At 42.3% G+C, this 123,073-nt stretch overlaps 8 protein-coding genes and 3 long non-coding RNA genes across 22 annotated transcripts in view; 5 read left to right on the top strand and 6 right to left on the bottom strand.

The window, feature by feature from the left end:
- Positions 1–5,734: 5,734 nt before the first annotated feature.
- Positions 5,735–20,797, bottom strand: LOC115788588 (T-cell differentiation antigen CD6-like). Of its 2 annotated transcripts, XM_030741684.1 has the most exons (13): positions 20,719–20,797; positions 19,902–19,979; positions 16,928–17,209; positions 14,000–14,314; positions 12,195–12,509; positions 11,206–11,268; positions 10,947–11,087; positions 9,937–10,050; positions 9,651–9,773; positions 9,351–9,422; positions 7,707–7,880; positions 7,285–7,383; positions 5,735–7,203 (listed from the first exon to the last, which is right to left on the bottom strand). In XM_030741684.1, the coding sequence occupies exons 1-13, from the start codon at positions 20,768–20,770 to the stop codon at positions 7,166–7,168; spliced, it is 1,866 nt and encodes a 621-aa protein (XP_030597544.1). In that variant the 5' UTR covers positions 20,771–20,797; the 3' UTR covers positions 5,735–7,165. The 2 variants fall into 2 exon arrangements, with proteins under 2 accessions (XP_030597544.1, XP_030597545.1); XM_030741685.1 differs by lacking the exon at positions 9,651–9,773.
- A 3,094-nt stretch (positions 20,798–23,891) lies between these two features.
- Positions 23,892–28,325, top strand: LOC115788594 (G1/S-specific cyclin-E1-like). Of its 2 annotated transcripts, none has more exons than XM_030741695.1 (8): positions 23,892–23,993; positions 24,614–24,752; positions 24,902–25,048; positions 25,716–25,811; positions 25,894–26,028; positions 26,172–26,283; positions 26,389–26,546; positions 27,814–28,325. In XM_030741695.1, exons 1-8 carry the CDS (start codon positions 23,920–23,922, stop codon positions 27,943–27,945), a joined length of 993 nt encoding a protein of 330 aa, XP_030597555.1. In that variant the 5' UTR covers positions 23,892–23,919; the 3' UTR covers positions 27,946–28,325. The 2 variants fall into 2 exon arrangements, with proteins under 2 accessions (XP_030597555.1, XP_030597556.1); XM_030741696.1 differs by having other exon boundaries at positions 27,809–28,325.
- A 407-nt stretch (positions 28,326–28,732) lies between these two features.
- Positions 28,733–38,348, bottom strand: ints8 (integrator complex subunit 8). 3 transcript variants are annotated; one of them, XM_030741680.1, is made up of 28 exons: positions 38,200–38,348; positions 36,809–36,955; positions 36,565–36,739; positions 36,265–36,405; positions 35,888–35,959; positions 35,340–35,391; positions 35,057–35,236; positions 34,841–34,948; positions 34,573–34,725; positions 34,343–34,443; positions 33,891–34,032; positions 33,721–33,791; positions 33,449–33,624; positions 33,215–33,345; positions 32,765–32,875; positions 32,440–32,644; positions 31,951–32,072; positions 31,440–31,624; positions 31,327–31,360; positions 31,148–31,207; positions 30,983–31,044; positions 30,366–30,484; positions 30,121–30,224; positions 29,994–30,044; positions 29,636–29,709; positions 29,499–29,563; positions 29,306–29,349; positions 28,819–28,935 (listed from the first exon to the last, which is right to left on the bottom strand). In XM_030741680.1, exons 2-28 carry the CDS (start codon positions 36,939–36,941, stop codon positions 28,819–28,821), a joined length of 2,988 nt encoding a protein of 995 aa, XP_030597540.1. In that variant the 5' UTR covers positions 36,942–36,955; positions 38,200–38,348. The 3 variants fall into 3 exon arrangements, with proteins under 3 accessions (XP_030597542.1, XP_030597540.1, XP_030597541.1); XM_030741681.1 differs by lacking the exon at positions 38,200–38,348 and adding an exon at positions 37,921–37,966; XM_030741682.1 differs by lacking the exon at positions 38,200–38,348 and having other exon boundaries at positions 28,733–28,935; positions 36,809–36,941.
- Positions 38,349–39,576: 1,228 nt separating this feature from the next.
- On the bottom strand, positions 39,577–51,757 carry LOC115788587 (probable C-mannosyltransferase DPY19L4). The gene is made up of 19 exons (XM_030741683.1): positions 51,404–51,757; positions 51,161–51,304; positions 49,330–49,454; positions 49,143–49,233; positions 48,684–48,805; positions 47,089–47,234; positions 45,177–45,300; positions 44,945–45,079; positions 44,535–44,666; positions 44,262–44,363; positions 44,094–44,167; positions 43,809–43,967; positions 43,530–43,649; positions 43,323–43,443; positions 43,010–43,066; positions 42,844–42,926; positions 41,858–41,990; positions 41,507–41,665; positions 39,577–41,123 (listed from the first exon to the last, which is right to left on the bottom strand). Exons 1-19 carry the CDS (start codon positions 51,492–51,494, stop codon positions 40,959–40,961), a joined length of 2,283 nt encoding a protein of 760 aa, XP_030597543.1. The 5' UTR covers positions 51,495–51,757; the 3' UTR covers positions 39,577–40,958.
- A 932-nt stretch (positions 51,758–52,689) lies between these two features.
- Positions 52,690–58,392, bottom strand: LOC115788593 (nucleolar protein dao-5-like). 3 transcript variants are annotated; one of them, XM_030741693.1, is made up of 10 exons: positions 58,028–58,392; positions 56,317–56,457; positions 56,096–56,221; positions 55,900–56,010; positions 55,661–55,804; positions 55,458–55,565; positions 55,258–55,377; positions 55,064–55,177; positions 53,244–53,387; positions 52,690–53,138 (listed from the first exon to the last, which is right to left on the bottom strand). In XM_030741693.1, the coding sequence occupies exons 1-10, from the start codon at positions 58,077–58,079 to the stop codon at positions 53,065–53,067; spliced, it is 1,134 nt and encodes a 377-aa protein (XP_030597553.1). In that variant the 5' UTR covers positions 58,080–58,392; the 3' UTR covers positions 52,690–53,064. The 3 variants fall into 3 exon arrangements, with proteins under 3 accessions (XP_030597553.1, XP_030597552.1, XP_030597551.1); XM_030741692.1 differs by having other exon boundaries at positions 52,690–53,135; positions 55,900–56,022; positions 58,028–58,391; XM_030741691.1 differs by having other exon boundaries at positions 55,900–56,022; positions 58,028–58,390.
- A 592-nt stretch (positions 58,393–58,984) lies between these two features.
- Positions 58,985–71,755, bottom strand: kdm1b (lysine demethylase 1B). 2 transcript variants are annotated; one of them, XM_030740696.1, is made up of 21 exons: positions 71,578–71,755; positions 71,159–71,301; positions 69,960–70,081; positions 69,786–69,875; positions 68,624–68,735; positions 68,404–68,517; positions 68,286–68,324; positions 67,985–68,177; positions 67,667–67,851; positions 66,977–67,147; positions 66,804–66,878; positions 65,503–65,637; positions 64,995–65,166; positions 64,379–64,506; positions 63,878–64,009; positions 63,722–63,796; positions 63,525–63,641; positions 63,321–63,446; positions 62,755–62,877; positions 62,173–62,325; positions 58,985–61,440 (listed from the first exon to the last, which is right to left on the bottom strand). In XM_030740696.1, exons 1-21 carry the CDS (start codon positions 71,591–71,593, stop codon positions 61,357–61,359), a joined length of 2,505 nt encoding a protein of 834 aa, XP_030596556.1. In that variant the 5' UTR covers positions 71,594–71,755; the 3' UTR covers positions 58,985–61,356. The 2 variants fall into 2 exon arrangements, with proteins under 2 accessions (XP_030596556.1, XP_030596557.1); XM_030740697.1 differs by lacking the exons at positions 58,985–61,440; positions 62,173–62,325; positions 62,755–62,877 and adding an exon at positions 63,017–63,293 and having other exon boundaries at positions 63,371–63,446.
- Positions 71,756–71,797: 42 nt separating this feature from the next.
- Positions 71,798–93,784, top strand: LOC115787903 (cilia- and flagella-associated protein 69-like). 4 transcript variants are annotated; one of them, XM_030740694.1, is made up of 23 exons: positions 71,800–72,158; positions 73,812–73,871; positions 73,957–74,022; positions 74,362–74,471; positions 74,556–74,632; positions 75,026–75,124; positions 76,667–76,819; positions 77,022–77,199; positions 78,322–78,445; positions 78,530–78,578; positions 78,676–78,797; positions 78,875–79,109; positions 80,135–80,299; positions 80,380–80,498; positions 80,849–80,967; positions 82,610–82,691; positions 82,857–83,049; positions 84,252–84,389; positions 84,688–84,764; positions 92,000–92,197; positions 92,431–92,517; positions 92,627–92,710; positions 93,342–93,784. In XM_030740694.1, exons 1-23 carry the CDS (start codon positions 72,069–72,071, stop codon positions 93,504–93,506), a joined length of 2,790 nt encoding a protein of 929 aa, XP_030596554.1. In that variant the 5' UTR covers positions 71,800–72,068; the 3' UTR covers positions 93,507–93,784. The 4 variants fall into 4 exon arrangements, with proteins under 4 accessions (XP_030596555.1, XP_030596553.1, XP_030596554.1 ...); XM_030740692.1 differs by having other exon boundaries at positions 75,026–75,193; XM_030740693.1 differs by lacking the exon at positions 73,957–74,022 and having other exon boundaries at positions 71,799–72,158; positions 75,026–75,193.
- A 194-nt stretch (positions 93,785–93,978) lies between these two features.
- LOC115788518 (uncharacterized) lies at positions 93,979–95,787 on the top strand. Its single transcript, XR_004020596.1, has 3 exons — positions 93,979–95,182; positions 95,286–95,352; positions 95,609–95,787. It is a non-coding gene; the product is annotated as an uncharacterized LOC115788518 (long non-coding RNA).
- A 109-nt stretch (positions 95,788–95,896) lies between these two features.
- LOC115788517 (uncharacterized) lies at positions 95,897–106,083 on the top strand. Of its 2 annotated transcripts, XM_030741566.1 has the most exons (3): positions 95,897–102,497; positions 102,601–102,667; positions 102,924–106,083. In XM_030741566.1, exon 1 carries the CDS (start codon positions 96,265–96,267, stop codon positions 102,106–102,108), a length of 5,844 nt encoding a protein of 1,947 aa, XP_030597426.1. In that variant the 5' UTR covers positions 95,897–96,264; the 3' UTR covers positions 102,109–102,497; positions 102,601–102,667; positions 102,924–106,083. The 2 variants fall into 2 exon arrangements, with proteins under 2 accessions (XP_030597426.1, XP_030597425.1); XM_030741565.1 differs by having other exon boundaries at positions 95,897–102,667.
- Positions 106,084–108,534: 2,451 nt separating this feature from the next.
- LOC115788044 (uncharacterized) lies at positions 108,535–111,497 on the bottom strand. The gene is made up of 3 exons (XR_004020562.1): positions 111,232–111,497; positions 110,251–110,340; positions 108,535–109,267 (listed from the first exon to the last, which is right to left on the bottom strand). It is a non-coding gene; the product is annotated as an uncharacterized LOC115788044 (long non-coding RNA).
- Positions 111,498–119,309: 7,812 nt separating this feature from the next.
- Positions 119,310–123,073, top strand: part of LOC115788740 (uncharacterized) — a 4,912-nt gene continuing 1,148 nt past the window's right edge. The window contains exons 1-2 of the long non-coding RNA XR_004020618.1: positions 119,310–119,530; positions 119,685–119,835. This is a non-coding gene — a long non-coding RNA (uncharacterized LOC115788740). The remainder of the gene's footprint in view (positions 119,531–119,684; positions 119,836–123,073) is intronic.

Here is a 123,073-nt window from a genome sequence, read left to right as displayed (position 1 = left end):
GTGTTGTGATCCTTGTTTTGTGTGTTTGTGACCTTTCTGTGAGGCACACGGGGAATCTGTTTAAACTCTTTTTGTTACCATTTCTGAGCCGTTTATTTTTTTCTCTGAAATACGGTGAGTGCCTTTGTTAATGCATTTTATGTTTACTAAGAGCAGTTGAATTTAAATGCACAGAGCATCAAAAGCAATTCAATCAGCCTGTAAAATATCAGCAGGTGTTTGTTTTGAATTTGGTTTTTGTAATCCCCAAAAAAGCTACAAAGGACATGACCTCAGTGTCCTCTGAGAGTACATCAAGTGTGCTTAATGTTCCTGTTTTCTCTCATTATTCTCTCAATTTTATCCATCTGTGAACTTTCTGAGAACATTTTGTTTTTTTAATGCATTGCAAATTATTACAGTGACGTTTTGATGGACAGGAATAATAAATAGATGAATCATTTCTGGTGCAAACGTGCACGATATGCCATCCTACGACGGTGCACAGGTCCCACACACGTTGTTTGTATCTGTGCGGTTTTGTTTCCATTCCTCTCTTGGACTGAAAACTCTTCCGCTGGGAACAGCACACTGCAATCAGGCCCTGTTTATGGCAGCCGGTCTGCCATTCACTGAAGACCAAAGATTGATGACGCCTGTCCTGACTGACTGGTAATCAGAGCGAGCGTTTCACTGTCTGACATGCACCGCACGCTCATAAAACTCGGTCCATCTGGATGGAGGCAAACAAGGAAATGTGTCCATAAATTCTCTGTTGCTTGAGAAATTTGATGTTTGACAAATACAGAGGAGAAAAATCAGATGAAGCTGGCAGAGTTCCTCCCAGCCAGCTGTAAACTACCGCGCCTCCTCGTTTTCTTTAGTCACGTTGCCCTTTTGACCCACTGACCAGACCACTTACATTAACTAGACACAATGTATTCTCCAGTGAACGCAGTGTTAACCATCACAGGCTCCCACTGATACTCAAGCGGAAGCGTTTTTACAGCCTCCAAGCTCCACTGAGCAAGTTTAAAGCAGCTTAATTGCAGCACTGGCTTGACTGGCAGCTACACTAATGTGTTTTGTGGGGAAGAGGCTGCTGTGAGGTGCTGGGAAGAAAAAAAGGGTTAATGAGTGAAACGCTGCACCGCCCGGCCCGGCTTTCAAGTTGGGATTCATTTCTGTACGCAGACCCATAAACACGCCTCACGAGAAATGTGTGGAGGCTGAGGTGCAACGTCCGTCATCTGAAACACACTGAGAAAGCAGAAAAGAATAAAAGTGACTTCAAGGTTTGGTCATAGATGCTAATTAGAATAATTTTTGTTATTTTGGGTCACCGCGATGTAAGAAAGTTTACAGGAAATAAAGAGAACTGTCTGGTGAGTAAAGCAGCTGCTAGAAAACATCTACAGCTGAACCATTTAGTGCCAGCTGATCCTCAAAAGTACGATTTTCCATATCTTATTGTTGGTGGAATTCCAGTGGTCCCAATGGGATTTCAGTGCAGTGTGAAGTGATCCTTTCTCACTGAATTTGAAATATTTGAACTCTATTCATAACATCCGGTGCAAATTCATTTGAATTTGCCTCATTGCATAAACTTTGCATGTATTGGTGTGAATGCACCATCAGTCAAGGGACAAGAATGATCATAATTACTGAAAACACATCAACAAAGCAACTCTTTGATTAAACTTTCCACATCTGCAAGTCCACTCGGGTCTTCTTGGATCTGAGAAGCCTGAATTACATCATGAGCGTGAGGGTCCACGTTAAAGTCCGTGGGCCTGCCTGTTTTTTTTTGTGGCCGCGCAGACTCGTCCACTCCGCTTGCGCCAGGCGGCGATCTTCAAAGAAGTCTAACAGGAATGACTAATCAGCTGTCACGTCTCTAGCTGTCTGTGCTCATGCCTGCAACAGAGTCTAATCAAGGCTGTACAGAGATTTGCACGACTATTAACAGCATCAGTTTCACAGCAGATGTTGTATCGGTCTGCTTGCATGTAAAAGGCAGCTTCATCACAACTTTCCCAGCAAACCTGTGTGGGCCCACAGTGGGTAGGTGTAGGTGAACTGTGGGGCTGTATGGGCAGGGCACTCCCACAAAGGGCCACAGCAGTGATACCTTTTGGGGACCCCACATGGTCCAGACTTCATACCAATTGGTGACAGTAAATAGGCCCACTTAAGTCCCACATTTCACACTGCTGCCAGGGCCCACAGTGGGTCTGCCCACAGTAGCCCACACAGGCCCTGAGGGGGTATGCTTTTTGGTTAGTTTTGTATTGGCAGTTCAGTTCAATTCAGTCATCTTTATATAGTGGCAATTTACAACAAGGCACTTTATATTAAGATATTAAGGTAAATATCAGAGAATATTATTATTATCATGTAGTTAGCATCATGTGGTTAGCACTGTTGCTTTACAGCAAGAAGGTCCTGAGTTTGAATCCAGCCTGGGGTCTTTCTGTGTGGACTGTACATGTTCTCTCTGTGTCTGTGTGGGTTCTCTTGGGGTTCCTCCCACAGTCCAAAGACATGCATGGAGATCCAGATTGACTGTGTGAGTGGTTGTCTGTCTCTCAGTCCAGGGTTCACCCTGCTCCTTGCTGTATGACAGCTGGGATAGGCTCCAGCTCCCCCATGACCCTGAACTGGATAGCTCGAAGAAGATGATGGATTTGTTATTATTATGAAAAGAGGTGAGTGCAGAAGAAATGCTCAGTGCATCATGGAAAGTCCCCCCAGCAGCCTGAGCCTATTGCAGCAACTATATCAAAAAGGAAAGTTTTGAGTCTCAAAAGCAGAGAGGGTGTCCACAGAAGAACCTCCCGTTCTACTTTTAGAAAAATTTAGGAACCACAAGCAAGCCTGCAGTCTAAGAGCAGCGAGCACAGTATGATACTACGATATTCTACATATTTGTTTGTGTAAAATATAATTAACAAATATACATAAAGATATTTTTAATAAGTCTCGGCGGTGTTGCTGTGTTTTGTTTGTAGACCGTCTGATTCTCACATTTGTCCTTCAACAAAGTCATAAATTCAACACGTTTTTTTAATTTAAAGTTTTAATATACCCTCTGTGACAAACAAACTTTACACAACCAAACCACGACACTCAGATGTTTGTCTGGTACAGCGGTAACAGGAAATGAGGTAATGAGGGCCTCTCTGGGAGCGCACACCATGGAGAGCAGTGCACTGACCCGTGGCAACCCAGACAGCTCCACTGAACTTTAAAGGTGAATTGGATCAGGACTCCTGCCCAGCTTCTCAGCCAAAAACCCTCCTGATGAGGGCTTAGCAGCAGCAGTGAAAGCAACCTAATGAGTGACGAGTAATCAACACTATTGCCGGGCCTCACCAAAGTACCCGAGCCTCGGCCCAGCAGGCTGTAACGTCGTTTACAGGCTTCATTCGCTGCGAGGGAGACTAATCAAGAGACGGGAATATTGGTGAATTTAATGGCTTTAGTATAAATCTCTCCCATTGCTCAGCCAAAGGAAAAAAGGCTTTGATTAATGAGCTGAAGTGGATTTTTAGCCCAGGTCTCTAACCATCTGGGGCTCTGTCTAAACGGATGACCTCACTGCATTTCACTGGCTGCAGTCCATCCTGCAGCATATCGCTGGCAAACAAAGAGCAGTGCCAACATGAAGGCCAAGTCAAGAACAAAATCCACAAGATCACAGAGAAGTAAGACACTGACTGACGTGTTAGACTTCCTGTTTTTATTATTGTTCCAGCAGAACATGAAACCCTGCCGAAGAATGTTCCATGTGAGATCGAAAATGTCGTGGCCCTTCAGTTATTCATTAATGCAACGCTGTTCGATTCTAAGGAGGGACAAAAATACAAGCTGCACATACTCGGTGTTTGGATTGTGTCTGTGGCTGGAAATGATCGCCTCTGTGCCGGTTTACGTGGTATTTTTAACCAGGGATGAGGTGATATTTCATGACAACTTTTTTTGTCAGTGTGAGAAAGTTATAACAGCTGGAACAAAAGAAAAACTGTACTCTGTTTTATATATATATATATATATATATACACATATATATAGTGTGTCACCATCACCATCATTTTTGTAGTTTATAGTTTTTAAAGTTGTAGTGAAGAAGAAGTCTCGTCCTGCGCTGCGCTTTCCTTGATGAAGGGCCACATAAAATGTCACCAATGGCCACCACTGAGCCACAGGCCCCACTTTGAAAACCCTGGCTATACCATAAATAAACTACTACATGGTTACAAGACTTTACTCCACTAACGGACTCCTGTGTTCACTGCTATGACACTGAATGTCACATTTAGCTACTTTATAGCAAAGGTTTTGTTTGTGACACATGAAGCTGCAAAATTCACGTGTGAGGTGTTTTTATGTTACAGAACGAATGTCTAACACCTACTCTGAGACAGGGGAGCCTTATAAATGCAAACTCATTTCTGGGTATTAGGATTCACTCCTTTATCACTGAAAGCCAGAACTGAGGGGGAAGCTAGTTTAAATATGAATAGGATTGTTGACAGATTTAATTGTAGCTTACCTGTGCTAAAAGCCCCTAAAATCTAATCTCCACATTCAAACCTAGCTCATGTTCTCAGTCTCGGGTCTTCTGCGGGCCTGCAGCACCAACCGGAGTTCAAAAGTTTAAACTTGAGCAGGATCTGCAGTCGGGACACTTGGAGCAAGTTGGAGACTTATGGAGCTGTAATCCTTTGTGTGTAACTGATTTAATGAACAAAGTAAAAACAGAGGGTCGATCCCTGCAAACGCTACAAGCTACTTGAAACACCAGTGAACTGCTTTTCTTTCCCTTGATGTTAATCAGGACTGTAAATCTTCAGATTTTCAGATTCTGACTTATCAATCTTTCAGAGCTGAATAAAACAAAAGCAAACGGCTTAAGGAGGATCTGCGATGTATCAGACTGCATAGTTTTACATGGAATCCGCGTTGAGTGGTGTGTGGGTTGGTGTGTGCGCTCCGTTCTCTGGCATGTGAAACAGATTGAGTTTCATAAGGAGATCTGGTCGTTAATTCGCCTGTTTATCTCCACGCAAGGCTCTGGACTAAATTTGAGCGCAATATATGATTCTTCCAGGCACTTTTTATCTTTGCCGACTTCACCTCCTCCTTTTCTCCTCACCCTACCTCCTCCCCAGCACACACACACACACGCGCACACAGGCACACACACACACACACTTGTCCTCCTCCTATTTGCCAAATACCTTCCAGTTGAAAAACACCCCAGTTCTGCTGTTATCAGTCGAATGCATCACATCCCCCACCTCTCACATTAGCTGATCCATGTTTATCCCTGCATTCAGCGCCGTTGCACCACCACCACCACTAAAACTTTACTGTGCTGTGAAGCAGTTTGTCATATTAATGTTCTTCAAAACAAGACATAACTTTGATTCAGGGCATCACAGGAAGTGTTGATGCTCTGCAGCTGCAGCAGCTGTAATGAAAAAACAAAAGCCAGCCCTGCCAGGTCTGCTTTCAAACCACGCTGACAGTTTGCTGCGACCCCATCAGGATCCAGAGTTTCCCTCTCACACACCTTCAGGATGCATTCATTTGGCATCAAAGAGCACTGATGGCTGTTTGTCAGGTTTTTGTCACAGAGAAAAGCAGCCTGGACCATCTTTGCTTCGATAAACATTTTATAGTTTAGTACTTTTTTTTTTTTTTCTCTGATTCACATGACAATTTACTTACAGTTCTGTAGTGCCACCTTGTGGTTGAATAGTTTGATTGCATTTGCACTGTACAAATGGAAAATGAGTGGCAAACAATGAGAGTACCCAAAAGTATGTGGACAGAAACGTTTGTGACCCTTTGACCTGTTTTTGGTTTGTTGTGTTTCGGCTTCGTGGGAGTTCGATGACAGCGTCTTCCTGTTTCACAGGGATTTATCTTTTCAGCTGGGTGTGGAACAACTTCACAGAGCCGTAACCTCATCTCACATCCTGCACATGAATCTGCAAGTGTAATGTGGGTGATTCCAATACAAAGGACACTGAGATTATTTGTGGTCCAATGTGCTACATAAATCTGAGTTTCTTGCCTCATGGCCCGACTTTAGCGGCTGACTTAAAGAACCTCGTTAGAGTGCACCTGCTTTTCTCATTTCCAGCTCCTTTTATGAATCCTTGGACACTTCTAGAGAAGCTTTGCATGCTTCAGAGTTTAAAACAGTCTCTATTTATCTTATACTGAGCTGTGGTGCAGCCCCTCCAGTTCATCCTTTGTCTGAAACGAGCTGTTGTAGTTCCTCTCCCTTTGATTGGCTGCCTCGAACGAACAGAAGGGTTGAACAGCAGGTTTATCACTGACATTGTGCAATAAAATAAAGACATAACGGGTCCACATTAATGGTTGGGTGTCCATGTATTTTTTGCACATTATTCACATCACAGTTGTTGAGGTTATGCTGGTGCTCAGGATTATCATACCAGCAGCAAACATTAGCACATTAAGTAAATACAATATTAAAGCACTGCAATATAACAAATCTCTAAAAATACAAAAAACAAACAAAAACAGACAGCTGAGGAAAAAAAGGAAAACCCAGCATAAAGTGTCTCAGTGAGATGTTGAGCTGCTTCATTGCTCTGTGGCATTAATAATTCCCCAAGTCTGCAGGAGCTCTGTTGAACACCTTTTGGCGTCTCAATGATTTTACTGGCCTCTGTCTAACTTGTCAGCCCACAGTCTACCACAGGAGCTCTATGGGGATGTGCTCATGCAACATAAGCAGGGCATGGTCTCCCAGAATAAACCATCATCGCTGGTATGGATATGTTTCATTACAGGACATTTCACTGTAAGAGGATTTAAATGCTGGCACCGAAATCCCCCAACAGCACGAGGGCAGTTTGGGTTTTCCCTTTTAATTTGTCGCCTGTTTCTATCTCACAGTTCCTTCTGCTGCGCTCACAGAACACCTCCACTTGTTCTTCCAGGAAGCCTTTGGCTTTCATTTGCATACAAACCTGAAACTCACTTTAAGAAGCTAAATCAATAACTGTGAATATTCCAGTTTTTAATCACTGAAAGACTCTCACAGTTTCTTGATCTTACGGAACGTGTTTCCTTTCTGAAAAATAACAGCTTCTTCTTCCTCCCACGCTCTCCGTCTGCCACGAGGCGTCGCAGTCACCGAGTTTCAGTCGGGGCTCACGGGTGAGTAGAGGTCGTCATCCTCTGATGATCAAACAATCAGACAGATCAGTAAATGCGTTACTCCTCATTCATGTGCAGCTGCAGGTGTTTATTGACCTTTACCTGAACTGTGCAGGTTTGAGGCCTGTGCTGTATGAAATGGACCAAAGGAGAAGTTTGGAGGTTCGGACGCTTCAACAAACGCCTGGCCTGGCTGAGGATCTGAAACAACAAAGGTTTTCAGTCTTTATGTCTTTTTAGCCTGATACAGTCTGAGATGGACTTTCATCTTTCTTTTTTAAACCTCAAGAAGTGAAACATGACTTTCAGCCTGGCTTCTTCACACAGATGCAGTTTAGGCGATGCACAAAAACTGAAGTGATCAGGAGGAGGTGTGAACTTTTTATTTCATTTTTTTTTAAAAGCTATGACCATCCCAGGACTCTGATTATTTAAACTACAACACCTTCCCTCAGTATCTCAACAACTGGGAGCAAAGCTGCAGCCTCACACTGACAGGGGCGGAGGGGGTGAAGCGCACTAACCCAGAGTCACGTTGATGTAGTCTTTGGGCAGGTTTTCGTAGCACTCGCCAGACGAGGTGCTGGAGGACTCGAATGAGTCCACCGAGATCTTTGACACTCTGGCATACTGAGGATATGTGGGGGCACCGTTACAGTTGGGAAAGTCTGCCGCGGGGACGTTTGTGGGCGGAGGGCCTGAAAAAATAAAACATTAAAATACGACATCAGAATATCATCGATGGGACACCAACAGGAACTCGGTGTGCATTTAAAAAAAGAGGTTGTGCTACAATTACATCTGTTTAGGAATAAAACATTTGAATTTATTTAGTTATTCATTAACCAGCAAGTCCTATAAATATTGGTGACATTTAGATCTTGTTTGAAATGAGTTTAAAATTGAGTACAGTTCCAGTTAAAATCCATGAATGTGTGGGGGTGATGTTTGTAGTGTTTATGAGGAGACAGAAACCTTATAAATCTTAAAAAGTAGAAAGCATGTGGATTATTATATTCTGATTTAGGAAGCAATTTGTTGTTTTTTGTTTTGGTTAAAGAAAAATAAAAACATTTGTGAAAAAAAGAATAATTGTATAATAAAGTTGGTGTAATAGAAATAATAGTAACTTTGTGTGGTTTGATCCTGTCATGTGACTCATGTGTTGGTTTGTTTTTCTGGTTTATGATCCATGTCTTGTTGCCACACTTGATGTTGTCAGTTCTGTTATTTCTGACACTTTTAAAGCTTTTGATGATCTACAATCACAGAAATTTATCAGTAAGCTGAGTCAAAGAGGCGTGCCAACACTCTGAGAGGCAACAGCACTGGATCAATTTTGTCTCCGATTCTTTGTAACTTGTTGAATTTACCCAAGAAGCCTGTATCCTGTAGAGCCTGTAGGACTGTGGGCATGGTTGGTAATATTCTAGTGAATATTATGCATGTGTTTTAAGTCCTGATTGTGCTGCAGCTCCTTCTTACATGTTCTGCTTATGGTGTGAAACATGAAGAGTGCTGTTTGTACAGCTGAGCTTCTGAGACTTTCCAGATTTAAACTGTCAGATAATAACCATCTGTAATCAGGTCAAAAGTCTCACACAACTTATTACACATCAAATGACAGATGATGATGATGATGATGATAATGATGTTTGTAGGCAATGCAGGATGATCTGTGCACAAGCAAACATCCTGTCACACAAATATAATGCATGAAGCTCTCTTTATTCAGAGCGCACACCCCTTTGTACAAGCACGATCTACAGAAACTCCATGTAGTTTTTAATGATGCTACGAGGTTATTGCTGAAGGCTGTGTGAGACGTGTTTGCAGCTGCTGAATCAAAGTATTTGAAGCTTTTTTAAAGCATGTGTAAATTTCTGCTGAGAATCAGATGATTGTGAACTTAACAGCGTTTTCGGTCTGTGTGGAGACAGTGGTACCGTTTGTGGGGGGGTGGTCTGAGTGTATTTAAAGATTGATGATGATGATGATTTTGTGTTGTTACTCTTTGTTCTTGATGTTTGTTGCGCCTTGTTTTTGTTCAGCCAGTGAAACTCAGTGTTCCTCTTCCACTTACAGCCTGCAGTGTCTAACGGGAAGGATGCTTTTTTTTGCTTGAGACGTGCAAAGTGTGACATCTTTGCAAACCAACTGTGACTCACCTTCTTCACAAAGGCTCTCGAGACCTGAAGGCCTCATCAAAGGGTTAACGTCTGTTCTGTATCGCTGAGAATCTGGATTCAAAAAAAAAGTGACACGATGCAATAGTTTAATCACAGAGCACCCTGCAAACATTTGGTGCAAAACAGCATTGATCTGCACACACGCACACACACACACACACACACACACACTCAGAGCAGCTTTGACCGCAAAATGCAGAAACACTCTGAGACAAAGAAGCAGCAGCAGCTAAGAAACGACACATAAATGCAGAGGAAAAATAAAAGAACGTGGCTCACTCCGAAAGGTGGATAAACTGAGAGACGGGTCAGTGCTTGGGTCATACTGCTCATAGTCTGTATCTACTGACGTGCTGTCAGCACTACTAAGCTGGGTCCAAAGGTGCCTGGGGTTGGAGGGGACTTTTTGAGACAAACAAAACAAAAATTAAACGATTCGATGACATGACTTCGCACAAATCTGCAACTTTCTCACTACGGTGTGTGTAAACAGACAGACGTGTGTGCGGGGTTAAAGGAAGAAAAAGCATTAGTGTTCAAGCCGCTGAAACGTTCGACCACTGACCGTCGGTCTGCGGCGGGTTGGCCGTGACTTTGACGAGATTGACGGCCTCCTGATAGTTGTTGCTGTGACCAGATGGAGCTCGTGGGCTGCTGCGTGTCTGCTGCAGCAAGAAAGCTGCACAAACAAGAGGTGGAGGATTAGGGTGGGGCATTTACAACCCCTGCGGTGAGGGAGAACTTACAGAGCTCTTCTTGTAAAAGCAAACATGTTTGATACAGTAATGCATTCAGATCATGATCTGTTTGCGAAAACTCACTGAAATATTTTGAGTTTCTTTCATGTGTTCTCCCTTTTTGGGTGGATGAAGCATTTTGCAGATTAAGTAAACCTCATGTTGCCGGGGACTGGTTTTGATTTTCTTTAATTGATCACTAAAAATTAATGTAGCCACGTGTCACTAAAGTCATTGTAACAGTTATGACCTGAAGTGCATGTGTGTGTGTGTGTGTGTGTGCGTGTGTGTGTGTGTGTGTGTGTGTGTGTGTGTGTGTGTGTGTGTGTGTGTGTGTGTACTGTATTCTGCACTTATATATTGTAGCATCTGGGCAGCAGGTATTAAGTTCCAATTGAGCTGCAAACTTTTTGATGATGATATTTAGAATCTAAAATACTGCAGATGAATTTATTACATTTGAACAATATCTAGAAACATTGCATAAAACTCGAGGTAAAACTGCAGCTTTTTCATGTGTTAAAATAATCTGTGCCTCTGAAGGCATCAGCAGTTTAACTCTCACATTAGGCCTTAAATGTTGTGGACATGCTGGAAGTCCTGAAAATGCTGCAGTAGTTGTTTTTAAGCAGGCCTCTGTGACTGCGTCTTTATATAAAGATTTGAATCTAAAGTAAGGTTTTGTTGTTGCGAATATATCATCCTTTATCTTTCCATCTCCACCTGCTTCCTGTTTGTATTAAAACAAATCCTCCTCCTCTACATCTTCCAAAATGTTTGAATCCAGGCACCGCTGCGGCGCTTTCCAGATAAAATCAGAAGTCTGATGTGAACCAACCGTGTTTTTTCCTGTAATGGCAGCAGAGCACCGTGTTTGTGATGACGATCACCAGCAGCAGGATGGACAGGGCGATCGTGCAGAGAAGCGGCAGAGACGTGAAACGCAGGTTTTCAGGGGCGGCAGCCGTGGTTCCACCCGCTGGATGGGCAGGAAAAAAAAAGTTTGACAGTGAAGTTTGTTATACTGAGGCTGAGACCCGGGAATATTTTAAGAATTTCTTTTAATAATTTCATAAAATAAAACCTTAAATCGTTACCTGGTGTCCAGTCAGGTGTTATAGTTGGATTAACCTTGGTAGCATTAGGAAACCCCAGAGAACCTGCAGGAAAAAATATTATCTGATCACCTGGTTTCACTTCAGTGGGAATTTTATTTACACTACAGCTACATTTCATATGATTCAGGGCACAAATAGAAACAATTTTAAAAATAAAACATTACAATGAAATCTATTCAGCTTTTTTGGTGTGAGTGCCTTTGCAAAATTCCACCTTAAAAATGTATAAATCAACAAAAATCCAGATGTTTGTATGCATTTCCTGAATATCTGATAACATTAAGTTTGGCAAAGAAGGTATAATTTTTAAAGGGCTAATGATGAATAAATAAATTAATAAAATTCATGGTTATTATTTTTTTCCGCTTTCTGGTTTTTAGGCTTTTTTCTGTTTTGCCTTCATCTCATCATCTCATCTCATCATTTTAAAATTCTTTTATGTGTTTTTAAGTCATTACATGGCCTTGTCCCACCTTATCTCTCCGAGTTGCTGCACTTACATGCTCCTTCCCAGTCACTCAGACCAGCTGACCAACTGCACCTTGATGTGCCGAGGACACAGCGGAGGCTCAGAGAAGACAGAGCCTTTGGTGTGGCAGCTCCTAGACTCTGGAATTCACTGCCACTGGGCATCAAACAGGCCTCGTCATTGGCCAATTTTAAATCTGCTCTTAAGACATATTTTTTTCATTTGGCCTTTGACTAGTATGAGCTGCTGTTTTGTTTTGTTTTTTATTTATTTTATTTTTTTTAGGATAAACTGTGTATTTTATTGTTTTTATTTATTTATTTTTATTCTATATATATATATATATATATATATATATATATATATATATATGTACAGCACTTTGGTCGGTGGTTACTGTTTTTAAAGTGCTTTATAAATAAACTTGGCTTGGCTTTGCCTTCTACCTGCATTAATGACAAAATATTAACAACTACAAACGCGAAACTGTGACCCTCACCGTTACAGATGACACGAGACGTTTGTGACTCTTTACACAGGAAGGGATGATTTATATATTCCTTGCATTCCCACAGACTCTGGTGGTCAGTTGGACAGAAATAGAAAAACTGGGTGCCGTTAATGTTGTAGAGAGGAGGCTCAAACTGGGTGAACTTTTCTGCCCCAGCACCACATCCCACCATGGAGCACACAGTGGAGGCCAGATTTTCATTCCAGCAGTTGTTACACACGGTCCCCCAGCTGCCGTTACGATGGATCTCCACTACACCAGAGCAGCGGTCCAGACCTCCGGTCAGTCTGATGGCTCGCATCTCTGCAGAGACACAGAGATCACAACGAGTGAAACTACTGGAGGAAAATAACACAAAGAATCCTGAAATAGATTAAATGGAAGTAAATCATTCCCTCACGAACTCCTGAAACATTTTGCTCTAAACTGTAATACACCAGCACCGAGGACCCTTCAGGTGAGTTTGCATATCACACAACAATTAACTACAATCTGACAGTTTTTCATGTCTGCCCCCCAGACTAGAATTTTACACAGATATCTGCGGTGCCCAAAGGATGAACAGCTCCATGCTGCACTTACAGTACATTGGGAAAGTGTATAATAAAATAACCTTTTATTTAGCAATAACTTTCAAAAGATATGGTTTGACTGGCACAGGGATAATTTCCTGTTAGTGTAAAAGCAGTCTGTAAAACGCACACTCAGGACAAACATCCTTCAGCTGCAGATTATTAAATACTGTCTCCTAAAAATTAAAGCTCCCATAAAGATAAATGGATGATGAACGTTGGCCTCATATCAATCATTCAACCTTTTCCGATATCTTTGCTGATTTTTTTCTTGCTTTCCTGTCGCCGCAGACCAGACATAATACTCGACTCTGCACACGCCCCACCTTCAGTCTGTTCCCTCCACTCTAATTTCCACTGGGGACTTTCCTTACCTGATCACTGAAACCACTGTAGCCATGTGTCACTAAAGTCATATATAATAATAGCTATGACATTATGTTGGATTTAGCTGGGTTTTAACATAGACTGTATATAAAAGATGTACATAGCTTTCTGTCCCCCCTCGACTAGTTTCAAGTCTTGCTGAGTTCAACATGAAGTTAATTTTATAAATTATGGTCTCCTTCAGAATCAAAAAAGAGGATAAAGCAGTCTACACCTCAGCCTGTGATTGACTGCTTTGCTAGCCAATGAGCAGGCTGAGTCGCTTGGTTTCATAGTAACGCTTGCTCATCACATCTGGTTTGAAAACGCAGAGGTGTCGATGGCGACAACGCTCAGTTTGAGACTTCTTGGCAGGACTTCAGTAACCAGTGGATGATGCCAGGGTGGCTACGCCCAACTTTTATATACAGGCTGTTTGTCACTCAACAAATCATTAGATGGGGTATGACTCTTTACCCCAAGAACCAAGAAAATCAAAAATAAATCAGAAAGAATGCAATTTAAACCAAACCATGATACATCAATCTTAACCACTTATCCAACTGAGGCTGGAGGCTCTGCCAGCTGACCCTCACCAGTCCATCATATCAGTAGTAACTTATTTAATCTGACCAGGAACTTCTGATGCCTAAAAAGTCTCTTCTAGTCTCAAACAGAAAGGTTTCTCCATCAGCTCCATCACTGTGGAACCTCTGTCCATCACAAATGCTCCAAATAGTGAGGTAAAGACCATAATATGCTGATTATGTCTGTGACTGGTGGTTTTATTATTATTTCACAGTTAACTTCCTGCTTTCTGCATGTATGAATAAAGTTTTTGAATTGGACTGTCACCTGAGCACACGACACCAGCGTCCTCTTTGTGTCCACAGTCGTGGTCCTCCCGCGTAGCCGGGCAGCTCCACAGGTTCTCCTCTTTGCCCGTACAGTTCAGATCGTCCAGGTAGACGTGTCCTCTCCCCGGGGGAAACAAGCCGGCCTGACCCGTCACGTTGAGGGCGTAGCCGCAGCCGAGCTGGGCGCACACCACGTGAGCATCGTTCAGGTCCCAGTGGTCGTCGCACACTGTGCCCCACTGTCCGTTACTCCATACTTCCACTCGTCCAGCACACCGGTCTGTCCCTCCTGCCAGCCGCACAAGTTGGTGTCCTGAGGATGACACACTGTTATTATTATTATTATGCTGTCATTGTTACCAGTTATGAAAATAATCATTTTAAACACCTGCGTGTCATAGCTACCTGCACAGATGCACCTTTATCTGAGAAGCTACTTAATCACAGCCTGAATCAGGCTAAAGGTTTGCTGCTCCAAAGTCCCTGTTGGAGTAACCCCTGAGCTTATGTGTTTACATTTTTGGTACCAGCAGTTATTTAACCACTCTGTCGTACCTTTCAGGAGGACCCACTGTTCTTTGACTGGTTAGAGCCTTAGACAGAGTCCCTTATTTCTCAGCATGGACCCACATGTGTCACAGAGTCACTGCACACAAATAGGGGAACAATAAAGGTCCATTTCTGTCCCCTCTGACACAGTCACAGACAGCATTGAAGACGGACGTAGTGCCCAAAGAGGAAGTGTGTTAAACTTGCAGTCTTCATCACTGCCAGCAGGTGCTGACCTTCTGGTTTCAGAGAGACTTCTAACCCTCTGTGCTCTGTGACCTCAGTTAACCCTTCCATGATGGCTTGTTTAGGGTCATATTAAATATAATATTAAGTCCTTTTTTTTAAAAGTTATGATCAGAAAGGAGGATTATCTGGGGCATGGTGATTTCACAGTGAGATCATCTCTCTCAGCTCGAGGCTTCACTAAGGATCAGACGTCATGAATGCTACGTTCATATTTTTTATTTTTCATTCAAATAAAATGCTCTGCTGTTCCTGGTGAGGTGATGGCAACACTGCAACATCAGAGTGAAAGTTAAAATGTATTAATAAATCATAAAGAGTGAAACATTAAAGTTGTTTGGGTCCAAAAACTCTGCACTTACAGATTTAGTACTTTGGTAGAGCCGCTGTGATCTGTAAACTGTACTGCTGCCCAGCAGGGCCCGAACCTCACACACGGTTAACCGGCGTTTACTGAAACGGTGGATGGAGCGCCCACAGATCTCGGCCTGAAGCTGTGTTTTGGGGAAGGCCTCAAAGGGGCAGAAGGGGGAGGGCAGGAGGAAATGTACTGACTCATGCAGTTCAGATAAACTCCGATTATTTCCTAAGATAACTCAGACTGTTCATCATCCGTTTTGTAAATGAATGATTCATGAAGTGTGATGTTTTTTTTTAACCTACTCGTATATCTTTATATTAAAACACATCAGATTTGCTTTAATGGTACCCTTGACATCAACCTGTGATATATTGACCTGTGATATATAGATGTACCCGTCAGAGCTGACTGTGTGTTTTGGCTTCTTCAAGGGCCATAAACAGTCAAATCTGTGCTGCTTATTCTGGATTTAAAGGTTGTGTTTGAGTCCATCCACATGCAAAAGGAAATTAGACACAATATTAATTTCATTTTTAGATTTTGAGATTGTCCTGTTTATGTATTTGGGTGAATTGAAAAGCATTTAAAACATTCTGAGAAGTTTCATTCTGCGTCTCTGTTGGAAATTAAAGGTCATTGCTGTCGTATCGCAGCAGGAACTTCTGGTTTCAAACCTGCCATGACCTTTGACTGATTGCTCCTGTTTCCTCCCACAAATGTCTCAGGGTACAATCACAGCACCTCAGAGGGTGCCGCCCCCAGGGACACGTCAGTGTGCCCCCGAGGCACCTTTGTTCTGAGAATAATAGTGATACAGTTTTTTCTTCTGTAGAGTTCATGTCAACTTCAAAGTCACAAGTACGACAGAGAAGTTCAGTTCTTTCCAGAAGCTCGGCTCTGTCTCGAGTTTCTGCTCCAAACTCTGGATGTTTTTCCAAAAAAGGACCAAACCCGCACGTCTCACAGGAGCCGGAGCGACTCCCCCCACAAAGGCACGATTTTGTTAACCCTCCCACTGTAACACAGCACACTTCTGTGCAATTCCAGCAAGCAGTTTTCTTTAGGCCATCTTTGTTGCTGATAATAATAATAATAATAATTGTCTCTCAGCATTTGGATTAGCTAGCCAACAAATCCAGCTTTCTTCTCATAGTGACTGTGCTGATCATCTTTGGTCTGACAGGTGTGTCATACAGTTGTGGTCAGAAGTTTGCATACACTCATCACGAACATGAATATTGTGGAAATTTGGGGATTTTAATGATTTTATTTTATTTTTTTAACTGTTCATTTTCCAGAGTGGAATGATTGTACAGCTGGATTTATTTTGGATTTTCTCCAATCTGCCCACAGTCAAGCTAACAACCTGCAGCTTCCTCAGGGTTGCTTACCCAAATGTTAGTGGTATGTGTGTGCGTGTGTGTGTGTATTTGATCCTGTGTGGATTGGAGAAAATCCAAGATAAATTCATACTTGTGCGTGCAGTTCATGCCCATGATGAGCGGATGGATCTAGTTTACCTGATATTTAATTAATCGGGTTCAGTGTGAATATTATATTTGTTTTATTTCAACTGCTTTGTGAAGCCAGTGTGAACGTGCTCGCTTCCTGATTAGCGGTGCACTTGTTTGCATCTTGAGTGCAGAATGATTTAATGAGTCGGTGAACACTGAACCTGAAATTTGATGTAAACTATACAGAGTTTATAGATATGACAGATATCTAACTGGTTAGATTTTTGTGATCGCTGGCATTAAATAAAAGCCTCACCACAAACCACTCCATGGATCAGACTGCAGGGACTTCCCACGCTCAGGGAACAGTTCTCCAAACGTCCGTGTTGGTACGAGCAGTTCTGGAAGCAGGTGGTGTTGGCGGATGAGACGCTTTTATTCACATGATGGACACTGCCGCATTTAAGGTCCTGGCAGATCTGCTCCGACAGCTGATCTGCAGAGTCTGCCGTGAGCGCCGCCACGTTGCTGCTCCCGTTTCCAAGCACCCTGAGTGTCCACTTACATTTACCACCAAGATGGTGGACATACGGGTCATCTGAGGAAACACAGAAATGAGAAATTATTTGATGGTTTTAGCAAAACGACCACAATGTTACAAAACACAGTTTCACTTCTGGTTCTCTGAGTCTGACAGCCTGAAGACTCAGTGAATGTTTGTTGTATATCTCATGTTTTTAATTTGAGTTAAGGAGGTTCCTGATGAGGAACATCAATTATGTGTCTTGAATTCTCAGCTGGATATTAAAGAGGACTTAAATGCTCATTTCTAGCTCTTTTTTTTATTCTTGTACTTTGCTACAGCAGCTTTGCATGTTTCACAGCTCAAAATAATCCGTTTTTATGTTACGCTGGACCTCCATGTCCCCAAGTGTTCATCTAACATCTGAAATAAGCTGTTTTAGCTTTAAGCCAAAGTTTCCTCTGATTGGCTGCCCCTCATAAGGAAAAGGTTTGAGCAGCAGATGGGAGAGGCTGTTTTACCCAGATGATCATATTAGGATTATTGCCTCTCACTGACATCATATAGACTTGAGCTTTTAGAGCTGGAGCTTTTGGATCACATGTACACATGCTGACCTCATTAGTCAAAGGTTTGTTTAATATGAGCCTGCACCATTGTAACAACATAAATATGACAGAAAATAAGAAGAGGGAAAACAGGCTCACAGTAAAGATTTCTGATTTGGCAGAAATCCAACGTCTGGAGTGTATTTAACCTGCTGCAGTGTCTGTGCTTAAAAAAAATCCCATATTTATAGTTTATGTCAAAGAATGGGGACAAATGAAAAGACCTTTTAAAGATTATGTTAATGTCAACTATAAAACAACAACAAAAAATATATAATTATTATTTTCTCCACATTCTTTGGGCTTCCCTGTCTCAGAATCTTTAAAAAACAGGAACAATGAAACTATGTTTAGCTTTCCATTTTCATTTTTAGATGTGATGAGTTCATGTAGTCAAAGTAAATCTTGACCATGATAGAATGAACTACTCAGCGCACACACATACACACACACACACACACACATACACACACACACACACACCCATCTAACCACATACTGTGATCCAGCGGTTAGATGACCAAGCAGTGGCTTCATCTTGGGACCGGTGTGGCTGACACATAAACGTGATCAGTAACAACTTTAAAAACCCCAACAGTAAAAAAGTAACACGTCACTTTGAGCTTTTCTCTTTTTGAAAAACTGGCATTAATCTAAACATGTTCTGAAACACGTTCTTGACGACCTTTACGACCTTTACGTTATTAGTTCCACTTTGCTCGTTTTACATTATAACTTAAGTAGAGACTAACAAGGCTTCCAGCAGCAGTGCGTCTTTAACCTTTAACTTTAATGGAGATTTGAATATGAATTTTATTTTAGAATCAGGCGCCTTCCTTCGAGATAAAATACAACTTGTGGTTATGTACATGCCTCTTTACACGAGCTGTAGCTGCACGCGCTCTATCACAGCACTGAGATTAACCTCTAACCTTACAGCCCACCCGCCATCACAGGCTGCATGGCTCGGTTTGACGCTCTGTTAATGCTCTCTGTTAATTACTGGAACACAAATGTGAATTTTTAAGCTTGAATTTGGATCAAATGTGCGGCTCCTTCTTGAGGAGTCAGCAGTGGAGTCAGTTTAATCCGATTTTCAGTCACCTGGAGGAAATGTTACTCCAGGCTGCAGACCTGAACGTCTCTGCATCTGTACATAATGTCCACAAATTAATTTTTTTTTAATGTATTTCACACTTTATCTCATGTACATGCTTATTTTATATTTAGTATCTTGGCCAGGACAGATTTTTTTATCTCTAGAGTCATATTTTCCTGCCAAATAAAGGTTCACTTAAATATATATACTTATATATATTTATGTCTTTTTCAAGAAGTCTAAAATGTTTTTATTAAGGTGTAATAAAATTGTAAATGTAAATTATAGCTTTGGGTATGTGCTTTGGTTTCTTTTTCCAGGAAAGTATTTCATATAAAACTGTAATGTGTGGCTGAACCTGCTCTGAATGTATCCACAGACTGCAGGTTTTACAGATTATAGTCAATTATTAGACTTTACTGTGAGAATTACAGCTGGTTAATGAATTTGTAACCACCGGGACCCTTCGTGCAAGATGCACCTCGCTGCATCTTGCACGAAGGGTCCTTTGCCACACATTTCCTGTTTGTATCTCTGCTTTCAACCTGCATCGAATATGAAAATGACCTAAAAAAATAATCATGTTTTTATGTTTTGCCTTTTTACTTTAAATACTTCTTTATTTTTTGGTATTTTCACCATTTTTTTTGGCACACATTCCAGTACTTCATTCGTACCATTGCCACTTTTACTTCTGGTTTTACTGCTTCAGTCTGCACTGAAGTATTTGTGGGGTGAAACCGTGTTATTGAGGATGCAGCTGAACTAAAAGCCACACAGACACAAAACAGCAAGAAACCGTGTTTGCAGGGCAAAGCAGAGAGTCAGCGTGGGAGTGTGCGCTCCTACTGTTTGATTTGCACCTGCAAAATTCACCAAGATGGGTTTCCAAGCAGGTCACCCCCACTTCCTGCGACAGTGAAATGCACACCGCCTCTGCACAGAGTGCTTATCCTGATTCTGGACAGAAATTCTGTGTTTTTGTTTAAAGGTGAGTTTAGAGATTATCCTGCAGAGTTTTTAGGTTCTGCAGAAGGCAGAAAGGAAAGATCCCACTTACTGCGGATTTCGGTGACATTTCCGTCCCCACTCGCGGGGACATCAGACGGGTCTCTCTGAGTGGTCACATTTTGCAAAGCTGGAATGAAGAGAAGAAAAAAACTCTTTGAGAGTCAGAAACAGAACGAGGATCTCGCTGGAATAAAACCACACTGCCCTCGAGGAGTAACAGCCTCACCAAGTGTCAGCTTCTTCTGCTGGGTGACAACGAGAAATTACACTCAGGGTCTCTTCCACACCTTTCTCTTACTTTTATTTCTGTAAAGTGCTTTGAGTGCTCAGCTAGAGTAGAAAAGCACTATATAAGAACTAGTCCTTTTCTAAGAAATTTCTTTCTGTTCACATTTCCATCCCAAAGTGAAGGATTAAAGTAACGCTGCGTGCTCACTGTTCTGCTGTGAAAAGTTTAACATGAGGCTAAATAATGAGAATTAAAATCTCTTCATCTTGATTTATTGAATCTTTTTATGTTATTTCATCTGTTTTTACAAATAAAATGTAAAGAGAAATGATGGGACTGCGTGATATTTCAGCTTGAGCAGAAGTATTTATCAATACGCAACTTAATGATAATTTTCTAACAATAGAAGCAGAATAGAGAAGAGGATCTGTGTTATTTCACTTTCCCAGCAGCAAGAACTTCACATCTTTTTATGTAACATTTTAAGTGAGAGTCGGTCTGTACATCAGTGAGATTAATACATTTTTTTAAATAGCAAAAACATAGATGGTGGCATCTCATCGTGTAGCTACATGCTCACCTCAGTTTTATGCTGATTAACATTAAAGTTCAGTGAGAACAAATCTGTAAACGTTACCTCGGCAAAGAAAGCTCAGCTGGACGGTTAACACGAAGTTCAGCAGCTTCATTGTGTTGAGAGAAGGTTCTGTCGACACTGAGCGTGCCCCAAGCTGAAACTGAGCCCCGCGCACACGCCTGTCTCAGATATAACGAGCCTGCCGGTGTGGTTTCCTCTGACGATCCCACAATGCTGCACTACAAAACTTCCCAGTTGGTGCTTCGCAGTAGGAAGTGAAGGCTTTGACACCAATGTGGTACTTCAGTTTTATAATGATAAAAAATTTAATATGTACAAGCAGCTGCGCAAATGCTGTCAGATTATAATGTTTGTTTTGGAATATTTTATTTTTAATTATCACCTGAGGTGCTGAGGAAATTCACAGGCCCAGTGTTGTTGACAGGTTTATGCACAGATTGAAGCTCCGTGACTTTTACATGTAAATAACTTTAAACCAAAAAGGTGAAGATGAAAGTTGAAGAGGGCTGGACCTTCCTGTGTTAAACCTGTATGTACGTGCAAACAGCTTATTAGTGAGAAGTTTATGATGTGCATTTTTGTATGAGTGGAATTCCTGTTGCATGAAAATAAGTGAATCTGCAGAAAATAAATATATTCACATTTGCATGTTTCTGCAGAGTGCTTTACTTTAGCTCATCATTCATGCACACATTTTTCATGTTAATCACATTAAATCTAAAATCTAAGGAGTGTTTTGTAGCTCTTCTTTCCACTGACCTGATTCTGTCTTTAACCAGTTTGGAGAGGGTGACTTTACCTTATATCATAAAAATAAAATATCAAATAAAAACAAATCATGCATAAGACACATAATCTTAGGCACAACTATCCAACTGCTCACTAATGTAAATATCTAATCAATCACTCCTGTCTGAGGAATGTTTCCAGCACCTTGTTGAATCTGTGCTGAGACGACTGAAAGCAGCTCTGAAGGCAAACTAATGAACCCTTCCTAATAAAGTGTCCTGTGAGTGTTTGTGATACTACTCATAGTTCATGTGTACCTGATGATGCTCTGTCATGGTTAAAGGGGAGCACAGGCCCATCTCTAACTAAAGATAAAACATAATAACACTTCATGATGTATCCAAATGATTTTTATTTGTTTGTAACTTATAAATCACAATGTTTTGGTCGTTTGTTTTTGTATTAATGAGTGTATTTATTTAGTTTTTTTCTGACTGTAGCTTTTTTCATTGTGAATGTTTATTGTCCTTTCATGTGGCTCCGCCCACCGCCAAACACCGGTGTTTTGGGAGTATTTATAGGCATGCGCAATAGGCACGTGTCGTAAATGTTAATGATGGCGTCAGTGGCAGGTAGAGCGGAGGTAAGTTTACACCTGTGATATAGTTGCAGTAGAGCCAAAGGATGTAGTTAAGGTAGCTTGTTAATAATATTTTATTTATTGCCTGTTAAACCTGTCAGCCAAGTGAGCAAAGTTTAAAACCTTTAATTTACAGCTTCGGATGCCGTGCAAACTGAATTTATTCCAATAAAGCACAGCAGATGAACTGATTGATAGCTGAACCGGTGAAGCGTGACTGATTAAATTCAAAACACCTGATCAATTATACAGCGCTGTGCAAAAGTCCTGAGCCACTCCTCATTTCTTCGTGTGGAAATGGGTGCAGCGATCTATTTAAATGTGCCAACATACATGGAAATGCAGCATATAAGGCAAAAACAGCTTGTACAATTCTAATGAGCTTGAAAGTCAGTATTTGGTGTGACCACCTTTATTCTTCACAGCTAAAACCGCTCATTGTTCCAAGAATATGGTTTTCTGTCTGTCGTCATCGGAGTTTTTTTGTAGACTGAGAAAAAAAAAGAAATTGGAGGCAAATCGTGTTTTGTTTTTGTTTTGTTTTTTTCTATTATTGCAACAGGCTGCGAGTAAGTGCCTAAAAATATAAATTATGTAAAATAATGTAAATAAAAACAAAGATTTAACATCTCACAAACCTACATTTTATTTGCAGCAGAACATGGAAAACATTAACGTTTAAACTGAGGAAAATTTAAGTTTTTTTCCCCCCTCTGAAAAGGCAACAAAATGCCTGGAAAGTAGCACTGAAAAACAGCTGGAGGACGATTGTGTGACTAGTAATGTGGCAGTGGCAGTTTCTCAGAGGGAAAGATGTGGTGACCCCTTGTGAACAAGGGAGCAGCTGAAAGTAGCTTCCTAGAAGAATCTTGGTCCAGACCTTTGCTGAAAACATTTGGTGCATCATGACACAAGCGACACAACAAAGATGAACAGGACAAAGATCCCTTCACAGGTCCTGCTGCTCTGCTCAGTTCAGACTGTTAAGGGGGGGGGCCACAGTGGTAAACACGGCCCTGTCTCTTGCTGCTATCACATTCAAGAAGGGCTACTATTTTTATTAAAATGGTACATTTTCTCAGTTCAAGCATGTGATGTTTGTTGTGTTCTGTTACAATTCTGAGATCACTGAATTGTTACTTTTTCCCCAACGTCCCAACTGTCTCGTTGAAATCTTTCTGCTGCTGCGCGATGCCAAACCCTCTGACTCACTCTTTGCCTCTTTGCGCTGCCTTTGGTCATTTTGTTAGCCGTAAAATCCTTTTTAGACACAACTTTTTAGCTGCAAGCCTCGAGGCTGCAGAGTGTGGTTGGTTTAAGTGTTAATGATGTACATATTCCACTTCTATGAGAAAAGTATAAGTGTGAGGCAGGTGCATCTGAAAGCCAGCTGCCTGTTAGTCACTGATGGTTGTGACATTATTTCCTCTCCTAGAAGACACGAGACACAGCCGTGATAAAACGCCGGTATGACCTCTCTGGATTTGAGTAACTGTATCATGAGGTCATTGTGTTATTGGACCTTTGGACTGAGCTTATTTTGATGTCTTTGCAGTCGCCGTCTAAAGAAAAAAGTGAGGGAAGCTTTATGGCTGGAAAGAAGAGTAAGAACAATTTGAGAACTTGTAGAACAATTCACTACATCCTCTTCTGTACAAATATAACTAATTTAAAAAAATATATATTTCTGACCTGCAGAACAGAAACCGAGAGAAGATTCTTCATGACAGGGTACGTCATAATCGTGACGTAGGAGTCAACAAATGGTAGATCTCTGCTGTACAGATGAATCGGAGTGGATTTTATTTTTATTTCAGCTCAAGAGGCTTCTTAAATTTCCCCCGAAGTCTCCTCTTGACATTCTGACCCAGATGGGCGAGTCCAGTCAGGCAGGTGTTTCCACAGGTGGCTCGGGCCGGCTGCCCTCCTTCCAGCCTTACCTCGGGTGATTATGTATTTATTTGCTGACATCTTCCTCTGTTAATTCTTTTCTGTCGGGCTGTAACTGGTTATTTTCAAATTTAATCAGAACACTACTCCAAATTTAAATAAAAATAAATAAAACCATCATTTTATAGGCTTGTATAAAAGCTGGACAGTATGGAGACACAATTCTATTCTATAATTCTATTTGGTGCAACAAACTAACAATATAAGAATTTCACTCACTGAAACTGAAGTGAAACTTTTGTTATTACTCATAATTCCATTAAAATCTCCCAAGAGCACGAACACAGTGGAGAGGTTCAGGCAGCTCTGCCTGCCTGTGTCGACTCCTTCAGGGCCTCCGTGCCCCTGACTCCAGTGTTTAAGGTGGACTGGTTCTAAAACCAGGCTGTAAAATGGCTTTTTTTTTCAACACTGCAGAGTCAGTGCACTTCAGTTTTTCAGCTCCAGAGTTTGCTGCTTGACTGCTAAATGCTACAGTACAAGGTGATGTCCAATAAACTGAGGGCTGTTTTTTTTTAATTATCAGAATAGATGGAATAGTCATTTTACATGAAACTCATGTTAGTGTTGTGGGGTTAGAGCACTGATGCAGCTTCAGCTCGCCGCGTGTTACAGGTGCGAATCCTCAGACGATGACGACTGGAGGATGATCGGCAGGCCGAGGAACATGAGACGCAGCAGCGTGAGCTTACTGGAGCAGCAGCCCAAAATGACGCCCAGAATGAGATCAGTCATCCTCTGCTGGTTGATGGAGGTTTGTTCTCTTCTGTCTCTAAAGATAAGATTGTAACTTTGTATAAAATCAAAGCTGTTGAATCTTGTGGTTTTTAGGCTGGTGAATACAAATGATTCATCTGCTTAGAAATGCTGCATTAACAGTAACATTCATGACTCTTCCTGTAGGTGTGTGAGACCTACGCTATTCACAGGCAGACGTTCTACCTGGCGCAGGACTACTTTGACCGGTTTCTGTTGCTCGAGAAAAATCTGAAGCTGGGTGCGATGCAGCTCATCGTGCTCACGTGCCTTCTTATAGCATCAAAGATGGAGGTGAGAAAGGAAGGGGTTCAGATAATAAAACGGTGCCATGCAGGGTCTGGAGGATCTCAAACAAGTGAAAACCTTTGAGGGGGGGCTAAAGATGGGAAGAGGACAGACTGATATTTTTCTAAATTACTGTATACAACAGTTTATCCTGTGTTTTTGGGCTTCCTTGTAATTTTGTGTTTTACATGTTTTTTGAGCTGGTTTTTGTTTTTAAGCTCGGCTGTTTCGATGATAAAGTCAAACTGTTACATCTGTGCCACACAAACTTTGTCGGCCGTAACTCGAACATTCAAATTCACACCACGGATTCACCTACTAAACTTCAAATCTCTGTGACCTTGACCAGAAGGTAAAGGTCAGAGGTCATGTTTTTTGGAAGTCTTGTGAACACAATAACTTGACTGACCTCTCCTAGGATGTTAAATTCACACCATAGATGCATACAGTTCACACTACACCATCAAACTTTACACACTCGTTTACTGCCTTTAGTGTAACAACACTTTGAACCCCTCCACCACCACCACCACCACTGGCCCCTGCTCGGTGGTGGTGAGATACTTTGAGTATCTCCACCACCTCAGCTGGAAGAATTAGATTCATTTACTTGGTTACTAGAAAAGTGTTCCTTGGTGTTTGTGATTATGTTGAGTATTTTATTTCTTTATAGGAAACTCGGCCTTTAAAGATCCGACATCTGTCATATGTAGCTAACGGAATCTACCTTGTAGAAGAATTCCGGGATATGGAGTTGGTAATTTTGAAGGTAATGCTGATTTTTAAAATCAAAACATTTTGACTGTCATATGAACCTCTGCAACTCTTTTTGTGTATCGTGTGCTTTTTAGGCACTGCGGTGGTACATTCGTCCAGATACGGCTCTGACCTGGCTGAAGTCCTTCTTGCAGGTGTTGACGGCAGAGGACAACTCTGACCCGATGGAGCAGCAGTTCCCAAAAGATATTTACATAAAAATTACAAATGTAGGTGTTTACATTTGAGGCACAAACTTTTTAGTCATATTAGAGATGTGAAATCTGGCTTTGTTGCCCTCGTTTGAGGGCAGGACCGTTTCACTGAGTCTGTAGTAGCTCATGGTGTGTGTGTGTGTGTGTGTGTGTGTTAGCTTTTAGATCTGTGCATCCTTGACGTGAACTCGCTGGACACGCCCTATCACGGGCTGGCTGCCTCAGTCCTGTGTCATTTTGTGGATCAGGAACTGGTGCAACAAATTACAGGTAAGAGTCGGGGTTAAAAATGAATGTGGGGAGAAAAAAACCTGGTTTATAAACTGGGCCTGACACACCTGAACTGAACATCTGCGGTTATCCCCGTCTGTCAAGGTGTGCCCAAAGATCTTCTCCAGCCATGCGTCGACTGGATGTTGCCCTTCATGGAAGCATTGGAGGAGTTTGGCTCTGAGCCACAGAAGCACTTTCCCACCATAAAAAAAGAAGACCAACACAACATCCAGACAAAACTGGACTACATGACCGTTTTGGTTAGTCTAATTTTTTTTCTAATACTGTGATTGTAAATTTAAGAATATCGTCCTTATTAAGGTGACACTCTGCCATGTTCAAACTCAGTCAGGAAAATGACCCGACCTTAAAGATGTAGATGATGCAAAATTTCAGGTCTCAAGATTATACAAAAAGCTTACAGATGAAAGTTGGTCCAAAGCGATGTGATGGAAGCATCTGACATACTGAGGGAGGAAAATACCTTTCAGAATACTTTAACCCATATCTGCCCTTTAACTACTTTAACGACTGACCAATCTGATAACTGCCCTTCCCACTGCACCCAATCACTACTTCATCAGGTAGTCTGATATCTAATCAATTACATGGCAGCAACTCCATGCACTCAGCCTTCCAGACATGGTTGCAAGGTCCTTCTGAAGTTGGAACTGAGCATCAGAATAGGAGATCATGGTTGCTGGTGCCAGATCGGCTGACCTGAGTGTTTCAGAAACTGTTGATCGACTGATCACAGAACAGTCTCTAAGAATTCAACAGTAGATTGGAAGATGTCACCTGGTCTGACTCGATTTCTGCTGCAGTGGTTTAATGCTGGGTGTGACGTTTACTTGGCACACTATGCACCTCAGCCTCCCAGAGTGCTGCAGGTAACTGTCCATCCCTTTTGACCTTAGTATACCCATCTTCTGATGGCTGTTTCCACCAGGATACTCTGCCATGTCACAAAGCTCAAATCATCTCAATCTAGTTTCTTGAACATGACTGAGTTCACTGCACTCCAGTCACCGGATCTCAACCCAGTTGAACACCTGTGAGATCACATAACGGATCTGCTGCAGCAAATGTGACGCTATCATGTCAACATGGACCAAAATCTGTGCCATGAAGAATTAAAGCAGCTCTGAAGGCTGACAGGAGTCCAACCCAGGGGTACCTAATGAAGTGGCCAGTACTGCTTTGGGTGCCTTTTGTCTGGCACTGTTTTTCACAACCTGTCCCAGAGACAAACTACCAGAAACAAGAATGTAAAGTCACAGCTAAGAGCAATAATTAGACTAATTACCTCAGCCAGTGCTAATTCTCTCTCCACCAATCAGGAACTGAGTCTCTGAATTAGTTTGATATTAAGAACATCAACAGACTGTCTGTCTGTCTTATTTCAGTAAGATGTCTATTAGGCTCAGTCAGGTTAATGTCAACTATCACAGTAAATCCAACTCTAAACTGTTACCTGCATGTGTCATCACATCATTTCTGACTTTGAGCTGTTTTCTTTCAGGACAGTGCTTACAAAGCAGTACACGGTGTGTCTCCCAAAAGAGATGTGAATCCGCTCGATGTGGCCTCGTACAGACAGAGGATTTATGTGCCTGGACAAGGACTCACACCTCCAGAATATTCCTCCTGATGCAATAGAGAGAATCCTTTTAACAGTAAGTCTGAAGCTGTTATCGGCTTGCAGAACCATCTGGAAGTTCCCTCGACGTTATCCAGCAGAGCTGCCTGTGACTGCAAGTGTCCACCTCAGTCTGATCTGACCAAGCTGGGTATTAATCTGCTTAAAGTCCGTGTGATCCAGCATGCCACCATGAGACTGGAGCTAATAACTGTTAGTTTACAGTGAGTGGGCATCGTGTGTCCCCAGCAGCTCCCCCATATCAAAACTTCCTGATGTGTGCCACGTATGAGAGCACAAGGTGGGAGCTCCAAACTCCGTCCATCCTAACTCTTCCGCTTATTCAAGTCAGGAGCATATCCCTCCTGCAAGCACTAAACTGCTAATGTTACATTTGTAAGCTTTTGTAATCTTTGAAGGCCACTGTAACTGTGGCTTTTTTTTTTTTTTTTTTTTTTTTTTTTTTTTTTTTTTTTTTTTAAGCTTTTAAGTTTTCTTTTAGAAAAGTGTAAGTTTGTAACCTGAAGGAGAACTACGAAATTATAAGGTGGATTTTTTTTTTTTTTTTTTAAAACTTCTCCCCTTTTTATTCTGACCCTGAAGTAGTTTAAATGTAAAATATGCTACAGCTCAGCTTTTTAAACAAAAACATTTTAAAATAAATGTACCAGAGTGAGCTTTTTTTTTTTTTTTTTTTTTTTAAATATAAAAACTGACTCAGGTCGTTCCTCTTCAGGTCATCTCTGCTGACCTTCATCCAGATGTGATTTAACTCAGGGTGTTTTTGTTTTTATAAGTTTATTGCAAATTATGAAAAGAATACAAATGAACTGTATACCACAAAATAAAATGTCTATTCCCACTCTGAAGTCTAACACTGCTTCATGTGTTTACTAGAAGTACAGTTTGGCCATGGCCTGCAGGAATCTCTTCTTCCTCTTCTGTGCAGCCAGCTGCAGCACTTCCTCTGGATTACTGGTGTTCAGCTCTGTCTGTCCGATCGCTTTTATCTGAGAAGTTGAGATGACATTAGTTTTATTATTGAAGGGGAAAAAGGACATTATCATACAGGTTCTGTTAGTTACTTCCAAACACATTTTTACCTAAAATCTGAAGCTGTACTATAAAGTTAAATATAGCTAAGCTTTCTTTGCATTAACAGGCTTTACACAACCTAAACACCCCCTGTAAGATTTTTAAATTTGTTGACCGGTCTTTGCTACGAGTCGCCAAATTTCTCATATCATGTTCTCTAGTCGTCGATCAGCTGTTTGGTCTCTTCCTGCTGTCACTCTTTTATATTGTACCACAGAGAAGTCATAAAATCAGTTTGAGATTGTGGTCTGACGGTATCAGCTGTGGGGGGGTTTAAAGACTTACCGCTATTTGTCTCTTCTCAGTCTCGCCCCGTTTGTGGTGAATATCTGAACACCTGATCAGGAAACCAAACACTGATCACATGCCTTGAAAAGAAATGTGACAAATTATGAAAAATCTACATGGAGGATGATCTGCTTTATGACCAGTGACTCTGATTGCCTTTATTTCAGCTCATCTTTTACATGAAGGATACGTGTGAGATATTCCAGGATGGTGACGTCCCAGATGTAGTCGTAGAACGAGTCCATGGCGTCATGACTGTAATGTGAGACGATATCGTGTATTAAGAATGTGTCTGGGTTGTGTGTGGCGTGTCCTGCAGGCCCGTACCTGTTCTGCTCTTGAAGAGCTTTGAACGCCGTCATGTAGTCGACTTCTCTCAGAAACTGGCACAGAATGGCAACCTGAGGAGAATCAATGTTGAGACATCTACAGTCAGCTTTACCAGCAGGGACGCACGGATACATGAAGCAAAGCATTGCATCATATCAATAAATGAATTATTCTGTATCAGGGCCTGTCACTCATCGATCCTGTTCTGCTAAATGTTCAGTGTGAGGTGGAGCTTGCTTTTATTTACGTCCATTTTCCCTGGGGCAAAATTTATTTAAGTGCTTCCCTATAAATAAGCTATTTCCCAGCAGGTAATTTTAATTCAACTTCCCAAACAAGCAGTTTGACCTCTGACCTGTGTGTGGCAGTTGAGCATTGAACAGCATTTAATCATCCTCTTCAGAACCTGAAATATAACAGAAGTGTGGCTGTTAGGGGAGTTTTGTCTCTGTGGAGCGCTCTGGTGTTAGCCTGTGTTTTACCTGGTCAGTGTAAAAGTCGGGGGGGACGGCTTTGGTGAAGAAGTCTGAGCACACAGCTCCAGCCTGCAGGTAAAGGTTCAGCGCTGCAGAGTACTGATTGGTCACTACGGCGAGAGAGAGAGAGAGAAGTGCTGTTCAGGCTGTGGGTGGTTGTCTGAAAACACCTTAAAGTATATTCAGTCGCTTCCAAGCATTTTAAGTTTCACTGAATAATGAAAAAGGGTCGATGTGCTGGCGCTCCTTACCAAAGTAGATGTCGGCCTGCGTGATGAGCCACGATTGATTATTGGGGTTTAGAGTGAGGGCGTAGGACACCAACTCTTTGACCGTCACAGCCACGGCTTCTACATCCACCGCCTGTATGCTGCTCGACACACAGATCGCAACATTTAGGGCTTTTCCTGCAGTGTGTGTGTGTTCTTAAAGTGGACCTAATTATGACTTCCTTACGGTCGGTCGCATAAACACTGGCAGTGATTGATGCTCATTAAACACGACCAATGATTCAAATAATGAGGTCGATGTATGCATAAGTGAGTCAAAAACTCAGGCTTTCATTTCAGCTACTCTTCACGGTGTGTGATGTCAGTGAGGAAACACCCCTAATGTCAAACCTTCTGTTTGCAAAGGCTAGCCAAGCAGATGAAAGCTGACTTAAAAGAAGAGGATGAACCGAGGAGCCTGAGTCTAAGTCAAATAAGGATTATTCTGAGTCAGACTTGACAAAACATTTCTCTCAGCTTTGAGCAGTTTAGGTGTTGAGGACAGGAAAGGAGACCCACGCAGCAGAAACTGTCGGCACAGCGAAAGCAGGCCAAACTGGCCCGAGTGAAAAAACAGCAACTGGAAAAGTAGTTCTTACTTTGGAAGCGAAGACGGCCAGATGGAGAGGTGCTCTGCAGTAACTTCATTTACGATGTCGTCCTGAAGGGGGGAAAAAAAAAAACAAAAAACGAGGTTGAAGGTGCAGACAGAAACTAAAGCAGAGCTGAAATCCTCCAGTTTTCAGGCTCAGATTCAGACGTACCCGCACGATGCTGTGGAGTCTCACAAACAGTGAGATCAAAGTCGTCAGCACCAGTGGCTCCTGAAAGAAATTAGATTAAAAAAAAAAAATATATATATATATATCACAAATTAAAAAAACAGTTAAAACATTTTTAATACTTCCACAGTGTCTTTAAGTTGGTATTTGTCTATACTTACTCTAATTTTCTTGATGAACGTGATGAATTTGCTCCTACACGGGTCACAAAGAGAACAGTGTGAGTTTACAGGAATCTTAAACAGTCACATCTTCAGTGCGGTCTGTGGCATACCGGTGCAGGATGCCCATGGAGGACTCCCTCTGTTTAATGAGGCCCACTCGGCCATCACTGTTCCTCTTGTGTTGGATGGAGATGCTGCAGATCTGAACCACCACATCCCAAAGCTCCTTGGCGGTGCGTCGGCTTTCTTTAGGACCTGGAAGCTCTTTGCAGGTGGATGCGAGGAGCTGACCGAGCTATCGGGAGAAAACGGGACAAATTTAATGAAAGAAAACGACTAAATATCTGGTCAATAAATCCCAGACCGCCCCCACAGTTTGTGTGAACCCGCAGAACGCCGTGTATCTAAATATGGGAAAATTAATCATGAAAGAATACAAATAAAATGATGCACAAATGTCAGAACTGTGTTGTGTGGCTGGTCGGTGTTTCTGACATTTCTCTCTTGAAAGCTGCTCAAAACAAGCTGTCAGAAATACTGGAGAGAAGATTCGCATCATTGGAGCTTCTGCCAAGAGGAAACTGCATGTTTGGTAGTTAAAATAAAGCACAGACTCGTTACCTTGATGTACGGGTTGTTCATGACCAGAGACGGTGGCACCTGCAGAGTCAGGTAGTCGTTCTCCCTCCAGTTCAGCATGAAGGCGACGCACTCCTCTCCCACCACCTGACGCAGAGGCAGATCTGAAGACAAAGACCAGGAAACCCTTTACTGCACCTCCAGAACTGATGGCATATCACATGGACCATAAGCTGTTTATGCTGCTTCATGTCGGTGACTGAAATCGCTTTAAATCATTTTTCCACTGCAAGAAAAACTCACAGTGAGGCACTCTTGTAGACACGTAACTATTAAATCCTTCAGGCTGTCAGTTTACTACTGTAGTCTGCAGTTAATGGAGCTCAGTCTGACCACTGATTGGATATGAGCTATAGTCAAAGTCTACTCTTGAGAGATTTTTATTCCATTATATAAAAATCTGTCCTGTCTCCTGTCACAGACGTATCCTTACTGGCACTACACGACTCCACCGTGTTTCCATCAACTCACCGTGAATCCTCATCTCCAGGTAACCTCTGACCCTGCTGACCAGGTCAGGGGGCGGCCGCTCCTTGCTGCCCTCGGCCGCCATCGTCTCGTGCGCGCGGACCTCCAGCAGCAGGATCTCGTTCAGCATAACCTGCCTCAGCTTCGGGGAAAACTCGGTGACGAGCTCCAGGCAGGCTGAGAAAAGCTGCCGTGCGTGGGCGAAGTCCTGAGAAAAAAACGTTCCAGGTGTTAAACAGTTAAAATTATACTCAATAATGATTTCAAAGTATAGTTATTAAGTGTAATTATTATCTCGGGCCCCCCGAGCACGGATAATGGCTCAGACCTTTATGGATATGCAGTGGAGTCCTTTGGCCATGAGGATATAGACCAGATCCTTGGTCAGGTTGTCTTTAATGCCGAGGATCACATTGATGTAGTCTGGAGGAACCTCCCACTGCGCACACAAACAGGAAGTGGTATGTTAATTCACGTGATCGTTTTTACTATATCGCACATCTTACACTGAACACATAAATGTAGTGATGAAGACCAGACAAGTTTATAGTATAAGTTACTTGGAGGATGGATGGAGATGGACACAGGCGGGAAACTGTCTCATTCAGGTCCCATCAGGTGATCACTGTGTGCGACTTTCAATAAAATCTGACCCATAATGTAGGACGAGTGATTCTTGTGACAGACCCCTCATTGTGGCCATCAAGGGAAATGTAATAACCGATATATTTAATCACAGATATCTTGAACACATTAATGTTGAGCTCATGTCGCTGACCTTGCTGTTGACCCTCCAGAACGGCCGTTCGGCCATGCCGTGCAGTTCGATGAGGATCTGTCTGATCCTGCGCGGCTCCAGGGAAAGGATGAGCTGCTGCTCCAGCTGACCGATGTTCACACTAGCTGAAGCTGTGAAGGAACGGACCAAAAAGTGATGCGTGAGTGTCTCATTGCTGGGAACCTTTCGTGTGGAGAAGCAGCAGCGTATGCAGGGGAAGTCTCGGCTGCGTACCTGGAATGTCGTAGAAGGACGGCAGAGGTTTGGCGCTGAGGTTGATCGTGGCCGACCTCTTCCTCATCTGCTCCACCAGGAGCTTCCTCTCCTCCTCCTTCAGCAGCTCCATGAAGAGCTTATGGGATGACACTACAAACACCAGAGACAGGTCCTCCAAGCTTTCACACAGAGTCCTGCACCATAAGAAGTTTAGAAGGAAGACAAACGGCTCATGATTATCATTCTCTGCGCCAGCCCCAGTGACTCTGACTCTGCTGCGTGTCGCTCACCTCAGGAAATTAGCCATGTTTCTCCTGGACGCCTCAGACGGACGGTCTTTTTCCAGCGAACGTGTGCACACCTGCAGGAAAAAGAAAGTCTGACTCTAATCTGCGATGGCTTTGAACCCCAAACCCGAAAACAACTTTTACTGCATGAAATTTAACTGTAACTCTATTACCTCTAAAATAAAGTCCACCACTTGTTTGCTGGGTTTAAGGAGCAGCTGCTGAAAGCGCATGCTGAGGACCTCTCCTTCCAGAGCGTCTCGGACGGCGTTGCAGACGCACAGTTTGTGACACACCTCATCCAGGCCCGATTCCCTGCAGAGAGACAGCACGTTACTCAACACAACATGCTTTTACGTGACTTTATAACAAAACTACTGACTCGTACATTCATATGTTAACAGATTCCAGCTGTTGGCTGTACTTTGTTCTCCTTTTGGTTTACAGGTGAATGTTTGTGGGTTGTAAAATGGTCCACAAACATTCCAGAAACTGTATTTTCACAAGCAGACTGAGAGAAAGACTCACGAACAGACCAGAACTGCACTCGCTGGTTTAGTCAGCGCAAATTACACCTGCAGAGCTTCACCAGCGAGCTGAGTGTTTTGATTTTGTTGTTCCTCACCCTTGTTGGACTTGGTACAAGAACTCCCTGAGAACAGACCGTCTGAAGTGGCTTGGCAAGCTGCGGGACACGTTGTCTTTGATGAAGGCTTCGATGACGGCCTGCAGAGAATCGTAGTGGAATTTATTAACCATTTTTACCCAATATTCACGACCTAAACCTCCTTCTGTCTGAGCCACAACACTCGTAAGAATATAGAAGTTAAATGTCTCTCATGTGTTTGTTCTGACCAGGTAGTTGTGCGCCCGGATCAGGCTGTTAATCTGGTCGTAGGGTGTCGTCTGGGGGTCAGAGGGGTCACAGTCTCCAGTCAAAGCTCTGCAGGCGTTCCAGTATCCAGCCAGGCGCTTCTCATCCAGGTGAACATGAACAGTGGAGTCCAGCTAAAAGACAGAAAGAAGTAACTGAAAGGTAAACTGCCGTTACTGAAACAGCAGGTCAGCAGGTTTTGCCATCCTGATGCAGTTAAATCACAACATTGTGCTCAAGTATGGTTACCTTCTTTAGAAGTTCCTTTGTTTGCCTGAAGTGGTCCCGGGCCTTCTCATAGACCGGCTGATCTGTGCAGCCTTGATGGAAGAAAATGCCTCCCAAATCATAATGCACCTGAAACACAAAAAAAGTACTTCCATTGTTCTCGGGAAAAATCTTCTTTATTCAGAACGAAGCTCCAAAAATGAGTCCTAGAGAGACAAAGCTGTACACGCCACCAACCTGGCAGTGCAACTCATCTGCGCTGATGCAAAGTCCCGCTGTCGAGGACTCCGTCTCTCCGTTGGCGGCGGTGTCGGCAGCCAGCAGGTCCAGAGTCCTTATGGTGTGAACGTAGAAGTCCTTCTTCAGTCGCACAGCTCCCTCCAGGACACTGATGGAATCGGCCGACTGCTCCTTCAGCTGAAGCGGGGATGTTAAAATGAAGTTTATCTGTTATTTACTTAATTATTATCATTAATATAATAATGACAATTAGTGTATGGATCACAAAATATGTTCTCACCACAGTAAGGATGTTTTCAGTCATTTCTTTCTCCTGCTGCACAATATTTAACCTAAACGAAGGCACAGTGAGCACTTTAGCACAGGTTCACCAATAATCTCTGCCTATGCTGGCACACACATTACATGACAGCTGGACCAACAACTGGAACTGCTACTGAAAGTAACACAAGCCATGATGGTGGAGGAAATACAAATACAGCAACATATTGTAGCTGTGCAGGGAGCATCGTCGATCAGGTATCCACATCAGAGGAAGCCGAGGAGTACCCACACAAAAACAGATGAAATCACAAAGGTCTGTGAGCTTAGCTTTGAGGTTTTGGGTTCATATTTTGTGACTGATTAGGTCCGATCTGAATGTGGGCACCCCAGAGTTTTAAAACTAAAGCAGGGCCAGCAGTGCTTCTATGTTTTAGAGGTCCTGAAGCTCCATCACAGCAGCAGAGTGGAGGGCAGGCGAGATCGTAACATAACACACATTTTAAAACAAAAACATGAGTGTTGCTGAACCCTAAGTGGTAACAGGGAGGAAGAGGAAGCAGTTACATGTTCATCTGGTGGGGTCCAGGTTTGGTTTGTTTCTCTGGGAAGCTGCTCAGCACGATTGTTCTGATGGCCCTTCAAAAGGCAAAAGACAAATGAGACAAAGGAATGGTTACAATGTCTACCTGTACAATAAAGCAAGAAAATAAGCATGATTCCATATCAGTGTGTATACGTTAAAATTTTAGATATTTAGATGGATGTTTAGATTTTTTTTTTGTTTGCAAGCCAGAAGATTGAATAACAATAAGATCAAAACTTCCAAATTAATAAGAGATTCAATCTATAGTCACAGTTTGTGACTTTGACACAAAGAAAAAGAAACATCTGTTTTACAGGTTTACTGCTTTCAGGTGGCCTCAGAGCGTCGTCTCACTCACCAGCGGTTGTAGATGATTACAGCCATGGCGGTGGTTGGAGGGAGAGTGGAGAGGTCCAGGTCCACGTGTTTCACCCCTGGCGGCACTTTGCTCACACACAGGAGTTCATTCAGCAGCATATTTAACACAGGAATGGTCAATCTGCCGAGCAGGAAGAACAGTAGGTAATAACGTAATATGAATTTGTTAAAACATATACTGAGATATATTCAGCTTGGCTTTTTCATGAAGAAACCGAGTTATCCAGAGTTGATTCTCCTCTGAAAATGGCAGATGTCCTTCTTTAACACACTGACTCACCCTTTCTCAATTACATCCAGATCCCACTTCATGTGAGCAGCTACTTTCAGTGCCAGCAGCTTCAACGTGCGGTTCCTGCGGTTGTCGGCCGGAGGCTGCACCTGATTCTGCTCGTTCACCGACGGCTTGGACGCCTGCTCCAGGAACTGGATGATCAGCTGCACTGGTGCCGGGTCTGCAAAAACAATCGTTATCAATAAACCATTACAAATCTGCGTAATCAAAGTTGAAGTCATGACCAAACCTGGGTATGATTTCTGCAGGTGCTTCTCCAGCAGGCTGCCATCAAGGAGAAACTCAAACCAGGAAGTCTGGAGAGGCGTGCTGGGCCGACTGCTGGTCACAGCAGCCACCCGGTCTGCTGCTTCTGCGCTCATCCTCGTCTAGTGGGCTGTGATGCAGGTATGGACATTAGCTTTATTTTGAATTGATCTCAAGGTAAAGAAGGAAATTAGATTTCTTGATTGAGGTTCTTTGTCAGTATAAATGTCATGGAATGAAACCCTGAATCTCAGATGTATTTGCATCATTTTAAGACACTAGATCAGTTGAGGACTGATGCCGTATAAACTGGTGACCTTAAGGTTAACAGTAACTCTAGGGGAGTTCAGTCAGGTCTGAAAAAAAATATTAGCTTTAAACCAAATGATTAAAATCAAATATTAATGCACCTACAAACACCTCATTCCAACTGTCAAGCACGGTGGTGGAGGGGTGATGATTCGGGACCTGGATACTTTGCAGCCACTGAGTCAACCATGAACTCAAAGCATTCTAGAGTCAAATGTGAGGCCTTCTGTCTGACAGATAAAGCCTGCCTAAATTGAGCCGTACGACAGGAAAAGGATCCCATGCACGTCAGGAAATCTACAACAGAACACCTGAAAAAGAAAAGAATTGAGGTGCTGCAGTGGATCAGTCAAAATCCAGACCTCAACCTGACTGAACTGCTGTAGTGGGACCTTGGCTGTGTATAAACAAACGCCCACAACCTCAATAAATTGAAGCAATGAAAGAAGAGAGAGTCAATAATCCTCCACAACAATGTGAGAAACTGAAAACTTCTTACAGAAATCCATTATTTCAAACTGATGCTGCTGAAGGAGCTTCTGCTGAATCAGGGGATTAGGGATGACTGTATTTGTAAAGCTGAACCTTAAAAAAATTGCCTTTGATTGAACTACTTTCCACTGCTTTAAATTAAGTACAGTAATCATGTAATGCTACATTTCATCTTGTGATAAAAACACAAATATAATCTCACATTTAAAAACATGTATTTTATATTTTCTGGGTAAAAATATTCATTGTTTCAAAATAAGACATTTAGTTTTCATATAGGTTATAAAGCTTTACCTGTCAGAGCAGCTAACGCACTAACATTTTCAGTCGTTGTCTAGAGGGTTTTAATCTAATTTATGGGTCGTCCCAACTGGGCGGGGATATCAACTGTATCCACCGGAACTACAACAATGTATGCGCAACAACGTGGATTCGGGCTGCCGTTATACATAAACCAAACGCACCCACCTCCCTGTTCTCTGTTGTGCTTGGAACCAGCAGTTTTGGCTAATGTTCCAGCTAGCATGTAGAGTTTAGCGCTTGCCCCGCACACGTAGGGACAAACTGTCTTACCTTAACGGGCCACGGTGATCCTCCAGAGGACAGGAGAACCAAATGTGCACCAAAATGTCAGAATTAGGAGCTGGAACAGCTACACTAATTCATTGTACGCTTCGCCATCGCTCCTCCGTAATTCCGGTTCCGCTTAGTCGCCAAGGAGACGCACAGAGCGCCATGGCTGCGCATATATGCCGCGTTCGGGTCCCGTTGTTTAGGGTCGTCCGAAATTTTAGGGTCAGGCTAGTTATTTCTACAGACATTAAATTGTACAGAACGGCTGACAGACTTTAAAAGTTAAAAAAATCATCAATATCTATGCAATAAACATAAGTCACTCATTTTAAAGTTTGCGGGCATTTAGTTTCACTTGATAACCAAGTAGTTAACATGCATAACTCAAAAATGTGCAAATCTGGGCAGTTTATAGAGTTTATAGTGAGGTTGGGGAACAAGCTAACCACTTTACATTACTACGGAATAAAAAGAGAGCTTGGGCACAGGATGATATTAAAATTGTCGTTTTCCCCATTCTACCGATAGGTCATGAATGCAGCATTATGCCTACGGGAGTCAAGCTAATTAATGACAATGAAAATGAGGCTGAAACAGTTTTTAATTAACTGACACAGTAAAACCCTTTTTTTTTTTAAATAAAATTATTGCTGGAAAATCTCAAAACATAACATTTTTTTTTTAGTTTAATTCAATTTCACTATTTTATTCACTTATAAGCTCTTTAAAGGTTTTGTGTAGAATAATTAAAATTTTTGTTTAATTTTGAAAGTACAATTTCTGTGCTGCATCTGAGTAAAAGTAGAGCGCTTTGCAAATGTCTTGACTCACCCCATTCTCTGTCAAGATGATCCCACACTGCTTCAATAGCATTGAGGTCTGGGCTCTATCCATGTACGTTTTCACTGCATTGGCAGTGTGTTTGGCATCATTGTCATGCTGAAAAATGAAGCTGTTCTCAGATTCTTTCCAGATGGCACTGCATATTATTTAAAAAGCTAACCATACATCTTTTTGTGCTTGCCCAATTCACAGGTCAGTGTTAAGTGGCTTAACAAACAAAAACATTCCTCTGAGAAAGGTCAGAGGTCAGGTACAAGGACTGGCCTGAAAATTAGTGGAAAAGCAGCCAACATTCAAAGAAAATCTTTGAAATACCTCCAGAAAGCCTTACAAGAAAACGTACAAGAAAATCTGGCACCTTAAGAGCCAAAATACAAATAAATGAGCACTGGTTCAAGACTTTTGCACAGTACTGTATGTACTAAATGTACTGAGGATAGGAAACTTCTTACTGACATCAGATTAGAAAGTAAACACCAGACAATGTAGAAAAAAAAAAAAACACAGAAGAAGGGATCAGTGTTATTCACCTGACACACACTTTTAATTTCCATCAGTTATTCACCACACGGCCTTCCTGCAGAGAGACGGCTGCTCACCGAGAGCACCACCAAATACTTAAACAGCTGACAGACAGGAAATGATGAGTCTCACAGGTGATGAGTAAAGATATGGGAGCAGCCACCTCCAGCCTCCACTACCTTTAAGGTATGAAATCAATTTAGAGCTGCAGAATTTTCTGCAGTTCCTCAATAATTCAGTCAAGTCCTTTTATATAAACCATGAATACAGACGCCTCATATCAAAGAAATGAAACAAAGCAGAACACAATAAGACCAGTCAGAGAGTTCAGACATAAGCATATTTTGAGTGTACTTCAGATATCAGTGATTTTCAGTAGCAGATTTCAGGCAGCAGTAACAAATGCAAACTGATGGCACGCCTCTGAACCGCTCCTCCACCTCCATTTAACAGGTCAGATCACACAACGAGCAGCAAACAGGCCAGAGACGCCTCTGATGTAAAAGCAGCAACAACACAACCCCTCAAAGAACGATGCACACGCACACACACTCATGCACGCACACACAACATGAGTATTTCATGAGCAAACAAAGACAAGAGCGCACGTGTGCTTCTCACTATTTTTTGGTAACCATAAAATTATTGTCCAGATAATAAACTGTTCTGACTTATGTGTTATCCTTCTATAAAGCACGTTTATTTATTTTTTACTTTTTGGCTGATTATGATTATGAGCTCAATCATCAAAAAAATCAAAATATTTTATTTCAATCAAAACAAATTTATCAAACTATGTCAGTTTAACACATGAACTCCAGAATTTAGGCAGAAGACACGACCGGCATGATTATAACACATGAACAGAAATAACAAACCATTTCAGACAAAAATCAAAATAACTGTTGTGTCCAAAGCCCCCCCCCCCCCCCAAAAAAATGACTCACAGTTGCACTGGATCCTCCGTCGAGCTGTGCTGTGAGCTAAATGCTAATGCCAGCAATTAGCGATGTGTGTGTGAAATATGATGGCTAGTCAATCAATGTTTGTCAAGACGGTTCCACCAAAGGGCCAATCAGAGGACAGGATTACGCCCCTGGCTGCTTCCAGATAAACACCTGCACTAATCTCTGTGACTCTTGGCTTCTGCACAAAGTGAGCATCGCTCTCCACCTTCATTAAACCCATCACAGTAACACATGGCTTATAAAACTACAGTACAGTGATTAATAACACACATGTTGTTTGGCTGATGCAGTGTGATCAGCTGACCCTTGCTTTGTTTGAATGTGCAGCTCTCCCGCCGACACACCGGGACGATCAGAGTTTTTTTCCAGCCCGGCGCGCTGATCTGTGGACACGATGTGAAACCCCGGAGGAGCTGCGGCGGCCCCTCAATACTGAAAGGAGATGACGGAGTTCACTTTGTAGACGTGGTATGAGCGGTTCCAGAAGACTCGGGTGAAATAGTTTGTGTAGGGCGAGTAGTTCATCTTTATCTCGTGACAGAATCGTCCGTATTTGGAGAAGGAGTAAATCTCTCCTTTGTCGTAGACGACCTGAAAGAGACAAAACATCCCCGATCATGAAATTTCAAAGAATAGAAACTTTTTGTAGTGTTTGCAAAATATTCTGCAATTATTAAACAGCTACATGATAAATGAAAGATGATGATGAACGACCAAAGTAGTGGCAGAATAATATTAAGCCAGGGATGTGAACCTAAGATGACCGTATTAGTTATAGCCACTCAAAACTGTGTAAACTGTAAGAAACCAAGGCTTTAATTTATTTGGCTTGCAGGAATTACTTTTAAATGCTGACCTCGCTATTAAAAACTTTCCCCACACTTGATTTGAACAGCCACTACTGTAACAGCATATATATGACAGAAAATAAGGACACTTTAAGGACTGTGGGACGGCCTCATGTTGTCACTCACGTGTCCGTTGGAGATGTCGAGCAGGTCTTTGATCCTGCAGCCCTTATTAAGAGTGAGCTCATTACAAATCGACTCTTCGATGATCACGTAGTTTGTTTTTTGAGCGGTCAGGAGCTTGTAGATGTCCTCTGCAGATCTCATGGCGTACACCTGGTACGTCTAGAAAAGGAGAGGAAATAGGAGGAGGTAAACTCAGAAACGCGTGCAGCACCGCTCTCTGTCCAATAATTCAGACTGCAGCAAAGACTTAAAAAGCCATGGGAGTACCCAGCGTGTAAATCATACAACTTGATAAACACAGTTTGATAAAAAGTGAAGCTCGGGCATCCTGATCAGACTCATCTAACTCACGTCTTCGGTCCTCTTCAGCAGGTCGACGTCTGAATAAAGAGGTAAACTAGTTACAGCTGAACCCGAACACAGCTTCACGGCTCCCAGCAGCTGTGGACTGCCTGCAAACACGGCTGCCACCGGAGCCTGGGACCTAGAAAAAGAAGAAAAATAACATTTGATGCCGTGATTAACAAGATGGGGATGTCCTCCCACAATTAATGAAAATATAAAATAGTCTGAGTAACATAACAGCCTCATTTCATAACAGACACCCTTCAGCAGATGTATAAATTATATATCACTATAATTATAAGGCAACCATGCAAAATATGGCAACCATGTTGTCTACATTTGAGCAATACTGCTGAGCAGCAGGTATGGCTTTAATATTACACAATGATGAGTCTCAGTCTGTACTATTTATTGGCATGAGTCATCCCTGACCAACATGTTAGACGATGCTCAGCCAATCAGAAGTCAGCATCACAGGCTAATCAATCAGGCTGCAGCCCAGAACTGATGCTCCTATAAACAGACTGGATCTTTACCTGGAAGCTTCTCACTATCAGCTGCTGCCAGCTGTTCAGGGACCGGGGTCAGCTGACAGATATGGGGAATCCCCACTTTCTCTATTTCCGTCAATAATGATCAAGTAGGTATAGCCAATCACACAGCACAATATGATCAGGCATGAGGAAGAGGCTGCATATAATTAGCATATATTATTATAGCACCAGCAGCCTGAAATCCTCCATGTTGTTTACGCTCCACTTCAAACACAGCCAAAGTGTACAAAGAGCACTAAACATCCAGGAACATGAACATCACGCTGCACATGTTTGAAGGGTAAAGAACACGTATGCCAAATTTCATGACTCGGCTCCTGGTGGTTTTGAAATCTATAGACAGGAAAGGTAAAACCTGACAGACGGTATGACAACAATATCCTCCCACTGACAAAAACTTAAACATCTTTATAAACACAGAAAGCTCTAATGACCCACCTGATCCAGCTCATCAGCTCCACTGTGTCTGGGTCATAGAACTCCTGCAGTTCTGATAACTCCGCTAAGACACGAGGGCAGTACTGCAACCATGGGAGCGAGAGAGGAGATTATAAAGTGTGTCTAACATAAAGAGATCCACAGGAAAAGGGTCTGAAAGCCTCACCTCTCTCCACAGACTGAAGCCGATGATCGTGGGAACAGCCGTGCTCAGAATCAGAGACTGGAGGGAAAAAGGAAACAGGAATCCAGCGTGAGCAACTGTGTGGATCAGTCCACGTTCATCTTTACAAGGAAGGGGATTTTACTGAGTCATTGTTGAAATGATAATTTAGAGATAACATGCAAATCTTTTGGACTCTTAGCATCAAGGTTTCATTAGTTAATACTTAAACATCACTTTCTGAGTGTATTTAAGGGAAACCTCAGTTTAAAGACATTTGGGTTAGTTTCTCATGGAGAAAAGCAAACATACTAACCAATACTACAGGGTGGATGGACTTCAGCTTGAGCCACTTAAACACCGTCATCCAGAGGTCAGGAGAACACACACCGAATGCTGTGAACATGCAGACGTACGGCGTCCAGAAATACTTCATCCTGCACGACAGAAGAACACCGGCGGTGAAACGTCGAGCCAAAGACGAATAAATAAACCATAAAAATAAATAAAAGATTCAACCCACCCGTCAAAGAGCAGAGCAAGGCCTCCAAAAAACATCGTGTGGAAAACATGATAGACGACCTCGGGCTGCTCTCCTATTCGTCCGTTCTCGAGGCTGTAGGTTTTGTGCACTGGCTGACCACTGAAAGGGAAACACACACCAAGCTTTCAGGCAAAAGTAGAAACATGATGCATGTTTACTGCAACCACTAAAAGAGGCCCATTCGCAGCAAACCAGCAAATGTCACTGTGTTATTGGGCAAACACATTTCAAAGTAAAAACACAGCACAAGCGTCTCACCTGAGTCTTCTGTAGATTGCCTGTAAGGCTGACAGCAGGCAGACAGTGAGCACGAGGAAGTAGAAGGGAAGGACCGAGGCCTGCGTCAGTCGTAGAAATAAGTCCTGACCGGGCGTTTGGAAACTTTCCTGGCACAAGAGGAAGTTGGGGACAAAGTCGCTGACAGAGGAAAAAAAAAAAATAAGATAATTTTGTGAGTGTTTTAGATTCAATCAGAAACACCAACACGCGCCCGTTAGTGCTCACTAACATGGTTACTGCTCAAAACCAGGAAACATAACTCACGTTGTTGTGTTGAGTCCAAATTTTACTTCAAGGAACTTCAATATGAAGTCACTCTCATTCACAGGAATGAGTTTCTGTTAATGGGGGAAAAAAAAACACTGGTTTCAACCCAATGAGTAAGTAACAACCGCTGAATGTTACACAGGTGAGCTCCTCCACGTGATTTACCTTGACCAGATAACTGAAGGTGATCCCAGAGGTGAAGACCAGGTAGAAATGGAGGAAGAGCTTCATCACTCTTGCCACAAGAGGACCCATCTTCATCCTTTGCTGGAGGACAAATACAAATGTTACTGATGCTACTCTGCAGTCAGACCCTCAAATACAGAGGTACAGAAATTGCTCCCATTTGAAAAGCTGTAAACTAAAAATCACTTTAACTTTACAGAGTTTATCTGATGTCATGACTGAGCTGTGCCGGGAGGGGGAGGTTAACGCTACCTGCAAGTACCTCGCCAGAACTGAGCCAATGAGGAGGCTGAGCAGAGGCGAGCTGAGCAGGGCTGCGTTCTGAAACTGGAACAGGTAGGCCAGGAACAAGGAGCTGAGGTACACCTTGTGAATGTCAGCCATCTGCTCACCCAAGAAATGGAGGGATGAAGAAGAAGGAGAGAGCCAATGAGAGAGGATAGACACAGGTGACACAGTCAGCTCTGGTCTTAAAATCACTCAAACTCTGTTATATCTGAACAGCTGGCAGGATTTAAGTGCTTTTTACATTTTGGTAACTGGATAAAATTTGTCTTAAACCCACAACAAGTCTTAATAAATATGTAACCAATGCAAACTTATTTACTTAAAGTAATAAAATAGGAACAGTAAATGGAAACTTGGTGCCAGGACTGTGTTACCTTACGTGGGGGCACCAGGTCAAAAGAGTCAAGTAGGAACAGACAGAGGCCCTGGATGAAGAGCACGTAGTGACTGTGTTCCCAGACCAGGAGGAAGGTGAAAGTGGTGGCACTCATGGTAAGATAGCAAAACATCTACAGAGAAAGAGAGTTCATCATTTAATGCAACGCTCCAACTGGCTAGCACACATTCCAGCATTGTTTCATTTAAAAAGCAGGATGGGAGCCTCACCTCAGTGGCAGAGCTGATGTTGTTTCTCAGGAATCCAGTCAAAGCTGCGACCTGACAGGAGAAATAAGGCAGAGCCCAGTTGTCCCGCAGAGGAATAGCATGATCCACTTTGGTTGTATCTGGTCTGCGGGAGAAAAGAAGAAGATTCAGTTAACAGGCAGCACCAAAATCACCTGAAAAAACAGACTCATTTAGTGCGTTTTATATGGCAGGCTAGACCCTCCCATTTTGATTGACACCTATTCGGCCAATCGTGTTAAGAAATGGGTTTCACTTTTACAGATACCTCCAGTTAAGGCATCATTACAATAAAAATATAAAGTTTTCAGAAGAGGAGGACACAGGTTTAGTCAAGATCCTTCTAGATTCGTGTAACGGAAGACCACCTAAGAAACCGATTTCCAGATTATATTCATGTCTCCAATCAGGAAGGAAAACTAACACAACATATATTAAAGTTAAATGGGAAAAAGAAGCCCAGATAACAATAACCGATGAAGACTGGCCTAATATATGTAACGCTGTCACTCACACATCAAGCTCAGGTCAGTGGAGGGAATTTTCTTGGAAGAACTTGGTACGTGTTTTTGTTACCCCAAACATTAAGAGTAAGCAATGCAAAGACCCTGAAAAGGCTATGTGTTAGAGGAAACAAGTCAGCAGGACATTTCCATATCTTTTGGGACTGTACTAAGATCACACCCTATTGGTCAGAGGTGATAAAGGAAATCAACTCTATGATGGACTTAAACCTAAACAAAGATTTCACCATGATCTACCTATGTAATCTACCCCAAGGACTGAGGAAATCAGATAGATATCTTCTATTAATACTACTAGCAGGGGCAAAGAAAGCCATAACCCGCAAGTGGCTAGACGTGGAACCACCATTACTTCTGGACTGGAAGGAAATAATCAAGGAAATCCAGGAAATGGAGAGACTGACTTTTTCATTGAGGCTTGCTGCTGATAAATATAAAAAATACTGGAAGAAATGGAATACATACTTGAACTTGTCACCAACTGTATAAACACCGTAATTACCTCTCCTTCATTTGAATGTTTATTTCAGTTGCCTCTGTTTTTACAGGATGCTCTAGATGTTTTGTTAATAGGGGTCTAAGTGTTCTTTTTCTGTACTTTTAAGACTTGCAAAAACCTTTAAAAATAAAGTTTAAAAAAAAAGAAAAAAAAGAAATGGGTTTCAGGGAGCCAATAATAACCAGAAGGCGTCACGTAGCTTTGTCAGGTGATTTGGTGCAGTCAGTTACATGATTGGCCGAATGAGGTGTCAATCGTAATGGGAGGGTCTAGCCTGCCATATAACACGAACTACAAACATCCCGCAGCCTCGATGTGGCCAGTTAAAAGTTACTAATTGTAATTGTATATCAACATATCAAAACTAAATCTATATATCCCAACTTGGGGTACACGCATGCATACAAACATACATTGGTATAAAACACCAAGTGCTGGTTTAAAACATTTTTAAAATTAAAGGGTGTGTCCAAGATAAATAGCTTCTACTTGTTGTCGTTAAGAAAAAGCTGATTTATGTAAATACGTTTTCAAACCAAACCACTGATTCAGTCAACCTGCTACAAAGTTTCGATGCTGAAAGGCTACGATAAGCTGGCTGTAGAAGACTACAGGGCTGCTGCAATATGGTCTTAGCAATTTTGATAACACAAAAAGGGGCCTAAAATTTCACACTGACTTCTAAATTCCTGGACGCCTCATGGGTGAGGCGTTCTGGGTATGTCCCACTGGGAGGAGGCACACCCAGGACACCTCTTCCAGCTGTTCCTGGGGTTGATAGCATTAGTCACAGAAAGGTTTTATTGGAATGAAGAACTTGAATGGACACGCAAAGAAACTTTAAGCTTTAGGAAAAGTTTGTTCATCTCACCTGTTGATCACATACCAGGCCACAGCCAACATGCCGGCCACCCAGGTGCCACTCATCACCCAGCTGCACACGAAGAGGGCAGTGACACAGACCGCCTGCAGGCCGAAAACCGCTCCAATGTAGAAGTAGATCGGTTCCACAAAGTCCTGTTTCATCAGAGGAGAGGGAGGAGTTCAAAGAGCGGAACAAAACAAAGAGCCTTAAAGTGACAGAGTGCAGTCACTTATGACCCCAGACTATATTTATATGTGCTGATATTTTTTATTTGCATTGTAATTTTCCACTTCTAATTACTGCACTGTAATGATGTCCATGAAAACAGAGCTGGAGCAGCAAGGTTTACTGCTGCAGAAGCCCTGAGGCCGAAACTTAACGCCAAAATTACCCATGAAAACAGCTCAGCAGGCGTAGGTTAATAATCTGTAACACTGCGCTGAGGCTTAATGAAGCATAAATTACACTGAACTTTGACTAGTGGAAGTTTTAGGCTGAGACAGCACTGAGTAACACAGTTCCCACAATTAGTTTAATAACTTGGCTCTTAAGAAATGCTGAGTAAAAACAATCATCTTATGTCCTTTTAGTTAATCGGTGTTTACTGAACGAGGATTATGCCTCAGTTATAGTAAACACTGGAAAGTAATTAACACTGGAGTATTCAAAGTTATTAGAAATTTATAATAAACACTAAAAATACAGGAATATTATAAAAGGTTAGCACCATAGGAAAATTTATTTTAGCCTCTGTGTTCAGAGCATAGGCGACCCACATGTGCTCGAGTATCTGCACTAGTGAGGTGATTCGTGTGTGTGTGTGTGTGTGTGTGTGCTATGCTGGAGTGCAATGCTATGAGTGGACGCCATCCAAGAACAATTAGCACCCAGGTTCATTGGACTGAATATCAAAAGGTATATCAAAAGGGGAATGTTTTGACACGTAGTGAAATATCGGCGTCTGTGGGTCTGAATTATTTCTGTCCCACAATTTCTGTCAGTTCTTCGCGGCCCACCAGTCTACAGCATCGACCCCCCCTGGAGACACGTTTGTCTATTTTTGGTGATTTTTGTCAAACCTTTGGATTTATTGAAATTGCTCTTCAATAAACTATTTTCTGAAATTTGAAACTTTTGCAGTACTAATAATTTGAGTTTAGTTTAGAGGATAAATTTGATCTTCAGTTTAAATTTTTGACACGACAATACAGTAGTTAGTTTTACTATTAAAAGGTACAAACCAGTAATATAACCGGTAATATAACTGGAACAGCAGCATCACAAACACATCTTCAGTATCTTTCCTTTAGTATTTTTGTTTGACAGATTAAAGCCAAATATCTGAATAAGAGGAGTACAATCTGACAGATCTGCTCAGAAACCCATTGGCAGCATACCAATTATGATAAATTATCCATCAACATTTAAGACTCTTTGACGAACCTCGCTTACTGAAAGAGACGACCCTCGGTCTGCAGAGCCTCCGAAAATGAGGCTGGAATTATGGAGGGGATCGCAGCAGTTTCATGCTTTATTCTGTTTGACATGCACACACAGAAGATGTTGCAGGAAATTTAAAATCTGATTAAATAAATGCTCACCTGGCTGCCCGTGACTCTGTATATCAAGCTTGTGATGAGCTCGGGATAAAGAGACAAACGTTCGACTGCGTTGATGCTCTGACCTGAAACCGTCCTGTTATCTACCACCAGCTCATAAAACCCTGCAAAACACATAACAACAGAGGTGAGTGATAAGGAAGGAGGGAGATTAAAGTCATCGCCTGGTATTTCTTTAATATGCTTTTAGTTATTTTCTGTTGTGTTCAGTTATAATGTTTGGGCTCAGGCTCAGGCTGAATTTATGGAGCTGTGTTATGTCAAAGAGAGAAGATTTTCCAAATATGTTAATTTCAGGCACACAGCTCTGCCTTAAAGTGGGCTAAAATACTTAAAATAAAGACAGTGGATGGACTGAGGGGCTGCACCAAAGTGTGAATTGTGCATATCTGCTCTAACAGAGTCTAAGTCCTTCACGAGAAGCAGGGAGTGTGCTTGTACCTCTCTCAAAGGACGGGGCTGCTAACATGCGTTTGTAGTAGTAATAATAGAGCCCGCTGCCTCCCTGGAAAGTGATCTCACGCTCCAGCTCCTGAGAAGTACACAAAGTAAATTTGAGAGCTGTTATAACAGAGCGATAAGGTGAAGATAAAAAGGAAGGTGGCAGATAAAAAACAGAGTCACCCACCTGTCGAGTTGAAAACCAGAACTTCCTGTCATGATATGTAGACAGATACACTGCATACAGCATGCCACACGCAACGGCTGCCAGACAGCCAAAGAACACCCGCACCAGACGCTGTAAAAAAACAGCTGAGGAGCAGAAACATTAACAGCAAACACAGCACCATCAGTGTAAAGCTTTTGTAGGTCTAAAGGTGACATGAGACATTTTTGACTCTCGGATCCTCTAAATTTTGTCTTTAGAGTTAATTTAGAATTTAATCTAATGGGGAAACTTGTAGAAATAAAGGCAAACCAAGAAACCTGGAAAAAATATATATGTGGATATCAACCCACTGTGGTTCAATGTGGCAAAAAATAACATTACACCTCCCACCAAAGTGCACTCAGAGACACTGCACATTTGATGGAGAGCTATACACTGCAACACATGCAAATAGGCAAAAAACAAAACAAAACATGTTTAAAATTTGACAGTACAGGTGCAGCATGTAGAAAATGCTGCAAGTATGAAAAAATACTCAAACTACGAGTTCAGTGCTTACAGGAAGTGACAGATGGTTATTTCCAACAGCACTGCAGGACAGCAGCATTTTAAATGATTCCCCCATAGGGTCTAACCTCTGAAACAAGTTTTCTTAGGGTGTATTCAGACTAGCCACAGGTGCCACACCTGAGCACAGACCCCCTCCCCACCCTCCCTCTGGCCTGCGCTCACACTTCCCTGAATGTTTCAGGCCCCGGCATGCTTCAGATTATCTCAGCATCGCAGCTCTTCTCTCATCATTCTCTCTGCCTCCCTGAATTGCAGAAGCATTTTTGGAAAACTCTCTTGCAGAGCAAAGTGAGGTTAATGAATTTTATGGCTTATTTACGGGGGACTGTCCTCACTGGTTTGTTATTTCCCCAAACCATGTGACTTTCAGGGCTGGGGTGCGATTAGTGTTCTGTGCCCAAATACAACTAAAATACAAGAGGTAGGCCTTGCCCTGAAATCATTCCTACCTGTGACCATCAAACTTTATAACTCCTCCTTATGACGCCGTTTCACTTGTAATGTCTTGTATATATTGTACATAGTACTGTTTTAACTTTGGAATATTTAATTTGAATTTGAAATTGCACTGTGAGTGCCTTAGTTTTACTTATTTTTTAATCTAGAGTCAACAGTCTACAACAAAACAACTCCCCCTTGGGAATAATAAAATATTCTGATTATTCCAGTAACTGTAAAAGTCTGGCTATAGGAGACCTCTAAGAGGAGGGACATCACACAGTGATCACACTAGTCAACCAAACTGGACTTGAGGGTCAAACACACTTGGGCATTGAGTCTCCCAGTGTGAGTATGCCATTGGTTCACTTATGTTTTGTCTATCTCAGTATGTTGAGCTCAGGGCACCAAGTGTATTTTTTCTCTTGAAGGCATCCCCATACTCTCTGGATGTGTTTGAATCACATGAAAACACTGTCATTAAAGGGAGGGGCTATTATTTTTACTCTTGTACTAAACTCGAATAGCTTTGCATGAGTCACATGCTCCCTTCCCTCCACCTGACTGACCGAACCTTGCAAACACAGAGGGTCTGAACGGCAGGTGGGTGGAACTTCCGCACCTGAGACGATCTTACTGACATCATAGAGAGCCACAAGTAGGAAAAACTGTCTGAAACAGAGCATCTACAGCAGACTGAAGCTTTCAACTCAGAGATAACTTACACATAGGTACATAATCAAGAATACACACCATCAAGAAACCATAATAAGTTCCCTTTAATGTGCAACATGAAGTTGTTTTTAAAGCCACTCAGCAGGTATGTGAGAAATACACTTACATAATCTCTTGGTTTTGACACATGACTGGGCTCCGTTTGGTTTCTCCTGTTCATGCTGACCACCTTTAACTTCACCTTCATCTTTCTGCTGCGAGCTGTCACCGGCTCCACCGCTGGACCCACTCACCTCATCCACATCTGGTGCTGGAGCAGACAGAGCCCGGTTATCATCACAGCATCCACGCAGAAATCTGCTGCTTCACCACTGACAGCTACACCTGAGGCTCAGTTAGCTCAACTTACGTTTGGTCTGCTGCTCTGGCTCCTTTTGTCTCTCTTCCTCGTCATTATCTCCTTCCAAAGTCTCCGATTTCCGGCATCTTAACTCAGTCATGACTAGAAAAGAATTAAACCAGGAGGACTTGTCTGGTGTGTTGAGAAAGCAGCATGCTAGCTAACGAGCAGTTAGCTAACCTAAGATCAAACTGATCAGATAAATTCTTCACTTTGAGGTGAACTCAGCAGATGTCAGGCTACAAACGTCCCTCTGATCTTCTGCTGCACGGCCTCGCAGAACAGCAGCGGCACAGCGGCAGAGTTTAGTTTGGTGTTGTCTGTGTGGAGGACTGAAGTTAGCGCTGCTGCCGGGCGGAAGTTCCAGATGACCACAGAAAGCAGCGAAGAAGAGTTCAGACCAATCTCAATGGAAATTTCTAATTTAAAAAAACTAGGTCCCAACCAACCGCCAAAGCAAAAAAAAAAAAAATATATATATATATATATATATTTTTTTTTTTATTATAAATAACGTTTACCTTAATTAAAAAATGATTCATGTTTTTAGTTTGTCTATTATTTACTGTTTATATTTTTTAAATGGTCAACTTTTGTCAAAATGTTTTTTAATCATTTGTGCCTCGTTTATTTGTATTTGCATGTTTATTAATTAAGGTTTAAAATAACCAAAAAAATGATAGCAACTAGATAAATGACAAAGGTTAAAAGTTGTGTAGTGAGACCATAATTAGAAAATTATGGCCTGCTGTTGAATAGTAGTTTTTTCTCCTTTTATTAGCCATTGGCAATACATTATGTAATCACAGGTTTTAGTATTTGTTGCAGACCCAATATAATTGTCTTGCAATTACTGTTTCTGTTTATTTAACCACTAAGGTTTTCAAAAGTATTCAAAACTTGACTACTTAGTTGCAGCTTTACAAGACAAGTTAGCCAATAAAACACAATTTAAAAAAGTTTACAAATAATGACAGATTTTTTTAGAGCACCAGAGAAAGTCCTACTGGTACTCCTATCAGGTCAAAATCAAATGTAGAATCACAAAGTCAGAGAGAAGTGATTTTCCATATATCAGAATCAGATTCAGAATCAGACGGTTTTATTGCCATGTGGGTGAACAGGTTCACAGCTTTAGGAAATCGCTGCAGTACATAAAAACAAATAAGTATAAAAACTATAATATATATATGAATAAATGTCTGTGGTGGGCTGCTGCATCTAACACAAATAAAAAAGAATAAGTGTGGATGTGCGGCATGTCAGCTGAACAAATGAGACTTACTCATGTGATGTGAATTTCTTAGTGAAAGCACTTTATTCCAACACAACAGATTTCATCGCTGCATGCTGAGTGGGCAGTTAAAGCTAAAATGTGTGAAAGCAGAACTGTAACTTGTAACAGAAATGAGTGTTACACCATTTTCTTTAAAAAATTTTAAACCATAGGAATTAACAACTGCAAACAATTGGCACATAAAAATCAAAGACAGTGCATAAAACCTTTAAGGAACCCACAAAATTTGGTCCCAAACCTAAAATCTGGAGTAAAAATAGTATGAGCATAAATTAACACGTATGGAGATAAAGCACAGTGATGAACTTTACATGAACACTAAATGATTTTGGGGGTGTTTCTCACAACTGTTTGGGAATTTTGTTTCGTTTGCTTATTCTTCATCTGAAGACTCCTCTGAACCAGCCGAGTCTTCCTTCTTGGGCTTTTCAGCAGTGTGTTTTTCTGCTTTGATGAATAAAAAAAAAATCCTGTGTTATTTATTAATATATTTTTTTATAGTATTGCAGCATAGCTTCAATGTAATGCACTGAGCTGGTATGTAAGTTGTACCTGCTCTGGCTTTCTTCGGATTTCCTGCTGCCCCGGCGCGTCCAACATCACACCTCTCTAGCAGGATTATCACGGTTTTAGTCACTTGTGGGTGTTTAGCTGCCTTGATTAAGGGTTCATCATCTGAACTGCTGTCTGGTGAATCTGAAGCAATATTGACAAACAAATTTGATATGAAAATGTGTTAAAAAAAAAAAATCATCCACCCATCCATTTTCTTCCGTTTATCGGGGCCTGGTTGCAGGAGCAGATGTAGCAGAACCCAGACCTTCCTCTCTCCAGCTGCCTCCTCCAGCTTATCTGGGGGAACACCAAGGTGTTCCCAGGCCAGCTGAGAGATATAATCTCCTGGTTGTACATGCCTGGAACATCTCACCCATGCCCGACTAGGGACATAGATCGCCCGGTGAATTCACAGCTTTGTTTTTATGCTTTTATGCTCTCTCTTTACCACGACAGACCAGTGCAGTATCTGCATCACTGCAGCTACAGCCCCAATCCATCTGTCAGTCTCCCACTCCCATCCCCCCTCACTTGTGAACAAGACCCCAAGATACTTAAAACTCCTCCGCTTGGGGCAGCAATTCATCCCTGCACCAGAGTGGGCACTCCACCCTTTTCCGGCTGAGGACCATGGCCTCAGACTTAGAGGTGCTAATTCTCATACTGCTCCACTGTGAGCTGGAGGCCACCACCTGATGAAGCCAACAGGACCGCATCATCCGCAAAAAGCAGAGATGAGATTCTGAGGCCACCAAGGCAGAAGCCTTCTGCCACCTGCCATACCTAGAAATCCTGTCCATAAAAATTGAACAGAATCTGTGACAAAGGGCAGACCTGGCAGGGTCCAATGCCCACAGGAAACAAGTCCGATTTATTGCCAGCAATACGGACCAAGCTCTCACTGCGGTTGTACAGGGACTGAACAGCCAGTAACAACTGGCCAGAAACCCCATACGAGATGGGAAAACTCTCTCGCACTCTTGAATATCCTTAAGAGTATAAAGAGCTGGTCTGGCGTTCCATAAACAAGATGAAAACCACATTGTTCCTCTTGAATCTGAGGTTCAACTAACGGCTAAACACCCTGGCACAGACCTTCCTGTGAAGGCTGAGGAGTGTAATCACCCGATAGTTGGAGCACACCCATCGGTCTCCCTTCTTGAAGATGGAGACCACCACCTTGGTCTGCCAAACCAGTGGCACCGCCCCAGATCTCCACGCGATGCTGGAGAAGCATTTGATAAAATACCACCACAGCAGCCCTACAACATCCAGAGCCTTCAGGAACTCAGGGCAAATCTCATCCACCCCAGGGGCCCTGCCACCAAGGAGTTGTTTAACCACCTCAGTGACCTCACCCCCGATGATGGGCGAGTCATCCCCCTTGTCCCCAGACTGTGCTTCCACTACAGAAGGCTGTCAATGGGATTAAGGAGCTCCTCAAAGTATTCCTTCTACCGCATGACCATAGCCTCAGTTGAAGTCAGCACACCCATACTATATACTGTGTGAAACATTACAATTAATTAAAAACTAGACTATGAAATTTCTAGAGAAATCGTGGTGGAATTGTGCTTGCTGTTAAAATGTTGTAGGTAAACAGGTTGGCTAAAATGTTATTCTGTAAAAACACATCAAAGGTATCCACCAATCAGAGTGAGAGAAAGAACGTGAGGTCATCTTTTCTCCAGAAATCCTTCATCAAATTACAGTGGATCTCTGTGGGGAAGTTACAGCTGACAACAACTCTACTACCACCTCCTTCCACTACTTCTGCCATCAGTGTTGACCAGGAGTGGTGAGGCCAGAGTCTTTACCTGGCTTCTTTCTTGGACTCTTGGAAGGTGTGCTCCTCTTCTTTGTTTTTGTTTGTTTGTTAGCGCGAGGCTTCTTCACAAGATTAATCAAGGGTTCATCATCCGAGCTTTCGTCTGCCAAAAGAAGATTTAAAATGTTTAAAAGAGATTCTTGTCAAACTGTTTTGTTCAGGTCAACATTACTGGTAGAATACCTTTTCTCTTGTTTGATGCTCGCCCTTGTGTTACAGTGCTCTTCTTTGGGCTTTTCTTCAGTGGTTTCTTCTTCTTGGCAACGAGGTTCCCAAGGGGCACATCATCATCTGAGCTGCTGTCTGAGAATGAAGCATAAGGTTGTATTTAACACCTACTTAAACTCAATCCTTCCGGTCAGCCTAATGAAGAGCTTGCCTACCTTTATGTTTTGCTGTCTTCTTTTGCTCTTTAGGAGCGTTTGTCCTCCTCTTTATCGTTGCCAGCGGCTCATCATCTGAACTGTCAGATGACGTCTCTGCATATTTCACTAAAAGAAACAAAAACAAGTTATTTTAATGCATTAAAACGCATTTAAGTCTTGTTGGAAAATCATTTTAGTTGAGCTCAAACTTTCAAACTAACCCTTTTTCATCGCAGCATTTCGTTTGGATTTAATAACCGGGCTTGCTTTTTCAGCAGCCGGCTTTCTCTTGCGCTGCGGCTGAACTTTCTTGGCAATTCGACTCAAAGGCTCATCATCGGAGCTGTCGTCCTCGTCCAGTGACTCTGTGCGAGAAAAGGAATTCAAAACTAAATATCTCGTTTACAGAGTAGCAGATTTCTGATGATACCCCGGTCCACTGGAGAGAAAATAATCGTACCTTTCTTCTTTCGGCCAGCAGTTTTTTTGGTCCGAACTGAGGGAGGATTTTTAATAGCTTTCAAGGACACTTTAGCAATTTTTATCAAAGGCTTGTTGTCAGAATCCTCATCTGTATTTGAACCTGAGAAGGTTAGAAAGCAAAAATGTGAAGCCGTTCACTCCAGAACAAAAACCTGAATAAATTAGGTCGTCACCTGCATTCTTATTATTTGTGCTGTTAGATTTGGGAGGAGTGTTTTCCTTTTTCTCCTGTTTCTTAGGTGACGTAAGGCCTGTTTTCATCTTTATTAGCGGTTCGTCATCAGAGGAGCCGTCTGAAGCTACAAAAGAAGACATCAACATACAAAATTTAATGAAACAATCGCTCAGAAAATACTTCGTGTGAACACAGCTACAAGACTGTTGTCCTCGTCACCTTTGTCCTTTTTTGATTTATTGTTGGAGTTGGAGGTTAAGCTGTGGGTGTTGTCACATGACTCCCTCTCATCACTCTGCTGCCTCATCAGGAGCTTTGACAGAGGCACCAAGTCCTCATCACTGCTGGAGCTGTCGTCCCCTGATTAGTCAGAGACAAAGGGATACATAACAATAAATATTAAAGCTTTAGCTTGGTCTCATAAATCAGTCTTTTTATTTGTATTTTGCAGTATCGCAAACATAGCACTAATGTAGTTAAATTTCCTTTAGCAAAAAGGTAAAATATATTTTATTTATGATGATTTTTTACTACATTCATCTTCTTTTGTCAAGACAGACTGATTATTACTAATTCCTTTATTTAAACAGGTTGTCTCATTGAGATCAAGAGGTCTTCAAGAGAGAGACAAAAACATACAAAAATTCAGACAGACAAACAAGAACACAATATACAGTACATCTTCATAAATTTAGGTACAGTTAATGTTAAACTGTCCTGTGACCTGCCACTGTATATCCTGAGTTTAGTTCAATCAAAGGGCAGAGGTAACCAGGCAATCTTTGCAGTGGAGCCGCGTGAACAAACATACAATGCTGCTCTCTTCTGTTAGCTTAGATTACAATGGTGAAAAAAAGATCATAATCACCTGTGATAAACTGCAACTCACAATGATACACAGAATCAGGAGGCTTCACGGTGGATGAAGAAGCTTCAGCTCAGCCTCCTGTCTTTTTATCAGTGCCATCATCTCCAAACTATGCATCGTAACAGGTCTCATTACCATCTTGTAAACCTTATCTTTCACTCTTGCTGCTCTCCTCCTGTCGCAATCACCCCTGACACTTGTGTCCACCCTCTCCACTCTCTTCTTCACCATCCATTGCTTTGGATGGATGACCCCAGGTATTTAAACTCATCCACCTTCACTACCTCTACTCCTTGCAGCTTCACTGTTAGACCTGTCTCCCTCTCATTCACAAACATGTATTCTCTCTCCCTTCTACTGACTTTCATTACTCTTCTCTCCAGAGCATACCTCCACCTCTCCAGGCTCTCTTTCACCTGCTTTCTATTCGCACTACAGATCAGTGTCATCGACGAACATCATAGTACACAGAAACTCTTGCCTGACCTCATCTGTCAGCCTCTCCTTCACCATTGCAAGCAAGAAGGGACTCAGAGCCACCTGTCACTCCTACCGCACCCCTCACCACTGTCTCGCTGTCCTCATACATATTATAGCTGGTCCACACTGAGCTAGTCTTATCTGGTCTAAGTATTAATGGGTAGTTAAATACTGTAAAGGCGGATATTTTATACGTAAATTCAAATCTCCAAAGTGAAAAGCAAAATGTGCCGGATGAATGTGGTGCAGTTAAACGTAATAATTCTAGTATAAGGAGGGGTGTATAATGTTTAGCTGAGCTGCTTTCCGCCACCATTTATAATACCAGAAGCATTTATTATAGCGTACAAAAGTGGTGTTGCTGCAGCACTAAAAATCCATCCATCCATCCATCCACCCTCCGTAAAAAGTTACTGAGTTAGATGAGGTTAAACTTTTTTCATCTTAAGCGTTTTTAAATTAAGCTAGCAGCAGTGGCGTTAACTGGTTTACCGCGAAGTTGAGAGCTAAGTTAGCAGCTAGCTGCGCACTTCCATAACACGTATGCCTCCTAAGGTAAACTCAAGAACAGCATCCGGTTACCTGGAGAGTCGTGTGCCACGTTAGCGTGCAGGTCAGCGGTGCTACAATCCATTTTGTTGGTCAGTGTAAGCAAATATCGCTCTTCATCCAAAACGGTCCGAAACTTGTGGTTTTACCGCTGTTATCTTCGCTGTGAGGTAAACGCGGCAGTTTCTTTCAGCTGCTTCTTGGTTGTATTTGTGAGCTGATAATAAAAGCACTGGCCCGCCAAACCTGACGCTACAGTTTAATAAGCAGTTTCTGCGGTAACGGGTGTATTACGGTCCCAGCTCATGTTTGTTTACTTCCGCTTTAATTTGGGGGAGACAATAATTTGGGCGAGCGTTGATGACGCTACTTAACGTCAGTGGACTAATGTCCATTCAATGACTCTGGCTACACGGTTGCCTCGCAACAAAACCTAAGAACTAATCTAAACCAAAAACAGACATGCGCAAGAAATCCTGGCTTTGAAATGTGCTGAAAATTTATACAACAAGCAAGACTGTGAGAGAAGGAAAACCTCCACCGGGATTATTATTATTATTTATTGGTTTTTAAGTAGGTCGTATCTAGAAGTAAACAGGACACTTCTAGTCAGTTTGCTCAAACTACATTCAGTTAAATGGACTGTGAAATAAAACAGGGATTACAACCTTACTGTGTTTTATTTACTAGTGCTTTATTTTACATCTACATTTTACAAAATAATATGTTATAATAAGCTGAGCCACCACTCCTTTCTTTATATTTTACTGGGAAAATGGAAAATAGGTGCAGCGATTTATTGATACAGGGATATACAATTTTTAAGATAAAGCCAAGCTTGAAATTTCAGGAAACTTCAGGAAAAGTTCTCCAGGTCTCTTGAAGGTTTCTTGGTGGTAATCCCTGAACCAGATGGTGGTCAAAGGAGTTGGAGGGAACCATCAAGCTGAAGAAGGAGTCCTATCGGGCCTGTGGGACTCTGGGGGCAGCTGACAGGTACCAGCAGGCCAAGCGGATTGTGTTCTGGGCATGTCCTACCAGGAGGAAGCTCCGGGCAGACCCAGGACATGCTGGAGAGATTATAACTCTCAGCTAGCCTGGGAACGCCTCAGCGTCCTCCCGGATGAGGTGGCTGTGAAGAGGGAGGTCTGGGCTTCTCTGCTTGGGCTGCTGCCCCTGCGACCTGGCCCTGGATAAGTGGAAGAAATTGGATGGATGGTTTCTAGAAAGACATTCAAAGCTCTTCTTTGGATGTTGGCTGCCTTTTGTTTCATTCTCTCCCAAGATGCTTTAATAATTCAATTGCAGTCTCTCAGATGCTTTTCAGATTGTGTTGCATGAAGGATCAAAATCTGACAGTACTTCTCTGCATTCATAATTCCATCAATTTGGACAGGTTCTCCAACACCACTTGCTGAAATGCAGCCCCAACCCATAAGAGAGCCTCCTGTGTGTTTTACAGATGGCTGTAGACACTGTTGTACCTCTCTCCTGACATATTGTGATTTGAATCAAAAATTCCAAATTTGGATTCATCACTCAGGTGATTTTCAGTCCGGATTTTGTGTACTTTAGCATACTTCAGCCTTTTCTTAAGAATGGCTCCTTGACAGCCACCCTTCCACTGATGTGGCTTTGGTGAGCAGCAGATGAAGTCCTTCAACAAAAGGACCAGATGCACTTCCCAGGTGCTGTGTCAGCTCTTTATTGGACTTTTTTCTGTTTCTTAATGACATGACTTTCAGAGACTGTTCAGGCAGCTGTAGATATTTTTTTCTTAGGCCTGCCGCGTCTTCTTTTGGCCTCCACTTGTCCATGTTCCTCAAGGACACACTGCACACAATGCTGAGACATGCTAAGTTTTCAGCTAACAGCTCTTTGGGAATCACGCAGCTGGTGCAAACAAACTATTTTGTGCCCGTCAAACTGATATCTTTCATATTTTTTGTAGACTCAACAAAAGAAATGGGAACAAATGATGTGCTTTTGCAACAGGCTGGGCTTTTCTCTTGCTTGAGTCACAGATCAGTGTTAAGTGGCTTGACAAACAAAACAGGTACAAGGACCGGACTGAAAATGAGTGAAAAAGCAGCCAATGCCCAAAGAAACACTTTGAAATGCCTTCTGAAAGCCTGGAAAACTACCACTCAAGACCACTTCAAAAATTACAAGAACATCTGGCTACCTGGAAGCAAAACAAAGAAATGAGGGGTGGCTCAAGACTTTTGCACAGTGCTATATAATGCTGATTCAGGAGGTAAAAACATCCATGAGTAGAACTGATTACTGTGGCAGTTGGTAGCTCAGTTTATTACACAGATACAAGATAAATATTGGAGCACTATAACAACAAACAGGACATGATCACACACTGTAAATGCACTGATCCAGACAATGATATGGACCTACACAGAAAACACCATCAGTCAATGCTAATCGAAGAAGGTGAGAACAGGAAATGAACAGTTCAAGAATAAATACAAGTGTGGAGTTTTAATACTTTGGTTAGCTGTGTTGTGTTTTGTCCTCACGGTTCTTCTCATTTTACTCTGTTATTGATTTTGTTTATTGTGAAAAGTGAAAAGCGTCCTGATCGCATCCCTGAGAAAATATGGGGGCAATCTAGAGATCAGCCTGAGCCCTAACGGTCATTAAACTTATCACAAGTGGTTTCTTTTTTTTTTTGTCTTTGTTGACTTAAATAAAAAGAGCTACTGTAGAGGTACTTCTATTTTTTTTTTTATATATATATAATTTTTTTTTTTTTTCATATATTCAACTTCATCATTTGTAGCGACACCTGAATCACAAATAGTACAACTTAAATTCACTACAGATGTATAAAACTTAAAGAAAACATGTTATATATCCTATAATCTCTTAAAACATGATTCTTGGAGGCTAAATCATATTCAGTTCATGATCAGATCACTGAGAACGTGCCAATATTTCATGCAGCCTAATTCCCCCCAAATTAAATCTCATCACAGAATTTCTAACAGAACTAACAGCATCACACACACACAGCCTCGTGTTGGAGACAGGTGGAGCTGCACAGGGACAACGCCCACTTCATAATAAGTTTTTTGCATCTTGTCACCAACATGTTACCTGCTGGATTTTCATATAAATAAAAAGCACTTGTTAGATATGTAGGGCCAGGCCCCGGAGAGCCCTACTCATCCCCCGCTGCTGAAAAGTCACTCGTGACACTTGGCTGATCAGATGCGTTACAGTGCAGCAAAACAGTGTTTCAAGTGGAGCGAGTGAGACAACGTGTTCCGGCTTTATTAATGGTCTGTTGTTCGGTGCAACCCGTGAGTCCGTGCTGGTGTTTGTGAGCGCGCTCTGGGAGTGACAGTTTACATAGCAGCCATCTTGCTGGCCTCTCTGACGCCACTGAGGTAGGCTCCTGTCACAGTCTGAGGAAAGTGTCTGTTGGTTGCCTGGTAGTATAAAAAAAAAAAAAAAAAAAAAAAATCCATTAAAAGCATGCTTAAAGGGCGCTTAGAGAGCTTGTTTAAAAGTATGCATATATTATATGATATTTTCTCTTTTTAGGACCAGTCTCTGTAAACCCTGGAGATGGTCATGTGGGAAAATCCCAGTAGATCAGCAGTTTTGGAAATACTCAGACCCGCCCGTCTGGCACCAACAACCATGCCACATTCAGAGTCACTTAAATCACCTTTCTTCCCCACTCTGATGCTGAGCTTCAACTTCAGCAGGTCATCTCCATCCTAGCTGCGTGCCTAAAAGCACTGAGTTGCTGCCATGCGATTGGCTGATTACATTAATGAGCGGTTGAACACGTGTACCTAATAAAGTGGACATGCATAGAGTGACCTTTTCCACAACAGCAGACATTTTTTTATTTGTCAGAGCAGAAACACAGTAGAGGAGATGTTTGATGTGCAGCGGTCAGCCTTACTGACGTGATTAAATTAAGCCATTGTAATTACATTTGAGAGACTCGTGTGTTTTTTGTTTTTTCCTGCCAAAATGTGCTGCAGAGTTAGTGTGATCGATACAGCCACGGCAGGATCACGCTGATGAGTAAAGTCGTACTATAACAAACTAGCCAAATACTGCAGTAGGAAACACAAAATACTGCACAACATGTTTTTGTAACACTTTACAGCAGAGGTTTCTGGACACGTTTGGTAGTAAAATGTTACCTCGCCAGCAAAGAACACCTTTCCCTGCACGTCTTCAGCGAGGATATCGTAGGCCTCTCCGCTGCCCCCTGTCTTCACAAAGCTGTAGGACATCTGGGACCACACGTCTTTGCTCCAGTGGGTGATGAAGAAATTCACCGGCTCAGGGACCTCCTGAATACGTGCACAGAGAAATCTGAACTTAAATGAGTTCTGGGCATTAAAACACATGTGAAGTGTATGTTTAGAAGTAGGCTATTCCACCTCAATTCATCAAACAAAAACAAAAAAAAATCATTACAGATGTGCCTGGAAAAATCCCAGGGGGATGATACAATCCTTAATAGGAATTATGCAAAATTTCAGGTTCCTACAGTCAGTTTTCCTCAAAATATTAGTATTTAAATGAATGAAGGTAGGCGTGTGTGTGTGTGTGTGTGTGTGTGTGTGTGTGTGTGTGTGTGTGTGTGTGTGTGTGTGTGTGTGTGTGTTTCGATACATGAAACAATTCGATAATATCCCGATTGTTTTTCTCGCTGTTGACTGTTCTGAATAAAAAGTAAGACCCCGTCTCTGGTTATGAATAAAATGTAAAAGAATTACCTGCTCTTTGAAAAGTTCACGCAAGACTTTCATGCACTCGTCGAGCACCTCTTTGTCCTCCGAGTCCCGCACGGAAGAAACGGCATCGCCGCTGATAACAGACATCAGCACAGCCTGCTTCCTCTGCACAAAGACGCATTTAAACCATTAGATTCTGCAGGACTCTCCTTCCTCTGTTCATATTCATGCACAGTTTGTTAATGAAGATATAAATGTCATTTTGGAGTTACTGTGTCATCTCTGACAGAGAAGCGTGTGATTCCATGGTTATGTGCATAAAATTCTTCTTTCAGCTGCTCCCTTTACGGCTCACTACAGCTGATCATCTGCCTCCATCTCGCCCTATTCCTACCATCCTCGGTCACACCAACCTTCTGCACGTCCTCCTTCACATCCATCCATCTTCTCCGTGGTCTTCCTCTTTTCCTCCTGCCTGGCAGCTCCATAGTCAACATCCTTGACAAATACAGCCACTTTCCCTCCTCTGCACATGTCCACACCATCTCAGCCTCTCTGACTTCATCTCCAAACCCTTCAATCTAATAAACACAAGAATAAAATCACACCTGTGGATCCAGGTCATAGAAGACGCTGAACATGCCTTTCTTCTCCGGACCTGGTGGGATGTGACCGAAATAGTCCGCTCCTTGGATTTTTTTGTCCCAGAATCTGAACGGGAACTGAAGAGCGATCTGCACACACAACGAAGAGGAAATATTAGCAATTCCTTCATTTTGATTCCAACAGGAGGGCAGTTAAACTTCAGTGACCTTTTCTATGATACCCGCTCCCAGACTGTGGATCGCCTTCAGTTTCCTTTCAGGAAGTGGGGGGTTGAACTGAATCAGGTTCCTCTGAAGCAAAGTCAAAGGAACTGTAACAAGGACCTGAAAGAAGACATTAGGATGTGAGAGTCACTGAAAGATCATCTGAGACAATACAGTCATCACAGAAAAGACGTTTCTACCTTCTGTGCTGTCCACTGCGACCCATCGGAGGAGGTAACTTTGACAGCGTCACCTGAGTAGTCAATGGCCTGAACCTAGAAAAGTTATCCTTCAGTCTATCGGCAGGAATAAAATGCAGGTTAATGAAAGGTCAAATGTGGATCTGGAATACAAACCGGACACTTTGTGCGGATATCGAGGCCCTCGGCCAGTTTGTGGAGTAAGACGGAGTAGCCCTTGTTGAGTAAAGTGTGGTCTCCTGAGAATTGGGCGAAAAATTCATTGTGGTCCCAGGATCTCGCCGACACCTACAGAGACAGCCAGAAAATACTAATAACTTTCAATACCAGTGATGTGTTCACCTGCATACATATCTTAACCCTCACAAACACAAAAATGATTATGTTCTACTGCAGCCATCTTTACACTAGTTTCCCATCAAGGGATCAGACGCACTGATTTTCCACTTTAAAAGGACGTCACACTTCAAACAGACAAATTCTTATCAGTCATCACAGAGTGGATCATTTCCAGAGAGAGAAGCGACAGTTTTCACAATAATAAAACCAGCCTGACTTTTCTGTTAAACCCATAAAAAAAAAAAAAAATAAAAAATTCCTTTGAATTATACTGACAGATGAGGACACAGCAGGAAAATCTTTAAGTTAAAATCTGACCTGGTCTAATGTGCTTCCGCAGGCGAACTCCAGGTTGCTGAGGTGAAACTGAAGCACTTTCTCCTCCAGTTCACTGAACTGCATCCCAGACTCCTGAAGAAAGTTCTTCTTCACTTCTTGGACCTTTTCTGTAGTGAGAATGACACAAACATACGTCCGTCCAGCTTGTCTTAGCCACAGACTGTACGCAAAAGATGGAACAGATCTGAAAATGCACCCAATGTGAAAGTTTAACTCTTTATTGGCTGGCAGAGGGTGACTCAGAGCTTCACAGAAATCTAAGGTGAAATCACCCTCCTGTGACCTCAGATGGTTTTATGATCTTAGTTGCCAGTTTCCAGTTTATTGAATCCAAATACGGCAAATTAGGGTGACTGATAAGTTACAGTGTAGAGCGGTGGAGTTAGCACCTCCTTGTGGATGTCACGTGGATGGCTTTGCCCATCGTTTATATACAGTCTATGGTTTAGGAACCATTTGATAACCTTACAGCACAGCCATGACATCAGTAATTTATATGTAGAGTTCAATATCTGGACTGTATAGTAACTACTGGCTGGTAAGAGCAAATACTGAAATCGCTGCTGTAGCTGCTACATGAGCTGCAGTTCAGCACCTCCCAGGGGCGTATCCTGGTTCTGCGACTTGTCCTTCCTCCATTCTGACACCACATCCAGGATGGCATTAAAGTGGAAGTCCATGCGCTTGTCAATGGCGGGGTCAGTGACCTGTCCTCCCTCCTGAAAGAGGTCGCATCGCTCCCCGAGCTTGTGCATCTTGATGCCCAGCTGCAGGAGAGAAGTCATACAAGGGCTCCTTAAAGGGTTGTAGATTTATTCAATTCAAATACTTCTTTTAAGGATTTACAGAAAGTGGTTCCCAAACTAGAGGGCACAGCACGGCTGTGAACAGGACTGCCAGGTAAACTTAAATACATACATAACAAAAATAAGTTGTGCCATATTTCACCCGCGGCTTCACCGCAGTACGGTACAGACGAGAGGGCCCAGCAGATTGCCCATCGTAAAATATGAACTTGGAGATTTCACGGTGTTCTGTTCCTTATTTCATTCTTTAAATAATATAACAGTGAAGTTGTATTTATGGGGGCACATTGTTCTCACCTGTTCACACATCAGGGCGATGGGGTTGTTTACACACCCGTTGACAATTTGAGCTCCTCGCCCCACGGTGACACCCGTAGAAGCATCGTCCCACACCCGCCCACCTATTCTGTCTCTTGCCTCGAGCACCACCACCTGCAAACCCACAGAAATTCAACATGGTGAAGCACACTCACCGGCCACTTCATTAGGCACACCTGTTCAACTGCTTTTTAGTGCAATTATCTAATCAGCCAATCATATGGGAGCAATGATGCATTTAAGTATGTAAACGTGATCAAGATGAAGCTGAAGTTCAAACTGAGCGTCAAAATGAGGAAAAAGGGGATTTAAGTGACTCTGAACGTGGCGTGGTTGATGGTGACAGACAGGCTGGCCTGAGTATTTCAGAGGCTGCTGATCTGCTGGGATTTCCCCACACAACCACCTCTGGGTTTACAGGGAATGGTGCTACAAAGAAACAATCCAGTAAAGGGCCAGTTCTCTGTGCAAAAAATGCCTTATTGATGCCAGCAGCAGAAGATCACACCAGCACAAAGGAAACTGAACCTACGGCTCACATGGATTCACCAAAACTGGAGAACAGGAAATTGGGAAAACGTTGCCCGCTCTGATGAGTTGGGTGGAAGAATCAGACTTTGGTGTAAAAAGCATGAAGGCATGACGGATCCATCCTGCCTCATATCAGCAGTACAGGCTAGTGTTGGTTGTGTAATGGGGTGGGGGGTGGGGGCATTTTCTTGGCACACTTTGGGCCAAAGTGGTTGGTGAGTGTATGATTCAAGAATTGTGGTTAAGTAGCCAAAAAAAACCCCAAAAACTGCCTCATAAGGACACAGGAAAAAAAGCAGTTCAGTACTTCAGTAATCCATCTGCCGTTCATCAGGGTGGATGCTGCTGATGTAGGTCTGACTTTTGAAACTACAAAAACACTCAAATTCTTACTGTCTAGTTTCATATAAGCTGTTTAAACAAGGACAGCCCAATGGAAAAAAATCATTACCAGGTTTGTTGGAATTTTTTTTTTAAAAAGGAAGAAGAAACAAGAAGGAAGTAGTAGTAGTGGTAGTAGTACTGTTGTAGTAGTATTAGGCTACCAACCATAGCAGGGAAATTAAATGTTCAGACACGTCTCACCCTGCTGTCCACTCACATTTTCACTTCCTGCTCTTATTGTGGCTGCCATGCAGATATTTCTGGGTCACCTCACTTAACGAGGAACCTTCCTGAGCAGAATTAACTCCTCGATCACATTCAGGGAAGAGATCCAACGGGACTACAGTCGAGAGGAGGATCTTTACCTGAGCGCCAAAGTTTTGCAGCTGGCGCGCAGCAGCCAGTCCCGAAGCCCCGGCACCGATGATAATAACGTTTTTCTGCATAGAACCATAAAATGGATAAAAGGTCCTATAAGCCATAATAGAATAAATAACAATAAAAACTAAATGTAGGTAATGTGGATGAGGACACTCACAGAGCAGAATCTTTCTGGGAGCAGAGGCTGTTTGGTCACCAGCACGCCGGTGTTGATGAGGCCCTTCCTGGTCATGAAATGGAGCACCCGGTCCAACTCCTGCACGCAGCGCACGCGCACCAACCCCCGAACGGTGATGTGCTGAGCGCATTTCTCTGCAGTCAGCACCTCCTGCAGAAGAAAAGCAGGAACAAAATCTCACCGTTTTGTTTGTTGCTCTGTTGGGACGCTCATGCTCCCTTTTTCTAGGAAAAGATGTGAAGTGAGAAGCAAACACACATACAGAGCTGCACCTTATTAACCGCCTCGTTTAGACACATTGAACCGGTGCAGTTTTGCTACTGAAACTATGACACGTCCCATGACGCTGCTGCTCAAAGTTGGTCTTGAGTTTGTGACGCTTGAAGCTGGTGTAAAATTGATCTGATTGTAGCTTTGACAGAGCTTAATTGTGTCTTTCTGCCCTGAAAATGTCATACGGATATCTGCTGTATTGAAGTTCTGAGGGCTTAATGCTGGAAAAATAAGGCAACTCACAAGATGTTACATTTCAGCCTGCCTTATGTGTTGTATAAATTTTGCATGCCTTTATTTAATAAAGTGATTAAAATAAATAAAAATCAGCTGATTGTGAGGGGGTCTGGCAGGAACTTATTTCAGACCCAGCAGCCACTTTCGGCTTTCTTGTACCTTACAGTTCTTGTTCCAGGAAGCCAGGATAAGGTTACGCAGAGCCAGATACATGGTGGGATCACGGGAAAACTCTGGAAACTCATAAAGCTCATCCAACTCCATCATATCAGGCCGCACACACAGAGCCTTTCCACACTCATTGGGCTGGTAGAAGGGCTGGAAGTACGGACACAAGCCTAGAACTGAGGGATACGATCAGGATTAGGACCTGGCATCTCCAAAGGGAGCAAACCCGCACAGTATTTACGTGTACAGCACAGTACAGAGAACAGTAGGAGCTTAATTATGCCATTTATTCTGAGCTCGTAGACTCACTCTGAGGCTGGGCAGCTCTGCAGTGATCTGCCCTCAGCTCGCCCAGAGACACATTGCTGGAAGAACCTGATGGACTCATCCCCACGCAGTCGGGGTAGTAGGCAGTGAGGAACGGGCCGGCTGGACTTTCTTTAAACAGCGGCGGTAAAATGAGCATCGAATGCCACCAGCTGTCGCTCACCTCTGCCACTCTCTTTGGGAATTAAAAACAGCTCGGGGTTAACGAGGACCCAGAGACTTGTGATGTTTGCATACTGTCCACAGACAAACAAACAGATGATAGCACACATAACCAGCTTACCAAGTCCTCTGGCTGGGAGCACTGGTCGGGCCCCTCGCTCTGTAGGCAGAGAAACAAGATTTCTATCAGAAAAATAGAGGTGGTCCCGACAGGGAAATTATATATTTTCCCTCTTTACTTTAATGTTGTTGAACTTCATGCCGCAGCGGTACGTTGCTGCTAAGGAGGTGGTGAGCTGGATCTCCTTGGTAAGCTGGCGCCACTTCCTACAGTCAGGCTTGGTGCACTGAACCTGAGGGGAACACATCAAAATTAAAGCATTCACGACATGGAGAACATTAAAAAAAACAAACTGTTTATACCTGTTAGCTGGAACCAGAAAGGCTTCCTATACATACCCAGTATGGAAGCTGCTGATCTGCCATGAAAGCTTTGAGACTGGGCTCACTTTTCCCGTTACTGGTCCACACCTTCTTCCAGGAAGCAAAGGTCTCATAGCCGTCTTTGTGACTGAAGTGAAAGAGAAAAATAAATTAAAATCAATGTAATTATATTCTCATCTGGACAGCAATAAAGTAAATAACACATAACTTCACTGAGTTTGGCAGTGCAGAAACATTCAAAGATTTTGGGAAGATGTCTGAGGGATGTGACAAGATTATTTTTTTAAAAGACGTTTCACTGAGGAAAGAAAGAAAAAAAAAAAAAACAGATCAAATGTTATGCACTGGTTAGCTCTAGTAAAAGTATAAAGGGATATTAAAAAAAAAAAAAAAAAAAAAAAAAACATGAAAAAGATCCAGCCATCCATCTTCTGCTGCTGGTCCAGGTTGCAGGGGCAGCAGTCTCAGCAGAGATACCAAGAGGTCCCGTTCCTAAGCCACCTCCTTCAGTTCTTCTGGGGGTGGGGGAGTGTCACCAAAGTGTTCCCAAACCAGACGAGACAAAATCTCTCCACCATGTCCAGGGTCTCCTCCTGAAACATGTTTCCTAGCAGGATTCCAGGAGGCGTCAGATGCTGAACCACCTCTACCGGCTCCTTTCGATGTGGAGGAGTAGCAGCTCTACTCTGAGTTGCTCCCAAATGACAAAATTCTTCACTCCGTCTGTAACGGAGAGGCCGGATACTCTTCAGAGTGTCAGTCCATTCCCACAGCTCGTGGTCATAGGCCATAGGAATGTAAATCATCTGGTAAATCAAAACATTGACTTTCACACTGCAACCAACCAGGACAACATCTGCAACACTGTAGACGCTGCATCAATCTGACTGTCAGTGGATGAAGACTGACGTTTTTATCCACCTGTGTCAGGCAGAACAGTTGTTTTTGCTGGGAGAGCTTGTTGTTAATTTTGTCTGTATGTTAATATCATTTTGTGGCTTATGTTGAAATTTGATATACTGCTGCCAAGGGAAAGACAAAGGATCTTACTTGTTTTCTGAGATGCTGGAAACCATAAAATATCTCAGCCTAATGCAGCAAAATGCACTGTGATCAACTTAAAGAGTCAGTGCTACAGAGACACTGTGTTCACATCTTCAGTCAGCATTTCTCTCACCTTCTGTAGTAGTGATCGAAGCACTCATTGCAAAAATGCTCGCCACATGACAGATGATACCACCGTGACGTGTAGCCATTTTTAGCACACCTGAAGCGAGACATAAGAGCTGCAATTAATAACCGTAAGAAGTGATATGAGCGAAGATCTGATTTACCCGATATCTGATGATACCTTTCAGATGCACTTGCAAAACAAACAGGGTACATGGCAGAACACCCAGCCTTCTCACATTTTCTGTACTTCTTCTCAGACTGATCATCTTCCTCCTCTGTGTCTGTGGCTTTTCTTTTATTCTGTAATCCAATGAGAAAAATAAAATGAGACTCACAATCATGTCTATGGCCAATTCAAAATCCCCAATTAATCTAAGACACACCCCAAGAAAGCCCATGCAGGCACAGAGAAGACATGCAAACAGCAGATGGACGAGCCCTAGCTGATGGACAAAAACTTGCTGGAACATCGTGATAAAGCAATGTCCAAGGCATTATTTCTGAAATCAAAGTCAGCAGAAGAAGACTAGAAAATGAAGCCTTTCAAGTACCTTGGTTCCATCGTAAAACATGAAGGTTCAAAACCTGACATTCTGGTAAAAATAGGAAAACTTAAGGTCATCTGCAGAGCCAAAAACATCTGTCTCCAATCCAGAGTCCACATGCCATGCACCCTTGTCTTGTTGAGGTTTCTATATGCCTGTGAGATGTGGACATGTGACACAAAAGAACTCCAAAGAAGAATTTTAGATGTGCCAAGAAGATCTTAGGCACCAAACACTTGACAAAGGCAGAGGTCTGCAGAAAGATCCAGTGAACAGCTGCACCTCAAAAGCTCCACGCAGCTGTCAAAAAAAAAGAAGGAAGCTGAAATGGTACGGCATTGTCTCCTGTTCCTCGGGCCTTGTGAAAACCATCTCGCAAAGAACAGTTCTTGGAACAGTCAGCCAAAGATTATGGGAGGACAACATCTGTGAATGGACAGACACGAACCTGGCAGAGAGTGGTGACCACCTCTTCACTGGTGCCCCAACGACTTCAACAGAGGTCAAGGGACTGCCATCCCAGCCTAATGCGGTTGTGATGCTCATGTTCTCTGAGACTTGGGATGTCTACGTGGCTGCGAGCCAACTGGCTTTAAAAAGTGCTGTGTTAAAGAATTTCTTAAATACTGCCCCTGACAAATACCCTCCATGATATAATAACTAAAAAGACTAAAAATAACAATAAAGCTAAACATCTGGAAACAACAAAAAACTAAAGTGAAACGTGCAAAACCACTTTAGACGGATGCTATCTGAAACAGAACCGATAAACACTCAAAATACATAAAAGCTCATTATAAAACTATAATAACTCTGGCACTGTGTGCCTTACCTGACCAGGTGGAGGGTTGTTGGTGCGCTTCACCCGGACGTTGACCTGCCTTCCTGAGGAGCGCAGTGTCTGTCCGTCCCCTGGTGACTCCCCGGAGCTCCTCTTCTTGGGTCTCCGAGCGCCAGCGGAATTCCCGGTGTAGTCTAAACATCAATAACAGCAATATATCAGCGACTGTGAGCGGTGTAGCGCAGCTCGGGCCTTTGTTGACGCTGATAAAGACATTCATAACAGATGTGCCAATATACAGAACTTACTCAAGTTACTAATAGCTGAACAAAGCAAATAAAACACGGGACTAATCGGTATGTAAACACAGCAAAGGTGCGCACATTAGCCAGCTCTTTAAATCCGCCAAACAGCGTCATCCTGTCACTTTAGCAGCTAGCAGGCAGCAGCGGCGCCTCTTTAACACTGACCTGCGTCCGACAGCATGGCTGCCCGCGGTCTTTATTTAACGCCACAACGTCCCAGCGAGATTCCCAGATGTCTTTCTGCTTTTAATTGTTGAATTCGTCTCTCTCTTTTATTGTTGTGGGCAGGGAAATCAATGCGCTGTTGTCACCAGAATACCACTTCCGGTTTTAAAGACGAAATGGGCGTGCCGCTCTAAATGGGTTTTTGAACTCTGCCGCTCTCCGTACTGCTAAAGGGTAATCATAACAACAGCATCGCGCCGTCAGACTCGGTCAACAAAAACGGAACGAAGAGGAGAGCAGAGGTGGTTGTTACCTGGAAAAAAAGGCAACAGGAGCTCAGGCTGAGCGTCGGTTAGAGTTAGTGCGTTGTTTTTAATGAACAAACACAACAGGTATTTAGAAAAGCGGGCCGATTTATAATGTTTAAAACTCTGTAAGCTGCGAAAGAAAATGCGTTTCTTCATCTACGCAAAGCTCCTCTGAATTTACAAATGGATTCGGGAAAAGTTGCGCACAGAAGAAAGCTGGGAAGCCCTGTGATCGGTCTGAGAGCACCCCAGAAGAGTCAGCACCTTCAGGGGGTGAGCAGTTTAAAAATGTGTCTTCTGGCAGCGTTAGAGTGTAATAACATCTGATGTACGGGTCCTAAATCATCAACAGGTGTTGCTGTTGAAACCTTTATGCGCTCGCCGGCCACCTCATTAGGGACACCTGTTCAGCTGCGCCTTAACGCAACTATCTAATCAGCAAATCACGTTACCAGTTCAGTGTATTTAGGCATGTAGACTCGGTCAGGATGATCTGCTGAAGTTCAAACTGAGCATCAGAATGAGGGAGAAAGGTGATTTAAGTGACTTTGAATGTGGCATGGCTGTTGGTGCCAGGTAGGCTGCTTTGAATATTTTAGAACCTGCTCATCTACTGGGATTTTCCCACACCACAATCTCTAGGGATTAGAGAGGATGGTCCCCAAAAGAGAAAATATCCAGTGAGCAGCAGTTCTCTGGGTAAAAATGCTTTATTCATGTCAGAGGTCAGAGGAGAATGGCCAGACTGCTTCAAGCTGATAGGAAGGCAACAGTAAGTCAGATAATAAGAAGTTACAACCAAGATATGCTGAAGAGCATCTGTGAGTGTACAACACGTTGAACCTTGAAGCAGATGGGCTACAGCAGCAGAAGACCACACTGGGTCCACTCCTGTAAGCTAAGAACAGGAAACTGAGCCTCCAATTTGCACAGCTTCACCAAAATTGAACAATTAAAGACTGGAAAAACATTGCCTGGTCTTGTGAGTCTCAGTTTCTGCTGTGACATTCACATGATAGGGTCAGACATTGGCATAAACTACAGGAAGGCATGTATTAATGGCTCAGGTTGGAGGTGGTGGTGTAATGGTGTGGGGAAGAGTTCCTTGGCACAATTTGGGCCCCTTAATAGTGAATAGAATAGAATAGAATGCCTTTATTTGTGATTATACAGAATGTACAATGAGATTGGATACCAATACAACACCAGCTGAGTGTTGTAAAAACAACACAGCCTACCCGGGTGTTGCTGCTCACCACGTCCATCTCTTTATGTACTCGTGTACTGATGGCTGCTTCCCCAGGACAGCGTGCCATGTCACAAAGCTCAGATCATCTCAAACTGGTTTCTTGAACATGAAAAATGAGTTTACTGTACTGAAATGGACCCACAGTCAGATTCACATCATAGATCTGCAGCGTCTGTGTGATGCTGTCATGATGATGAGTTAGGAGTGAGACTCACTATTGCTCCTGTGACATGCACAGTGCTACAGGAAACCTCGTGAGCAAACAACTCTGAATAAATGTATTTTTAATGAATCAGACCCGGTCAGTAAAGAAACTTGTTACAAAATGTCTCTTATAGCCTATGATACAATAAGTGATAAAGTAAAAAAAAAATATTTTCTTCACATGAGATAAATAAGTTATACAAGTTATAATATTACTGATTAGTTAACATGATTTTTTTTCTTTAGTAAAGGGCGTGTTTATTTTGAGTTTATTATATCTCTTAACAATGGTTACCAAAAATAACCTTTTACCACAAAACATGAAGTTAAGCTTAACCATGATGAGTGTTTAAAAGCCAAGAACCCTTAAAAATAAATAGAACACATGATAGAAAATATTCCTTTATTTGTATTTTCCTCAAAGCTCCTGGAATAACTTTCCAGTCTGAACTGTAACCTAAATGTCTCTCCAGGTCAGTGCTAAAAGTCTTGACCTCAGTAAGGTGATTCGTCTTCTTGAAGATCCTTTGACTGTAAGTTAAACTTGAATATATTCCTCTTTTTTTCTGCTTTACATGATTTTATGAAATGTATTTAATCCATCTGTTTTTACTAAAGACTAACTTGAAGGAAAGGCACCTTTTTGTCCTGAAGAAACTACTGAAGAAAAGCCAAATTGGCTTCGTATCCTTTCACTTTTTCCTCATACTGTAGACTGTCTTTCCAAGAAGGCCCTCTCTTTTGCTGAGTAATCCCTGTCGGGCGTCACACGCAGCAGCACATTGTCAAATTTTCCCTCATTATGGTCCCACACTGCAGCGCTGGAAATAGATGTGCTTTCACACAGCACGAACACAAAGCCAAACGTTAGTCCCGAGGCTCTAATTTACCGCTGCGTTACTCTTTCTGTCAGTGTTTTCTGTGTTCACAAATAACCTCAGTTATCATGTTGACCCATCACCCCCTCTCTGGGCTTTAGCTCTGTACGAGCCAAAAAGGTTAGACTTCTTTAACTGTCTGAAGCTTTTAAAGGAGCTGATGGGCATTGCTAAAATACTCAACATCTGCGCCCAGAAGGCGACAGATCATCCTGAATATGTGCCCGTTCTGTGTGAAGCTCTCACGATCTGTCGGTAAGAAACTCTTGCAAGATGACAGCTTAAATTTTAGCTCGCAAGATGATCTGATCATCAGAGCGCTGCTCTTTTCCATCCCAGGCTTCCCTTCCTGAAGGAGAAGGCGTCTGACGAGCTGACCTACGCTCAGGACGTCACGGAGTTTCTCTCTCAGATGGGTAATAAAGGGACATTTTCACAGACTGGCCAATCACAGCTGCTTTAACTTCATTTACACGCAGGTGGAAACGATGGTTTTCAAACGCATACAAAAAATAAATAGTCGTGTTATCTGTAAGTTGAGGAATAAAATAAAAATTGATTTCAAAATTGTCAAACATCACATGATTCCAGCATCTCAATGTGAAACATTTCCATTATTTTGAATCAGTTTTTATGAATGATTTTGAGGTTTTCACTACATGTCTCATCATCAGTTCTTTCCAAAGCTAATGCTCATAATGATTTTAGAGGGAATCAGTGAAGAGGCAGGGCTTTGTGCAGTTTAACTCAGTCCAGTTTTAGTGTTCTTCTGATGAGGGCGACGCTGACAGTTGTGTTTCTCTCGGCAGGGTGTCTGATGAGGGTGTCCGATGCTGAAGTGAGGCGGCACGTGGTTGAATGTGTGAAATCGTTCTACGGCTCCGTGGCTCCCAAACAGATGCTCGATGGTACGGACGGTACCAAACGAAAGCCTCGGACTTTCCCCTCTAACAACCGATTTTCTAGACTTTCCCTAAGTGAGGCTCTGTCGTGGCGTCTGTGATGGCATGCTTGTGCTTTTCTTAGTTCTGTTATTTCCTTTTCTCTCCACTTGTTTTCTTCATATGTTCTTTATTAGAATTTGATATAGAAACATAACAGAGCTTACAGATGTGCCCGGTGGTCTACGAGGACGTTCAGGGTTGAGAGTCGAGCCGTGTAATGTTTAGCTTGTATAATGTTTACCAAAATCACCGTCTGAGTTTGTCAGTTTTTGAGCTCATCAGAGCACAAGATGAACAGTCAGCAGATCATTAAAGGGTCATTCCACATAAAATCAGTCAAGTCTGAGAAAGGATCCCAGCGGATCTCCCCAGAATCCAATACATTTTGTACAATAACTGCAGTATTCCATGCAAAGTTTTACTGTCACGTGATGAAGTACATGTGGGGGGTGGGGGGGTTGAAATGTAATGCTTTTACTTCACATTTTTTCCAGCATGAGAGCAGCCTGGCATTTTAAGGGCTGAAAAACACAAAACGACACCACAATCAACCCAGTCCAGGGATCCCAATCTAAAGCCAAACCAATATATAACCAACTTTGAGTATCATGGGATATATCATAGTTTTAAACGGCACCAGTTTAATGATGTAGAGTAAGAGAAATAAGCACTGGTACCCTATTTTTCTAATAATTCACTGGAGAAAAGCTTAAAAAGAGCATTTTGGGTCGACTTTCAGGGGTCATATGACCATGTGGATTCTGTGTCTGTCAACACAAGTTATCGCCTTTGAAAAGGCTCATTTTTACCTTTATTTTGACACCAGGTTCATCTTCTAGCCACGATTATTTATTTAAAAGATAAGGAACTACAAAGTGTCAAACTTTGGGCCACTGCTCTGCACTTTGAGGGCCTGTAACAGAAAAAAATCATAGTATTTCCATGACTTCATTAATAATCAGCTGATTCTGAGGGGCTCCAGTGAGAGGCGCTCACAGATTTGTGTTTGTAATCTTTCCTGAGTGGAACATAAATGTGTGCACCAGAGTTTCACTGCAATCTATTCAGTCTGGTCATTTATTAAAGCATCAAATAGCTAAAATCCAAAATGTGAACCTCATGAAGGCGTCAGAAGAAAAGTCCTAGTCTGATGATCATGAATATCTGCACAGTGTTTGATGGAAAAATCATCCAATAATTGGTGAGATAGTTTAGTCTGGATTAAAGTTCCAGAAATCCACGTTTAGTCAGATTCTGATTTTTATTTTCCTCCGTTTGTGTTCTTTTGTTCTGTCATGAATTTTGCTTAAAGTTGATTCTTTTTGAGTTATCAGTGTTATATTTTTGTTCCTTGATGTTGACCTAAGAGTCCAAATATGGAGCTTTTAGTAAGTCACATCATTTAAAGTGATAAATCAATAATTAAAAATATGTATGGTTTCCTTCCTATAGTTCTGCCTGACATTTAGGAATTTCTTGCTGTGTTCAATAATGTTTCTGCTGCAGGCCTCCAGCCAACCTCTCCAGGCTACAGGCTGCAGCTGCTGGAGCGCAGTGAGCTGGCTCAGACACTTCTCCTCTCCATGGCCACTCTGGAGAACCAGCCCACCATCAAACTGCAGCTCCTTCAGACCCTTCAGATCCTCTCCAGTGCCTCCGGTCAGTTAATGATGTTACTACAGATCCAGTGAGGGAGGGGAGGAGTCAGTACAGCAGATGACCTCCTTCATTAGAGAAAGTAGCTAGCCCTTAAGAGCATAAATCAGACACACGATGATTATGAGTGTCCCCGTTTCAATGTCAGCAGGTCACTGGGTTCTTTTATTATTATTCACGTCTACCTTTCATTTTAAAACTGCAGATATGAACTGTTCTTCCATTCTGCTCGCACGGGGAGCAGAGACAGTATGTCTCCACATGAACGAACCCGACCCCACCGGCCAGGTCCTGTTCCGCTCCTCCGAGATCCTCTGGAACCTGCTGGAGAGAGGCGACGAGGAGGAGGTCGCCGCTCAGCTCGGCAGCCTGGAGTGTGTCCTGTACGAACGTCCTCCTTCCTTTAAGATGCTTCTGAATGTGCCTGATGCAGGGGTGTCTGCAGGATGCTTTAGATGAGGGGGGGGGGGGGCACAAACCAGTCTGGAGGGGCCCCGTGTAAAAATCTGAAAATTGTGCTTAGAAAACACTGGGCATTATTTTTCAGGTTTTTGTGCAGTGCCCTGATGTAGGTTACACTGCACAAAAGGCTGAAAATTGTAGATTTCAATAACAGTATTATTATTATAAAATATTGCATTTTATAATCAGAAACTTTTCTGCAGTTGTTCCTGAAGGGGACTCCCAAATGGATTCTATTAAAAGCATATAGATCAGCAGTGTCAAACTCATGAGCCACACACAGCCCAACTTGATCTCAGCAGGGGCAGGACTCAGAGACAGGATGAAACTAGACTTCAGCTTTATTTCCTGATAAAAAAGCTGGACGGGACCAGCAGCAAAAGCTAGGTAACTTACTTAAAGTCAGATACGAGCGCACAGACGCCAAAGACAACACAACAATGAACAGAGAAAACCTCAGGGCTTAAATGTAAAAGGGATAATGAGGGGAGTGGAGGCAGCCTGGGAACACAGGTGAGCAGACCGTCAAAATAAAACAGGGAGCAAGACAAACAAAGGAAGCGAGACGAGGAAACAGACACAGACTTGACACAACACACCGGGAAACAGTGGGGAACTAGTGATCACAACATAACCTGTAACACAGGAAGCTCTTAAAAGGAAAACGAAACTCAAATTAAAGTCCAACCTAAAAATCTGGGTCACCACGACAGCAAGAAGGAAATATCTTTAATTATATTAATGAAAAAAATGCACGCTTCCTTGTTTCCCCTTTCTTTAAGTGTAAGGAAGTAAATTCTGAAAATGTTCATTTGAGTCATAGCCAAGATTTGAAAGAGACCCTTAACTTCATTACTTTAAAAATCTGCCCGACAACAACAGGTATTTTTTCCAGTTAAATTATTTTTGATGATAAACAGTGTGATATATGAGCCGGATTCGACCCTTTGATTTATGGTTTGTGTATAATTTGACTCTGTTAGCTGTGTGTTCCTTACACGTCAGGCTCTCACTCCTGATTTTTGTCCTCATTTGTGTGTCAGCTCCCTGAAAGAAGCGTTTTCCCACCTGCTGCTCTCCGGCTGTGGACACTCAGACCTCCAGCTCAGAAACGATCTGCTCGTGATCACCACTCTCGTCGCAGAAAGTCCAGACTCTCAGCTTATTGTGAGTGCGGGGCTGTTAAATTAACAGCAGTGTCTGATGATTTTATACGTTTTTTTTTAAATGTGCAGTGTTTCTGATTTTCAGGAGAGTTTCTTTGCCAAACAGCTCGTGGCTTTCAGCACATTTCCAGAGCGTGAGGCCACTATTTCCTCTAAATTTAACATACATTTGATTATTTATGTGTACAGTTGCACCTTTTGTGAAAATCTTTTTTTTTTTTTATGTTTTAGTGAAAATTCACAACCCTTTGGTCCACAACCTGAAGCTCTCCTACAGTAAGGAAGACCTGAAAATGAAGAAGCTGCTGCTGAATCTGCTGGTTATTATGTCGCGGGACTTGGCCGCCCTGCAGGTCAGTCACACGGTCACCCCGGGAGGTCTTTAAAGTTTGGACAACTTGACTGATGAGTGCGAGCTTTCTTCTCTCAGCTTTATAGAGAAGAACGAGTCATGTTGGCTCTGCTGACGCTCATGAAGCCGCCTGACGCCTCCTCGCCTGAGCTCCAGTCGGGGTCGCGTCCGTGGTCCGCTGCGCAGAGTGAGGAGCTCCAGCTGCAGGCGCTGGCCACGCTCGCCACCGTTGCTCCTCTCATGCTGGACGAGTACATGTCCTGTGAGGGAAACACCTGTCTGCTGCTCCTGCTGGACTGGTGCAGCGGGCAAGGTCAGGAATCTAAAAGGTTAAAGGTCAAATCAGAGTGTATTTGAACTGAACGCTGTCACTGATGCGCTCACCTTCTGTCATTGCCGTGATTTGCTGTGCAACATTTAAACTGTAAACACTTCCTCAAACTCTTCAGCGTCTTTTATCTCTTAAATACATGTTTTTAACGGAACTGTCAGTTTAACTGTTTTCACAGCTTACAAACTAATCAAACCCCAAACTATGAATAAAAAAACGCTCTCAAGGATCAGGTGTTTCCTCTGAGAGGGAAAACAGGCACGAGTGGTCACCTGGTTTTTATTTTTAATAATGGATGTAAGTGTGAGCCTAACAGCACCTGTTGGAGGGAATAATCATGCGTGGACAAATAAATACAGTTTTAGCAGAAGGCGTCTCATTATGCCCGTCCTGGCTTCTCCTCGTTGACTCTCTGTAAATTTTAAAATCGATTTTATGGTTTTAGCGATCACTTTTAAAGCATGTCCGGCTCTGCTTGACCTCCACGTGAGCCCGGTTGCAGCCTCGGCCGTGTCAGGTGTGTCCCTCATGGCTGCTCCAATGTCAAAGCTTACTGTAAATCAAAAGATGACCGTGCTCTTCACCATCAGTACCTCCCAGGCTTTGAGATGACCCACCCGAGGAGTAAATTTTTATGGTTGATTCATTACTAAAAATACGATTTCTATTGATGCTACCAAAGTTACAGAACCATTTGAGCTACACCAGATCACAGTCAGACAGACTGTGTAATCAGATAAATTGAAGGTCATTGTTAGCCTCACCATGAGTAGTTGAAAGGTCACCCTAAGGCATGTAATGTGGGCTCACATGTGGGATTACTTGACAGCAACTCCGACTCTCTCACAATGTTTCTGCCCTTTGGTGCTCTAAGTAACATCATTTCAGTTGTTTAATCAGGTTTGAGGACTTTCTCATTTTCTGTGATGTTGTAAAACTGTAAACAAGGCTGAGCAGTCAGTCCACAGTCAGCAAGTATATTTTTGATCTTCTCTCCTTTATTTCAGATTCTTACTTTGGCCACGGTCACAGCGTCCACGCCGCCGGAGGCAGAGGCAGCAAGAAGGCTCAGATGCGGCACTGCATCCGAGTGTTGAGGTCAATGACATCTCTGGGTGAAGAGACTATAAATCAGGACCTTTGTGATCAGGGAACCATCAACCAGCTTCTGGGTGACTGGACTGGACACACTTCATCTCAAACTGCTCAATATCATGAATTCAGTGAAGTCAAAGCTGCGGTGTTTTCTCAGGAATCTTGATGCAGATGGAAGCGGGTCCTGATGATGATGATGATGTCATCGCTGTGGAGATAAAGTCAGACATTCAAGTGATCCTTTCAACGCTGTGTGAGACCGACATGCACAGAAAGGTTAAGCTCGTATTACTAACTCACTAATTAACCTGATGAATTGCAGAAACCGTGGCAGAGCCAGTCATTTCTGATTAAAACTACATGAATGTTGTAAGAATGTGTTCTCACCATAATCTGAGGCCAGATTTTTTTTTCCTGCCAAAGTTAAAGAAACTTAAAATTTCTTCACATTTCATATCAATATTTACATATTTTGCTATAAAGTCAGAACTATTATAGCTTATTATCTCGTACAGTCATCCCACAAACAAAGACTTTTCCCCTGAATGAATAAATATGCTTGAGTTTTTGTGAATAATCTGACGAGTATCCGGTGATTGTGTGTTCGGATGCTGCCTGCGCTGCAGGAACTGTTCGGCTCCGAGGGAGTCGAGATGGCAGTTCACTTCCTGAGAAAAGGCTCGGACAAGTTCTACAGCGGCCTCGGACACAACAAGCTCCTCCTCTCCACAGTGGACTGTGTGTGGTTAGTTCAGCACACTTTATTATTTATTTATTGATATTTTGTCATGTTTCCACTGCGGGAGGCAAAGCAGAGGACCCCAATACAAGACTCTGGAGGCTCGAACTATGTTTAACTTAAACTTTATTTCTTAAGCACAGGAAAAACTAAGCTGGATGGGAGCCAGCTAAACAAAAACTCAAACACAAAGCACGCAGCAGGTAATCCGAACATAAGTGATGGTTACACTGACCAGGATGTGACAAAAGCAGACAATAAATACACAAGGGCTAATGAGGGGAGTGACAACAGGTGGGATCACAGCTGAACATACTTTCAGAGACACGACGAGGGGAAGCAAAACTAAACACTAAGTATAGGGAACACGAGACTGTCACAATAAAACAGGAAGTAACTAAACATGGTGCATGCAGCCTTAACACAGAGGTAACCTAAACACCAAACAGAAGGAAACAACGGGAAGGGAAATTAAAGACAAAAAGGGGCCATGACACGGGGACAAAACAGACACAGGTACACAGGGAAACCAGAATGATACAAATATACAAATAACTATAACAACTATAACCAAAAACAGAATACAAAACTACAACTAACTGGGAAGCCAATAATGAAAAACTAGTAAACGCAGCCAGAAATATAACAAAAAACAGAACTTCACTAAAAGAGCTCAAAACACTGGCCACTGGCCCAGGACCATGACATATTTCTTCTATGTTCAACAATATGTTTGTGTTTCGTTAAAGAAACAGAAATAGAGCAGAAAAAATGAACACAGAACAAACAAAATACAAGAAAAGCATCATTGACTTGATGCATGCTCAGTAATCTCGGGAAGGAAATCCCAGAAAGTTGACTGAGTTTGTCTGGATGCAGCACTTTCAGTGGGAAAAATGTTTCAGCGCTCATCCAAGTAACTTCTTCAATACAGCTTCCCCAGCCTTACAGTATAGCTGCATAACAACCAAAACCGGCACCTTTGTCTAACAATGAGCCATGAGCTCTGGTTCATGATCGTTAACGTATCATTATTATTGATCAGTAGGGGATGAGTACTGTTCACAGAGAACTGGGGAATGGCTGATTACTGCCAGACCTGTTGAATCAAGAAATCACTAAAACAGAAGCTGTCTGACAAAGTGAAGCAGGTCTCAAAAGGTCAAAAGCAGGTTTGCCATCCTGCTTAATCACAGGTTGTTTGGTTTCCCCAGCGTATAATTCAATCCTCACTTAACTGCGTACGCTATTTATGCTGGGGGACCCAATCCTTGGGGGTCTTGAAAGCCACAGAGACACAGTGTTTGGAAAAAATGTGTCTCAGATGTTCCGATACTCCTGACGCGTGAGGGATCGCCAGTTGTTTTCATTCAGGCGGCGGTTATCCTTCTTCTCTCCTAGATTGCCTGGAGCGTTCTTTAGGGACTTTTTCCAGCTTTGACAGATGCTGATCTGGGATCATGGCGTTTACTCAGGGCCGTGTTCAGCTTCCCCAGCTGTGGGGATGATGTTCTCTGCAGTGTCTTGATAACAGTTTGTGCGCCAACTATCAGTCGTCCTGAAGAATTGGGATCAAGACTTTTTTTCTTTTTTTTTTTGTCTTCTACAAATGAGAAAGCTCCTGTTGATGTGGCCTCTCTCCCATCAGGTCCTGTATTGTGGGCTGCTACACCACAGAAGATTACTTTCTGGTTAAAGATGGGGTGTTTCATCTCCTCGACTTACTCAGTGTGAGTAAAGGTTCCCTGAAGTTACTGTTGAGGCTTTAAAATTCTCCTTTTTCCTGCATTTGTTTTATGATAAAAAGCAGGCTTTCAGCTGTTCTGTGTTAAATGTAGTTCTTATTAGGCAGAACAAATGTCTGATATCTAATTGTTTGGGTATTTCTTCTTCAGACTAGCCCCAGGTGTGTACACGGCATCGTCCTCGCCACCCTGCTAGAGTTATGCGACAACCCGAACACCGTATCCCATATCCTGACCTGGAGGAACGGCAACGGACAGACGGCTCCCAGACTCCTGCTGCAGCTGTGGAGGGAGGAAGAGGAGGAGCTGGGCGTTCATCGGAACAAACACGGAGGCATCACAGGTCAGTCTGCAAGTTTAACCTAAAGAGGAAATGATGAGGCTGTGAGGAGAAACCGATGAAGATAAATGTTGGCAGTCACAGTGGAACTTAAAATCCAGCCATTTGTCATCATCCAGACATTCAGATCATTACAGCGATGACCTGAGAGAGTTCAACTTATTCTTTCAGTGAGTGTTAAACAGAATCAAAGTGCTTTTTGAGTTATCTGCTACACTAAGTGGTCAATGTTTGTACCAAATTAGTGATGCAGTGAAAACTATCCTGGAAGTCTGTGCTGCCTTTTTGGTGTCATTTACAGGCACACTTTCCTCTGCTGTCTGTGACACAGCATCATTCCTGTTTCCCCACTTGTGGTTTGTCAGCATCAGCCTTTACTGTGCCTCTGATTGGCTCTGACAGACATTTTTCCATAACCCTATCTGTAACATTTAAAAAAAAAAAATGCAGATTTATTGATATTTCACACAAACAGACACAAGGAGAGCTTCTACGAGAGCTAGCTAACTGGAACAAAAACACATTAACGTGAGGGAGGACGCAACGAGGAGCAGAAGAAAACTGAGGGCTTAAATACACACAAAGAGAACAGAAACAGCATTGTTCAACAGTTTTTCTCAGAGACCCATAAGAAAAAGAAGGAGGGGCTCAGATTAGTGCTGCTCCACATCGAGAGGAGCCAGTTGAGGTGGTTCAGGTATCTGACTGGGATGCCTTTTGGGCGCCTCTTGGATGAGGTGTTCCAGGCATGTCCTACCAGGAGGAGACCCCGGGGCAGACCCAGGACACGCTGGAGCGATTATATCTCTCGGCTGGCCTGGGAACATCTTGGGGTCCCTCTGGACGAGCTGGTGGAGGTGGCTGGGGAGAGGGAGGTCTGGGCTTCTCTGCTTAGGCTGCTGCCTCCACGACCCGGCCCCGGATAAGCAGAAGAGGATGGATGGAGAAAAAACACAGACTTGAAATGGAGATCAGGAAATCCAGGAATGAAATCAAGGAAACCAGCCAGAAACTATAAGAAAAGCATTCAAACTCAAAGCTGCAAAATCCCATAATAACTTAACACATGAACAAAAGATGAAAGTCCAAAAAACTGAAAACACTGGGTCACTGGTAAAAATGAGCTTTTGGGGTTTTTTTTTTCATAACATATAGTCTGTGTAATCTGGTGTATTTCTCTCTGTTGCTTTTGTTTTACCTTGAAGATCCTCAGAGGCCCGTCCTGACACATTTCCAGCCTGATGACCCTCAGCCTTCATTTCCTGCCAACCTGCCGAGCGCTGCAGTGCTGGAGATGTCAGAGAACCTGCGGTCAAAGATTTACTCCATCTTCTGCAAACTTGGTAACTGAACAGTTACACATAGTATAAACTATATTTGAAAGATTGGTTCAGAATTTATTTTAGCAAATTCTTTGAAATCATTTGTAGCTCCTCCTGTGGATCAATTTTAGACAATTGCATATTTAGGCATATAAAAAAAAAAATCACTGTTATTAATGTGTTGTTTAGCTTCTTGTAGCCTGTGAAGCCGTGTTCAGTTTATGTCTTAGTGATTTTGAAATATCCTCTCATGATGTGTTGTGTTGGTTATATTTGCATGTTATTGTCTAATCAGAACATCCAAAATGTTTCCTTTCAGGCTTTCAGGAGCTTCCTGGATTGTTGGCCAAAGATTATGTGACTCTGACCATCATCAGGAGATATCTAGACTTGAAGGTAAAAAGTGAGGGAAAATTGTGTTAATGCTTCATACAATAGTGTAAGTAGCCTTTTGAAAATCACGCTTTGGTGTGCCTAGATCTTAAGAAACTGTTGGGAATTTTTTATCACTTTGATATTGGTATTTATTGCTACTATTGTTGTATCATTTATTAACAATTAAATCAGTCACACACTGGATTAATGCACACTGTGTGCTTTAAATTAGTAGGACAAAGCTGAGACCTGTTAAATCTATTTCTCATTTATGCTTAAGGCCTTGGTGGGATTCAGGAACATCTTTGGTTCACATGATATTGTGACCTCATGTTGTATTTTAGGTAACTTTATGACAAGTGGGCCCCAAGAGTTGAGTTCTGCAGACCCACCTGTGTTTGTGTAACATGAATTAGTGAGGGGATAAACTGTAGCTTAGTGGGGATTGTCCTGTCTCTGCATCTTTGTCTGTCTCTTTGTTTCTCCCCTGATCTGAGAAATGTTTATGATTCGGTTAAACAAATTTCATCAGGATTGACTGATTGTTACACCAGCGTCATAATGTGAAAGGCATGAGTGCAGGTTTTAATGAAGAGTCAAATACATACGTTTACAGTCTGTCTGATCAGGGATAACATTAAGACCACCTGCCTAACATTGTTTTGCCCCCCCCCCCCCCCCCTCCTTTCTGCTGACACAACACTGACCTGCTTATGACCCCATGAGAGCTCTGAAGGTGTGCTGTGGTATCTGCACAAGATATTAGCAACAGATCCTTGAAGTGCTGTAAGGTGTGAGGTGGGACCTTCATGGATCAGACTGGTTTGTCCAGCACATCCCACAGGTGCTCAATTAGATTGAAATCAGGGGAATTTGGAGGACAAGTCAACACCTCAAACTCATTGCTGTGCTTCTCAAACCATTCCTGAACCAATTTTAGCTTTGTGGCAGGGACCATTATCCTGCTGAAAAAGGCCCCAGCCATCAGGGAATACTGTTTTCATGAAAGGGTGTACATGCTCTGCAACAATGCTTAGCACAATGCACTGTGTATTCTGGCACCTTTCTCTCAGAACCAGCATTAACCTTTTCCACTCTGGGAAAATAGGCTGTAGGATGCAGCCCGAGTCTGCCTGCAGAGGAAACTAAAGTAACTTGTCCTCACCACTGTCAAAAGGTGTGCTCCACAATAATTCAATTCAGTTTTATTTATATAGCACCAAATCACAGCAAACAGTCGCCTCGAGGCACTGCAAGCTAAAGACACTACAGAACAAATCCAAAGAATCAAAACGACCCCCTATGAGCAGCATTTGGCGACAGTGGGAAGGAAAAACTCCCTTTAACAGGAAGAAACCTCCAGCAGAACCAGGCTCAGTGAGGGGCAGTCATCTGCTGAGGGGGGGGAGAGACAGGACACAAGATAGCGACTTCATTCCCATATTTCAGATTGAGATGCTTTGGCATGACCTTGGTCTTTTGCCTGTGAAGACCCCTGCCTGTTTTTACTCTTCAGGTGTTTCAGGTCTTTGGTGGGCAGGGCAGGAATCATCAGTACCAACTGGGAACACCTGGGCCATATGTTCCCAGGCTATAAATCTGAGGCAGGAACTTCTTTCTGGGTGCTGTGCACCAGCCTGTTGCCAATATGTTTTGTGTTATCTTTGTTTCCTTTAGGTTTTTGTTATTTGGTGCATTTGCAACACTTACAAACATCTCTACACACATGCACACCCTACTGGCTTCCACACCTCATCTGTCTTTAGTTCTGTTTAAGTTTGTTGAATAAAATCCTTTTAAAATGGCAAATGGTGTGTCCACCCTTTTTGTCATGGCCTTACGAGCCAGGTTGTGACATGCCCCAGTGTTTTCTATTCATTCTTTCAAGTCCTGTTCTTGCAGGGACCGCTCTGCAAGAACAGGACTTGGTTAGCACTGTTGGTTAGCACTCCCAGCCAGAAGGTCCTGGGTTTGAATCCACCTTGGCCCAGATATGAGTTTGCATTGTCTCCCCGTGTCTGTGTGGGTTTTCTCCAGTTATAGAAAGAACACCTTTATTGTCATCATACAGAATATACCATGAGATTGGAGATTGTACAGTGATCCTCTGGTTTCCTCCCACAGTCCAGAGACATGCAGTTACTGTGGTAATGTTAATTGTGATTCTAAATTGCTCATAGGTGTGAAGGGTTGTCTGTCTCTGTGTGTTGGCTCTGCAACAGGCTGGCGACCTGTACAGGGTGTACCCTGCCTCTCGCCCTATGACAGCTGGGATAGGCTCCAATGAAATGAGAGCAAATGAAAAAGTCGTTGGGGTGGTACAAGAAACAAGGGATTAAGTTTTAAATTTTGGTGATGATCCAGCTCACACTCTGGATCCAAGATGTTGTGAAAAGATTCTTTACCGTTGTGCGTCTGGGACAACATTCACGTATTTGCGTTTTTTTTTTTTTTTTTTAATAGATGGACAAAAGTTAGTTTTGAGCCAAAAATGTGGGAAACTTTGTGGAAATATTCCTTAGCTACCCAAGAACATGATTTCAGTTTCAAGGTCAAATGTCAAGGTCACCCCATCACTGGTCAAATTGTAAAATACCTATCTCAGGGAATTTTTCATCTATCACAATGAAATTTGGTACTGAGGGATACGATGGCGTTCTCTGTAACATGACATAACCCGACATCGTCATGACGTTTCTTTTGATGTCATGACGCCATTGGTCAAAATGTGCTTTTTCATTATAACTCAAACTATTCATCTCAGACACTATTTACAAAGATTTACATTTTAAAATCTTCATCGAATTCTTCATCTTCCAGGTTCTGTACAATTGCTTACGTATGTGTAAATATGACAATGATCAATGGTAATATTTATTAGAAAACCTTTTTAAAATATCACTGTGGCTGCAGCAGCACGGCTGCCTCGCTAGCCTGGACCCTGAAGTGTTTTGCACTCAACACACATTAGTAAAACTAAGGTCTTGAGTCCAAAGAATCTTCTTTTGTATCTTTACTAAAAAAAAGCAAGAAACAAAACATAAAGGAGAATCTTGACCTTTCTAATCTAACTACATTTTACAGTGTGTAGTGCAGTGTAGGTCGAAAAATTGTGTCACTCTAAGGTCCAGTGACTTCCAGTGCATTTTCTCCTACCTCCTACCAGTATACAAAGATATTATAACATCATAACCACCAAATTATTATTCCTGCAAATTATTAGTGACAGATTAATAATACTACTGCAAACAGAATTACTTATACTTACCAAAATATATTTTCCCAAATGTATACTATTATTTTAAAAAGAAATGGCTTCAACAATCACTGATATGTCATTTAACCACACTTAACAGAGTTGTGGAAGCATTTTGATGATTCTAAATAATCACACGCAGAGATGCAAAAATATAGTTTAAGAGTTTATTTAAAGATTAAAGTAGTTTAAAAATAAAAAAGGTTAAAGTTGGGCAGGGATCCTCAAGTCCAGGCCTCGAGGTCCAGTGTCCTGCAACTTTTAGATGTGTCTCTGCTTCAACACACCTGAAGTAGGGGGAAAAATGAAGGAGAGAAAAAAGAGAGGAAAGATAAGATCCCAGCAATCAGAATATGATCCCCTATGAGCAAGCTCTGGGCGACAGTGGGGAGGAAAAACTCCCTTCTTAAAGGAAGAAACCTCCAGCAGAACCAGGCTCAGGGAGGGGCGGCCATCTGCTGAGACCGGCTGGGGTGAAAGGAAAGAGAGGAAGGATAGTAGGAAAGGTAGAGAGGAGGAGGAAGAGGAGGCTTAATCCTCAGGTTGAGCTGAGCAGCAGAACCACGACCAGAGGCAACATCGTCGGTTTTCATTCTGTTCTTGCCTTTTCAGCTTCTTTGCCTCTTTTTCCTGTCGTTTCTGCTCTTTTTTTGCTTCTTTCTCTCGAATTTTCTGCTGTTTTCTTTCTTCCTCTTCTCGTTTTTTCACCTGCTTCTCTAAATCTTTCTCTTTGGCTTTCACCAGTTTTTCTTCTATTTTAACTTTCTTTTTCAGGAGCTTCTTTATTTCATTATTATCATTATCTATGTCTGACTCTCCAAGCTGCAAATTTATCACTTCCAGCAGGTTCATTGTCTCTTGTTGTGTCTTTAAGAGCTCTGCTCTGTCAGTCTTTTTCTCCTGAATGTCTTTCTGCACTTCTGTAAGTGCTTTCAGTGCCTGACTTACTTTCTGACATTCCTGCTGCTGTCCATGCAGACCTTTCTTTTCCTCCTCCAGCTGTTTTTCTTCATTGAATTTTTTCTTTTCTTCCTTAAAAATTTTCCTTTCTTCTTGAAGCTTTTTGGTGGCCTTTCTCAACCTTTTTTGCATTCTATAGACCTCCCTGTGCTCATCCATCAGATTTTTATTTTCTTCTTGGAGAGCCAGCATCCCCTGCTCCACCATCTCTCTGTGTGCTGCCTCATTCCAGTCAGCCTCGGCTTTCTGAAGGCGTTCAACTTTGGCAAAGAGACTCCTGTTCTTGTGTTTCAGGTTCAGGATTTTCTTGTCTGCCTCATTCCACTCAGCCTGGGCTTTCTGAAGGTGTGCAACTTTGGCAGAGAGACTCTTGTTCTCATGTTTCCGGTTCAGGATTTCCTTGTCTGCCTCACTCCACTGAGCCTGGGCTTTCTGAAGGTGTGCAACTTTGGCAGAGAGACTCTTGTTCTCATGTTTCAGGTTCAGGATTTCCTTGTCTGCCTCATTCCACTGAGCCTCTGCTTTCTGAAGGTGTGCAACTTTGGCAGAGAGACTCTTGTTCTCATGTTTCAGGTTCAGGATTTCCTTGTCTGCCTCATTCCACTGAGCCTCGGCTTTCTGAAGGTGTGCAACTTTGGCAGACAGAATCTTGTTCTCATGTTTCAGGTTCAGGAATTCCTTGTCTGCCTCACTCCACTCAGCCTGGGCTTTCTGAAGGTGTGCAACTTTGGCAAACAGAATCTTGTTCTCATGTTTCAGGTTCAGGATGTCCTCGTCTGCCTCATTACACTGAGCCTCGGCTTTCTGAAGGCGTTCAACTTTGGCAAATAGAATCTCGTTCTCCTGTTGTAGGTTCAGGATTTCCTCATCTGCCTCATTCCACTGAGCCTCGACTTCCTGAAGGCGTGCAACTTTGGCAGACAAAATCATGTTCTCAAATTTCAGGATCAGGATTTCCTCGTGTGTGTCATTCCACAGAGCCTCGGCTTTCTGAAGGCGTTCAACTTTGACAGACAAAGTCTCGTTCTCCTGTTTCAGGTTCACGATTTCACTGTCCCTCTGCTGAAGCTGCTCTTTCAGCCTCTTCATTTCCAGTTCAAAGTCCCTATTCTCTTCCTGAGCCTCTGAACAAACCTGGTCCCCTCGCTCCTCCGTTTTGGATTCTAGCAGTGAGGTCAGCTTGATGATTTGCTCTTTATTTGCTGCTACTTCATCATTTAGCTTTCCCATTTGAATCTCATACTCGTCCAGCTTGGTTTGCATGTTTGCCCTTTGGACCTGCAGCTTGTTGATGTACAATTTTAATCTCTTGGCTTCCTCCTTTAATTCATCTCTTTCAGAAATGACTTCATGATAATTCTGAATTGTGCTGATATCAAGTATACATTCTTGCCTACAACACAACAATTCAGAGTTTTGGTGCTCATTACTCATGTTTGACATTTTAATGAGAAACACAATGGTATGTCTGGTATAAGAATCAGATAATATCTGGTTTTGTCTGCACAAAAACAAAATTCGTTGTGAATGGCTTTTGACTGTATCCACTTGAAGTGTGTGTCCAGTATGCAGGCTGCCCTTACCTACAGGATTTCTCGGAATGTGTCGGTCCTTTGAACCTTTGACTAAGATGACGTCATCATCTTGCGTTTGCTGTTTGGAACAGGCCCAGCCTACAAAAACATTCCATGCCCCGCCCATTGAGAATGGAGCCCCACCCACCTTACGCTTGACTTCCTCCCTGTCAGCACTGTTGCCACCTTAGAGAATTTGTCGCTAGATTTAGCGGATTTTCAGACCCCGCTACAGACTTTTTTTGTTGTTGTTGGGGGGTTTTTTTGTTTTTTTTTTTTTTTGTTTTTTTTACAAGAAGTGACTAGCGACAAATTTAGCGAGTTTTCCCAGTGACATCGGCGACTTTTGGAGAGTTTTTTGTTAACCTGAAATCCTCCGCTATCGCCGTGTTTTGTGTACATACAGCCTTCATATTGCGTCCGTTCGTACGCTTTGGCATCGCCCGGACCCCCAAGAGTACCTGGCTGTTGGTTTGTACCGTAGGTCACGTGACGTTAATAGCGGAAGTGGGTCTGTTCGTGGCCTCGTGATGCAGCCGGTGACTACAACTCGGCATTGTATCTTTTCTGTTTAGATTTTAATAGCACAGCTGCGAGTCTTTTCTTAGGAAAGAAAAAAGCATTTATTTATTTTAGGAGCATTATTATTTAAATATGCCAGTGGTTTATTTTTGAGCAATTTCTCCTGTACATCTACAGCTAAATGTTAATAAAAGTGTCTTTGTGACATTTGGGTCATTAGCTTTGACTCAGAAGTGCCTTTTTGTTTATACCTTTGGGAAGAAAAAATATCAAGATATAGTTCATATATCACCATTCAGGTAAAAAAAAATTGAGATATTATTTTATGAACTATAAGAACCCTCAACATAGCGCTGAGTTATGCGCTATGTATGAGAATGTTGTGACGTCCCTTCTTACCTCAAGTAAGCCTCTGTATGAAACCAGCTCACATGGTATCAAGCCAGGCTGCAATGACTGTAGGAGAGCTTCATGGAGAGGCCAGAAGGGCTCTTAATACATGTGTACCCCGCTCACTGAGAGGAGGGAGGTTATGTTTGTTTATCTTTCTGCCTCTTAGCAATATAACTGATAATGTTTTGAACCAAAATTAATGAAACTTTGTGGAAATATTTCCTAGGGCCCCAAGAACATGTGATTAGTTTCAAGGTCATTGATAGTTTTTAGAACATTTTAAAAATCTCTCACCATCGGAGAGGACAATTACTTTCCCACACAGGGCCAAGTAGGTCTGGACTGCATTTTCTATTTGCTCAGGTTATCTTTGTCTAATATTATAATTAGTTTGATGATCTGAAATACTCAAGTGTGGCAAAGATGCAAAAAAGCTAAGAAATCAGGAAGGGAGTGAGGACTTTTTCCCAGCACTGTGAAGAAAAGTCCTTGAGTCGAGTTGTACATAAACCCAGATAACACTGAGGTATCTGTCTGTCACGGTGCTGCAGGTCGGTGAGGTGTGGGCCGAGATCAGCAGGGAACTGAGCGTGGACGGCGTGAGGCCAGTTAGCCCCGACCGGGAGGCTCTGAGCAACATCTGTAAGACTGCAGAGGACACCGCAAGAAGGCTCATGGAGGAACAAAACAGCATCCTGGGGCACCATCAGGAGGAGGACGTCAGCGAGGAGGAGCTCACATACACAGAGGTGCTGAGAGTAAAACAGTGGAAACGCCTCACCTGAAACTTCCACCTTTTATGCCACACACATCACATTCTTTTTTCCTTCATGAACTTCTGTACAGATCAGATTTATTTCCACATGCATAACAAATCAGTCCAGGTTTTCAGATCTATTCATTTCTTTAGTTTATTTTAATATATGTTTTCCTTTGGGACATCTTTGTTTTAATAATGATTTTGTGTCTTTTTTAATCCCAGATGAAGTCTCGCTGGAAGCAAAAGGAGTTCATTGCCAAATCATGGGAAGATTACGTTTCCAGGACTTCAAACTATGAGACCTTAAAGGTTGAAATATTTTAACTACAACCATGAATTCTCCCAATTATTAACAATAATATCTGCATTCTCATCATAAGTTGCGAGAGTATATTTTTGTTATGATCTTTGAATGCAGGAAGTAAAAGCACAGAGGGAAAAGGACGCTGAATCATCCAGAGCTAAACCAAAGGACGAGGGCGCTGCTCTTCATCCTGCAGAGGTCTCCCATTAAAACACTGCTTTATTTCATTTCTATGACTTTTATCCACAGAAGACTGAAAGTGTTTTAGTCAGACGAGCTCAAACCTCCAGTGTGTGTTGGTTCAGTCGGACTTTCTGACAAATGATGAAACCTTTCGTGATGTTTGCCAGTCACCCTCCTACATATCTGCAGATCTCACTTCACTTGTTTAAGAACAGATGAGATGTGCTTTATTGATCCCAAACTTATTAAACTCCTTTGTTGTATCCATTAAATCTAAGTTAAGCTAGTTGTTACTTTGTTGCACTTATCAAAGATCTTCACTGGTGTTGAACAAAGCATAAAATCATCTGCACCCAAACTGCATTCAGAGGTTTTATGAACTCAGAGGAAAGACTTAAAGAAGCTGGGCTTAGAGCCAATGGTGATGATGGAGGTTGTGTAGTTCATTTCAAAGTTAATTTAAAATCAGATATTAGGGTGGTAACAAATTTAAAACTGAAGTTTTGGTGAAATCTATTTGGAAATGTTTTGCCATTTAGAAGATGCTCTGTAAAAAGTTCAGGTGGATAAAGATTTGCTCTGAAATGTTAAAAATCAAGGCGAGTGACTGACCATTGTCTTGATGTGCTGCTCTGCTGTGTTTCAGCATTTCATCGGGCACGTGATTGCAGTAGAGAGCACAGGCGCTCAGGGTCCCGCAGGAGTGAAGGTGACCCTGGTCAGAGCTCCAGTCAGGGCCACGGGTCAGGACAGAGGGCCGCCAACACGTCCAAACCCAGACGCCGCCAGCACCGGATCATCCAGAGACTGACGGGACCAAAGACGCTGGTTTAATGCAAGCTGTTTACACTGTTATTGTAACGGCATTTTATTTTCTTTATTGTGCTGTGAATCCATAAATCTAAACTCTGTGTAAGAGCGCATTAATGTGTTTTATATGTGTAGAGTAGAGAGACCAGGACCCAGTTGCTGGATGTAGTTTGAAGTTTGAAAAAGTGAGTTTTAATAGCTTAAAATTTCAAAATAACCAAAGCAAGAATATGGAACTTTTTTTTTTTTTTTACAAATAAAATAAATAAGAAATAAATCCAATCAAAATATCAGTTTTCTTTTCAATTCAATTTTATTTATATAGCATCAAATCATAACAAACAGTCGCCTCAGGGTGCTTTATATTGTAGGTAAAGACCCTACAATAATACAGAGAAAACCCAACAGTCAAAATGACCCCTATGAGCAGCACTTGGTGACAGTGGGAAGGAAAAACTCCCTTTTAACAGGAAGAAACCTCCAGCAGAACCAGGCTCAGGGAGGGGGGGTCATCTGCTGAGGGGGGAGAGACAGAGATTAATAATAACTAACAATTAACAGGTAACAAATGAACCAAGTGGTGCCCACAACAAAAGATGTCAGGTGAACACATTTGAAAGGACCAATATCCTTTCTCCTTACTAAAATTATTATTATTATCATGCCTCCATGGGGTAGTGGTTAACACAAATGTGCTTTACAAGCAAAAGGTCACTGCTTTCATACCAGCCGGAGGCACGAAGGACATCTGATGCAAAACTCTGCAAAGTCAGCCCTGCAGAGCGAGCAGCCAAAAGTGTCTTTTATTAAAATATATAACTACTTATGTAGTGATCCCACTGGTCCAGATGTAGCGCAGCTAATTCATGATACTAAAAGATATTAAAAATGTAATTCTGGAGGATGATTGCTCACAATTTGGCAACCCCAATGGAAAACTTGTTGCTATTAGTGACTTAAATAGACCTTATAAACTGCATCAGTTTGTGTTGATGCTGCTTTGGATTTATGAAACTTGTGATTTAAGGTTCCAAAAACAAAGATATGAGTGTGCGTGAAGCTGCCAGCCTCCCTACAGGTAACTGCAGCTCGTTTTTAGGACAGTTTGAGTAAAAAGCAGTTTCAGAAAAAGATGCATTGTGACTTTTTTGTTGCTCTATGTTGAATATAGAAAGACTTGGTGTTTTGTGGCGACTTTGATTGGCTTTCTCAAATTCTCCTGTGAGTTTCCGTTGGCTGAGTGGGGACAGCAAAGCTCTTTAGCATCTTATCTGCTTGTCCAACTGCTGTGACCGAGGGCCCGTTCTACTTCCTGTCCTAATGCACTGCTGGATAACAAAGATCTCAGTGTGCAGAGTCAGGGAGGGGGTGTGGGGGCGAGGGCAGCTCCAAACAAACCACTGACTGCATAAACACTCTTTACAGCAGCCTGAACCTCGGACTCATGACGGAGAGACTGAATGTAAATGCCTACTAAATGTGATGAACATTCTCCTTTTATAGTGAGTGTTTATGGGTGGCTCCGGGTGTGCTCGCAACTTTCAGTTTGTTCTTGCCGTGTTGCGCTTTTATTTTGAAAGGTTATGTTTACGGTTGCCATGCCAACACTCTGCGGCCGTCTGGTTTGGCTCTACGTGTAGATAACGTTGTGAGGTGGAAGACGAAGAAAGCCAAGTGGTATTTATTGTTTATAAGTTGATGTTCGTAAGACACAAGCTTGTCTTGTCATTTGTTGCATTATCTTTACTGTTTCGCTCTTTTTTCCACGCACGCTCTTTAGTGCAGAGCTCGCTAGCGGAGAGGTCCGGGTCTAAAACTTGATTAGCGCCCTTGGAGAGCGGAATGAGGTATAGAAATGTTGATTGTACACTCTATGACAAATGTTATTTGTTTTACCTGAAAAGTGTCATTTCATTTGTTCATATGAGTAAATTGCATAGTTTGTCAAGATTGCCTGTAATATGTGTTTGAAAGTTTTATTTGTTTATTTAAAGGAAAGGTTATGGAGTTGTTAACACTTATTTACTATTTGGAATTGTGACTAATACTGTAACATAATGTTCATAAGAATTGTTTGTGAATTATATCTGCTTTGTTCTGTAGTTTTCACGGTGTCAAGATGGCAAAGTGTCACAGTACCACTGTCTGGTGCTTACCAAAGGAAGAGAAATAAACGACACCCGTTTGAAACTCTACGTGTTTGGTTTATACCATCCAAGGGGCCGCTACAGTGAAAACTCAACGCTGCACCAGTCTGAAAATTCCTGCGCTTAAGCCATCACATGCAAGGTACAGCTAATGAACAGTTGAATTCGCACCCAGCCCCCCCCCCCAGGCAAGATTTGAAACAAAGAGTACTCTTAGGATTCACCTCCAGTGTCAGGAGAGACTGGATGCCAAGAAGCAGGATGGACTGGAAGAGGATTGTGTAAATACACATATAAGGTCAATGTATTTGGGAGATAAACTTAAATGCTGGATACAGTTGAAATTTGATATTTAATAGGAACTGACACATGTTTATGGAATGTTAACAATAGAGGATATGTCTGTTTGTGAAATGATTTAAAGGTCAAAGTGCTTCTTCATTTTGTGTTGTTGATGCTCAAGCTACAAAATCCCTTTGAACGTCTTTAAATTGTTAGTGTCTGGTAAATAATACTCTGTGGTTAAAGACAACTACAGCTTATAAGTGTAAAGGCAGACCTAGGGCAATCAAAGGTTATAGTCAATGTAAGGCAGCTGCATAAGCAAACAAAATGTCCCTCTCGATAGAGAACACAGACAGTCCTGCAGAAGCACCAACTGAAGAGGCAGGTGAACATACAGACACACCATCTAGATCTGGCACCCGTGAAAGAAAGTTAACAGAAAAGGGCCAAGAGATGTGTGATCTACTCACCAAAAAACATGAGAAAGCATTTAGTAAGGCCTATGACTCTTGGAAGCTGGTAGCAAGGGAGACAAGGACAAAACTAAAAACCCTCTGCTCATTAGAGGGCCTCGACAGGCTCCAACAAGATATCCAAGTGCAGCGTGATGCTGTAAGCCTGCACTATGAACCTATTTTACGTAACAGTAAAACAACACCAGAAATTGTCCAAAAAATGGATGCCTGCGGTACTCTAACAAAGGAAATCCGTGACCTCATAGGTAAACGTCTAGAGACTATTAATGAAGACTTTAATGACCAACTGGAGAAGGAAAGAGTGAGAGCAACCTTAAACAAAGATGAATATGGCTCTGTTTTTGGTCACACCAAAACTGAAACTGTAAGCTCATCAGAGTCAATAGAGAGATCAAGTGACCACTCCAGTTCAGCAGGTACCCATAATAGCAAAATAGAGGCAGAAGCAGAGCTCGCTGCAAAGCTGGAACAAGCAAAGGCCTTGAGAGAAATTCAAGCCCAGCAAATGCATCTTCTTAAGTTAGAAGGGGAATGGAAGCTTAGAGAAGCAAGAATTTTGTCAGAACTTGAACAAAGGAAGGTCGAAATGCAACAACAGTTGGAGCAGGAGAGAACAAAACTTGAGCAGTTGCATGCAGAAAAGGAAGTTGCAATAGCAGCAGCTCGGGTGAGAGCATATGATGATTTTCAAGGTTTGGGGAGCCACGAAGAGATTGATAATCTAATTAACTCTGCTTACCATCAGACAGAAACTGCAGCTCGATTGAATCCAGACGCTGCCTCGTTCCAGCCTCACAGAGCATCTCCTGAAGTAACAGTGGCCCAAGAGTCTGACAGTCTAGCTCAAGCAATAGCAAACTCATTAAGCATGAGCCGCTTGCCGGTCCCTGAACCCACAATATTCAGTGGTGACCCCTTAAGGTTTACAGACTGGAAGATTTCATTCATAACTCTTATTGAAAGAAAACCTCTCCCAGCAAATGAGAAGATGTTTTATTTAAAACATTATCTAGCTGGAGAAGCACGCAAGGCTGTAGAAGGCTTCTTTTATCGAGACTCAGAGGACGCATACAAGGGAGCATGGCAAGTTTTACAAGACAGGTATGGGAACCCGTTCATCATCCAGAGGGCTTTCAGAGATAAGCTTGCAAGATGGCCAAAGATAGGTGCAAATGATCCACTAGCACTACGAGAGTTCGCTGACTTTCTTCAAGGCTGCACTGAGGCAATCTCTCACATTAAAGGACTAGCTATCCTTAATGATTGTGAGGAAAACCACAAGTTGCTCAAGAAATTGCCAGAATGGATTGTGCGAAAGTGGAGTCCAATTGTTGTAGATGCACTTGATACATCTGGAAGTTACCCAGATCTTGCATGCTTCACAAAGTTCCTGAATAGAGAGGCACGAATAGCCTGCAACCCTATTGCCTCTCCATTCTCAATGGATTTCAAGCATACAGATGAGAGGTCATCAAAGAGAGCCAAAGCTCTCAACACAAACGCTAAGAGTTCTACTCCAGAGAAACAAGACACAAATTACAGCAAAGTAAAAGTACCCTGCTGTGTTTGTAAAAATGAAACCCATGGTATCGCAAAGTGCCCCACCTTTACTGCAAAAAGTATTGAAGATAAAAAGGCATTTATTCTCGAAACGAGGCTGTGCTTTGGGTGCTTAAGAAAGGGTCATATTACCAAGGACTGCAAAAGGCGACACACATGTAACATTTGTAGCCGTCGTCATCCAACCTGCTTACACGAAGAGAGGAAGCAAAGACCCTTAGAAGTAAAAACAAATGGCTCCACATCCACAGAAGAACGCACCAGCCTGGATACTCACAGTGTCGTGTCCCACACATCAACACATCGTGTGTCTGCTACCTCAGCTATTGTTCCTGTCTTCGTGTCCTCAGTGCATGAGCCGGAGAGAGAAGTACTCACCTATGCACTACTGGATACCCAGAGTGATTCAACGTTCGTCTTAGAAGATGTACTTGATAAACTGAATGTAGATGCCCGACCAGTAAAGCTGAAACTTAGTACTATGACAGCTATCGACACAATCATATCAAGCAAGAATGTCCATGGTCTACAGGTTCGAGGATTCCATTCCATGGACTACATCCAACTGCAGCAGACCTACAGCCGCGACTTTATCCCGGTGGACAAGTCGTACATCCCAACAAAGAAAACAGCACTACTGTGGCCTCACCTCAGGCACCTGGCAGACAAATTGCCACCCGTCCAGGACTGTGATGTAGGGCTTTTAATCGGATATGACTGTCCACCAGCATTAGCGCCCCTTGAAGTTGTGTTAGGTGGCAAAAATGAACCATTTGCACAGCGATCAGAACTAGGATGGACCATAATAGGCACATCAAATCCTCACCTAGACCGACAAGGAAATCAAAGCTTTGTGCATCGTCTCAAGGTAAGGGAGCTGCCAATCCCATCTGCAACGGATGTTCTGAAAGCCTTGGAATCAGACTTCAATGAGAGAACTTATGAAAATAAGTATGTGTCCCAGGATGACGTTCATTTCATACAGTTCCTCAATGAACACATCAAGCAGAAGGAGGATGGGCAATATGAGATGCCCCTCCCTTTCAAGGGGAACAGTCCACCCGCTCTACCAAACAACAAGAGGTTAGCCACAGTTCGCCTTCAGTGTCTTAAGAAGAAGCTAAAGGCCAACAAACAATATTACGATGAATACAAAGCATTCATGGAGGAAATAATCAACAAGGGTGAGGCAGAGCTTGCCCCTACAGCATCTGAGGAGAAGACAGAGTGGTACCTTCCACATCACGGAATATATCATCCCAGAAAACCAGGAGTGCTATGCCGCTTCAGGAAGGAGGCTATAGCAGTTATCTGTGACATTGAAAAAATGTTTTATCAGTTCTCTGTCACTCCTGAATCCAGGAACTATCTGAAATTCCTCTGGTGGAAGGATGGAGATTTGGAGAAGGAGCCACAGGAGTACAGGATGGCAGTTCATCTTTTCGGGGCTGCCTCATCTCCAGGATGTGCCAATTTTGGCTTAAAACATCTGGCACGACAACACCATGCTAGCTATCCAGTGGCATCAACATTTATGGAGAAGAACTTCTATGTTGATGACGGGTTAGTCAGCGTTTCATCAGTTGAGGAAGCTGTGAAACTGATCACTGAGTCCCAAGAGCTGTGCAAAAGAGGAGGCCTACGCCTCCACAAGTTCAACTCGAACATGGAAACAGTACTCACCTGCATTGAACCCTCAGAAAGAGCAGCAACCACTGAACCTCTAGAGCTGAACCCCACCCCATCAGAGCGTACACTCGGCATTCAGTGGTCGACAAAGGGTGACACATTCAGCTTTAACATCAGCCTGAAAGATCAGCCAGCAACCCGTCGTGGTTCACTGTCAGTCATTGCCTCTCTTTATGATCCACTTGGATTCATCGCTCCATTTAGCCTAAGTGGAAAGCGTGTCCTTCAAGAGCTGTGTCACAGAGGCATCGGATGGGATGATCCCCTCCCAAAAGATGTGAAGCCACGGTGGGAGGAGTGGATAAAGGGTCTTAACACATTGAAAGAGGTCTCAATTTCGAGATGTTATCACCCACAGAACTTCCATAACATTGTTAGGATAGAGCTGCATCATTTTTCAGATGCCAGCTGTGTGGGATATGGTGCATGCTCTTACCTCAGGTACAAAAATGACAACAATGAGGTTCATTGCAGTCTTGTAATGGCAAAGGCACGGGTTGCACCCATGAAGATCATGAGTATCCCAAGACTGGAACTCTCAGCAGCAGTTGTTTCTACAAAAATCAGTGTGATGCTGAGAAGCGAACTTTATATGAAGATCGACGAAGAGTTTTACTGGACAGATTCGCAAGTTGTATTAGGCTATATCAACAACGATGCTCGCAGGTTCCACACATTTGTTGCAAATCGAGTACAACTGATTCGAAATAACAGTGACCCCAGTCAGTGGCATTATGTGGACACCTCAGAAAACCCAGCTGACCACGCATCCCGAGGTCTTAGTGCAGCGGGCATTCAATCAACAAATTGGCTTCAAGGACCCAAATTTCTCTGGGAGCAAGAATTGCATCTCTCACCCAGCGTTCAAACAGAAGTACTGGTTGGTGATCCTGAAGTTAAGTCAATCCAGGTGCTAGTAACTGAAACACTTAATTGCAGTGACATCCTCAAACGTCTGAGTCACTTTTCATCTTGGACACCACTTATCAAAGTGGTTGCAAGAATTAAGAGGTTGGGTTCTAGACAGAAACAGCATAGTGAACATGTGGCTGTTGAAGAGCGTGAGAAGGCTGCGGAGGAAGTGGTGAAGCTTGTTCAGCGGCAAGCCTTCCCCCATGAATGGAAAATGCTTCAGAGTGGCAGGGACCTCCCAAAATCAAGTTCTCTTTTCAGTCTCAACCCTATTTTGTATGAAGGGCTTCTCTGTGTTGGTGGGAGATTGAAACAGTCATCTCTCTGTCACAAGGTGAAACATCCAGTCATCCTTCCTAATGACAGCCACATGACTAAGTTGATCGTATCCCACTACCATGCTAAGACATGTCATCAGGGTCGATGTCAAACCCAAATGGAGCTTAGGACCAATGGATTCTGGGTCATTGGAGGGAGCAAGCTGGTTGCTAAGTTGATACACACCTGTGTGCTATGCAGAAAACTTAGACGACCGACGGAGAAACAGCAAATGGCAGAACTCCCTAAAGAACGTGTGGAAGCTACTGCACCCTTCACGTATAGTGGCATGGACTGTTTTGGTCCATTTATTGTAAAGAAAGCTCGCAAAGAATACAAAAGTTATGGCCTGATTTTCACATGTCTATGTTCCAGAGCTGTCCACATTGAAATGCTTGAAGATTTGTCAACAGACTCATTTATCAATGCCCTGCGATGCTTTATAAGCATCAGAGGAGCTGTTCGACAACTGCATTGTGACCAGGGGTCTAATTTCGTTGGAGCGCGAAATGAGTTTAAGGAAACGCTTAAACAATGTGACTCCAAGCTACTAGAAATCTTCTTGACTGAGAAACAATGTGAATTTGTTTTCAACGCCCCCTCCGCTAGTCATGCAGGTGGTGTTTGGGAACGTCAGATCAGAACTGTGAAAAACGTGCTGAATGCCACCCTTGCGCAATGCACAGGCCGAATTGATGATGCTTCCCTAAGAACACTGTTTTATGAAGCCATGGCTATCGTTAATAGCCGCCCATTGACAGTGGATGGAATCAATGATCCTCAGATGCCAGAGCCTATAACACCTAATCATCTCATTATGATGAAATCTAAAGTTCCTCTTCCTCCGCCAGGAGTATTTGTGAAGGAGGATCTGTATGCAACCAAGAGGTGGAGACGAGTTCAGTATCTGATAGAACAGTTCTGGAGTCGTTGGAAAAGAGAGTATCTGCTCAATATATCCACAAGACAGAAATGGCATATACCCCAACGCAACCTCAAAGTGAATGATATCGTTATTATCAAAGATGACAACCTCCCGAGAAACCAGTGGCAACTAGGTCGAGTGGTGGAGGCTGCTCAAGGCAGTGACGGCCTAGTTCGTCGAGTCAAAGTGCAAGTTGGGGAACGAAAATCTCAAGAAAAACAAAATGCCCCCATTAAACCTTCAGTTATTGAGCGACCAGTTCAAAAATTGGTACTTCTCTTAGAGAGCTGATTTCAACAAACTGAGTGGCAATTTGTGAGTACGCTGCTGTATTGTGTATGATCTATACCTATGCACATTTAATAGCACTGCTTGAAGTTATTCGTTTAGTAGGTTCAAGAAATCCTGTGTAAATTCATTTACTCCTGTATTAGTTCATTCATTACAACAGGATTTGGTGGGAGTGTAAATGCCTACTAAATGTGATGAACATTCTCCTTTTATAGTGAGTGTTTATGGGTGGCTCCGGGTGTGCTCGCAACTTTCAGTTTGTTCTTGCCGTGTTGCGCTTTTATTTTGAAAGGTTATGTTTACGGTTGCCATGCCAACACTCTGCGGCCGTCTGGTTTGGCTCTACGTGTAGATAACGTTGTGAGGTGGAAGACGAAGAAAGCCAAGTGGTATTTATTGTTTATAAGTTGATGTTCGTAAGACACAAGCTTGTCTTGTCATTTGTTGCATTATCTTTACTGTTTCGCTCTTTTTTCCACGCACGCTCTTTAGTGCAGAGCTCGCTAGCGGAGAGGTCCGGGTCTAAAACTTGATTAGCGCCCTTGGAGAGCGGAATGAGGTATAGAAATGTTGATTGTACACTCTATGACAAATGTTATTTGTTTTACCTGAAAAGTGTCATTTCATTTGTTCATATGAGTAAATTGCATAGTTTGTCAAGATTGCCTGTAATATGTGTTTGAAAGTTTTATTTGTTTATTTAAAGGAAAGGTTATGGAGTTGTTAACACTTATTTACTATTTGGAATTGTGACTAATACTGTAACATAATGTTCATAAGAATTGTTTGTGAATTATATCTGCTTTGTTCTGTAGTTTTCACGGTGTCAAGATGGCAAAGTGTCACAGTACCACTGTCTGGCGCTTACCAAAGGAAGAGAAATAAACGACACCCGTTTGAAACTCTACGTGTTTGGTTTATACCATCCAAGGGGCCGCTACAGTGAAAACTCAACGCTGCACCAGTCTGAAAATTCCTGCGCTTAAGCCATCACATGCAAGGTACAGCTAATGAACAGTTGAATTCGCACCCAGCCCCCCCCCCCAGGCAAGATTTGAAACAAAGAGTACTCTTAGGATTCACCTCCAGTGTCAGGAGAGACTGGATGCCAAGAAGCAGGATGGACTGGAAGAGGATTGTGTAAATACACATATATGTCAAGGCTTCTTTCAGCTGAACAAACAGCACGAGGCTACGAGAGAACCAAGAATGGTGCATGCAGCTTCCTGCAGCCAATGTTCTGTTGAATTACTGAGATACACAGCACACTGGAGGCTGCTCTTTATTACAGTGTGTTTTTAAGGACCTAATAAGCTACTTTCCAGCTCCACATAATTATGTTTGGCCTCTAGAAAAACAGATCTGCATAATTGTCAGCTCAAAATAATCCTCATTTATCTTATACCAGGAGCTGGTGCAGCTCCTCAGTTCATCTTCTGTCTAAAACAAGCTGCCTCTCACTTTAGGCCAGCTTCCTTCTGATTGGCTGTCCCTCACAAACAGAAGATTTAAACTGCAGGTAAATGGGGCTTCTGTGCTCACAACCAGAACTGTGTGCTTAAAATAACCATATTAGGATATCGGGTCTTTGTGACATCATGCAGAGCTGAGAGTAGAAAAAAAAGTCTAAAACGGATTGTTTAGAGCTTCCTGAATCCCGAGCCTTTGGCTCACAGGGAATACTTTCACATACACTGACTTCATTATTCATTATGAGAAACTTTGGCCAAATTCTGACTAACATCTGAATTATCACAGCAGAAATCCAGACTCATCAGACCAGGAAACACTTTTCAAATCTTCTAATGTCCAATTTTGGTGAGCCCCGTACCCTCAGGTCCTATCAACAGAAAGGAAAATTCTCCCCTGACTTCTGCCATCAACAAGCCGTTTTTCCCCACAGAGGACTGCCGCTCTTTTTCAGGCCATCCTCCATGAACCATTAGGATGGTTATTTGGGAACAATCCCAGTAGATCAGCAGTTTCGGAAATACTCAGACCCGCCCGTCTGGCACCAACAATCATGCCACATTCAGAGTCACTTAAATCAACTTTCTTCACCATTCTGATGCTCAGTTTGAACTTCAGCAGGTCATCATCGACCATGATTACAGGGCTAAATGCACTGAACTGATGGCATGTGATTGGTTGATTAGAGATTTGCGTTAACGAGTAGTTGAGCAGGCAAATCTAATAAAGTGGCCATGAGTGCAGATTAACCCTGATACCCCCTGATACCACACTGCAGCTGCTGCACCAGGTGAGACTGAGAGAAGTTACAAGAAACTAAATGCACAACGCAAATCAGCCTGTTGTTTACCTATTACTGCACTACATGTGTGCACAACATCTCATTTCAATGATTTATTATTTCTGGTGGTGAATTTCAATAGTAACAGCTGTTGGACTTCCTGTTTGCTACTGAAGAAATTCTTTGATAGCAGCTTATTATCATCATCATGGCTGAACACATTCAAGTGTTTTTGTAAGTCACAGCAAACTCTACATTTTTCAGGCTTTAACTGTTAGTGAGACAAAAACAGACATTTCAATATGTGTAACTTACAAGGAACAAACATTTAAATCAAAATGTAAAACCATAAAATGATTCAGTCATTAAATAACACCTTAAACAGGACGTGTTTGAGCTTCATTCAGTGTAAGTACGAGATACTAAAGCTGATTTATTATGCTTTTCCTTATTGATCTGGCATACATATAGTGGATGCTCATATCAAGGTTAAAGTTTCGAGTAATGAGGTCAAACCTTCTATTTGAGTGGAGCAGCCAATCAGAAGATAGCTGGCTTGTTTATGGTGGATTAAAGTGATCTTATTGCGTGTTTTACACATAAAAACATTAATGGATAAAACTGGACGTCACACAAAACGCTACTGAAAGTTTTATTAAAAAAAACGGAGGCGCCCTTAAAGGTGACGCTCGTCTTCATTGGTGCAAACCTGGAGCTTTTTTATTTGTATCTAATTATTATTTTAGTGCTTCACCCCTTCATTTTCCACCTTCATTTTTGCATCTTCAATAGAACTTGTAGAAATAAACCACAAAATAAACCTGGTCTTTAAATCTGGAAACTCCCTGAGAAGCATTCATAAAATCCGGTTTGGGGGCCCTCCTGCAGCCTGATGCAGAGTAGGGCGTATTTATTAATGCGGCGCTGTTTCGTTGGAGTGACACCAAGTTTCATGAGCAGAGCCAGGAGGATCCACAGGGAGATCTCAAAGGGCGTCTTGACATGTTCATACTCGAAGGAGAGGACGGGGAAAGCCTTCTTATGAGCCGTGGAGTTAGTTTGGTTGTGGGAACCTTCTCGTATCGCTCCGGATGATTTTCTGTCCTTTCCTGAAGCAGCATCACGACCCGCGAAGGCATGAGAGAAGAAAATGAGATATAAAAGGCACAATAATCCCGTCAGACGCGGAGCGGAGCTCCTCCGTGCGGGACTGAGCACAGCCATTTTCAGCAGGTCTGAAGGATGGACCGCTGCTGCTGCTCAGACCCGAGGACGATGAGGGTAGGATGGGGAGAGAGCGTGGCGAGCCACGGAGAAGCGCGCACTTTTACGCACAAACTCTTTTGGCATGTTAAAATTACGCATAACGCCGGTTTCCTGCCATCAGCAGCAGGAGGTTTTACAGCTGGTTTAAAACTCTCTGGGTCTTCACTTGTTCCTTATCTCGTGTTTTTGTTTTTGTTTGTTTGTTTTCCTGTTATGTTACTCCAACAAGTTACATCCACCAGGCAGAAATCTCTATCTCGATCACACTCATTTTCCTCTCTGCTATAACGGGCAGCTCGAAGTGAAGCGCCATCTGCTGGATGGAGGACCAAAAACAGCCACCAGGCGGAGCACATTTAAAAAGGAAACATTGCACTTGTTACTTTTTAGTCTGCAACGTTAAATTTACAGAAAATTATATAAGATATATAATAAGCTCTGCTACTACTTCTTTTGTCCTCCACGTGTCTGTTTTCCTCATATTTTGTGAGGACTTGCTACAGAGCAAAGCAGGACATGCCAAGTTTTCATCTCCTTGGAAGCAAAATAAAAAGAAGTGGCTCAAAACTTTTGCACAGGACTGTATTCCTTGTAATGTAATATTTTTAAACTGATAGTTATGCAGTACAAGTCAGCTCTACATTGAGATGTGATTTGCAGTGCAGTAGCTCAGCATCACATGGGATTCCTTTTACATGTGCAGCTTAAACGGAGGCAGAGAGCAGCTGCCCGTCACCCACAGAGGATGCAGCTGCGTCAGTCCTCCGATGCTCTTCAGTCACGGCTCGTCTGAATTTTCACAAACCGTCCGTGAATAAGGATCCAGTGCTTCCATTTCATTGAGGTGCTTTTAAACTGCAGCAGATTCGTGGCTGTGAAATCAAATGTGTTGAGCTCGCTCAGGTTTATTCATTAAAAAGCAGAATTAACAGATTGGCTCACCCCCCCCCCCCCCCCCCCCCCCCCCCCCCAGGCTGTTGGTTGTTAATCACTTTGAGAGCTGTTAGCTGCAGAGATGAAGACAACTAGATCAATAAACTCATTAAGTAGGTTCAGAGAAAAGGGTGTGTGTCTATAATGCACACGTATGCATACACACCGCTTTAGGCTCTACTTTAAATGAATGCAGTTTGAATTAACAGGGGAGGAAAGACTCCGGAGCGCTAACTGAAAGGAAAACTAAAACTTAATCAGATCAAGTGCCAGAAAGTTGATCCTGTTCATCTGGAACAGGTGGACACTTTCACCCAGGTGTCACCCCCATACCTGAACCACAGGCCCAGTGGTGGCCCAGGATCACACCCATAGTTCTGCCTCCTGGACTGCAGTACATACGTGAAATACGTAGATTGAAGACTCGGTTAGTGTCGAGAGTGGAGGTGTTGAGTCATACAAACTCAGCACAGCTCCTGCCTGATGTGGAAGTGGGAAGAAGTGCAGTCCTTAAATAATGTGTGAACACAAGAGCCAATGAGTGATGAGTAAAGGAGGACAGGAAGTGAGGTAAAGCCAGGAATATTTCCACAAAAGCTGTTAATGTGACACAGAAGGAGTTTGATCAAACATCAGTCTGACCAATTTCAGGCCAAATCTCATCGTAACCACGTCTGCCCACAAACAGAAGCTTTACCACCAGTTAACATAATGAGATTGTGGTCTCAGTTGCTTCTTGAATTGTCTTGTTGAATACAGGATGCGGTTCATTCTGTCAGTTATGGTTCCATTAGAGTCGAAAAGAAGGCTGTAACAGGGTGAGGCTGCACTGTGATCAGATCAGTCTCAGTCCACTCTCTTCACATCTGGCTTCAAAAAAACAGCCAAAATGCTCAAGCCTGAGCTTCACAAATTAAAGCTTTTATTTACAGTCTGCACTCACAAATGAAATTCATAAGGTGTCTAAAGTAAGTCCCAAACCAGGGCCGCACTGATGTTCTGTGTTACAGAGTATCATCGTTTTGTGTAACTCTGAGTCGCCCCCAAACCTGACTGGAAGCAGCCGACTTGAACCCTCAACCAAAAATTTATTATTTGTATTTTTTATGACTTTACATGTAAATTTCACACAAATATCAGCCAGGGTCAGTGGCTTCAACTGAATGCATATTTTTTGGAAAAAATCAAACTTCCATCCATCCAGGGTCACAAGGGGGTGGGGTGGGGGTCTGGAGCCTATCCCAGCTACCACACAGTGACAGGTCACCAGCCTCTTGCGGGGTCTAGCACAGACAACCATTTACATCTATGAGCAATTTAGAATCACCAATTACCCCACTGTCTCTGATTTCAGTGGAATAAATTATTAACTGGCATAAAGTATAAAGTGATTTTTACTAAGACAGAAAATGACTTTAAATGTTCTACAAATGCTTATAATAAAACTAATACAGCAACAGTGGGCCTTGAACACATTTTTAATCTTATAAGTTGCCAATAATCCTGAGACCAGTATTTACATGGCACAGTCATTTTTAGGGTCCTGAACATTGAGCTGGAAGAGCTCACCCTCAGAACTGTCCCCCCGACCGATGTTCGCTGAGAGGTCATCATCACACCCAGGACTGTTTCACTAACTCATGTGAGACTCAATCAATCCGCTCTGAAAATAAACTCATGCCGTTCACCCACGGTAAAAATCACTTCCTCTGTCGGAGCTTTATTCACATTAATCAGCCCATACAGGCCGTGCAGCCGCCCGACAGCATCCGCTTCCCCTCACAACGTTTCCACATGGATGAAGCCTGAGAACCAGAGGCCGCTTTGAAAACAGTGACGCGTCTGTGCTGCGTTACAGGAAGGCTGCAAAGGAAATGATGCGATCCAGCCCCTGCTGTCCTTTAAAGGTTTGAGCTTTGTCCGTGTTTGAGCTGAAAAACACCTGAATGAAAACATCAGTCTGCACGCAGGAGCCGGAAGATGTGAGCATTTTTATTAGACCCATAAACTGTAAATGTTCTGAGTTACATTTCACATCTGCAGACATTTTCTTCAGTAAATCCTGAACTAACATGAAATATGTTATAAATTAGCAATTCGAAGAAGCTCTGGTGAAAAACTCTCCCTATGAATACTCAGTGACTCACTTTGCTCAAGGATTTATTCACAGACTACAAGAAATGACCGGAAAGGTGATCAGAGTTCCCACGTTGTTATCTTATGAGATTTCCTGCACATCTGTGTACTACACAAACGTGTATGTTAAAACTGAACAAAACTACAATGCTGAGACGTTTATTAATTAATGATTAATTGCACTAGAATACCTGATTAAATACTCCTTTTCAAGGAAACCTGCACACAGTACGTAGGGTTATCAAACTACAGACTCACACAGGTGACACGCTGACTCACATTTACCTTCGCTTTTCCTTCCAGCAACGCACACACCCACAGACACACACTCTGAGCTTCCTACTACACAGACTTTCTCCGACGTTCACTAACGTGCCGTCTGTCACGTGACCCGCCCGCACAGCGGCGAACAGGTGAGACCTCTCAGGCGGTCGGCCGCTTCAGTCGGACCCTCTCTGACATCCGCCTGGCACTGTACAGAGACACTCCCATCCCCACCGTGGCCATCGTCATGGCGATGGGGTCGATGAGGCTGCTCTGAGGCTGAATCTGGACCTCACCTGACATCTGCCTCTGCAGACAAAAGTTGGACACACAGGTGGAGACAGACATTTTAGTGACTATGTAAGCTGCACTGGCTGAGATCAGCTGTAATTGTCCACACTGTCCAATAAAGTTAAATTCAAAATTGAAACAAAAGAAAAAGCCCCTGAAGGGGCTGTTATCGCCCCACCTTAAACGAGACACTTAATTAGGAAGAAAATATAAAGAAACGCCACCTGGTGGCTGGAGGTGTAAACCACATTAAACAAACTAAATAGGGCTCCTTCATGTGTCATATTTACATCATATATAATTTCCCTTAAATGCAACAAAAGCTGATGCTTGGTGAAGTTTGGGGTAAAATGCACCCTTTCACAGCTTTAACCCTGAACGCTGAAACATGAGGGTTTGGAAGTGACAGATTGGACTCACCCTGTGTGTCAGAGCACAAACACGAGCTTTAACACAACAGAGCGAATCAACAGCCCAGCGATGACAACGTGCTGGCACAGAAGACACAGATACCACTGCAGCCTCTGTTGCATTTATTTTAAAGCTCTAATAGAATATAATTATGCCATATTCATACAGATTAAGCCAGGAGTATCTGCAGTTTTAGTGCAAACATTCAAAGTGCCCCGCCACCATTTTTACTACTTTTTATAACAGGCACATCAGTTATGTTTTAACAGCATTGTTATTTTCCTGTAGCTTTAAATTAAGATTCATCTGCTCTCTGCAGCTTGAATTACAGGGTGGAGTCTGAACCGTTATATAACATAAACCCTCCTGAGATGCAGCTCTCTGTGCATCCTGTCCACTGTTTTTCAGTCTAAAGTGTCCTGATTAAAAATGTATAGAAAGCATAAAATATTCATTCAGACTTAAATTTGTTTTTGCTCTCTTTGTGATAAAAAGAGAGAGAAGACTGTGAACACGTTCACTGATGAAGAACCCGTTAAATGAAACGTGGATGCAATCAGGAATTAAAAGAGTCACAAAGAGACACCGACCTGGAGGAGACGGAAGTATCCCGGAGTCAGTCTTCCCAGTCTGATGATCATTCCTGCTGTCTGAGCCCGTCAGACGGGTCAAGGAGCTTCCTGCAGGAGAGGAAAACTACCATCACCTTTTTCATCAAATCAATATTGTTGAATCAGATTTATGCCTCAGGTTCCCAGACATGGACTAAGCCTGATTTTAGACTAAAAACATTTTCAACAAATCTTAAGTGAATTTTAATGTTAATTGAGGCTTAATCCATGTCTGGGAAACGTCCTTTAGACGCCTTCACTGTTTGACAGGAAAAGGATAAAAAGATCAAACTAGAAAATAAATGCATTTATTCTTCATGCTGCAACACCCTCTGATTTATTTCAAGGAGAACTAAACGCTCATGTTGGAAGTCACTGATCTTAAAAGCAGATTTTTGCCTGTAGGAGATGCAAATGATACTCATAACTGCCTGATTAAGTTGACGATGTTTTCAATATATATTCAAGTCACACTTGAGTTCATAACTAAGAAAAAAAAATCTATTTCGAGAACAAATACTTACAAATCTTCTCTTCAATTTGAGCACTTTTCTCACATTGATAAGCTGAAAACCATCTTTAGCCTAATTTCAAACTGATATCACAGCCATACATACACTTTCTCACACAAGTATCAGTTTTAAAACTACTAAAGCAATAAAATTATACATTTTTATTAATATTTCCACCTAATTTTAAGTCCCTTTGTTTATTATTTCCAAGGATTAGACTGTAACTCTTTAATAAGTAGTTTATAACACACTTTAGGATGTGTTTGGATACATTTGCCTTTAGTGGAATTTGACTGATGATAAAACCTGTAATTATAGTAACTGTTACATAGGAGGAGTTACCACTTTAACAAGTCTTGTACAACAGTAACTTAAATGTAATGTGTTATAAACCATTTATTAATGATATCTCCATCACCAGCCTTCAGGTAAAACACATCAGTCTCACAGTTGGAAGTTTTCAGGTCCTTGTGGCGTTGACGAGCATCCAGCCGGGACCCAGCACCGCTCGCCCTCATCGACGGCAGACGGACCTCCAGCCCGCGAAGCCCCTCGGCAGTCTGAACCAACAGCGGGTGGCCTGATGCAGCGAATGGGCTCCTGTGTGTCCCTGCTCTTTGGTACAGTGTGGCACACAAACACTCACAGAGCTGCATGAAAAGCTCCGGCCTGTCAGGGGTGATTTTGTCATCCAGCCAGTAAAATGGACGAGAGAGGAGGAGGACGAGGAGGAGGAGGAGAGGTCGCTCTGTGCAGCATGTTGCACGCTTGAAGGAACATGTGTGTTAATGCACTGCAGTCACTTATGTAACCCAAAAAGAGAAAATAGTTTTTAGCAACACATCTAAATGTTTTTACTGCAGAAAACAGCAGCGCCTGCTGAGAGCTTGCAGCTTTCCTGGACGTAATCAGACTGAGGATCTGTTCTGTCTGAAGTGACTGTGATGTTACATAAGGCCGCCCTTTCTATGAGGCCACACTGATTGTTCACGGAGCTCCAGCGGCTACATAAACGCAGCGTGTTGGAGGAAAAGTTCACAGAAACATACTGCAAGATTTGAATTTTAGGTTTCATGATTTGAATATTATTGTTTATAAATCAAATTTTACATTAGGTTTTGATTATTCGGAAAAATAATTTTGTACATGAATGAACTGTACATCAGACCCGCTGAAATGTGACACGCACAGCCCCAAAGGAAAGCTACTTTACTGCATCTGGGTGTCACACTGCGGGGGCTTGGAGCCCATTTGAATGCAGAATTTGTAAGAATTAAATAATAGTTTGGTTATGGTTCAGATAACCCAGGAATTTACAGTGAGCCAGTATAAAGTCCTCTGAAGGGACAGAGAATGTGTCTGTATAAGGGATCGGGACGGTGGACTAGACAACAAGGTGCTGATTGTGCACAACAAATGACCGCATGTCTGCATTTGCTGCAGATTCACTCGATATCTGCAGCCGAAATATTATAAACTGTTTTCTTTTATTTACATTTTATGGAGTGTTTTCTGCCTGATAAGTTGGCTTTTCTCTTTATTTACCTTCAGTTCCTATTTTGAGGTTAGCTCCTTCAGTGTTTCCCTGTCTGTGCCTCCCTCTGAACCATCTTTGTGTTCATGCCTTTGTCCTTTCCACTGTCTTCATGTTTAATGTGTCTTCTTGTCTCTGTGTTTAGTCCTTTACATGGAAGCATGTTTGTTAAGTCCAGAATAGAGTTTAAAATTCTTCTCCTCACATTTAAAGGTCCTCAATAATCAGTCCCCATCTTATCTCAAAGACCTCATAGTACTGTATCACCTCAATAATTCAATTCAGTTTTATTTATATAGCGCCTCAAGGCGCTTTGTATTGTGGGTAAAGACCCTACAATAATACAGAGAAAACCCAACAGTCAAAACGACCCCCTATGAGCAGCACTTGGTGACAGTGGGAAGGAAAAACTCCCTTTAACAGGAAGAAACCTCCAGCAGAACCAGGCTCAGGGAGGGGGCAGTCATCTGCTGAGGGGGGGCTGAGGGGAGAGAGAAAAGACATGCTGTGGAAGAGAGCCAGAGATTAATAACAATTAATGATTAAATACAGAGTGGAGTATAAATAAAGTAAATAAGGTGAATGAAAAGAAACAATCTATTGTGGGAACCCCCCAGCAGCCTAGGCCTATAGCAGCATAACTAAGGGAGGGTTCAGGGTCACCTGATCCAGCCCTAACTATAAGCTTGATCAAAAAGGAAAGTTTTAAGCCTAATCTTAAAAATAGAGAGGGTGTCTGTCTCCTGAATCCAAGCTGGGAGCTGGTTCCACAGAAGAGGCGCCTGAAAGCTGAAGGCTCTGCCTCCCATTCTACTCTTGTATCCTAGGAACCACAAGTAAGCCAGCAGTCTGAGAGCAAAGTGCTCTGTTGGGGTGATATGGGACTGTGAGGTCTCTGTTAAATTCTATTCTAGATTTAACAGGGAGCCAATAAAGAGAAGCCAATATGGGAGAAATCTGCTCTCTCTTTCTAGTCCCTGTCAGTACTCTAGCTGCAGCATTTTGGATCAGCTGAAGGCTTTTCAGGGAGCTTTTAGGACAGCCTGATAATACTGAATTACAATAGTCCACCCTAGAAGTAATAAATGCATGAATTAGCTTTTCAGCATCACTCTGAGAAAGGATGTTTCTAATTTTAGAAATATTGCACAAATGCAAAAAAGCGGTCCTACATATTTGTTTAATATGTGCATTGAAGGACATATCCTGGTCAAAAATGACTCCAAGATTTCTCACAGTGTTACTGGAGGCCAAAGTAATGCCATCCAGAGTAAGTATCTGGTTTGACACCATGTTTCTAAGATTTGTGGGGCCGAGTACAAGAATTTCAGTTTTATCTGAATTTAGAAGCAGGAAATTAGAGGTCATCCAGGCCTTTATGTCTTTAAGACATTCCTGCAGTTTAACTAATTGATGTGTGTCATCTGGCTTCATTGATAGATAAAGCTGAGTATCATCTGCATAACAATGAAAACTGATGCAATGCTTTCTAATAATACTGCCTAAGGGAAGCATGTATAATGTAAATAAAATTGGTCCTAACACAGAACCCTGTGGAACTCCATAATTAACCTTAGTGTGTGAAGAAGACTCCTCATTTACATGAACAAATTGGAGTCTATTAGATAAATATGACTCAAACCACTGCAGTGCAGTACCTTTAATACCTATAGTATGCTCTAATCTCTGTAATAAAATGTTATGGTCAACAGTATCAAAGCTGCACTGAGGTCCAACAGGACAAGAACAGAGATGAGTCCACTGTCAGAGGCTCAAAGAAGATCATTGGTAACCTTCACTAATGCTGTTTCTGTACTGTGATGAATTCTGAAACCTGACTGAAACTCTTCAAATAAATCGTTCCTCTGCAGATGATCAGTTAGCTGTTTTACAACTACTCTTTCAAGAGTCTTTGAGAGAAAAGGAAGGTTGGAGATTGGCCTATAATTAGCTAAGACAGCTGGGTCAGTGATGGCTTTTTAAGTAGAGGTTTAATTACAGCCACCTTGAAGGTCTGTGGTACATAGCCAACTAATAAAGACTGATTGATCATTTTTAAGATTGAAGCATCAATAATTGGAAAGACTTCTTTGAACAGTCTAGTAGGAATGGGATCTAACAAACATGTTGCTGGTTTGGAGGAAGTAACTATTGAAGTTAATGCTGAAAGATCAACTGGAGCCAAAGAGTCTAAACAAATACCAGCAGTGCTGAAAGCAGCCGAACATGAAGATAAATCTTTGAGATGGTTATGACACCATTCTCTCAGAACCAGCATTAACTGTTTCAGGAATTTGAGCTAGAGTAGCTCATCTGATGGATCAGACCACATGGGCCAGCGTTTGCTCCTCAGGTGGTTCTTTAAGAGATTTATTCTCAGGGTTTTTCAGCATTCCACTCTGGGAAAAAAAGGCTGTAGGATGCAGCCTGAGTCTGCCTGGAGAGGAAACTAAAGTAACTTGTCCTCACCACTGTCAAAAGGTGTGCTCCACAATAATTCATCCATCCATTCATTTCCGCTTATCCTCAATTCAGTTTTATTTATATAGCACCAAATCACAGCAAACAGTCGCCTCGAGACACTGCAAGATAAAGACACTACAGTAACTACAGAACAAATCCAAAAAATCAAAACGACCCCCTATGAGCAGCACTTGGTGACAGTGGGAAGGAAAAACTCCCTTTAACAGGAAGAAACCTCCAGCAGAACCAGGCTCAGGGAGGGGCAGTCATCTGCTGAGGGGGGAGAGAGACAGGACACAAGATAGCGACTTCATTCCCATATTTCAGATTGAGATGCTTTCGCATGACCTTGGTCTTTTGCCTGTGACGACCCCTGCCTGTTTTTACTCTTCAGGTGTTTCAGGTCTTTGTGTTTTGTGTTATCTTTGTTTCCTTTAGGTTTTTGTTATTTGCTGTATTTGTAACACTTACAAACATCTCTACACACATGGACACCCTACTGGCTTCCACACCTCGTCTGTCTTTAGTTCTGTTTAAGTTTGTTGAATAAAATCCTTTTAAAATGGCAAATGGTGTGTCCACCCTTTGTGTCATGGCCTTATGAGCCAGGTTGTGACATGCCCCAGTGTTTTCTATTCATTCTTTCAAGTCCTGTTCTTGCAGGGACCGCTCTGCAAGAACAGGACTTGGTTAGCACTGTTGGTTAGCACTCTTGCCTCCAAGCCAGAAGGTCCTGGGTTTGAATCCACCTTGGCCCAGATATGAGTTTGCATTGTCTCCCCGTGTCTGTGTGGGTTTTCTCCAGTTATAGAAAGAACACCTTTATTGTCATCATACAGAATATACCATGAGATTGGAGATTGTACAGTGATCCTCTGGTTTCCTCCCACAGTCCAGAGACATGCAGTTACTGTGGTAATGTTAATTGTGATTCTAAATTGCTCATAGGTGTGAAGGATTGTCTGTCTCTGTGTGTTGGCTCTGCAACAGGCTGGCGACCTGTACAGGGTGTACCCTGCCTCTCGCCCTATGACAGCTGGGATAGGCTCCAATGAAATGAGAGCAAATGAAAAAGTCGTTGGGGTGGTACAAGAAACAAGGGATTAAGTTTTAAATTTTGGTGATGATCCAGCTCACACTCTGGATCCAAGATGTTGTGAAAAGATTCTTTACCGTTGTGCGTCTGGGACAACATTCACGTATTTGCGTTATTTTTTTTTTTTTTAATAGATGGACAAAAGTTAGTTTTGAGCCAAAAATGTAGGAAACTTTGTGGAAATATTCCTTAGCTACCCAAGAACATGATTTCAGTTTCAAGGTCAAATGTCAAGGTCACCCCATCACTGGTCAAATTGTAAAATACCTATCTCAGGGAATTTTTCATCTATCACAATGAAATTTGGTACTGAGGGATACGATGGCGTTCTCTGTAACATGACATAACCCGACATCGTCATGACGTTTCTTTTGATGTCATGACGCCATTGGTCAAAATGTGCTTTTTCATTATAACTCAAACTATTCATCTCAGACACTATTTACAAAGATTTACATTTTAAAATCTTCATCAAATTCTTCATCTTCCAGGTTCTGTACAATTGCTTACGTATGTGTAAATATGACAATGATCAATGGTAATATTTATTAGAAAACCTTTTTAAAATACCACTGTGGCTGCAGCAGCACGGCTGCCTCGCTAGCCTGGACCCTGAAGTGTTTTGCACTCAACACACATTAGTAAAACTAAGGTCTTGAGTCCAAAGAATCTTCTTTTGTATCTTTACTAAAAAAAAGCAAGAAACAAAACATAAAGGAGAATCTTGACCTTTCTAATCTAACTACATTTTACAGTGTGTAGTGCAGTGTAGGTCGAAAAATTGTGTCACTCTAAGGTCCAGTGACTTCCAGTGCATTTTCTCCTACCTCCTACCAGTATACAAAGATATTATAACATCATAACTACCAAATTATTATTCCTGCAAATTATTAGTGACAGATTAATAATAGAATTACTTATACTTACCAAAATATATTTTCCCAAATGTATACTATTATTTTAAAAAGAAATGGCTTCAACAATCACTGATATGTCATTTAACCACTTAACAGAGTTGTGGAAGCATTTTGATGATTCTAAATAATCACACGCAGAGATGCAAACATATAGTTTAAGAGTTTATTTAAAGATTAAAGTAGTTTAAAAATAAAAAAGGTTAAAGTTGGGCAGGGATCCTCAAGTCCAGGCCTCGAGGTCCAGTGTCCTGCAACTTTTAGATGTGTCTCTGCTTCAACACACCTGAAGTAGGGGGAAAAATGAAGGAGAGAAAAAAGAGAGGAAAGATAAGATCCCAGCAATCAGAATATGATCCCCTATGAGCAAGCTCTAGGCGACAGTGGGGAGGAAAAACTCCCTTCTAAAAGGAAGAAACCTCCAGCATAACCAGGCTCAGGGAGGGGCGGCCATCTGCTGAGACCGGCTGGGGTGAAAGGAAAGAGAGGAAGGATAGTAGGAAAGGTAGAGAGGAGGAGGAAGAGGAGGCTTAATCCTCAGGTTGAGCTGAGCAGCAGAACCACGACCAGAGGCAACATCGTCGGTTTTCATTCTGTTCTTGCCTTTTCAGCTTCTTTGCCTCTTTTTCCTGTCGTTTCTGCTCTTTTTTTGCTTCTTTCTCTCGAATTTTCTGCTGTTTTCTTTCTTCTTCTTCTTGTTTTTTCACCTGCTTCTCTAATTCTTTCTCTCTGGCTTTCAGCAGTTTTTTTTCTATTTTATCTTTCTTTTTCTGGAGCTTCTTTATTTCATTACTATCATTATCTATGTCTGACTCTCCAAGCTGCAAATTTATCACTTCCAGCAGGTTCATTGTCTCTTGTTGTGTCTTTAAGAGCTCTGCTCTGTCAGTCTTTTTCTCCTGAATGTCTTTCTGCACTTCTGTAAGTGCTTTCAGTGCCTGACTTACTTTCTGACATTCCTGCTGCTGTCCATGCAGACCTTTCTTTTCCTCCTCCAGCTGTTTTTCTTCATTGAATTTTTTCTTTTCTTCCTTAAAAATTTTCCTTTCTTGTTGAAGCTTTTTGGTGGCCTTTCTCAACCTTTTTTGCATTCTATAGACCTCCCTGTGCTCATCCATCAGATTTTTATTTTCTTCTTGGAGAGCCAGCATCCCCTGCTCCACCATCTCTCCGTGTGCTGCCTCATTCCACTCAGCCTCGGCTTTCTGAAGGCTTTCAACTTTGGCAAAGAGACTCCTGTTCTTCTGTTTCAGGTTCAGGATTTTCTTGTCTGTCTCATTCCACTCAGCCTCGGCTTTCTTAAGGCGTTCAACTTCGGCAGAGAGACTCTTGTTCTCCTGTTTCAGGTTCAGGATTTTCTTGTCTATCTCATTCCACTCAGCCTCGGCTTCTTAAGGCATTCAACTTCGGCAGAGAGACTCCTGTTCTTCTGTTTCAGGTTCAGGATTTTCTTGTCTGTCTCATTCCACTCAGCCTCGGCTTTCTGAAGGCGTTCAGCTTCGGCAGAGAGACTCCTGTTCTTCTGTTTCAGGCTCAGGATTTTCTTGTCTGTCTCATTCCACTCAGCCTCGGCTTTCTGAAGGCGTTCAGCTTCGGCAGAGAGACTCCTGTTCTTCTGTTTCAGGTTCAGGATTTTCTTGTCTGTCTCATTCCACTCAGCCTCGGCTTTCTGAAGGCGTTCAGCTTCGGCAGAGAGACTCCTGTTCTTCTGTTTCAGGCTCAGGATTTTCTTGTCTGTCTTATTCCACAGAGCCCTGGCTTTCTGAAAGCGTTTAACTTTGGCAGAGAGACTCTTGTTCTCCTGTTTCAGGTTCAGGATTTCACTGTCCCTCTGCAGAAGCTGCTCTTTCAGCCTCTTCATGTCCAGTTCAGAGTCCCTGGGCTCTTCCTGAGCCTCTGAACAAACCTGGTCCCCTCGCTCCTCCGTTTTGGATTCCAGCAGTGAGGTCAGCTTGATGATTTGCTCTTTATTTGCTGCTACTTCATCATTTAGCTTTCCCACTTGAATCTCATATTGGTCCAGCTTGATTTGCATGACTGACTTTTGGACCTGCAGGTCGTAAATGTACAATTTTACTCTCTTGACTTCCTCCTTTAATTCATTTTTTTCAGAAATGACTTTATGAAAGTCATTCTCAAGGCTGCTGAGACGATGTTGTATACTATGCAACAATTCAGAGTCTTGGTGCTGGTTACTCATGTCTAACATTTTAATTTTAATGGTTTTGTCTGCAGAAGAACAAAATTCGTTGTGAATCGCTCTTGACTGTATCCACTTGAAGTGTGTGTCCAGAATGCAGGCTGCCCTTACATACAGGATTTCTCAGAATGTGTCGGTCATTTGATCCTTTGACTAAGATGACGTCATCATCTTGCGTTTGCTGTTTGGAACAGGCCCAGCCTACAAAAACATTCCATGCCCCGCCCATTGAGAATGGAGCCCCACCCACCTTACGCTTGACTTCCTGCCTGTCAGCACTGTTGCCAACTTAGCGAATTTGTTGCTAGGTTTAGCGGATTTTCAGACCCCGCTAGAGAATTTTATTTTTTTACAAGAAGCGACTAGCGAAAAAATTTAGCGAGTTTTCCCGGCGACGTCGGCGACTTTTGGAGAGTTTTTTGTTAACCTGAAATCCTCCGCTATCACTGTGTTTTGTGTACATACCGCCTTCTACTGCGCCCGTTCGTGCGCTTTGGCATCGCCCGGACCCCCAAGAGTACCTGACTGTTGGTTTGTACCGTAAGTCACGTGACCTTATAATATTGGAAGTGGGTCTGTTCGTGTCCTCCCGATGCAGCTGGTGGATAGGATTCTGGATTTACTGAGCTGGCTGAAATCCTGCTGACTGAAGGATGGAAGTTTGTTCATTCAGTCTGTTTACATGTTTTCCCAGATAGCAAAGCATTTCGGGGCGGACCCGCCCTCAAGTTAGCCGATCCGTTCAGGCTGTTCCTCAGTTCTGGCCCTCCGGAGAGGACCCGGCCCGCCCACGGACAGCGGCTCTCACACAGAAAGCAGGAAGTGGACGGCAGCGCTTCTCTACGGTAAGAGCTGTAAACTCTTCTGTTAAATGTGCTTCATTCCTAGCGTTACCTGTTCAGTAAACTTGTCCTGGTAGGAGATCATGAAAATAACTGCTTTATTTGTTGTTTTTATTGAGAAATTTGAGATTGTGCCGGTGGAGTTAGCTTATATAGCACATTAGCTACCGTCATATTAGCTAACATAGATGGAAGCTCTGAGTTTAAAAGTTCAAAAAACCCCTCAGGGATTTATTTCACAGGGGCAGTTTAGGTGGGTGTCTCGGTAGTTTGTCATACCGGGCTAGGAACATGAATGATTTTATTGACCCTTTCCAGGACTGACTGCAGGTAAAGTTAAGCTAGCACAGCTAATCTGGGAGCATCTGTCATGTAGCTAGATAGAGAAGGGGGGGCATATAAGTCATCTTCTGAATGCTTTATCACACTGGGACATGTTTGATGAAGGCAGAGACTGAGGTATGATCTGCAAAAGATCATGAAATGAAATTTATTTTACTTAAATTCAGCAGCTCCTCATATTAACTGACCTTCTAATGTTTTTATGAGTGTTTACAGCTGTTTGTAACGCTGTTACTGGGATGATAAATGTCTACAATAACCAGATCCTGACATGGAGATATGGCATCTGCAGGTTTATGAATAAAAAAAAAAAAATTTATGTTCACTGATTTTTAGCAATTTAAATATTATTAATAAAAATCCTTAACACAAAATATGAACAAAGGTTACAAATTAAAATAAGACACTGCAACAGACACTGATCTGCTTTATTTTCCTTTAGCAATGAAACTGTACACTAAAATTATAGAAAAAGAGCCGTTTCCAACATTTGTAAAGTGCTTCATAAATTAAATGTAGTGTTATTATAATCACACAAATGCAGAAACAGAGTGAGGAGCAGACAGCAGCAAACAGAAGGTCTGAAGATCAGTCTGTATCAGAGTCGTTAGCTCAGGGTGATGCAGTTCAGTAAGAGCTTCATTGTTTGGAGGCTGGTTTCAGTGTGAGACTACATGGTATTATCTGCGAGTTATGTTTTCAAAATTTTGTTATTGCCAGATACAATTTTTAAAAAAATAGTTCACTCTTACATGTGAAAGGTGAGCCCATGTGATCCACTTTCTTTCCGATTTATTTATTAAATCTTACAGATAAGGAAACAACATAAGGGGAGCAGCGAACGTACATTTCCACTTCAACAAGTATCATCGTTCTCCTCAACATAGGTAAATACATAACAAAAGTTTATTTCTTTCTTATATATATATATATATATATATATATATATATATATATATATATATATATAAAGAAAAAACAAACCCCAAATTATCAAAAAAAAAAAAGAAAAAAAAACCAAAACAAAACAACAACGGCGAGAAAAAAAGAAATAAAAAAAGAAAAAAGAGAGAAAAATGGGGGGGGGGGGGGGGGGCTTACAATAAAAGTGTACTAAGGCGTATGTGTGCCAAACATTTCTAAACCAAAGAATGAAGAGGGAAGGTGGGGGATGAAAGACAAGAAAAATGGAGAGAAGAAAAAAAAAAAAAGGCAGAAACCTGGTGGTTACAGAGTCATCTCACTGGTCAGAGACATAACATGTTTCTGAAAAGGCAGCCAGATTTATAAAATTTCTCATCTGAACCTCTCAAGGAGTATTTTATTTTTTCCAGTTTCATAAAATAAAGTACATCTTTATCCAACCTGTATGCGTGGGTGGGTGCGAATCTTTCCAGCGCATAAGAATAGTTCTTCTAGCTATAAGTGTAAGAAAGGCTATAACTTCAACCGAATGGGAGGGCAGAGAATGTACATCAGGGAGAATCCCAAACAGAGCAGTCAAAGGGGAATATGGGATTCTGGTTGATACAATAGCTGAAAGTGAATTGAAAACCGAACCCCAAAATGTGAGTAAGGAAGGGCAAGTCAAAAACATATGAGAAAGATTGGCTGAACCTGATTTGCATCTTGCACAATTAGGGTCAATATCAGGAAAAACCTGTGCCAACCTACTTCTAGACCAGTGTATCCTGTGCAGCACTTTACACTGAAGGACACAATGTCTTGCACAAATTGAGGATGAGTGAATACATTTCAAAATAGACCCCCATTGCTGCTCAGTGATTTCGATATTCAATTCTTTGGACCAAGTGATACTGGGGTAATCTGATGATGCTGAAAGACTAGAAAGTAGAAAATTATATATTTTGAAATTGTGCCCTTCAAAGAAGGTTTGAGTGCCATTATAGAGTCCAACAAAAATGTAGTGGTGATGTTTAAAGAATCCGGAAAATATCTATTAATAAATTTTCTGGCCTGTAAGTACCTAAAGAAGTGTGTACTGGGCAAATTAAACTTGGATGACAATTGTGCAAACGAAGCCAAAGTGCCATCAATGAAAAAGTCCTTTACAGACACAAGTCCTCGGCTTCTCCATGTTGGAAAAGTTTTATCAATTAATGAAGGAGGAAATAAAGGATTTAAATTGAATGGAGAACTAAAGAGTATTCCCCTGAAATCCTAAATGTCGCTTTACCTGGGTCAAAATTTTTAGCGAGCTTTTAAACTATAATATTATTTGAATATGACTTAAAAGAGAAATTTATGGGGAGGCATAGAAGAGAAAACAATGACGCTGAGACACATGAAGCCTCCTCCAATGGCAACCAGTTTGGTTTATTATCATCAGTCCTAAGCCAGAATAACATTGTACGGATGTTTACAGACCAGTAATAATATAAGAAATTTTGGTAGAGCGAAGCCCCCAGAATCCTTAATTTTTTGCAACAGCTCCTTTCTCATTCTCGGGGGCTTCTTATTCCATAAAAAACTGAAAGATTGTACGTCAAGCGACTGGAAAAATCTTTTTGGAATAAACACCAGGATACGTGATTTCAGTTTCAACTGTAATATGATTTGAACAAGCACCAGAGTGATGCAGCGCTCTGTTTATTTTTGCCACATCCAATAAGGAGGGGATCTTGACGTCATGCTGCTCAGCGTCTGCGTGTATATGTCTGCGTTTATATTGTCTGTATTCAGTTCAGAATGGGTGGATGCCTTCCCTGAGTTTAGCAGCATATAAAGCCGCATGTTTATAAGTTTAGTCTTGTCTCATGAGTCTGCATTAGGATCCAGTTCCTGCCTTCCACACAGCAGTTTATTGGTGACTATTCTGTCCTGGCAGCTGTGTTCAAACAAAGCACGACAGATAGCTAACAAGAGTAAATGAGGAGCG

The sequence above is a fragment of the Archocentrus centrarchus genome, chromosome 11 (genome assembly GCF_007364275.1).
Source record: "Archocentrus centrarchus isolate MPI-CPG fArcCen1 chromosome 11, fArcCen1, whole genome shotgun sequence".
In the NCBI taxonomy this organism is placed as follows: Eukaryota; Metazoa; Chordata; class Actinopteri; order Cichliformes; family Cichlidae; genus Archocentrus; species Archocentrus centrarchus.
This window is presented reverse-complemented; position numbering and strand designations above follow the sequence as displayed.

Excerpts from the sequence above, each read along its gene's own strand:
- LOC115788588 (XM_030741684.1), bottom strand. The coding sequence starts at position 20,770 with ATGAAGCTGCTGAACTTCGTGTTAACCGTCCAGCTGAGCTTTCTTTGC. Across the intron at positions 17,210-19,901 it reads AAATGTCACCGAAATCCGCA|ATGACCCGTATGTCCACCAT; the intron begins GTAAGTGGGATC and ends GTGTTTCCTCAG. Across the intron at positions 7,204-7,284 it reads CTCAAACCTGCACAGTTCAG|AGGATGACGACCTCTACTCA; the intron begins GTAAAGGTCAAT and ends TTTGATCATCAG.
- LOC115788594 (XM_030741695.1), top strand. The coding sequence starts at position 23,920 with ATGGGCGAGTCCAGTCAGGCAGGTGTTTCCACAGGTGGCTCGGGCCGG. Across the intron at positions 26,029-26,171 it reads TTTACATAAAAATTACAAAT|CTTTTAGATCTGTGCATCCT; the intron begins GTAGGTGTTTAC and ends TGTGTGTGTTAG. Across the intron at positions 26,547-27,813 it reads TGGACTACATGACCGTTTTG|TGCTTACAAAGCAGTACACG; the intron begins GTTAGTCTAATT and ends CTTTCAGGACAG.
- ints8 (XM_030741680.1), bottom strand. The coding sequence starts at position 36,941 with ATGAGCGCAGAAGCAGCAGACCGGGTGGCTGCTGTGACCAGCAGTCGG. Across the intron at positions 30,485-30,982 it reads TGGCCGTCTTCGCTTCCAAA|CATACAGGCGGTGGATGTAG; the intron begins GTAAGAACTACT and ends TGTGTCGAGCAG. Across the intron at positions 29,710-29,993 it reads TGCTCAACTGCCACACACAG|GTTGCCATTCTGTGCCAGTT; the intron begins GTCAGAGGTCAA and ends GATTCTCCTCAG.
- LOC115788587 (XM_030741683.1), bottom strand. The coding sequence starts at position 51,494 with ATGACTGAGTTAAGATGCCGGAAATCGGAGACTTTGGAAGGAGATAAT. Across the intron at positions 48,806-49,142 it reads AGCCCCGTCCTTTGAGAGAG|GGTTTTATGAGCTGGTGGTA; the intron begins GTACAAGCACAC and ends TGTGTTTTGCAG. Across the intron at positions 47,235-48,683 it reads ACAGAGTCACGGGCAGCCAG|GACTTTGTGGAACCGATCTA; the intron begins GTGAGCATTTAT and ends CTGATGAAACAG.
- LOC115788593 (XM_030741691.1), bottom strand. The coding sequence starts at position 58,079 with ATGGATTGTAGCACCGCTGACCTGCACGCTAACGTGGCACACGACTCT. Across the intron at positions 56,222-56,316 it reads TAAATCAAAAAAGGACAAAG|CTTCAGACGGCTCCTCTGAT; the intron begins GTGACGAGGACA and ends CTTCTTTTGTAG. Across the intron at positions 56,023-56,095 it reads CACAAATAATAAGAATGCAG|GTTCAAATACAGATGAGGAT; the intron begins GTGACGACCTAA and ends TAACCTTCTCAG.
- kdm1b (XM_030740696.1), bottom strand. Across the intron at positions 63,797-63,877 it reads ATATCCGCACAAAGTGTCCG|GTTCAGGCCATTGACTACTC; the intron begins GTTTGTATTCCA and ends TAACTTTTCTAG. Across the intron at positions 61,441-62,172 it reads AGGTGTTCTTTGCTGGCGAG|GCAACCAACAGACACTTTCC; the intron begins GTAACATTTTAC and ends TTATACTACCAG.
- LOC115787903 (XM_030740692.1), top strand. The coding sequence starts at position 72,069 with ATGGATTCGGGAAAAGTTGCGCACAGAAGAAAGCTGGGAAGCCCTGTG. Across the intron at positions 77,200-78,321 it reads GGCAGCCTGGAGTGTGTCCT|CTCCCTGAAAGAAGCGTTTT; the intron begins GTACGAACGTCC and ends TTTGTGTGTCAG. Across the intron at positions 80,300-80,379 it reads AACCATCAACCAGCTTCTGG|GAATCTTGATGCAGATGGAA; the intron begins GTGACTGGACTG and ends GTGTTTTCTCAG.
- LOC115788517 (XM_030741566.1), top strand. The coding sequence starts at position 96,265 with ATGTCCCTCTCGATAGAGAACACAGACAGTCCTGCAGAAGCACCAACT.